Source organism: Metopolophium dirhodum, chromosome 3 (genome assembly GCF_019925205.1).
Source record: "Metopolophium dirhodum isolate CAU chromosome 3, ASM1992520v1, whole genome shotgun sequence".
Taxonomy (NCBI): Eukaryota; Metazoa; Arthropoda; class Insecta; order Hemiptera; family Aphididae; genus Metopolophium; species Metopolophium dirhodum.
The window spans coordinates 25,155,025-25,283,988 of NC_083562.1; the positions used below are offsets into that span (position 1 = coordinate 25,155,025).

At 29.4% G+C, this 128,964-nt stretch overlaps 8 protein-coding genes across 20 annotated transcripts; 5 read left to right on the forward strand and 3 right to left on the reverse strand.

Annotated features, from left to right (window-relative positions):
- The first annotated feature begins 1,052 nt into the window (after window positions 1-1,052).
- On the forward strand, window positions 1,053-45,518 carry LOC132941311 (single-minded homolog 2-like). 11 transcript variants are annotated; one of them, XM_061009315.1, is made up of 11 exons: window positions 1,053-1,659; window positions 30,427-30,603; window positions 30,704-30,804; window positions 31,126-31,215; window positions 31,353-31,470; window positions 31,548-31,642; window positions 40,134-40,321; window positions 40,566-40,672; window positions 40,730-40,877; window positions 40,953-41,178; window positions 44,218-45,518. In XM_061009315.1, the coding sequence occupies exons 2-11, from the start codon at window positions 30,429-30,431 to the stop codon at window positions 44,656-44,658; spliced, it is 1,689 nt and encodes a 562-aa protein (XP_060865298.1). In that variant the 5' UTR covers window positions 1,053-1,659; window positions 30,427-30,428; the 3' UTR covers window positions 44,659-45,518. The 11 variants fall into 11 exon arrangements, with proteins under 11 accessions (XP_060865298.1, XP_060865300.1, XP_060865301.1 ...); XM_061009317.1 differs by lacking the exon at window positions 1,053-1,659 and adding an exon at window positions 1,703-1,891; XM_061009318.1 differs by lacking the exon at window positions 1,053-1,659 and adding an exon at window positions 15,153-15,474.
- A 5,073-nt stretch (window positions 45,519-50,591) lies between these two features.
- Window positions 50,592-52,663, forward strand: LOC132940989 (large ribosomal subunit protein bL9m). The gene is made up of 5 exons (XM_061008835.1): window positions 50,592-50,836; window positions 50,977-51,139; window positions 51,597-51,766; window positions 51,839-52,042; window positions 52,108-52,663. Exons 1-5 carry the CDS (start codon window positions 50,768-50,770, stop codon window positions 52,273-52,275), a joined length of 774 nt encoding a protein of 257 aa, XP_060864818.1. The 5' UTR covers window positions 50,592-50,767; the 3' UTR covers window positions 52,276-52,663.
- A 1,050-nt stretch (window positions 52,664-53,713) lies between these two features.
- Window positions 53,714-55,876, forward strand: LOC132941205 (steroid receptor RNA activator 1-like). Its single transcript, XM_061009148.1, has 5 exons — window positions 53,714-54,059; window positions 54,127-54,240; window positions 54,959-55,266; window positions 55,344-55,449; window positions 55,527-55,876. Exons 2-5 carry the CDS (start codon window positions 54,222-54,224, stop codon window positions 55,646-55,648), a joined length of 555 nt encoding a protein of 184 aa, XP_060865131.1. The 5' UTR covers window positions 53,714-54,059; window positions 54,127-54,221; the 3' UTR covers window positions 55,649-55,876.
- Window positions 55,877-57,800: 1,924 nt separating this feature from the next.
- Window positions 57,801-62,397, forward strand: LOC132941513 (ankyrin repeat domain-containing protein 54). 2 transcript variants are annotated; one of them, XM_061009600.1, is made up of 6 exons: window positions 57,801-57,925; window positions 58,154-58,500; window positions 58,585-58,729; window positions 58,798-58,948; window positions 59,032-59,147; window positions 59,875-62,397. In XM_061009600.1, exons 1-6 carry the CDS (start codon window positions 57,868-57,870, stop codon window positions 60,165-60,167), a joined length of 1,110 nt encoding a protein of 369 aa, XP_060865583.1. In that variant the 5' UTR covers window positions 57,801-57,867; the 3' UTR covers window positions 60,168-62,397. The 2 variants fall into 2 exon arrangements, with proteins under 2 accessions (XP_060865583.1, XP_060865584.1); XM_061009601.1 differs by lacking the exon at window positions 57,801-57,925 and adding an exon at window positions 57,932-58,075.
- A 507-nt stretch (window positions 62,398-62,904) lies between these two features.
- LOC132940994 (sphingosine kinase 2-like) lies at window positions 62,905-76,296 on the reverse strand. The gene is made up of 8 exons (XM_061008840.1): window positions 75,242-76,296; window positions 70,967-71,108; window positions 67,650-67,847; window positions 67,364-67,584; window positions 67,124-67,275; window positions 66,835-67,039; window positions 66,312-66,451; window positions 62,905-63,959 (listed from the first exon to the last, which is right to left on the reverse strand). Exons 1-8 carry the CDS (start codon window positions 75,774-75,776, stop codon window positions 63,762-63,764), a joined length of 1,791 nt encoding a protein of 596 aa, XP_060864823.1. The 5' UTR covers window positions 75,777-76,296; the 3' UTR covers window positions 62,905-63,761.
- A 4,132-nt stretch (window positions 76,297-80,428) lies between these two features.
- On the reverse strand, window positions 80,429-86,257 carry LOC132940155 (MICOS complex subunit Mic60-like). 2 transcript variants are annotated; one of them, XM_061007598.1, is made up of 15 exons: window positions 86,095-86,257; window positions 85,906-86,003; window positions 85,587-85,829; window positions 84,889-84,938; window positions 84,664-84,744; window positions 83,060-83,131; window positions 82,810-82,944; window positions 82,613-82,751; window positions 82,337-82,541; window positions 82,138-82,275; window positions 81,938-82,063; window positions 81,477-81,705; window positions 81,263-81,406; window positions 80,875-81,160; window positions 80,429-80,797 (listed from the first exon to the last, which is right to left on the reverse strand). In XM_061007598.1, exons 1-15 carry the CDS (start codon window positions 86,119-86,121, stop codon window positions 80,611-80,613), a joined length of 2,160 nt encoding a protein of 719 aa, XP_060863581.1. In that variant the 5' UTR covers window positions 86,122-86,257; the 3' UTR covers window positions 80,429-80,610. The 2 variants fall into 2 exon arrangements, with proteins under 2 accessions (XP_060863581.1, XP_060863582.1); XM_061007599.1 differs by lacking the exon at window positions 84,664-84,744.
- A 592-nt stretch (window positions 86,258-86,849) lies between these two features.
- On the forward strand, window positions 86,850-90,017 carry LOC132940157 (RING-type E3 ubiquitin-protein ligase PPIL2). Its single transcript, XM_061007601.1, has 10 exons — window positions 86,850-87,119; window positions 87,221-87,431; window positions 87,500-87,643; window positions 87,702-87,867; window positions 87,953-88,101; window positions 88,166-88,289; window positions 88,377-88,677; window positions 88,771-88,960; window positions 89,045-89,217; window positions 89,800-90,017. Exons 1-10 carry the CDS (start codon window positions 87,088-87,090, stop codon window positions 89,873-89,875), a joined length of 1,566 nt encoding a protein of 521 aa, XP_060863584.1. The 5' UTR covers window positions 86,850-87,087; the 3' UTR covers window positions 89,876-90,017.
- A 3,544-nt stretch (window positions 90,018-93,561) lies between these two features.
- LOC132940156 (kelch-like protein diablo) lies at window positions 93,562-97,129 on the reverse strand. The gene is made up of 2 exons (XM_061007600.1): window positions 96,869-97,129; window positions 93,562-96,063 (listed from the first exon to the last, which is right to left on the reverse strand). Exon 2 carries the CDS (start codon window positions 95,990-95,992, stop codon window positions 94,253-94,255), a length of 1,740 nt encoding a protein of 579 aa, XP_060863583.1. The 5' UTR covers window positions 95,993-96,063; window positions 96,869-97,129; the 3' UTR covers window positions 93,562-94,252.
- Window positions 97,130-128,964: the final 31,835 nt, after the last annotated feature.

Here is a 128,964-nt window from a genome sequence, read left to right on the forward strand (position 1 = left end):
AGGCATGATTATTCCTATGTATTTAAAGTTCAAATATTGACAACATTTATCAAAATCTCAAAAATTATCAATTATTGTAATTAAAAGTTATAAAATGTCCAACTTTTATAGCTAAGGATTGAACATTTAAAACAAGATTCTCATAAATATTTCATATACGTACTGTAACTAAAAAATCTACAAAATATATATACCCAGACACCCAGTATTTTTACAGATATTATAAGTTCAAATGTGGATGAAATTACATATTAAAACCAAAGTAACGATTTTAATTATTTTGTTATAATTTAAAAATATTATTCGTGGGTATATGAAACTTTTAGAGTATATTATTATATTTTATACACTCAATGATATATATCATCATATATATCATGTATATAATAATATCATCAAATATACTTAGTAATGTCATAGGCTGACAGACCGTTTTCGATCAGAATCGCTTTTTCTATGCAATGATTTTATATCATTGAATTCAAATTTAACATACCATGTATTACTGCAGAGACCCACTTGTAACCTATACTGTACAGCAGAGCGACTTCCACTTGCCCGCTCTTTAATTATTATTATATTATATTGATTCATATTATATTCGTATGTGGTGACGAATTAAACGATTGTAGGTATATTTAAGTGGAATTTTTAATTATATATATTATTATTATTAGTGCTTATAAACTTTAATCATCGGTAGGTAATCATTACAGACTTTTTTTGCTAGTAGAATATTCTATGTATCAATATATTATAATATAATATACGACTGTGTGTCGTGTGTGACATCGACATTTGAGGGCGTCGCGAAAAGCGGTGGCGACGCGGTGTCTGGCGGGCGGGTGCGAGACGAGCGGACGCCCGCGCGCGGCGCGCAGCAGCAGCGGCAGCAGCTGCCGCAGCATCCGCCGGCAACCGTCAACTAACGGTGCCGACTGCGATTACCGCCGGGCGATTGCGATTGGCCACAGCGGTCGCCGCCCCGCCCGGCCACCGGCCACCAACTACAGCATCATCCACGGGCTGAGCACCACCGCCGGACGATCGCCGCCACCGTCGTCAGTGCAGACGACACCACCGGGATCCGGAGGTTTTTTTTACGATCTCGTGGAACCGCGACACCAACGAAGACGGATCGCGCGCGCTGCCAGGACACACGTACCCATTTGCCCGCCCGCGTTACCGTCGAATGTTTAAATACCGTACACGTCAGTAGCTGTTATCGTGTGGACATAATATATGTACATATACATGTGTGTGTGGTTGTGTGTAGGTTCACGTGTCAACGACACTCGTACAGCTTCACCGTCGCCGTGGCGAACACCCGCCGTAACGGTATAATATTATAACACTATATACAATATTGTATATTATGCTATAAAAAAAGCGATAGTGTGCGCGATATACATACGATATTGTATGAATACTGTACGGGAAAACCGTACAATTGTATAGTGTATTGTTTTGTTTTCCGCCGTAAACTTTCACGCCGCGAGACAAAAACTAACAAGTTTCGCGAGGATATAACGCCGCTGTTTCGAGTCTACACGCCCGCGGAGTATCGTATACGGTGCAATATTACCTATATATTTATAGCGCAGTCCATAACTACTTTTGAGGTCTCTTCCTCGTCCGTTGTCGCGCAGAACCGTTTAGGTGAGTACTGCGAACAAATACGCGAATTTTATAATTTTAAACAATATTGGCTACTTATATTAAATAAGTACATGATTAACAGTAGTTTTGTTCGTATAATTATCGTAACTATACCGTTATAATATTGTAAATTGTTACAATACGCGCGAGAAATATAGTAATGAAGACTATAAAAACAGTACATTAATAATCGATTTATTAGGAGAAAACTGAAGAGTCCGTCCTTAAAAAAGTAAGTTATAACGCATATTTTTCTTACGTATTTAATCACATTACATAAGATATCATTACGTGACGACGTCTCGACTGCATTTCTCGCAACAAATCAAATATTCACTTTCAAGCATAACTATTATATTTTATTTACATGGGGTGTTTCTATGTTTTAAAAATTTGGGTTTCGGACGACTACAATTTTTGTGGCGTAGTATAGTATTGTATTAGTATATTGCAATATGTTTAAGATATTAAACGAGATATAGTTATGATTGTAAATATTTTCAATTCTACTAACAAGAGACAATTTTCAAAGTTTATACGCAAAACTCAAATACCCCATTTATTGATTTATATTATATCTTTATTCACTGTTTACACAATAGGTACTAGGGGTAGTATACCTATAATAGGTTTAGCTAGTATCCATATTTACTATATGTCGATACGTTTATTATTTACATAATTTATATGTATTAAATAGTGAGTCTTATCGCAAATACGTTAAAATATGTATTAGGACATTATGGCATTAGGTATTGTTTTGTTTTTGTTATCTCTCCAAAAGTTCAAACTTATTTTATGGCGTTTTACGTTATTTATTTGTACTTATTTATATGATTTATGTATGTATTTGAGTATTTTGTATTGATATATATTGTGTTTGCCTGCGTGGATACAAAATTTAAATAGGTACTAGGTAGGTACATTATAAGACTCGAAGCACTTATTGATTTCGGGAGAAATTTTAATTCTATAGACAAACGATACATTGTAATAGGGTATTAATAAAGCTTTATGGTTTAGGATTGAATTTATAAAGGTCTATAGAGAATTAAAAAATTTAAGTATTCATACAAAGCCAAAAATCTGTTAACTTTTTGAATAAAAGTAAATAATAGGTATATTGCAAAACAAAATAATTATTATTATTGATTATTGATTTGGTATATATTTTCCAGTTCATGATTTCACACGACTGAGGATTTTGGAATTAAAAAGTCAAATTTATTTTACTTTTTTTGTATTTTTTAATTATTAAACTTAAACTAATTGTTTAAACTAACTATGTTTGGTGAATAATATTATATAGTATCTTCATCGGGGCGACGCGCAACGGTGCCAAGGGAATAATCGTGAAGATGTCCATAGTACCTATGTCATATTTTTGTTAGGCTTGCTGGGTGTCTCAGCAACCCGTGAATATATATTTGATGGATGTACGATAGCCGCAAATTTGACATATTCTTGGTGGCTCTTTTTTCATAAGATGAATGCTTATGACAAATTATTGTAAGGCGATTTAATACTATTCGGCCGAGTGTCTCTGGTTTGAACCGTTTTTTATTGTTTTTTATATTTACTGCTCGTGTATAACCATTCATTTTGCTGTTTATTTTTTAATCAGTTGTCGATAATTTTTTTAATGTCTTTTATTTTACTTGTTAATAGTCAATGCTCAAAATGACAACCCAAAGGATATTTTAAAAATTGTTAAATAAAATGTTGTAGGTTTATAATAATATATTCTAACGATTTGTTCTACTACATACGCCTATACATTGTACCTATATAATAAGCCGAAATTGATGAAATTTAAAAAGAGATTGTAAACTTTGAAGTCATAAATTATTAATATCTTTTCTGTATTTGGGTATCAGTTATCAGTATAAGTTCTAAGTAGTAAGTACTATTATATGATTCATAGAATAATATCTATAATGCCCAATAAAGTATGTTTTTATATCAGCAATATGTTGGTAAAGGTAAAAACATGATGAAAAAATAATAAAATATTTTCAGTTAAGTTTGCTGTCAACTTTTTTCAATATATTCTTCAGTAGTAGCATGTTTAATTTTAAAATGTATAGGTATTTGTATGACAATTATTATGATATTATGTTATATAAATACATAGTCACCCTTTGTATGCATTTTTTTCTTTACTCGTCAATTACTGTACAAAATGATAGGTATTGGATCCCAACGACGCATCCTCCTCAAGGGGATTCTCATTAGCAAACTTTAAAGTTGACGAGAGCTTTTATAGCCAACGTCATTTGCGTGGTCCACCCCTAAGGGTTCTTATTCGCAGTACGCATTTACACTCAACCCTCCAACAACGCTACACATTTTATATAAAAAGGTGTGGATGTATATTATAAAATGATTTGCTTTGTAGAGGAAAATTGTTTTTTTTTTTTATTGTTTTTACAATGATTTATTTTCTGTTAACACTATGTGGGGTAAAATTAGTACTCTGAAAGTTTGTTTATAAAGGTACGACTTTTCTAAATGATTTGGGAATTATAAATTGACGATGGTAGGTGCTATTATTATTACTTACGGGGGTTGTAATTTTGAGAAGATTGTAAATATAGCACATATTATAATATATATTAATTATTCACCCAAAACTATTTTGAATAAAATTTACTTTCAGAAATATAACTTTTTACAATTTTCTACACATAAAGAATTTTAATATTTCTATTGAAAATTATTCAAAATATATTTGCTCATCATATATATTTAAATATTTTAAAGACTCGAGTATTGTGATTTTTTTATTGTATCGTATTTAAAAAATATAATAATAGAATTAATTTTATAATTTATTAATTACTAGTATTGTAGACTAATAAGTGGAATTTTGATAATAATATTTTAGAATCAGATCGAAGCAATGGATGTATTGATTTTACAATGATAAGTTTCTTTAGTGTTTCTACTTAAGTACCTATACGATATACGATTTATGTAGTATGAAAAAATGCTTCAATCTTCAACTTTGAGGTTGATTTCTGACGGAAAATTGCATCTAGTTCACTAGTTGGTATTTCCAGGAGGTTAATATTGAAAATTCTTAGTACATTTCAAAATAATTAGGAAAAATAATAAAAAAATAAGGAAATATTTAGGTACATTATCTTAATAATATTAATTTTTTCCACATTTATTTTTAAAAAATATTTGATACCTACGCAAAATCCTAACATTTTATTGCTTTATAGTTCTACTACATTTGATATTCATAAAAATATTCTGATTAGAGTTATATGACATTTAATTATCAAATCAAACTTTGATGGTATAGTTTCACAAACAAACACGATAATGAAAATAATAAGCCATTAGGTAAATAAAATGTCAGAAATTTATGTTTCTTTAATTTTCCAATAAGAAAATTTTGAAAACAGGTGTTACGTTTTGAAATAACAAGTATCTAGGTACCTACCTATACAATATATCGAACAAATGCGTATACCGTATACGTCGTATTATGATATACCGCGAGGTACACGTCAGATTATAAGAAATACAAATACGAATATAATATTAGTGTACTAGTTTGTGCGAATCGCATGGACGTCTAAAACCCAAATCACAGACAGCTGACGGTATCGTCATCGCAATAAAGGTGTTTGTAGCGGCGGCTTCTCTGATTTCAAATATTATGTTATTTGTAGTAAACACGGCAGCATTCACAAATCCGCATAATGATTAATTACCGTTCTAGGTGATGAACACCCATAAGTATAATTCATAATATACATAACACGTCTTATTACATATATTATACCCTAAATATTTCGGTTTTAGGTCCCACACACTCACACTTACGTCACACATGTATAGTATACATAATATTATATGCTATATATATATATAATACGACGTATTTCTTCCGACAAGATTTATAAGACTTGACGATTCGGTTCGTTTGAAATCGTTTAACGCACTGGTGTGGTCGCGTTCGGATTCCGTCCTTTTTTTCTCTCCCTTTTCCTTTTTTTTGTTTTATCGGTATTAGTAAAACGGTAACGCGACACCGACAGCAGCTGCTCGGCGGCGGCGGCAGAGGCGGTCCATATAATACATTAATACGACAGTGCGTGTCGTGTAAATTAAATTGAATATTCCAGTCGGTGCAATGCGTATATAATCTAAATTATTATACGTTTATTGCTAAATACCTGTATGTTTTAATAATATAATATACGCATCTAATATTATATTTCATGTATGACATTAATACATTATTCTAATTCCTATAATAGGTACCTAATATAATATTAGAATATGATGTTTTCGACTTTTTATGAGGCGTGTTTTGGAATTTGGATCGAATAATTGACAATTTGACAGGCACGTGTCGTGCGTGGCTCGTGGCAATGATTTGTGTGGTAAATAGTCATTATGATGATGAGTTATTGTAACAGTGCCGATGAAAAACACTAATGTTACAAAAACTTTTAATTGTTTAGGTCTATATCAATCAATAAACGAATTAGAATTATATTTCTCGTAACTATATTTTTATAAAATAATTATAATGTTATAAAATAGGTATAGGTAATAGGTACCTCCTACTACCTATATTATTATTTTAATAATACAAAGAAAATGTAATACATACAATGACATAATAATGTTCAATATGGATGTGTCCATATTCTATAGTGCAAACGTAGTATTGTTTTTTTTAGTATTTATTAAAGAACAATTTATATTTTATATCTATGTACATACCTCCACGCACGGTCTAAACTATAGCAGTATAGACTATAGCTTTATATATTATTATTATTATTATTATTTTTTTTTGCTACATTATTAATTTACCTATTATACAATCCGTAAATTAATTTGTTTACAATAAGTACAAGCGCTGTGGGAGTTGATGGGTCGGAGGCTTGAAAGGAGAATTCACCCAGTGATGGAACTTCTTGACAGATTTATATATTATTTAAGTTATCATTATGTCTCAGATATTATTATAACGGTCCATAACTTGGATTTTTATTAGTGAGTAATCTGCAATACTCTATTCACATAATATTATCCTGAAGATATTCTTCAAATATTGTAACCTTGTAAGAATATGAATATTATTTTCACTAATAGAAAAGTTCAAAAGTATACTATTTCTGTAAGCCGATATAGGGTTCTATTAGGGTTTGTGAATTGCTAAATTTGCAATAGTTAAATTATTATTTGAAGTCTAATCTTATTAAAAAAAACTTTAATTTATTTACTCGTCAATATATAATATATTTTAAACAGATGCTATTATTTGTGCTATTATGTGTCGTATTGTGTTACAATGTTATGTTATCAACGTGTAAATCGAATGGAATTATGAGGTGGTCCAATTTTCTGCACACATAACATTACAACAGTAGGTCCCTACCTACACTATACTTATAATAACAACAACAATAATAATGCTACAACGAGATGAAGATATCATTTTGATTTTCGGCATAAACATAAATACACGCTTACCTCGTGCATACATCATATCCTTCACCACATAATATATTGTGTAAATATATATATATATATTAATAGTATTATACAAGTACCTATACAGCATAATATGACATTATAACATAATATATAAACGCGCGATGTCGGCGCGTGTCCTATGGTTTAACATCAATGTATATACTATACTAGTATTATATGCGCCTATATATATTTTATAAATAAACGAATAACAATAACGACAATGCCGCGGACAACAATATATTATAATAATAATAATAATCATAACGACGGTTTTCTATATGCAATATTTGTACGTGTTTATCTTGCACGTGATCGAGGAGCACATAATATTACATCTGACAAGTTGGAGAGGGTCTCCTCTTCTTTCTTTCTCACGTGATTTTTTTTCGCGAACGCCACTATATAATATATATATACTTTATCGCAGTACCCCACACATATATTATGTACTTATTATATACATATATAATCCATACGCACGACAACCGTTCACTGCGCTGCACAAGAAGTAACAATACCATACGGGCGGATGCGGTGGATGGATATCCGACTTCATTCGAGTTTCCTATACATATTATTACGTGTGTATAGATATTATAATACGTAATATGTATAGGAAACTCAAATGAATTATATATAGGTACTATTGTGATCGAACATTATGCGTGCGCACACACACTACACACATATATTATTATTATTATTATTATTATTTTACTATATGTCTATTCTCTGCAGTACATACGGCAGACATACGCGCATAACACAAGTATATAAAATTATAATATGTGATATATGTTTAATGTATATACATATATTCTAGCATTATATATGTATATTATATTGGTAGGTAGGACGTAGGTATATATACTCATATATATAGCTGTGTAAAGGAGAGACAACTATAATAATTTAATACAAAGCTGTCACGTATATAGCCAAGCACATTTTTAAACAGTCAACATATATTATGGTACTAAATACTAATAACTATTATAATGTGACGAATGCATTTGTTTTTACGACGCACCATTGATGCGCGTATATACATGTGTATAGATTTTGTCGTCTTATGCATACCGTTTTCTAAATGTCTATAATTTATGTGGTCATTAAATTACTAATATATGTTATATGTTATACACATCTAAATTCTAAAATTTGTCTAACTTTTCCGTAGAAAATTGAAAGAAAAAAATTATAATTTAGTATATTTGTGTTTATAGTTCCATACATATATGGCACAAGTACTATAAGTAAAGGTAAATCAATAAATGTTATAATAAAAACTAGTTTTAAAGTTATTATTTTGTACTTTTGTAGTATTTGTTCCTGTTATTACAACCAAGAACAAACATACGAGGAAAGGTACATAAAAATTTTAATAATTGGCATTCATGAGAAATATTCCAATTTCCAGTGTTTAAAATACTTAAAATTTAAATTTAAAAAATATGCAAGGCTATATTATTACATGATATTATGATCTTATCTCTCAAGTATCCGTAAAATCGACCTAGTCTTGAGCTTTCTAAATGTATTCTGCAGGTATTTAATTTTCTTACAAAGTAGGTATATTATAATAATTGTCACTACACCTATACTTATATAACATACTTAACAAAAATAAATTAATAGGTACAATGGTATTAAACGTGAATATTTAGTTTATTGAAACAATATATTTGTAAACTCTTTAAAGATGGGCATGCATCATAGAGATTTTTGGAATTGCTGCAATGCCAATATCTTACAAATAAGTAAGTATTATAAACTATAAAGTATAATAAAATATATACCTAGTAATTTATTAGTAATTAATATTGTTGTATAGCTATAGTATACTACCTATAATTTGAACCTAATACTGGCTACTGTAAGCTACAACTTACTAGTTCAACTGAAGGCGTACAGAGATTATGTTTTTAATTTTACCTAGAACGTTGAGAACTAGCAGCTATAGCTGATGAGAGGCGTATATTTATATTGAGTTTGTACTTTTGCAGTTGTATTCATCAAATCAATAATTTTCTACATTAATCAATATATGAACACTTTCTACTTTTTTTGTATGCCTACAAATAATAAATATAAATATACCTAATCAAGTTAATGATAACTTTTAATTGAGTTAAGTTAGGTTGATAGGAAACATTTAAAAAGTTTAAAGTTAATAGTTATTCTAATTTTTTTTTAACTCAGTTAAGTCAAATGTTACATGGAAATTTACAATTAACTTATTAAGGAGATGAAAATTAAAATTAAAAAAGTTAAAATTAACTTAACTTACACTTTTTAACTCGATTATGCCCAGGCTTGAATATACCTAATATAATATATAAATTACTACTGATTATAGTAACTCTCCCAATCGGATTAATACGGTTAAGTTTAGTTTTCAACAGTATAAACGTAATCATTAAAAAAACACTTTCATAGTTTCAACTATAGGCTTTGCCATTCAATTTTAAATAATCGTAAACTCGTGATCTAATCTTTTAAAATATCGTTCCCACAGAGTTGTGATTTTGAATAAAAAAATACCCGCATTTCACACAGGCTACTATCATCGGAAGTATAATATACCCTTGCGGTTATAGGGTGGGGTATTTAGTGCAGCATAGTGCACTACAATATAGTATGATATTATTATAACATGGGAATTTACTTTAGATTTTTTTGGTTTATATCTTAGTAGTTATTGTAGCCACAGCCCACCCCCCCCCCCCACAGTCGTACTTCGGGTGAAGTATAACATAATTATATAACTATAACTAAAAAGTATATGACTTCATAACTATATAAGTGTATAAAAGTATATTAACTACCTACACAAAATTCCGACAAGTACTTCTAATATTTAAAAAAAATGTATATTTATTGTATGTAGATCTGTAAATAAATATTTTAGTCAGTTGGTTATTGAATTTCAACTGCAAAATAAATTAAACAAATAAATAATTTTAAGATTGTTGGATTCAAGGGGTCATAAATCATTTTATTTTATTTTCTCGAATGTGTGTTATAAAATGTAAAAAATGTTTATATGATAAAATCTAGTCTAATTGTAGAACTATATAATTTAAATAACTTTTATTTCGCTATTTCGCTTGGACACAACTTTTATATTTACGTAAGTAATTGATAAGGAATTTTTTATTTGATTGTTTTCATAGTCATACTGATGTGTTTTAATTTATAAAAAAAAGATTTCTTCCTTGTCATAATTCGGAATAGTTGGAACTATATTATTAACCTTCAGTTTGAGAATTTCCAATGTTGGTATTTAACCTAAAATCTATAGGTAGGTACTAGATGACAGATGTAGAATGGCTACAGTACCTCATAGTGATTAGTGATGCACAAATACATTTACATACTACAACATACATATCAATATAAATGAATGAACATTTTTCTTATACAATATTATATTTAATTATTATTTTTTCATGATTATTTGTTGCAATTAGGTGTTGTATATGTAAAAATAACATCAACCTTATTAGGAACATTGTTTATTAACGTTATTTTGTTTTCAATTGTAAAATGTTTTTTTTTTTGTTAAAATATTTTTTTGTTTTAGTATTATTTTAAGTTTACACATTTCTTTTGTTTCAGAAATTGTTTTCATTTTTGAATAATTTTCTTCTCTATATTCCAACAAATCGTATATTTTCAGACATTGGTGCTTCTCCATAATTTTCATACCTCAATAATTGACAATCTATACCTATTAAGTTAATTTCGTAAAAATTCTGAAAGTTAAATATTATAGTTTTAAATTGTAGGCGTTAATATTTATAAAAATAAGAATAACTTAATATTGCCAAAAAACATGTCATAATTAATTATAGTGTTCGGCGTAAGTACTTTAAAGTAGCCTTTAAGTTTTAAGTATATACTATAAGCTATATGTAGTATAAGCTATAAAGGCATAAACCATGTATATTGTATATACAAACAATGCTTGCTGATCCTGCACGGCGTGACAAACTAAATGCAATTCAAACTCCGTTAAATGTAAACTACACATATTTTTAACAGAATAATATGAATGATTTTAACCAGACATAAAGTACAGGTCTAAAATTATAAACAATTATAATAACTATTTTATTTTATTTAACCAATAGAAAACCTATCCAAACAAAAAAAAAAAAACGTTTTCGTGGGCGTACAAATCCCTGTGTACTGAGCACTGAGTGGTGAGCCCCTCTTAAAAATGTAATATTTAAAAAATTGGCTTCGAGGTGCATATCTTCGTTTATAGGATTATATAGTTCCTATGTAGCCTATATAGGTAGGTATAACAGATTTCTGATCCATGCGCTGAGTAAAATAGACACGCACACACACACACACAAACCACAAACATTGCCTCCTTTTATTAATATAGATAGGTATTCTACCCATGAATGTTCGGAATGTTCCCATTTCACGTGGATAATAATTTATGAGATCTGGGACCATTATGGTGTCATAATAATATATACCAGAATTATTCATTGAAAACCATTCGTTGAATGAGCATGTAGCCATTTGTATACATGGTCGCGATTTCAATTATCGGATGATTTCTGGTCAAGAACGATTTATATATTATACTTATGTACGCATGTCACATAATATACGTGTATAAAACCAGCAAACGGTTTGCCGAAACGACTGTAGTATTTTACACCACGAAACAATACCGCAATCCCGATAATATAACATGTAATGTAATATATTTATATATAATGTTATGTTTAATAATTGTAAGTATCGATTTGGTTTTAGGCGTTTAAGCCATGTTAATGTAATATTATGTGTACAGTATCATACGAAACCGGGTGTGCAGCACAGAGGTGTAATTTTTGTCCCCCAGTTACCGCTCTGATATTATAATATACACGAGGGCCACTCTTCGCACTCGTAATATTATTTACACAATTAACGCTCGGTCGACGTCCGTGCTGTTCTAGTCGTCAGCATCGCCGACGTCGCGTTTTTAATATATTTACGACAAATATTATTATTGCGCTCATTTCTTTTCGCGCAAACACTGCAATCGCAGCGAGTCCTTGCCTCCCCTACACCCATCACACCACCGATAAACTAATCATAACAATAATCCGACTACGGTATTTTCATTTTTTTTCTCCCTTTATTTTTACGACTTGTTTGTTTTTGCCAACTAAGCCGATTGCCACTATATATATTGCTATACGCGTATACGGTATACCTACTAAATATTTATTGTACAGTCCGTATAATATATTGTGGTCCACAGTGTTCAGAATCGTACGAAAACGATGACCATCGTATAAAACATAAACATCCATAATCCATACACATCATTTTGTTACACATAAAATATATACTATTCAGTATATATAGTGTATACAGATTATACGGTATCGGGCAACTGCGGTTTCAGTAAAAAAAAAAATATATATATGAAAAACGAAACAACAAAAAAGTATACACTATAAACTCACCGGTAATATGACACGCGTTCGTTTTGTTTGTGTGTATGTATAATATTATATATAATATATTGTTAAATTTCTGTCGAAGAAAAAAAACATAAAAATTAATAATATAGTTTAACGCACTCTCTGTTTAGGAGCAGTCGTACTTCCACCTCTATAGGTATTAAAATTATATTATTGAAATCTACATCATGCAAAAATCAATATAGGTACTTTTTTAATTTATACAAAATAGTCAACCGTCATATTTAAATTTTACACAGATGTCGGATATTGAGACATACATTAATACATCATACACTTTATTTTTTATAATATATAGAACTTATAGTTTATAGATTGTAATTGACAATTATAATGTATTGTAATTATACATTTTTCCGTATTTAGTTTATGCTTGTGACATTTTAAAATTTTGTTAGTCGTTAAAATAATCTTTCAATGTAACGTGTTAGTAATCGACACATCACACACTAACCTAACAGCTATGTGTGGGTCGACTCTTATAATACATTAGTACACATAATAATAATATAGATAATAATATGATGATAGGTTGATAGGTAGGTGATATAATATAATCTAATACGTTGTTACTTGTTAGTGTTGTTACCTACCTACTTGTTTATTTGATAGGTAATTATTTATATTTAAAATGAATAAAAAAGGCTACAAATTATTACATTTATTTATTTGTAAATACATACGTGTTTTAATTATGTTAACCTTATTTTGTATGAGTAAAAACTCAAAACTCCAAAGTATGTTTTCAAATTTTGAAAAATTAATTTTACAATAGTCAATAGGTTAATTTTTCAATTTTCAAGAGTGAGGGGGGGGCATTTATTTTGTTTACACACCGGCCCAAATTGGTGTAGTTGCGGCAATGCACACATGGTACCATTTTCTGTATTTAATTTTTCATACAGTGTGTATATAGGTATACGGACATATAGTTATTTTGATTTCGTATGGCCGTATAAGCAACAGCGGATCGTTCGAGTTCAATTTCAAGATTTCTGGAACGCGCGGGCCGCGAGTCACACTTTGATCATGCCGGCTCGCAGTGATCTGAAATGATAAAAATGTGTTGTTTTATGTATTATAAATTATAATATTACGATTGCACGTAACTTATACTTACTCTTTTAAGTTCATAGAGACTGATTTTATTATATGCATACAGGCATACTACATTATGTATTTATGTGTAATTATAAACATGTAGTACATAAATAAATAAATATAACAGTCGTAGAGCCGATGTGTGCGTGGAGACGTGGAGTTCCCTTTATATTTAAGCTATAGACTCCTCATCGTTTATAGCTAGAAATCTCAAGCTTATGCATAATAATTGTGCAATTAATTTGTACTAACTTATTTTTTTGATTTTTAGAACTTTTTTTTATTCCCGGTTATATTCACTTTTAATGAAGCTTAATACTTGAATATTTTAATTTTTCAAAATTAAATATAATTAACATCAAATATTCAGTCTTTAATTAATTACATTTTAAAATAAACAATATATTTAAAAATGTTAAAATAATGACGTCCTGACTCCCGATCATGTGTGAGGCAATTAATAATATTTAAAGATATTTAGATATGCGTCGCAACTGAGTTCGTAATTCTTAGGAAACAGGTGACGCGTTTCATCGGGTTCGAAGTGACGAGACCCGTAAATTTACGTAGGTATACAACGTATACTCGTTGACGAAATTCGATCGCACAAATACGCAATACTTGCGAAAAATTTCGTTAAAACAGATTGAGAATCACACTGATTGTAGCTCTATATTGATAGTTTCACTTGATTGAGAATCGGTCAGTGGCCACTGTTTCCCTTTAAGATTAAGACTGCATGACGCCTTCGGAAAATATCACAGTTACCACGCTCGCGACAAACATACATAGTATATGAGCAGTGATCCCTTTATAGGAACATATAGTACAAAGTCTGCCCCCTCGGCAGTGATATAAAATTGGCCGCAATACTACATAAAAGGAATAGATACCTATTTTTGTACAGAGTTATACCTTATAGAGTACCTGTCGCTTAATCAATATACTATTATGAATATTATGTATTCTTATCATCTATTACTATAGTCTATACGTAGTTATTGAAGCCGCGATCCTACTATGACGTTGCTTTAACGTACGTCGTGTTCTTTATATTGTATACGTAGGTAACAAAATGTTGGTAAAACGTTAGTGATGTTACCTACGGGTTTAATGTATTCAACTTTCGGTACACGACATGACGTAGTGGAAATTCGGTTCTACTTTTGCACAGATAGGTGGCAGTGTTCTCGAAGTTTGGGTATTTGCTTTCACTGATATCATTCAAGAACGCTCATAAACAGTTTAATCCATTTTTTTTGTATACGAGTACATGGTATATGAGTAGCCGGCAGGTATAACCGCAATATTTTCCGTCAGTTAATCTTAGAAAGGCGCGTTTTTCGCCAGTCTTTTTCTCCGCGTCCGCCATGCAGTTCGATTCTTGATCAAACAGTTTTCACGGCATCGTTCGCGAGTGAGTATTATAAAAGCGGCGTGCACAGTGCACACTGCACATTCCAGTGGAACGAATCTTTTTTTTTATTATTATGATAAACGAATATTTACAATTTGTATAATTAAAAACAATAAATAATACATTATATAAAAATGTACAAGCGCTTGACGGTTTGAGTACAGTCACGCTACTTCAACTAAGGAACGAATCTTATATAGGTACGTAGGCACTACGTATATTAATTGCGAGCCTCATAATTTCCGGTCCGACGCAACGCCCGTTTTCCGAGGACGGTACGTTAAGGTAAGACACACATCGCATATTTATAATAGTCACTGTAATTGCATCCCATTTTTAATTTTTTATGTAAATTGCGGCCCGGGTATATTTTATACATACGTAAATTGTGGCCTGGGTATATTTTATACATACGTAAATTGTGGCCTGGGTATACATTTGTATGTATGCCTACCTAAATATTTTTATTCATACGTAAATTACGTCTAAGGATTTTTTTGCAAAATAAATGTTTTCCTTCTCATTTTTCAGACTTAGGACTGCAGTATAATTATTGTATAAATATTAGTATGATTAAAAATATTGGTTTTGCTGTTTTTTCGTTTATAATTAAAAAATATATTATTAGCAATTAGTAATAATGTGTCTGTAAAAATGTGTACGGTTAAAAATGTGATACTAAAAATTTGTAAGACGATTCCCTCACATAGTCAAACCTAATAATTTTTTTTTGCTTGCAATTCATAAATTTTGTCATATATAAATGTTTTTTTTTTAGTCATTATTTTGATTTTTGTTCCTTGACTTTTTAAAATGTTTTTTAAAATGCCAAAAAAATTAAAGATGTTTAAGTGTGATGAATTGAATGAGCTGTTTAATTATTTATGAAATGATTCACAATTATTTGTTGTGCGCATCGTTGAGAATACATATTCGGCAGTTCGTCGTTGGTTAAATATGTTTCTAATATTATGTAGTTAGTAAATTTATTGTAGTATCCTATTATCTTGTGGTTGCAATGCCATTATAGCATACGCAGAACAATCTTCAACCATACAGTGACAGACCATATCATGACTTAAAAAAGGAAGTCCAAAAAATAAACCAACCAATTTGTTTATTGTACAATGAACGGTAAATATAGTTGATGGTATGATTTCAGACAACTTTTGAATGTACCATCTACAAATATAGTATCTGAATTACATAGCATTTTTAAATTGCTTCATGTAGAGAAACCTGTTAAATTTGTTTCTTTACTATTAATTAACAAATTATTTTTGTTTTTATTTGTTTTAAATGTCTACCGTTGTCAAAAATTTTGTGTAATTCCAAAAAAGTGTCTGGTAATTTTGGTAGGATTGTGTAAATTTCGTTTAATCAACTTTACGTCTTAAGTACCTATTTACCTAAAGATTCGACATCAGCATTTTTTTAATTCAGAATGTATAATTTTAGATAGCCTGGTAAACATATCATCAACGGCTTTTCTTTTTAAATTATGTTAAGTTTCTGTCGATTTATTATTTGTTCTGAAATTTTTAAATTACTGTGATATTTAAAACTATCTATACATATATTATCATCATTAAATTTCAAAAAACACTTACACGTGCCAAACCCGTTGAATATCAATTTTTTAGCAATTTGTGAAAACGAAATTTGAAACCATCAACTACTAGTATAATTAGTAATTTGAATTGATTATCATTTATAGTTAATACCAAATCTTACCATTTACCGTATATTATTATTACACCAAATTGTTTAATCTGGGTACCTAGGTAGGTAGTTATTAAGAGACAGTTATTCGTTTGCTTCACAGACTGATTTTTGGTGTTGTTACTTGTTTAGGATTTATTGTTTTTGCTCATTGTCATGTTTGTAAACCCTGATAATTTTGTAAAATTCAATTTAAGTACCTACATCCGACATCGTGATTAAATCTAGTAAATCTAGTAACGTTGTCGTCGTTATCTAGTAAATCAGTGCATTATAGTTGTTAAAATCGTTTAACCTGAATTTATAGTTATGGAGTATAATAAATTAATAAATAATATAATAGATTTATTAAAAGTGAGCTCTACACCAACCGCTTTTTTGCATTTATGACTTGACTGCTTACCTATTAAAAGTACTAGCTAGCATACTAGTTGCGAATTCAATATTAAACATTTATATATATCTATTATATATTTTATATTGTGGGATAAAACATATTGAAGATTGTGGGGGAGAGCAAACACCCTTTTTCCCTCTCTAAAGAGTATGCCTTTGTTATTATATAATTGTAGCCGACAATGATGGTTTAATTTATAAACAGTGGTAAATTATACAGGTATCTCGGTTTATTGGTATCAATTCTACTGTAATATATATTATCGTTATAGAGTTTATAACTTATATGGCCGAACTCGAATGAGTGATAACATTTATCTTAAATATTTTTACATCATTTATGTATGAGTTTGAGTGCGTGCTTACCGGTTGCTATGTTTTCTCTCTAATTTTTAAGTTTTCGGATCGCCTGTTAAAGCAACGATATATTATAATATTATATTTGTATTGCAGGTATAACGTATAAAATATATGAGTATAACATCTGCGCCGAGTTGAAAACGGAATATAGAATCGGTGTCGTGAGTTTTAAAACGTACCCACACAGAAAACAATATACACATTACACACTGCACACGCGTATATAATATAATATATATATTATTATACGTTATATATGGTTATAGACGCGGGGGACGCGGGGAGTATATATATATAAATAGTGCCATTGTTTTTTATGGGGTCCAGACGGTATTTCTTTCGTTTTTATTTTTACGGGTTTTTATTTTGTTTTATTATTGTTGTTTTGTTTTTCATTTTTGTTTCCCGACTATGACAAATCGGTTCCAAAACGTATGCATAATCGATTTTCGGACACCTGTGCCTCGCCGGTCGACGAGCGACGAAGGCGAACAGCTCGCACACGTGTATCATATGCATACTATTATAATATTAAAATATATGTATATAATATAATGCATAATAATAATTTGTAGCCTGTACTATATTGCACTTTTAATATATATACATTATAATATACGTATACACACTGGACATAATTGATAACGACTGTACGACGTTAACGCAACGTGAAATTAAATCAGTTTAACGCGCTTATCACACACACACGCGCGTTAGGCGATCGAGAAATGTGTCGCGACTCGCGAGGGGTTAACTTAAGAATTTTCTGTTATAATAGTGATCGGCGTAGTTCCTATATCGTCATCGTCGACTCCGAACGATTTATTACCGTACAATTTCTACACAATACTAGCGTATCGTGGTGTGAAACGCACCATATGATTTATAAATGTGAAAACATATCGTATATCACCAACAGTATATCGCGTTCTAAGAACGACGTGGCAGTGTAATGTAATAATTTAGGGATAATAACAGAGGTCAGGGTCATTTTAGAGCTGGCCACGTCGCTGTTTGAATTGCTGCAGACAGTTTTTTTTTTGAAAACAAATCGCAATCAACTGATTTTAAATATTATCATTATTATTATTATTATTACTATTATATAGGTAGGCACACCTTTATACCAATATATATATAGGTAATATAATATACGATATACATTTACAGTGTTGTATACATGTATATAAAATATATTATAATATATAGCACACGCGTACTGTACGGATTGTGCTTGTGCAGTTGTTCGCTTCGCGCGATTTACGAGTGACCGTTGTGACGCGTACGCAAAATCGCAAAACGATGATTTATGACAACGATGACGGTGATGATGATTATGAATATTATGATAATAGTATTGCCATAGGGGGACACCCATGATGTAATGACACGTCATTCATAGCGTACCTTTATATTATCATGTATTATTATATACATTATACGCATGTGCAGTACACACTGTATAAGTGTAGATCAATACATCATTCATGAGTGACTGATACAAATAATATGATTTGCGCCTCTGCAGCAGACTATCGCAAAGACTACATTTATACAACACACAATTAGTTGTATCGTCCTTGCCCCTTAGAGTGCGTTTATTGTTGAATGACAATATATTACACGTGTTGTATTTAATACTAAAATACTATTAAATATTAATACTATATTAGTATGTGTTACATTTATAGATATTACGTTAAGTACAGTAAGTGGTTAAATTAATTTAAAGCAGTTTGATACATTTTCTAAATCAATCTAGGCAGCTAATCAAACTACGACTGTTGTAAAAATGTGTTTTGTAATGACCTAATACAATACTGCTAACACACACGTGTGTTATTGACAGTTACTACTTATACTTATCGTTATTGTTTTAGTAGGCGTAGTTTTAATTATTATTATTGTGAATTGGACTATTGCATACTTGCATAATAGTCGCGGTTAAATAAAAATTGTCAATTAACTAAAAAGTGACATTGTGGCTATACTACTTTTAAAACGTAATCGGTAAGTTGTCCTTGTCAATATGTCTTACATTTCATGTTTATAGAATATAGTTATAAGTTATAACCTATATTTTATAAAGTATAAGATCAATATATTATTACAAATTACGATATGTCGTGCGTTAGGTTAGGTAGCACGTTAGATTGGTGCTGTTAATTACAGTATAATATACAATTTATTATTTTATTTCAAAAAATTGTAGTTATGCAATTATAAAATTAAATATTCATTTTTAAACAGTATAGCGGTAAGCTATAATGTTTACTTTACGTAGGTATTAGAAAGTACCTACTAGGTATTTATCAGTTATTTATTAATGTACTAAAATTATCAAACTTGTAATAATATACAACATGTTGGTAGTTGGTTGACGGTTGTTTAAATATAATAGAATAATTTTAAAAAACCGGGGAAGTAGCTCTGCTACTTAAATGTTATTCAATTATCACCTGAAGAATAAGAAATTTGCCACTGATTGTAAATTTTTTATAGTTAAATTTGAAGGGATTCGAAACGGGCCGTTTTTAATGAAAAGAAGACCTATTGACTATTTTTCCCCTAGCCATAGTTATTATAGGTGGGAATCATCTGGATACAGGTGCAGGTAATTATCCGTTATCTCTAAACACTAACGTGTGGTATTGAGGTTGTTTTTATTAAGGGTGTATTAAATTTGAATTTAATGATGAATCATTACATACGATTATACGAATAACGAGCAGAGGTGGTCTATGCTAATTTTCAGTCTATATTTCTAAAAATATTATATTATATTTTGGTTTTGAATTTGTGTGATTCTTTTTTGTAAACACCACAAAAAGATAAGTATGATTATAATATATTTTACATTTACTGACAGATATTTTATTAAAGATATTATATTTTATGCCAAATTGCATGATAGGGAACATTAGCTCACTATTGATTAAATAAATATGCTTAGTGATTTAGCTAGTATAGTAGGTAATGTAGTACCTAATATATACGTAAATAATATTTTTTATTTTTTCAAGTGAACGTTTAATATTGTAAGTAAATAAGAGTTTTATTTTATTTTATTTTAAAACGGGCCGCAGCCGAAAGTACAAAATATAAATTTAACATAATAAAAGTACAATACAAGAATGTGTAGTAGATACAACAATTAAAATAGAAAAAGAAATAAGACAAAAGAAAAAAATTACAAATTATAACTTAAAAACTAAAAGCCGGATCCTCATTGGCAATACGCATCATCCTATTTAGTGGTTTGTTACGGGAATAATTTATCGTACACAGCAGTGAAATAGTGAAAGGATAGGAAAAGCAGACCGGGACACAGGGCAATTTAAAGTAGACCTTGGATAGAAGTTCAGGACAGTCGATCGACCCATTTATAAGTTTGAGTAGGAAGACCTTGTTAATGGTAATACGTCTATCGGCCAATACTGTCAACCTAACCTATCTAATACTGCATAATAAATATGAGGTCTATGTTTTATTTTTAATAGATATGCTGCAAAACTCAAAAACTTCCGTTGGACCCTTTCAAGTTGATTCATATTGCTTGAGGGTTCCATATAATTACCGAAAATTCAAGGATAGATCTGATAAGCACACAATATAAGGCTTTTAGTAGAGTTATCAACTTAAATTCGTTACAAATCAGCTTAAGAAATCCAAGAGCTTTTAAGGCTTTACAGCATGTCGCATTTATATTATCAAGCAAGGACAAAATTATCACATAATTAGTAAACAATTTTGGACTTTTTCTAACACTGATTGCCTATCCTAAGGTTACCCAAATATAATAATCGAATATATTTTGTCTTTGAGATATTATAGGTAGGTCAGGCAAATTATAACCAATATTAGTTGACAGTTGTATAGTCTCTATGGAGTTTCCTGTGTAGTAAATTATAGCGTTTTAATATTGTATTAATGGCAATACCTAGCTACTATCTATAATACTATAATAGAATAGGTAATCAATAAAAGTAAAAAAATAATGTATAATATAATTGTGAATCGTCAAATATAGGTAGGTACCTCGTACCTAAGTACCGCGGGATATTTTACTAAAAACTTTTTCAAATTTGAACCATGTGTAATAAATATAATAAGTATGTTATTTTATATCAGTAGTATATAAATAAACTACTTATATCAAAAAAATGCAAAGTATGCATTGAAAATGACGGCTTGTACATACAATAATATATCGGTTATATCGGTGCATAATATACTGAAATGGTGAAATGTATACGTCAATTCTTTGTTTATACTTCATACATTATATATAATAGTTCAATATATGTTTTTAAAATATTTAAATGTATTTTTTTTACTAACTAAAACTTAAATAAAAACAATCATAATAATTTCAATTAAATTGTCATAAAGTAAGTATACAGCAGGTTGAAATTAAAAAGAAATATTTACATCCATAACAAAAGATTATCAACTATTGATTCATAAATCATTATCAACTTTCATCCCGCTAACCTAATATTTTTTGAGAACGAAAGTTGTATGCAGTCTGGTTTATTTCAGATATAATATACTAGGAAAAAGGTAACTGGAAAATTTGGATACAGAGAATTAATAAGATACGTTTGATCAAAATCCAATTTGAAGAAAAAAACCGTATAATCACTATCATTGGCCTGACTGTCCTAACCTAATCTTCCCCGTAGTTTATCGGGTGCACCGACCACAGACATAAAAAATATAGTACCACACCTATTGATGGTAACTGGATAATGAAGTACATACGTATATATATCCGATGTTATAATAGTATATACGATGGAATATACCATATTAATTAAGTACAGTACTCACATTTAATTATGTTCGATTCGACTATCAAGTTTGATTTAACATTTATAAATATGAAATATCATCAAACTATATATAATATTATAGCAATAATACAATAATGCCTATGGGCGATTTCTTACCAACATAATATATTATAATTTACAAATATCATGTATATGTATGAAACTATTCCATTCACACGTGGAGGCTGCACTACTGCAGTTAAAATTGTATTACGATTTATAGAATAATATAACATCAGTTCGCTCAATTCTTAAATATTTTAGATAATATAATATTAATGTATTAATTTTACAATGATATGTTTTTGTCATCACGTTTTGGAGCAGAATAGTATATTGTGTGGCAAGGGCGGGAAGTGAGCTATTTCAATCGCGGTCGCATTTCACCCAAGACTGAAATTGCCTTCCCGCACGAGCCACGCATACTATTTTTTGTCACGCCTATGCATTTATCGATAATGGCTAAGGTAATGCAGGGATCTATGCAACAACTATAGACTATAATTATACGAAAACAATATATTTCATGAAAGAAACGTTTTTGTTTTATTTATTTTAAGCGTCACCCATGGAGGTTATAATATGACTATGAGATGTAACCAAATGGTTATAATTTGTAAGGAACCGTGGTATAGATTTCAGTGAATGTTTGTGCAGGGTATACACGCGTCGCGCGTGACATGTGCATGCAGCACTTTTGGGGATTTCCACTTTACCGCCCGGCAATATTAGGAATTCGCACTTTACCACCATCGCTTACTGTATATACCACAAAAATCACGATTCACAAATAACGCTTGTCTCTCGTCGTTTGCTAGTGTCGACTGAGTCCCTATTTCGATTTATACCACGAATTACGCGTACATATTATTACGATTCCATACGATTGTGTAAATCTAAAATCTCACCATTTCTAAATCACCCATTATTTTGTTTTCTGTGTCTTAGAAAGCGTGTAACAATGCAAATTTACACACATCAGCTCTTGTTTTGCGACGTTCGTTTAAAAATCAGAGTGAAAACTTAATGTGGTACATAGGTATTTTACGATATTTAAATTTTTTAATAAGTTTTGCGTACATAAAATAGCACAATTTAAAAATGCTCATAACTCACTTAAAAACTAAATTATAGTAAAAACAGGCATACCGACACAGATAATGTTCTTAGGAACCATTAAGTTTCATAACAGGTCAATTCACACTAAATTTAAAGTAACGATGCTAAACGTGAACGGCTAAGCATTAAATTGCTATGTTACGGACTAACGGACTTGTAAGACGGAGACAACAAACGCAGGTGTGGCGTTCTCTTAAAGAACACAATAGTAAAAAACCCAGGACACAGTGCATTTAAGTTCATCGTTACATGATCCGTCGGTGAAAAAAAAGATATTAAGTGAGGACGACGGAGGTCTTACAAACGTACAACATGGCAAATTGTACATTTGTTATTGTACACAATAACATATTTTACTCTGTAATTTCTACAATTAGAGTGAATTTAGAGTTCTTATACAATTTAAAGGTTGACGCGGTCACAAGTGCTGTGTATTATACTATCGTAAATTACTTAAAAATAATAATATCAATAAAAGCCTCCGAGATGCCCTATATAATAATCTTACATTTAAATATTATAAGAGGTAAATTTAGTCTAATTTTAGAAACTACAGAGTAAAATGTGTTATTGTGAACGTATATAGTTTGCCATTATGTACGTTTATGAGACGAAGACAACAAATGCCCGTGTGGCGTCCTCTTCTGATCACCCCCTAAATATATTTTCTGGACCCCGTGTATAATGCATATCCAGATTGATATTTTAAGCACGCTTGACCAATAGTTGTGCATAAATTATGTAATTTTATTTCAAATTCTGATTTTATAATTATATTTTTACATATTCCTACTTAGTCTTAAGACTATTTTTAAAGATCACTTTGTTCCCCCTACTCTAAGACGCCATCGCCATCATAATACATTGGGATAAATCCAAAAGTCGTGCATACATTTACTTCACTTTTGCAAAATGTCATTCCTGAAGATTTTTTGAAAAATAACGAAAACGGAAAAAAGGGCAAATAAAAAAGTATTCATACTCAACCTGCAATTTTAACAAAATTCTAATTCGTCATGTATAACTTTCAGTGACACTATCGAATAAAAATCGGCTTACGATTATGAATTTAAAAGCATTGAAAATATTAAATAATACATAATATTACAACCTTATACAGGCACCATTTATTTGTTATAAGCGTTTGAAGTTGATATTTTTACAAAATTGGATATATACATACGAAAATAATGATTTTGGATATTTTATTGTAATTCAAAAAATATGTATAATAGAAACTTTAAAGACTCTATACGTATATACATATTGATATTTTATATGCACATTATGGAAAGTTAAAAATATTTTAATTAGCTATTCATATGTACCACGAATTATTTATATACACCTGCATTCTACGGTATTGACTTATAGCTTTACGTTATAACTTATAAGTTGATTACAATATTATATTAATTAATAATACAATACATATTATATTAGGAGTTGATTTTGTCAAAAATTAGTTCAACTCCAACCTACCGTATTGCTAATAGAAAGATAAACTACTTGGGTATTAGTAATATAATTATATTATAAAATATCTTTAATAGAAATATATAGGCTATATAATATAATAATAGGTATACCATTTTGCTCAGAATCGTTTATCGTTTACAATAGTTAATCATAAAAAATCTATTATAATGACCTACTCAATAATAACCTCTCTACATTTTTCCACTCAAAATTATTTTTCAGTAGATCAAATTCCCAATTTTCTAACTTATGTAATTTTTCATTTGTTAGTTATAAATTCTACATTTAAAATTTTAAACCATCAAAACAAGGTTTCTTAATATTAAATGTTAAAAATATTGTTTGTACAATTTTTAAAAATGTCTTTAGACCGTGTATATTATGTAAGTACTATTATATAGTATATACTACTATGTATATTTTCTTTATAGTTAACTGTTAGGATTTTTCAGCCGACGCATTCGTCTTGATTTGATATGCCTTGTTCAGACGTCAATGCACACTGCATTTAATTTACATACATTACACTAGCATAATTTATCTTTACTTGCTTAATTTAAAACTATTTAATGACATCCGGAGTACCTACTTATAGTTATTAATTATTATTATACACGTCAAAGTTTTTTATTTGATAAAATAAAAACGATTTGTTGATTCAATTGATTTTAAATCCTCGATTGTGGTTTTTTTTTATGTACGTATATTAATTCATCGTATATACAATATTATGTGCAATTTCGAAACACTATCGTGTTTTGTAGTTCATTTTTATTTTTAGTTCATATTTACACGACGTTTGAAACGCAATTAAATGTACAAATATTTTTTCAGTACTATTTATCCGCGACTCAAGTGCATGGATTATTTTTAATACGATCAAAGAGCTTTAGCCTTTTATTTATCGGTGGGTGGGTTTCTCGCACGGTATGTACAACCCGAAATGGTATATAAAGGGTAGCGGATTTTTACCACCCATTGGCAATTGAATTCAATTACATTTTGCAAATCCCACATAAGCACTCGTGTTTTATAAGAGAGGGAAGTACGAGTGTTTTTCTTGTACACCAGTCCCTCTCTGTATACGCACGCAACGAGCCCTACACGCATCCCTCCATCCCACCACCACACTCAAACCATATTATTATAATGGTTGATCTTTTGGACGTGTGCCGGAATTATTTCGGTCCCCAGAATCTGTGTGCGTATGTATGCTTGTACTCTTCGAAATTCTACTGAATAAAATTCGTTAAGTAGAATTGAATGCAAAAACGCATATCTTAACATTTTACACTTTTTTTTTCGTGTGTGTGTATTTCAAAAACATTGTGATCTGTGGCTCAAACAAATGTGAGCCGAAAATTCAGTTGAAAAACCTTCTCTTGAAAAATATATTTTTTTGTTTACATGTACCATATATCTATAATCAATGTATATAATAGGTATAACATACATCTATTATATTAGGTATCAAGGTCTCTGTAGTTTGGTCAAGCACCAATGAACAAAATATTTTATAAACCTAAATCATCCCTTTGTGCTAAAATGTAGGTACCTCTATAAAGCATTACTGCTATATATATATTATATACCCAACATGATGGTATATATATTTGTGTATATATATATATGTGTGTATATATGTGCGTATATATATGTGTATATATATATGTGTGTGTGTGTGTGGATATATACATAGAATATAGGTATGTATTTATATATCATCATATACATTATTGTACGCATAGTAGTATTATTGTACATCCCGAGGCTTGAAAATGATGACCGTTTCGATAGTTTGTACGATATAAGTATATACCATTAGGCTATACTTTATTTTTTCATTATAATTTCCACGTGTCATTCAATTTATAACAATATGTACAGTTTGTGATTGTCATCTTAAAACCAAACTTATATAGATATACTACTATATAGTTAGGTACATTTTACATGGATTAATTTTAATTGCCAACATAAACTAAAATAATATTGAATTTTTTAATAAATCATTTTAAATAATCACACCGAGTGGTGAGTACCTATCTAATAATTTATTCAATATTATTGTTTTGTATAATGCTCTACAATTATAGTATTTAAATAACAACAATTTTGTACTAAATATTTAAAATGTTTTAGTTTTGTAAATATTATCTTTTATTTTACAACCCGTAACAGTACAATACGTATATTATACTATAGTATATACATATATGTATTTCAAAATAATAATATTGGCTTGTTGGAGTAGGTAAACCGCACCTATATAAGTACCACTTTTGAACCATATATACATATATATAACCATATAATATACCATATACTGCAAGTATATTAAGTAAATTCTATATTAGGTATATGTGCGACTGTAACATATATAGTAGGATTATATATAAATACGTATATATACTACATAGTATTTTAGGTATTGTCATATAACTGTTGGTTTATAATTTATATACAGTATTCAGCGGCGGCAACACGATGAGCAAATAATACGTTTTGTTTTGTTCATCTTCGACCTAAATTTTACCTGTAAACTCAATGGATTTCCTACTAAAATCGTCCCTACAATATAAATCATATAAAAAAAAATATGTTTTTAAAAAAAGACGGGTCCATCAATAAAATACACATCTGTTCTTAGAATGACTTCTCCCGAAAGGTTTTGGCCGAACAATGCCTGCAGGTCAGCCAGACTGTGAGGAGCCCAAAGGTCCCGGCGACCCAATGTCTACCTTTTTCGCCCCTTCCACCGCGCCATCGTCTGTTCATACCTGGTGTGTGTCTATTATGTTTTTGAAATTTCTCCGTTCTGTCGGCATATATAGGTACATTCGTTTTTGGCGGTGCCCGCACTGCAGTGCACGTCTAGTGTTTGTATAGTATTCGACGGTCTGTACAACTGTGGTGGTGGTCAGTGAGTGAGTGTGCTTCGACCGTAAAACGCAGTTTTAATACATGTGCCGGGAAAACATTTTGTCACCGGCAGTCGGGACTATGTGCCAAGAATTGAAAATGAAAACCAAAAGGAAATGTTACAGGAAATCCCCGTTGTCGATGCCCAAAGGTATAGTACTTATAATATTATATAATGTATATGTTGAGCGTTATTATACGTTTGATTTGAGGATTTTTTTTCGCATTTTTCCTTCTATACTTTATTATAATTTTATTCATTATTTTTTTATCAGTAAACTGGCGGGTGCCCTATAGTGATATATTCGAGTACGTGAGTCTGGAAACATTTTTGCTTAAATGGATTTTGATTGTTAGTAGATAAATCACGTTTTCGCAAACCGAGTGCGTCACCGTTCACCGCCGTCGCACGTGCGCCGACGCGCCGGCGGTTTGCCCACTTTTGTTGGTCGGTCGCGTTAAAAAATGTGCGCACGCCAATGGGATGAAATAGTAATAATACCTAAGTTTTCTTGTTCACATACATCGGGTCTATAAATAATTGTATTCAAATTTACTTACGCACATAATATTACAAGTTGAAACAAATTATTAAAATAATTATTGTCGGAACCCGAATAAATAAAGTTCTAAGTTATTTTTATTACGAGCGCATTCGTTATGATCAACAAAAACAAAATTAGAGGTGAAATAATAGAATTTACACATGAATTATAACGATTATAATATATGTATGAGAAATCGATGTGTTGAAGTGTAAGGTATTTTTTACTATTCTGAGGTCGTTTTTAAAAAGTCTAAAATACACACGCATAAAAATGTTATGTATACCTTTACATATGAATTTTTTTTTTACTTTATATAAGAAATAATTATAACTTATAACTCATAATCATCGAACTATATATTACACTTACTTATTAATTATTATTACTATACACTTAATCATTGGTATCCTTCACGAGCTGTCCAATACAAAAATTACAGCTTATCTTTAGTAACAACGTAGGTACAGCGTTAGTATTTCACTTCTTAGTATAATCGTTTGTATATTCGTATCAAATAAATTTTGTTTTGTGATGCAATAAAATTTCTAATTAATCTGTTGAACATGGTTTCTTTTTAAGCTATACAATATTTTTAACTTATATTATATTATTATGGTTGTTAAATTTATACTTCCATATAGTAGCACATTAGAGTAATACTTCGAAGCCAATGTTATCGCACTAAACACATTTTGTGCGTTCTCCTTATTGCACTCGTGAAAATGACGTTATCGAAAAACGTTTTGAGTAAGTCATACAATATTGCTGTAAAAAAAAAAAAATGCTTTAAATATTTTACTCTGGTATTACACCATATAGTCAGGCATGCAGCTATCGAACCTATGTAGTGGGTGTACTTAAAATTTGTACAACGATTAAATATTTTACATTAAATATTAAATTCAATATTCAAGTAGTTAGGTAGGTATTAAAATATTAATTAATTTAGTAACAGAATATACCTTGTATGTAGTATGTTATTACTTATTGTATAGTAATAATAGTGCAAAACTAATAAACTTGAGTACGAAGTTCAAATAATAAATTAAACTACTAGTTACTATTTACTATGAATTATGATTCATATTTTATATGTGATTATTGTTTACCATATTGTTATAATATTAATTATTATTATATTCTAAATTTAAAAAGGGTAGATGTATAATATTATTATTTTACAATGAGGTACCAATTGTAAGTAATTCAAACATAAAACAGAATGATAATTATTATTGATATAAGAGTTTATTTTAAATAGTATGAAACTATGATCATCGTTTTATCTATTTATCAATTGGTTTCCATGCATAAAATCATTCGCTATTCTTTGGTGGTACCTATTATAAAGTAGTATTAATTATTTCTTAACCAGAGGAAAATGACCTGCCTTAGACCCGAGGTCAACGTTTTTTCTTTAATTTATAAATATAAACATTTAATACGTAAAAGACTAGGAAATAAAACAAAGTGACCATATTATAAAATATAAACAATGTCCAAACCGGGTGTCAAGGTTGCTTTGGTAAACAAACTGCGCTATGTACTATGTAGTCAAATTGTTTTAGTTCCGATAGTTTGTGTAGTTGTCTTGGTGAGTCAGTGTCAGATAGAACTGATTTTTGTCGCAACAGAATTCATAATTTTACCGCCATGCGTCTAAATTTATTTTTAATAAAAAATTAGCGTTTAATTTATGCGTGAGTTATCGAGGAAATACGTGGAATTCAAAATGCACGTCGGCGGTAATATATTGCACTCGATGTACTGCAGTCGGAGAACTGATTCATTTGATGTAAATATGGGTGAATTGATTATTAATACTCGTGACTTTTTACTTGTTTTCGGGTCTATAGAGATGAGAGAGAGGAGCAGAAATGCGGCAAGAACACGTAGGGAGAACGAGAATGCCGAATTCCTAGAGTTGGCCAAACTCTTGCCATTACCAGCTGCCATTACTAGCCAATTAGATAAAGCTTCAGTCATTCGGTTGACCACTAGCTACTTAAAAATGAGACACGTCTTCCCTAACGGTAAATATAACATGTGATTTATTCTTATCTGTACTTAGAATTAGTTTGTTATGTCCATATTTAAATACTAATAATATTTATTACACCTATCATAATTTAGGCTTAGGTGACGCTTGGGGTGCAGCGACTCCAGCAAGCCATGCGAAAGAAGCTTGCATTAAAGAGCTTGGTTCGTATCTGCTACAGGTAAATATATTAAAGGTAATTAGATAAAACGGGTAAGACTTATATTTGTGATGATTTTAAATTCAAATAACAACGTTTTGTTTTTAATTTCCCAATTATTTTATCAAGCCATTGATTGTATTTAATCAATGATCAATCTAATGACAAATTACGATTATATAAATATTTTATAACACTTTGTTTTATTTATAACAATATCATTTATCAATCCACTTAATGACACCGGAAAAACTGTTGACATGTGATTTTCTGGAGCTATATATTCAACCTAACTATAACAATTAATAATTATAATTGTATAATTTATATTATATTTACCTATGATTTTATTTTTAGAGTCTCGATGGTTTTATATTCGTCGTAGGCGGCGATGGTAAGATCATGTATATATCTGAAACAGCATCCGTTCATTTGGGGTTGTCACAGGTATATAAAATATATTATTACTACCTACATTATAATTTATATTTAATATTTAAAAACAGATGTTTCTGAAGTACTTTTTATTTAATCACTATTTTAAATAATTAATTTTTAATGTCGATTTATATTTCTTCGTTAAGGTGGAATTGACTGGAAATAGTATATTTGAATATATCCATCAAGCTGATCACGATGAAATGATATCAGTGCTTAGTCCACCTCTTCCTCAAAATCTTCCAGCAGAGAACATGATGATGAGTAAGTTATTACTAATTATACACTATATCTTACGATGTATTGAAGATGGTTGACACTAATAAAAAAAAAAAATTTAGATTCGACCGTGTTTGAACTTCAGCGTGTATTTTTTTTACGAATGAAATGTGTATTGGCAAAACGGAACGCAGGGCTTACAACAGGAGGATACAAGGTAAATTATAAATTTATATTACATTATATTATACATATAGCTATAGTTATAATTTATAAATACATTATGTTAAGAACTTAAACAAACAAAATTAGTGATTGGTTTTTAAATTAAAATCTGATTGTTTGTATTATCTATATCTAATGATGACAGTAGCCGGTAAATGTACTTGTGTTTTCAGTTCTTGAAATATTAATTTTAGGACAATATTTTACTCGTTAATTAGTTATATGATATAATAACAATAGATTTTAGCACATATTATATAAGCATCTAGTGTAAGAGTAATATTAAAAAGTATTTAGAAAAACATTTTCATTTTTATGAATTTACAAAATATTAATTTTTGAAAGCTTGAAAATTTCGGTATGATGATATTCTGCAATATGTTTAAATATTTAGTACCTAATTATCAGTAATTTATTATAATAATAGTATTAGTTAATATTGAATACATATTGTACAGATAGAATAGGTTGGTAGAATTGTAGCAAAATATAAGAAAAATGATTATGTTTTTCCATTGTATGCAAACTTAAAAATAAATAACTTTAATAGAATTTTGTATTAATTCATAGTTGTATAATTATATTCATAACTTATTTGAATGTAACCTAATAGGTTTGGTTATTATCTTGCGACATTGTATCGGTGTATATAGTATGTAAATTAATTGGAGAGTCAGAAGTTGTAATATTTTTACAGTTACTGATTTTCCAATTATTTTACATACCTACCGTAAATCTCAGTTAACAAAATATTGATATGTTTTTTATTATTTCCTATTAGTAAAAGTTACGGTATAAATACGGGTAATAATAAATAATAATAATACATTTATTATTACGATTGATTATAAAAATATTAATAAAAAGTATATAACGGTACTTGGCACAAATTATAAACATAATATTGAATAGGTAGCTTAAAAATAGTTCTTATCTGTTTTCGGAGGTATTTCATCAATTTTGTAGTTTTATCATATTTTATTAAAAATGGAACTTACATATTAACACGTAGGTGATGTAGAATTACCTATCTGTGGCCTAGGTACGTGTGATAATGATAAGAAAAAAATAACAACAATGTAACACGTTATTTTTTTTTAAATTATATTTTATAAGGATAAAGAGTTCTTATAAGTTATCACGACAAACACGAAGAAACAAAGCTACCTATAGGTTAATGACATTTAATATTATTGTTTTACTGAATCACTAACTACAGCCTAAACAATAAAACTATAAAATGGTCTGGTGGCAGTTTAAACATTTACTGCTAATACAAAAACCTGAACGTGTTTACTTTCATAATTTACTATATAGTCAATAGTCATCTGGTACATACCCGATACCCATACATGATTGTACAAGCTAACAAGGCAAAAGATCAATATTTAAATCAAATTAAATAAAAATCAATATTTAAATAATTTTGTAAATAACCGCGTTGCAGTATTTAAATTATTTATTTTTTCATTAGATAAATGGAAGAAGGTAGTTAAAAAAAAATTATCATTTTTTTAAATCCAACTTTGAGGTACACGGTTTAAGATTTAAATAGCATGTGTATAGTTTATGATGTGAAATTATATTAACAAAATATTATCTAATTATTAATTAAGAATGAATGTTTATAAAATATAATATTTTATGCAAAATAATAATAAGTAAAATTAAAAATAGTTGAATGTGTAAACAATAATAATGCGTAAAGCATGTAAACAATGCAGAATAACCTTCACAATTATTATACATTTAAAATAATTTTATACATATAAGAACTTCATTGTTTATCCGACTAAAAAAAATAATGATATAAAAATATAATCTATAACGTTATTAAGTTGATTTTTAATTGTTTTTAGACACTCGTAATGTTTTCCTAAGCACCTATATAAAATAAAATAATTGCCGGGCTTAAGCTCAATAAAAAAAATAAAAATAATAAATATTTTAATTAGTTTTTAAAATTGTTTTAAATTCAATATTTCATTCAATGTTAGTGGAAATTCTTATAATACAATTTTTGGTTTAATCTTAATATAAAAAACTTCTAATCAATTTCATATTTGTTTATTAATTATTATTACTGGCCAAATAATTATTTTCAATAAAAAAGAAAAAAATATGTTTTGTTCAGTATATATTATGTGATTGGTATTAGGTTTTGCCCAATCATTCTATACCTACAGGCTACAACTCTATTGTCTTAACAAGCGTTTAATATGCTCGAAAACAATATTATATTATTAACACGTTGGCTGCGTATAATTTATTTGTCTATGTATTTTCCCCGGTGCGTATAAAAACACCAACAAGCTACAAAAAAAATGGAAAAATTGCGGTAGTTTTTTTACGACGTTAGTCGTTAAACACATATTCTATAACATTTATTCAATGACGCTGATCGATATAATTAGCTTATTATCTATAACGGTAGCTGAATTATAGCCAATTAAAAGAATATATCAAGGAACCGCAAATACGCGTCATGTGCAATGAACGCGTTAACTTGTCCGGCACTATTTGTTTGAAACAATTATTAGGTATTGTTTTATGCGTACAGGTGTTCTGCATTATATTTGATACGATCGGTGCCATCTCCAAATTATCAAGTTCACCATCTGAAATACAAACAACCACTTACATGAAAACGGCACTGTACCGTTTATACCTACCTACTTTGAACTGTCGTTTACTTTTGATATTACTGCGGAATTAAATGTTATACATTTAAATTCTCAGTGTTTGAATATGAAAAATAATAGAAGGCATATTATGGGAGACGCAATCTATTCTAAAAAAGGGCTTGTTAAGAAAATATTTTTATCTAATTTTACCTGTCACACAACTCTGCGCGTAAAAAAATTCGCCATTTCAATATTAATTAAAAAAAGAATGAATACAAATTTGGAAGCTTAAAACAGTGCTGTAACGCGTGTTATCACTTTTCAATCAGTGTAATCAACTAGCTTATGAAAATAATATTACGTATACCACTAACTATTGGTACTTATTAATTTCATACCTACTTCCTGCAGTGTTGAAGGTGCACTACATGAAATAAGAATAACAATATACTGCTATATTGCTATAAATTATAAACTTGTTTCTTCTTTTGCAAATTTTTCAATAAATTATAAAACTATAATAGAATAATGTTAAAAAAGGAGTTCTATAATAGTCTTTTTCTCTGCGTTTCATTTAGACAAAAATTATGGAATACGCAGAAATATCTTTTTATGAAAACAATGGTTAGGTATGAGACTTCGTATATTAAAGTATCTGTATCTTCCATATCACTTTTCCCAATAATTCAAGCACCAAGAGTTTACCGATAAGACGATAAACATAATAATTAATAAAATTCAAATAATATACGTATACTTATAGCAGATATAATACTCTGTAAAATAATATATTGTTTAGGTAGGTACGAGGTCGGAGGTACCTATAGGTTATAGGTATCGCATTGTCCGTTAATTAAGTATTATCGTATGATTGTTCGTGGTTTATTTTGAACAGTTATTATTTGTATTCTATATAATATATAGGTAATAATATAAGCGATAATAAATATATGATATTTTTCGTATATAACCCCCGTGTCGGGGACACTCGAATGGCCTACAATATTGTTCGCTGTCCGGTGATTTTTGATATCTTATAATTATTTAATTTTATGTTTGCTCGATATTAGTTTTTATATGTCTGATTATGGCTAGCTTGCATAATTTCAAAATGGATTGTTTTCAGGCCAAGACCTTAGTATAATATATATGTATTAATGCATTACATGTGAACGTGTTGAAAATTAAAATAATTTTATATCGTAGCGGTTTTTATTAAAATATATTTTATCATGTATCGTGTTACCTACTTACCTGTATTATACGTGTACCTGTATATTATATTATTTTTAACTTAGCTTCGCGCTACTACCGCCACACTGGATAGTATATATTAATTATATAATTTTAAATGCCCCACGCTGTATATTCTGCACTTGGTCAATTCTAGGATCTATATAATAATAATATTATACACATTGAATTAGGATGGTACTATAATGGTAGCCGAGTATTGGTCGTATAGTGTATACTTACTTATATATATATAAATATAGGTAGGAGGTATACCTACTATATTATATTATTATTTATTATAATATAACATTATACGTTTTTCTATCCCTATACATAGCAAAGTTTCATATATTTGATTTATGATCTATATATGTATATATATTATATAGTATGTATGATGTACATTTTTTTGTTGTTGCGGACGGCTTAAGTGTAGGCCATAAAAATCACTCGTGTGCCCTGGCGTGTGTTCGTGCATACATTACGGAGCTAATGCTCGCGCATATATAGGCTCATATAACAAACGGGCGCGTATTGCTGCAGCATTATAATAAATATATATATAACATTACACATATATTATATAATCACACAGTACGCGCACGCCGTATATGTGCGCCGTGTCAATTGTTATAATATATACGTAATAATATAATATTATATAGCATAATATACAATATACATACGAGGGGGCAGTGGCAGGGGCAGGAAATGGGATGAAAGAAGCGGGGAAAATAAAAAGGAGTAAAATAATAAAATACAACGGACGGCGCCATATTGCGGGGGCCCAGGTGTGCGCGCGCGAGTGAGTTTAATCGCCGCCGTATTTACCTGTGTTTTTGGCCGTCCGTTTGCCATTGGCCGCGCTCGCCGCGGGCGTCCTCGCAACACTCTTCGAGAGTCCTCCTCTTTTTCAGTATTTTTTCCTCGTTACTTCTTTCTCCGCAGGACGATCGAGCTCGCGCTCCAGGATAATTTGATCGAGCGTGCGTAATATCTGATCATCTAGCCTTATCAAGGCTGCGTGTATTGTACGGCGGAAGGTAGTAGGTACTATGTTCATGTCCTGTAGTTCCAGGTTGGGCCAATAATATATCTTTAATATTACATAATATTGATTTATCGTTCCCAGGAAAACGTGAAGTATCGGTCCATCTGGTAGCTATAATCTGTATATGTGTAAGTGTAGGTAATAATATTATATAATAAATACTACATGACCTATAAACCTACATGACGTTGGATTACCTAGATACTTTTTTTCCTTTTTATCTGCAACCGGTCTCGATACCGTGGTAAAAATTAAGCATACAGTATAATATAGTATACTGCAGTATGCCAGTATGACATATATATATATATATATATATATAGATTATTGCAGATTATAATGCAGTTGATCACCGCATCGAACCCGCACTCTGCAGAATGCATAGGTACAAACCAACAAATTACGAAGCGATGTATCATTACATAATCTATATGACTATATAATATAAGATAATAAAAACTTAAAAACAGCGATTTCCGTCAAAGACATAGTAAATCATCTACTGGCTGCTATGATGTGTTTTAAATTTTAAATGTATTATGTATAGTAATAGGTACGTTTGTATAAAATAGGTATTATAGCGGCAAAAAAATCTACTTATATCAGTGTAGAATTATTGTTCTATTAACTTTTCTATATATATTATCAAAAAACCGATCCATTTCTTATGTAGATAGTTATATAATATAATATTTCTGATTAGTGCTCTATATATTTGGTTAGGCTATGCGTACGGTTATAATAATAAATAGCATATTGCAGGCCAGTGGCCGCTGGGTGCATAGTATTATTATGTATACAATTTTTCTTCTTTATAATAATATTATTATAGATTTATAAATACTGTATTTACAATTTTTTCTATACAACAGCCATATTATCATATAATTAATTTAATTAATTTAAGTATGAATTTCTTTCGTTGAAATCGTTGTTTATGGTATACATTGTTTGATAAATGAAAATAAGCACATTTTACCTATCCAGTACGTATAAAGTATAAACATACAACATGTCAACATACATAGGCTACATATTATACTACATTGTTTTATGATTAGATAAAAATAAACACTGTAAAAGATTAGCCCGGATCAGATAAATATGTTAACGGTGATTAGGAGGAGTACAATAGTATACAATATTATGAAAAGATTTCTATTATGGCTCACTTTGCTGGAGTGGGAAATTCTAGCAACATCGGCAATACATTTTGCGCACGGCTTACTTAATATAATAGTCGTATGAATTGTTAGTATTATCGAAATAGGATATAGTATAATACAATTGTGTACCTAATAGTGGCTAGTACCTACATAGAATAAAATATAGATACCTATTCCTACAACTGTACTACAATGTATACATCATATAATTATGTTATGAGTTATGAATTTATGATTTATGTCACTTACAATAAATTATGTTCCCAGTACAAAGTATGTCATGAAGTACAAGATTCTGCGCTGTTTGCTATTATTACAATATTATATTAAACATAAATATAGAAAATTATATGCAATGTAAGAGGACTCTATAGTGTTACACCTGCATGCGTTATCTCCTTCTTAAAATCGGATACATAGCTTATTGAACGTTCTGAATAATTAATTTAACCTTGTTATGTTTGCAAATTGAAATAATATTATTAAATTTTAAAGTAAGCATATATTATCTAGTGAATCGCATACGTTTTTAATTTTAATCTTAAAGGGAGTAATGATTTATGAGCATTTAAAAATGTCAAATTGGGTATAACTCCCTTTAAAATTAAAATGTAAAAAAACCTATGAGATACATTTGGATAAAATTCCTACTTATAAATGATGGGTAAATGTTCACTCTAAGATTGAACATAACAGCTAGAGTTAAACGGATTATTTAGAACGTACAATTTGCTATGTTATTGCGTTTGTAAGACGGAGACAACGCCTGCGGTTATAGCGTCTTCTTCGTTCTAACGTATATACAAATAACCGTATATTGTATAATATTTATATGTATTGCCGTATTGGTATACAGTATACACACTTCGAGTTGTGATAACATATATTTATGTTCACGACGCACAAACTATACACGAAAATTCGAATCGCAATAGGTAGTCACGTTCTGGAGAATTATACTTCAAAGTAAGAATAATGTACAGGAATTTTCAAATCCTTTCCATTGTATAACGTAACATTACGAGCGTCCTCGCTATAGGTGAGTTTTCCGAAACGTGTCCAAGTCCAGGCATGTCGAATGCGAGAGTGAAAATACGTTTTAAAACAACCTATACACTCCACATGTGGTGTCGATATCCGAAGATTGATTACGCGAACCGGTCGCATTCGTCGTAGGTACCACTACACAGTACCTACACATTATAATAGTCTCTAATCCCGACCGCTTATTGATACCTCACGATCGGCTCCAACGTGTCTGAGCCACGGAGAACACCTATGATTTTTATTACTATTCAGAACCCATTGTCCCTGGTGCCGAAGGTACATTTTGGAATTTTTTGGGTATATTTTTCGAAATGAAAGACAGTGAGGCGGAGGTGAAGAAAAAAATATCTCACACCTGTGAGAGACCCGTATTTAATTTATTCTAATACTTAAATCTCGTATTTTTGGTTGTGGTCACGTCTCGGCTATTATGAATGGACTTCTTGACACCTTCTCAACGTGCACATTATATTACCTAGCCTATTATAACCCATGTGGCTATATGATGCAGCAACGACCTTTAGAACAGGTCTTATGTTGTTGTTTTTTTTCACATATACCTATATAATATAATATAGCATATATACGTAAACCTATATATATTTTATAATGGTATTTTTTCAACGGCATAATATAATAACAGACACACACATATAATATATATTATTGTGTTTGTGAGTATTGACTAGTGCATGCTGCAGTAGGTACCTATATATATTATACGACTCTATCAATGGTCGTATTTGTTTAGACATGTAAGTAGGTATACATCCGTTTCGATATTGTCATATTGAATTTTCGTCGAACACCCAAGGGGATCATATTTCTAAAGTAAATGTAAACTATATTCGTTTGCCTTCACATACACGAAAAAAAAGTATCATATTTTGTACACACACATATAATATGTCGTGTGTATGTGTGTGTATGTTTGTAGATTTCGATAATTAGCCTTAAAAATGAAATCATGATATCTTTGTTGTTATTTAACTGTATATTTAAAAATTGATATTATTATCTATAGTTTGTCAGTTATCAATTATAAATTAATTTGCATAAGATTGTTATTATATATCTACTATAAAATACATACAGTATTAATGCCGATAATTGAACCATATATTGAGTGATTCTAATATTTTATATTATAATATAAAAAATTAAAAATTAAAAAAAATTGTATAAAAAATTCATAAAAACTAGTAGCGACTATTATATGTATGCGCATTTTACGATGAATATTTTTGAGCCAATTTATAATTATTAGGTATCTATAATGTACTATACTATAATTAAAACTGCATTACAATTTATTATTAATTACACCATACATATTTTTTGTGTTAACTATTTATATAGGTAATACACTGTTCTGGTTACTTGAAAGTGAGACAATATCCAGCCGGAATGCCCGGGGTAGAAACCGTTGGCCTAGTAGCAGTTGGTCATTCGTTACCTCCACATGCCATCACAGAGATTAAATTGCACTCAAATATGTTTATGTTTCGTGCGAGTTTGGACTTGAAGCTCATATTTCTAGATGCCAGGTTAGTCAAGTCAGCTATTTTTAAAATCCCAATAAATAATAATATTTGCGGAATTTGCCTTATTATATCCATAGATAACATAGACCTTTGTTTCCATTTAATTTTTTACAAACAATGAGTAATGGGTTAAACATGTGTTATTAGACTTTTTCAACGCACGCCCTTTGTTTGATTTTCTATATTATTTTACATCATGTAACTTTGTGTAAAAAGTATGGTGTTTTATTTCATTATTAAATTACAGAGTGTCTCAGCTGACAGGATACGAACCTCAAGATTTAATCGAAAAGACACTCTATCATTATATTCACGGCAACGATATTCATAACATGAAACTCTCGCATCACACACGTAAGTACTAGGAAAAAAAAATGTCAGTAAATATATTAATTATTTTGCTTGTTTCAGTGTTATTGAAAGGCCAAGTCACCACGAAATACTACAGGCTGTTGGCCAAAGACGGTGGTTGGGTGTGGGTTCAAAGTTACGCCACTATAGTTCATAATAGTAGATCTTCAAGGCCCCATTGTATAGTTAGCGTAAATTACGTACTGAGGTAAGTAAATCAAATATTTATTTGAGAACACGATCGACGGAACTATGTAAATTAACATACGTGATTATTCTGCAGCGAGTCCGAAATGAAAGACGTCTGCTTGTCCGTGCGCAACAGCGGTTGCGCGACGTCACAGAACGGCAATGAAGACGCTGCAATTCAAAACAAACCCAGCAAAGCGCAACAAAGCCAAAGACAATCGAATCAAAATCACAGGTACCACAGGCCACCGGTGGTCACCGACGAAGAGTACAGTGATTCCAGTGGCGGACTTTACAATGACTACGTGAGCAGTAACAGCGTAAGTGTATAAAACGAAAAAAAAAACATCTTAGTTTTCGCTCGTTATAAATGTTATCGATGCACTGCTTATGTCTAAAAGGACGTTTCGGCCATCATAGGTGTTATAATATATTATACAGTCAAATAATATACATTAAAGTATTATACAATGACGTAGTTCGTGTTCTATCTTCGCCTGTCAATATTGCAGCTAAACGAACGTATCTGCTTATGTACTATACTACTCTGCATATGTTTATATGTGTAATGTATTAATGTATATGGGTACCTAAATTGTATATTTTATTATATTTATACACTTATATAGGTTCCGTTAAACGGCGGTATATCGTATAATGTGATGATTACACATTTTAAACCAATTTCAAATAGACTTATGCCCCATAAACGTTGTGACGGATAACATTGTCTTCTCTAATATTAGGTGTATTTGAGAATTTCGTTTAAATTATAAGAAAACAAAATGAAATCATTACAATTTGTAATAACCCATAACTGTATGTCTGTATACACATTGTGCTGAAATAAAAACTAAAAAGTAAGCAATAGGTAGAGTATTTTATTTTAATGACGATCTTTGCGATATGCTCAGTACTCAACAGATACGTAGGTACGTATATTAATTTTTATACAGGTAGCATTCATTAAATTAAATTCATGATTTATATAATAAAATATATCTAATTAGTTTGTATAGTTAACAAGTGAAAATAGAATTTAAAAAAATTATAAATGTACGGAATATTATAGTCGCTTACATAGCTACACAATTAACAATTTATGTATAGTACTCGCTCCTCTTAGTTCTAATATAACTACTATATAGGTACTACAACTATGTATATGTGGTCTCTGCAACTCTGTTATCGCAATTACTTAGAGTTAATACATTTAAAAAATTTAACTATATTTTCGCAGCTTCTATTTATCTATATATTATATTGTATACATCACATGAAAATTTAACTAAAGTTTGTTTGTGACTCGATTTCTGTAGCTGTCCTTTGTGTAAATGTAATAATATTTTATTATTGCTTATTTTTCTTACACAACCTTTACAGAATAAAGTCATTTTCAATCTTTAATAATAATTTAATAATAATTAATATAATTATACGCATTACCATTACACCGTTACAAAAACAGTCATGTAGTTTACAGTAATACAGTAGGACAGTAGGTATACAATATTACGCACATTTAAAATGTTATCTTTGTCTTATAACATGTAACATAATATTATATATACCTATGTGATACAATATACCTATTATATCTTGGTTCATATTACCTATGCAGCTTAAGAAAATTAGATAAAAATATGTTTTTTAGTTTGTGAAAGATTTAAACATACACGCATTTTAAACTATATCTAATTATATACACACGGTATATTAAACAAAATATAAGATTACCGTTTGTCATTTGTCGTTTGTGTAACGTGACGGTTTACATGCCAGCGATCTACATTCACATCATATAAATCAAAATCAAAATCATATTCGATTCGATTGCAACCCTACGGATGACATGGACAAATTCTTATGAAGTTACTAGATTCTAGTAAAGTAGACCCCAGACTGGTTAAGTTGTTGGATATTTAAAATTGATTGAATCAATACAAATTACAGTTCATATTTATAATTATGTACAAACTATGAGTAGTGGGTACTGAGTACCGGTCTAAGACTAATTCCATACAATATATTATATTATTATTATAAATTATAATATATTTTATGAGCCCAAATGATGGCTAAGGTGCACTTGCCACCTCTATGAATATACGATTTACCTACTTATTCTCAATTGATTATACACACAGCCAGTGTCCTGTATAGGAAGTAGTGGTAGCATATTATATTATTTTTTACCACTTATTTGAACAAAATTGACAAAAATATAATTTTTATACAGCGCCGTTTTTTTTCTATAACGACAAAAATATACATATTAATAGGTATACCACGTGTCTACACGTATTACGTATTAGTGTATTACGTAATATATTATATATTATAATTTATAATACCTTATCATTGAAATTCATAGGCTACAGTCCTGCTGGTGTTAAAACATTTTGACACTACAAATTGTATACCTATTTAAATCTTAAATATTATATAATGTTATAATCGTCGTCATTACACTACCACAGCCATGCTGCCACCGGTGATCCTCAAAGCAAAAATTCGTGGTTGGAGGGCTTGGGTTGGAGGGTTGGGAGGAAACTACGTTGTTCGAGAGACAATATACCCTTCACCGGTGACATTTCATGTGCTTATATTACACGAGTTTCTAACAATGTTTTAGCGTTGTACAAGTACATACACGTTAGAGACGCATTCCCCGCCCTTGTAATGGCTTGTATATAATAACATAATATTATATGCGCTCAAGTTCATAATATAATATTATATTATCGATAGCGCATGTTTTTTATTGTTATATACGAGAAGCGGTGATGAAAAGAGATGTTGACGCTCGATTTCCGCTGTCTGCTCATAATATTTAGAAAATCCTTAACATAAATTGGTATCAATTATACGGATATGCATTTTTAGTAACTGTTAATAAATGGGTTATTTTCTTAAACAGAGCCATTTGTTGGTTTTGATGCGGGGTAACGCCTCGTTGGGTCCCAACTGACTGCAAACTGCAGACTGCAGTTGTTAGTATGAATTATGATAGACAATACAACCTATACCATATATATTATATATTATACGACCCTGTATGATAATATAATATTATAATACCTTGCAGTAATCTGTATACCCACATATAGGTACCTATAATATATTGGTTGTACACTTGTTGTACTTGTACTTGTTAAAGTTTTCAATACTTTCTATACCTTTTTTTTTTCAAAAACGTTAAATGGTTTTACACACTAGACATTAATTGTCGTATTTAAACGCGTATTATAAATAATTATTACACACTCTTCGTTGATTATAATATTATATCGTAAATAAGTACGTAATTGTACATACAATTTTGTACAATAATTAACCGTTTTGCATTTCTGATGCAGGAACCGCAATCGCTGGTCAACGGCCCTGTCGGCGGCGGCGGCGGCGGCGGCGGTGACGGCACAGGCCACCACCAACCGCCTCACCTGAACATGATGCCGACGACCAACATGTACACGGTCGAGGAGTACATCAACTATCCAGAGTTCTTCTACCCGTTCGAACAGACGTGCGCGCGGCCGTTCAGCTCTGCCTCCAGCTGCTCCAGTTCGAACGAGAGCGACCGGATGCAGCTTGCACATCAAGCCGGTGGAGGTGGATACACGCCGCCCGCGGCCATGCTCATGAGCGCCAGTGGCCACCACGACGACCATCACGCCGCGGCCGCGTACCAGGCGTTGACGCCAATCGGCGCCTCCGTGCCCGTGACGGTCGTCGGACACCACCACGGTGTCATCGTCGATAACCAACACTACCCCGCCGTCAACGAGTACGTCCACTGATCGCCTGCCGCCGGACGTACCTACGTAAAACGTCATGACACGGAGTAGCTGAACATTTTTTCGCGCCAAAATTCTAACGCTGCACGACCGTGGTTAAAAACATAGGATGTACATAATATTTATGTATACATAAAGATGTATGATTACATATATATATATATATATATATAATTTAGCGTATAGGTAATTTAAAATAGTAATAATTATGATGTATAATTGTATAAATATTATACGAGTAGAGCGATGACGTATAAAATATCGCTATCGTACGACCTTGTACCGTATTCCTAGGAGACTTAGTAAGTCCTAAATATGATGATATGTTGTACGCGGGATTGCTCGATCGGAAGTCGCGACCAGTTGTCATTCGTGTGTTGTAGGACTGGCGGCAATAACGGGTGGATGGCCTGAAAGTTAGTTGTTCCGAGACCGCGCGTGTTCGCCACACATATAATATTTTGTGTTCACGGCCGTATAATATAAAGCTCGAGATGGATATATGGTCATACCTATGGGATACGGCACACGATATAAGACGACGGTCGAGCTGCAAGACATGGGACGCACGGGATACGTTTAAATGTACAAACATAACAAGCCTCCGTGTAGGTACCTTTACAGTTTACAATCATATATACGGCATATATTTTTGTATATAAATTATCTTCGTCGGTATTATATTATAAAATATCATTCCACCACTTAGCCAAAACGCGATTTCGGGTTGATGTCGATTGTATAAAATCATACGTGTATAATGTTAACCTACCTGGGGATCAGGACTATTTCAAAGTATATCTGTGCATCTGTAAAGAACATACATATATAATATTATACTGTGTATCTGAAAAAAATTTTTTACATAATATACGTATAATACATACATTGGAATGATTTAAAACATTCAATACGCGCGTGCTGGTATAATAATAATTTGATTTATAGTAAATTTTAACTGTACATAATCTTTGCACTGACAATTTTACGTCATGATTATAATAATATTTGTGTATCGTATATATAATATATAAGTAGATTTAAACTTATTATTCCTGTTAACTCTGTAGAATATTTATTTATTATTTATTTGTACATTTTATGATAATTTTACTTGTATAATATTTTAATATAGATATGCGTCATGCATTTTAAAATTTATATATACATCAATATTGTGTTTTGTTGATATTTCCTATAATTGTATTATAGTATAAATTTCTCTGAGGTGTATATAATATGCAGGCCCGAATTAAAGGGGTGATAGGCCGAGCAGGAGGAGCCGTAGAGCCACGTTTCGCGGGCTACTGTCGAGGTGTTTAAAACTTTAAAGGGAGCATAATATAGTGTTGTCAGCTTAAACGTTTATTTAGTGGTAATTTATTTACATTGTAAATTTAAAAGTGAAGATATTACAATTTTAATTAAAGATAAACTTTACAAAAAAAGGTGGGCAAGTTATAGTACCGTTCTGCTGTACATATCCCGTAGTTGTCGTGTGGGTCATCGTAATGGATGTATTAAATTTGAATTCTATAATATTACATTATTGTATACGAAAAACGATTATAAGGGCCTATATTGGCTTATAGGTCTGTCAGCTTAAATTGCTAAATATATTATAATATATATTTTATATTACTATAAAAGTAATTTATTTTACATTTTACATTTATTTATAGTAGGTAGTTATACAGTAGATTCAATTAATTTTTGCCGAAAACATTGCATTTGAAAATGTCATTGTATAAAATATAATCATATAATAGGTTAATAGGTACGTTAAATGATTCAAGCACTTACTACGAATAATATTTTTAAATTGCAAGAAAATAACTAAAATTGTCTAAAAATATCTAAACTCGTTCAAATTTATAAACTATTAAAATGTCTATTTGACGAATTCGGCAAAATTTAAACTTCAAATGGTTATAAAAATAATCGGACATATGTATCTTTAATATTTTTAAACTATTATAAATATAATATAAACTTATGAGTTATGACTTTATGAGGAACCATGTATTAAATTTGCAAGCTTTTTGACTACACTCATTTTTTTAAACATCAAAAAAGTCAAATATATTTAAAGAACTCAAAAAGTCTAAGATTATTTCAAAAATTGTATCAAATATCAAGTATCTGTTTTGATACCCTATGTCCGATGATATATAGGTCCTACGTCGTCAAAGGTAGGTATTATAGTACTTACTATATAAAATAACTAATAAGTAGGTACCTATACTAAAGAAATATCAAAATATTCCAACAATTTAATTAGGTACCTGTGTATCATTCAAAAAACTTGCGCCATTATACACAAAAAAAAAAATTAAAAACTATACCTACATTTAGTTATTTTACCGTAAACTACTTTAGTACCTATTCTACTTTTAATTTAATGATAATAATATGATTTATTCATTTTACATTGTATTATTTACGATGTAATTAATACTTAAGAAATAATATATTATTAATATTATTTCAATAATAAGTAATTATACAATAATGTGTGTGGTATGTCAATGCAGCCAATATGATAATCAGGGCTAGGATTTGGAATTTGGATAATAATAAAAATAAAAAAATATGCATTATTTTTTATTGGATATGCAAAATATACACTTTAATATTTTAATGATTCACACAAAATGTAGGTGCGGAAAAAAATATTTTTTAATTTATATATATATCAGTGATTATTATATTATAATATAATTGACATGAATTTACGCAAATGTTTAACATTACGTCAAAGTTCAATGATTGTATAGGTACTCAATATTTAAAAAAAGATTATTTGGTAATAAAACAAGCATGACGATCGGCGTATATCTCGTAAACGATATCAATTTTAAAAAATGTTAACAATAATAGGTAGTACTGGTAGTAGGTATACGCCACACGGTAAACCCATGATGATAATCATAATGTCTATATTGTATTGTAAATATAAATATATAACTAATAACTATACCTATATCAAAATTATTCTTCATTATTTATTTTTTTTTTTTTTGTTATTAAAGTATTTTTATTCAATCTGTTTCAATACATGAACAATAAGAACAATTGATGAAAATAAATAAAATAAAATAAAATAAAAATAAATGACAGATTATCCCGCATGTAGAGGCCCAGCGGAGATACTACGACAAATTTAACTAGCAAAAAAAAAAATCGTACAAACGCGGTGTTCTTACTTCTTACCGACTCGACTGAATACGTTTTCGATTTTCGTGAGGTTGAAACGTTTTGTTTAAATGATAATAATTTTCACGATGTCGTTTATTTTTAAGTATTAATTCTCTACGTATAGGTAGACTTCTATATTTTATCACGCATGAAATGTTCACCTCGTTCTCTTTTCAAACATTTGAGACCCAAACGTCCCAAACGCCTTGTTTAATACAATCACTGAACAATAAATATAGAAATATATTATTTTATATTATATGGTCATACTTTTCTCTTGATTGGTACGCATAGCTTATTATTGTGTAGAAAAACAAAAAAAAAAATACACACGCACACACCGACTCCGCGTGGGCCGTGGGAGAAATCGAATAATAAGAGAGCCGTTTCATTTTGATAATAATAATAATAATAATTTGTAAGTCGCGTGTGCCACAGGATGTTTATAATGGGAACAATGTCAGCGGGACATCGTGTATAATTGACCGTCAGCGTCGGTCTGTCTGCACACGCGTTTTGACTTCACAGCGTGTCAACGCGAACAACATTACTACAATACGTCATATTATACGTATTAAAATAACAATCATAATGACGTGTAATATAGCGACAACCCTTTTGGATTCTGCAGCATTTTCAGATTCGCCCACACAATGATATGGTCGGTAAATCTACGGTATACGCGTATATACGTATAATATGGTATGTACATATTTTATTTTATTAATTGATGAATAATATATTATGATCTGCTGGCTGTTGCACCATGTGAATACTGTTATAATTCCAATAATATGTTTTTAATCCGTCTGTGCCTGTATAGTTATAATATGTGTGCGAATAATGTGCAGACTGCAGAGGTTCTGAATGTTCAATAATATTATTATAAATTATAAATTATTCAAGTGAGTACTGCTGATTGCTATGCAAATATCCAGGGTGTATCTTATGTTGTTGTACGCGTGGTTTTGTTTATGATTATGTACCTACCGATGATGTGTAATTTCAAAAAATCAAAAAAAGACAAGTTTTATTATTTTAACCTGTCAATTTTAAATTCTGAGCAAAGCGATGATGTGTGTTTTTTTTAAATTTTTTTCTTGTGTCTGTCATCACCTTTTAGGACAGTAAAAGTGCTTGGATTTTCTTCAACAGTAACTTTTCTGATAGGAAAGTGAATCTATTTGGTACTTTGAGGGGTCAAAAGTAAAGATTTCTCAGTAATTTTCAAACGCGACGTAAAAAACAAAAGAAAAATTAAGGGAAAACGGGAATTTTTACGCAAAATATGTTTTTGAGAAAATCAATTTTGGTTTTTGGTGCAGCTCTAAAACAAATGACCGTAGGTACATGAAATTTTGACTGAATGTTTATATTAGCATTTTCTATACACCATAACATTTTCCAGATATTATTTGACTTATTTTGGGCTGTTTACGGACATTTTCAGTTTCCATTTTTTTTAGTTTTTTTTTTTCTATAAATATCAATAAAATTTTATCTGTTGAGTAAAAAAGCTTGAAAATTTAATAGAAGGCTCCTGATATATTGTTCTAATAGCAGTCGAAAAATGTTAAAAATACATAGGTACAATTTTTTTTTATAAGCATTTAAAGTTCAAATTTTGACAAAATTTATCAAATTTATAATTTAATAATTATTTTGTACTTAGTTAAAAATTTATAAAATGTTCAACTTTTATAGCTAAGGATTGAAAATTTAAAACAAGGCTCCACGTAAATAGGTTATTTATAAATTTCTTTATGCACAATAATATCATCAAATATAATATACTTGGTAATATCATAGGCTGACTGACCGTTTTCTCTCAGAATCGTTTTTCTTATACAATGATATTATATCATTGAATTCAAATTTAACACCATCCATTACAGTGATCCACTTGTAACCTACTGTACAGCAGAGCGACATCCACTGACCCACCTTTTTTTTATCCCAATTTCAACATTTTGAAGCACGCAGTTGTAACAACAGAAAAATCAACTTTATTTTTTTAAATAGTTGGTACCTACCTACCTAAAAACTATAATATGTTAAATAGATTCAGATAGATTCTGATAGAACTCTGTTTTATGGAAATTTTTCTGGTATAATTATAAATTTTTTGTTCAATAACTATGGGCCTCTAAAGTTTAGTAAATAATTCATTAATAGATTTAATTGAATTAATTGGTATAATAGTCAATAGATCGTGCATAGATTGTTGTATTCAAAAATATATATAATATATATAAAATATTTCATTAAAAGCGCTAGCCTATATATAGGCATTACAGCCTGAGTATTACAAAAGGAAAAAACCATTTTGATTAACTTAATTTCAACCGATTATTTTTAAATAAAGTTTTTGAAGTGTTCACATCGTCGTGTATTATGATTCTTGTATGCAATAGATTCACGAAGTGAGGTTTTGTGACTTACTAAATTTGTCAAAATTCTAGCTTTAAACGCTAATGGGAGGTAATTAAGGGCGCAATTAGGGGGTGCTTAGCTACACGTTTTTTCCATAGCCCCCCCTCCCCCATCTTTTAATCATATTTTAGTTTAAATTTAAAATATAATTATAAGATTTGTGAAGAAAAATTGTTAGGAACAAATTGTTTTAAACGTTTTTAAACTCTTTGGTGTCCTTTTGCCAGCATGTACCATGGTAAAATTAGATAACGTATTTGTAGATTGTTGATAAGTGATAAGTTATAACTGATAAGGTGAAGTATGAATTCGTGCGGTGCTGCAGACTAATTCTGTATGGAATGAATATTGAGTACCTCGATCAATGATTTAGATTTTAGAATAAACGAATGTACAAATAAACTGAATTGACGAATTGGATTTTATTTTGTTTAAGATTTTTAAATTATTTGGATCTTTTTGATATAATATAGAAAACATCATGGATGGAATACTCAGAAATTTTTCTAAATTGCTTTCGGTGCAAAGCCCAATTCATCAGTTCAACAGGGTAAGATTTGTATATTTTTTTTCATTCAATACATTTATTATATTATTGTGAAAAAACATTTATCGAGTTTGTCGTTCTACTAGTATACTTATGACATTTATGCATAATTAATAAATATTGGTTATTGATATTTTAACTAGACTTTAATCATACTTAAACGGCGCCATCCTGTTCAGTTACAAAAGAAGAATTCCAAACATAAGCCTATTTTGAAAGGAAGACATTTTGTCTATGACATTGTGGAAAATCCAGAAAGAATGAAACGAGAAAAAATTGATGTAATACTAACTCAATATGTTGAAGGTAGGCATGTATTAAGAATACGCTACTGCATGCGCTGTCTTCATCTTACAAAACGCACAATGTAGCAAATTGTACGTTTTGAATATTTAATTTAACCCTGTTATGTTTAATTTTTGAGAGATTATTATCTATAGTGAATAAAAAGTTATTTTTTTTTTTGAATTTTTAAGTGAGTTATGAGCATTTTAAAATGTACAAATAATTTATAACTTTAAAATTAAAATATAAAAACCTAGGTATGTCATCTACTAGATAATATTCTTACTTCTACATTTAGTAACAGTCAATTTACTCTAAAATAAAACATAACAGAGTTAAATGAATTATACAGATTATATAATTTGCTACGTTATGCGTTAGTAAGACGGAGACACTGTTTACGGATATAGCAGCATCTAAAAAGATTAATTAATAATATGATATAATGCAGTTAATTGAAATATTTTTATTTATTTAGGATTAGGGCATCAAGGTGAACTAGTAAGTGTTCGGCCAACATATGCATATGATCAATTGCTTCTGCCAAAATTTGCTATTTATGCTTCTCCTGATAATTTGGAACGTATGAAAAATAATTTATACCAAACCAAAGATGAAGAGAAACCTAGTTCTATTCACGCTCTTCAAGTATTATTAATTTTATCCTATTTATTAAACTAAAAATAATTTAATGAAAAAAATATTATTTATATTTCTTAGACTGCAAAGTATTTAAAAAAAATGGTTGTTAGTGTAAGCATGAATAAAGATGAGCCTTGGACAATTGAACCTTGGCACATTAGAGTATCACTACGAAAAATGAATGTACACGTATTAAGTGATGATTCAATAGAATTACCAGAACATCCAATTAGTGGACCTGATTTTACTTTAGAAGGAAAATCCTTTGTTGTGTATATTACTGTGAGTTATACTTAGTTTTCTATTGTATAAAAAAAATTAAATTTTACATCTTTTTTGATTGACAGATAAATAAGAAAGAAAAAGTTCCAGTGGAATGTAATCTTCATCATTGGAGTACTAAACTTGCTGATCGATTACCTCGAACAAAATTCTTTACTAGAACACCAATATCCATTCTTCCTGAGCAAACTGAACTTTTAATGTCAATGAGAGGAAATATAAATAATAATTAAATTTGTTTAGTTTCATTTGCTAGTAGTATCTAATGTGTTTAATTTTAGATGAATAATGATTTTTAAGATTATTAATTATTGTCATTTTTTATTAATTCAAAATAGTCCATTCCATATCAACTTTTTTACCTTACTAACATTGTTCCTCTTTAAAAAAAAAAATGTCTTGCACATCTTTATTAAAATTAAATTAAACCTAATTATTTTATTACTCAAAATTAATCATAAAATCATATTAATCAATAAACAATTACTAGAAAGTATAAATATATACTTTTTTTCAGCAATTTCCTAGATGCCGAACACTTGATTGCTTATGTTAACAATATCTTTAAGAAAAAACCTATTTTTTTTTCTATTTAATAAAACATTAAAACTGAAAAATGAATTATCATTGTGTACAGTGTAATAATTTAATGAGTGTCAAAGCCTAATAATCATGGGAGATTCAAGTTGAACCAAAACGGCTATTAGTGATTAATTTTAAGAATTATTGCCTAAGCCATAAATCTAATAATTATTTTCTAGACTAGTCGGAGCAATGAATTTGTAGAAAAATCCTTTACTTTTGTCTTATTGTAAAACATAGCTACAGTTAAGTGTTAACAGAAGGTTAGAATAAGGTGCTTACCTACCAAACAATTCAATTTGAAAACTTTTATTTTGCCTTTTATTCAAGTTTTTTAATCTTTGAAGGAAAATTGTTCGTTTTCTTTATTTTCTTTTACTTATTTTCTTGTACATTGTTAAATTTTAAAAAAGTATAATAAAGTGTTTGTAATATGTATACAGTAAAAAACGATTTTAATTGAATTTATTTGTTTTAGTAAACATGAACTAAGAAAAATAATATGAGTATAATTACATTATTTTGTTGAATGTATTAATTAAAGTACATAGATACTATTTTTAATATTATTATATTCTGTGCTCTTACATTCAACATTCAATTTGCTTTTTCATATGGTTGGAAATTAATTCTTATAGATCGCACCAGCTCCGAATAAAGTGAAGTCGTAACAATGACTGACCGTGCCCCACATACCCTCCCAAAATCGGTGTCCAGTCCTGTATATCATAGCTGTAGTTCATGCTCCTAAACAAAGTCATAAACTCATAACCATGATAACTAGAATGTCTCTAATCTTCATGCTCATAACCATTGATAGAAAGAATAAGGAATAAGAAGTATGCTCGATGATAAGACTGCTCATATTTTTTTTAAGGTGCGACGTATAATTTATATAGGCTATAAATTAATAAGTTGATGACATCTAGTGTCTTATAGGGTTGTTCTGTGTTTAATTTTAGATGAATAATGATTTTTATATCAGGAGAATAATGAAGTCAGTTCCTATAAAGTGCTAGCGCCTAGCTGTCATGCCCGACAGTGAGAAGCACACCGTGATTACTGATTATAGTCTATGTTTCTATAATAGCCTATAATAATCGACCGTGGTGAGAAGGTTCGGACACAAAATAATTATATTCTGTGGTTCGGACCTCACTTATCAGTTATCAGTTATCACATTTCGTTCGGTATCCTGTATATTATCTTAATTCGTGACTAGGACGAAAACAAACACGGCTCGTGTTGATCACAATATTTCTATTCATAACTCACGATTTTTGCATATTGTATCAATTAATTCGTTTATTATTAGTTTTTGTAATTTTATTGCCTTTGCTTAAAGAGCTAATTAATAACTCATTGTAATTTCAAATTTCTAATACACTAATCTCCTTACAACTGTTCAGTAACACTACCGACTTGTATTTAATAAGTACTAATTTTTTTTTTTATAATTTTACTATAATATTTATTCTTAATCATTAACACTTATATTTTAGATTATTCATATAGGCGTTTGAACATTTGATTTTATTTGTATTAACACTATCGTTGAAGTTGTTCATATAATTTATACAAGTTCTATTTTTATAAAATGAGCGAAGGATATAAACGTAAGTTTTTCTGGTTTTACTTGTAAAATATTCAATGCTAGTATGTACAAGGAATCACATGACCTATATGAATGAAATATTATATTTCTATATAGTATCTCAGTCCAGTAAATTGTTTAATTAAATTCCAAAAAAATATTAAGAATTATTTTTTTTGAGATAAAATTTAAATTGGTGTATTTTTAGGGTATACTGTTTTAAATTTTAATAGCTTTATTACTTGGGCCCAGATTTCAATGTAAAGTCCATTATTTTTTGATAGTGTTTAAGACTTTTGAATCGAGGCCTTAATTATTAATTTAGTTTTTCAGCTTGATATATAATCCATTTTTATTTTACAAATTGATAACTAAAAAAGTGGCAAATAATAAAACAAAAATATTTCATGTAGGTAAATAAATTTGTTATTAGACGTTCTGTATTTAAGAAATACGTAAGAGAAGATAAATAAATAAAATTCAATCATTATTTAGATTTTTTTTTTACTTTCATAAATGCATAGAAAAAAGAAAATATTAAAATAGTTACTAAATTTCAATAAGTTAGTAGGTAGGTCTATGATTTTAATTTTTCTTAACTGTACTTAAATGTTTTATGTGGATTTTGAAACAATACTTATTATTTTATAGTTCACAGTTTTATTTACTTTACACAACATCTTAATTATCTATATGAAAACTAATATATATTTTATAATTTATACTTAACATTTATTTAGCTTACACGCCTGGATGGAATGATCCACCCTCATATTCATTTGAAGACACAGTGAGTGCTCAACATGAAAATCGGCCTAAAATATTTGATAGAATACCTGCACGAGTTTTTCCAAATTCTCCTATCGTACAGTCAAATAACAATCAAATACCCTTAGACAATGATATAGTTTCCAGTGAAAATTGCGATGATACTTCAAAAATCCCTGCAGTTTCATCACTGGTATTATGTGATATTCCTGTGGAAGAACGCTTATCGTATGTGATGACATCTCTGAATGATTCAATCCAAAAATCGACATTACCAGATGTCAGTGGTCAAATATAATAACTATTAACTTAGTTTATCTCTTTATCTCTAATACAATCTTAATATATTTAATTTAGTCCAAGAAAGTAGATATTAGTAAACGATTGTCAAGACTGGAAATCAGTTGGAAAGATAGTCAATTTACAGACATAGTACAACAAAAAACTATTGCATTAGTTAAAGGTTAAAATATATCCATTTAGACATTAAACATTTATTATCGTTTAATAACAGTCAGAAATTGTATTTCATTTTTACAGCAATCAATATCAACGATTATGCTGAAGCAAATAGACTACAAATGGCATTAATGGTTGACCACACACGTCAGTGCAACACTTGGATACCGGCTATTCGACAACTAATTAATCAGCATACCTAAAATTATCATAGACATATTAACTAAGTTAGTATATCTATAAATTTATATTCAATAATTATATATTCATAATTTGTATGTATTAAATAAATTAAGATATTTTTAAAATTGGGTACACAATAATTTAGTTTATGTGCTATGTGTTCATGTGTATAATATTATATCATAATCCTCTAATTCTATCTTTTGTTTACACTAGCAGTATCAACATATATTTCAGTACCTACCCACCTTCAAACCCCCTTAATATAATTAAATAGATATAACCAGTGGTCAACAACCTTTTTGTACTCTGGTATCTCATTTATAACTTAAAAAGTTTGGCGGGACGTGTCTGACAAAAATTAAAATCCTTTAGTCTTATTTTAAAAAAATAATGGCAGTATAGTCGCTGTCTTCTGGTTATAAAATTATAATGACTACGTATAATTTTTGTGTTATATTATTGCTTACCATAAATTTTAAATTTCGATTTTTGTCAAAAGGTATCAAATTTAAAATTTTTTTTTAATTATTTTGTAGTTAAAAATATATAAAATGTTCAATTTTTATTGCTAAGGATTGAAAATTTAAAACAACATTCCACGTAATTAGGTTATATATAAATTACTTTATTCACAGTAATATCATCAAATATACTTAGCAATATCAAAGGCTTGCATAATTCTAGTTTAGCTCCCAAGCGATTTTTTGAATTTTTTTTTTGCAAAATGTGTTTTAGACTTTTAGTATGCTCTTTTAATGGTACTTTAAATAAGTTATTCGGACATAGTTTCGAAGTTATGGCAGCTGTATAACCGTTTACGCCGAGAATTGTTTTTCTTATACAATGATATTATTATATCATTGAATTCAAATTTAACACCATCCATTACAGTGACCCACTTGTAACCTATTGTACAGCAGAGCGACGCCTACTTGCCCACCTTTTTTTCATTTATTTTCGCCAGATATTTAAGGGAGACGTCTAATAAATAGTTTGTTAATTACCTAATTATTATTATTCTAGTTTACCGCGCTTAAAACGATTTTTTCTATTTATTTTTGAAAACATCATCATCGTAGATTTAAGTATAGATTTTAAGTATTCATCCGATTTGTGTGAGCTCGGTGGTCATTGCACCAAACCGATTCCGACCACCGAGACATCCCCCAATTATAACTAAACTCATCTTCTTTATTCCCGTGCATAATTTCAACTTCCTTGGTCCCGTAATTTTAGGTCTATTTTGATCTCCTATCGTCGTCGTCGTCGTATCTTGGCCTACCCGGTCAGTTTAAGGCAATGTACATTAGGTTGCCTATGTCAACTATACCAGGCGTCTTAGCATCATCATAACAAGCCTAAGTTTTTATATAGTTAAACTGATATACGAGATTTTCTGTAAAATTAAATAGCCACTCCATGATACGCCTTTTTAATGGTAACTTGGGGCAGCCACAATTCACAAAAACAATCAAAGTTAAAAACTGTTCAAATTAAGCTACTTCTAAAATCTAAGGCAATAACGAATTATTAAAGTAATTAAAGGGATTAAAAGCGTTGATTCCCTGCCTTCGTTTAACACACGTGGAACATAGGAATTTAGACGAGTTTTCATTCCAACGAACCGATTGATCTAGTGAAGCGATAAGAAGTCTAAAAACAGATTTTAATTTGTCGTCGTGTCTACTTGAGATCGACTTTCCCACATTTTTGATTTTATCAACTAAATTCTAAAAAATTAGTACTAAAAAGAAAAGGAAATATTTAAATTTTTGGAGAAAATAAATTTAAAAAATTAAAAATCTGGGAAAGTCGATCTCAAGTTGTAGACTTGACAACAAATTCAAATCAGATTTTAGAATTCTTATCGCTTCACTTGATTAATCGGTACGTTGGAATGAAAACACAAAATTCCTATGTTACACGTGTGTTAGACAGAGACGCAAAATCACCACTTCTAATCCCCTTAATATGTATATCTTTAATCGTGCTTCCTAATTATAGACTTCCGGTTTATACTAAACATAGTATAATATACACATACTACCATAGACCAATAAACTAAGTTTATACTGTTTATAGGTCTATGCAGTATGCATACTACTTATTGCTTACTTTAGTCGTGATAGGAACTAGAAAGAGATTATACAATCAGCTGTGTGAAACGGTGAACCTTGAGGCTGTTTGTAGTCGTGCTTGAGGTCACGTCGTATTTACAAAAACGGAACGTCGACGGATGATGATAAAGAGTATAAACCGTGAGACTGATAACGTGATAAAAACAATAATAAGTAGTAAGTACCTAATAACAAATAACAATTAACAGTTTACAGTGCAGTTTTCAGTTGTCACTTGTCTCGTCAGACACTCGGGCCCAGTGCCATACAGGCATACACATTTTGTTTAAATATTCGCATTTTGCAATTATACTGTTGTAGATTTGTGTACGATTCAATAATTTCAATTATTGTGTTAAATAGTGTAAACATTTTTAAAATAACAACTGTCAAATTCATGTCCAGGAACATGTCTTCGACTGTTTGGGATGCGTGCTGGGACAAGTGATCCAGGCCGTGAACTCGAAGACATGACGTCCAACGATTCCGGCGTGGAGAGCAGCACGGACAACGACGATTGTGCCCAGCCAAAGTTCAACAAAAGGCTTGTATCGTCTGCTGAGATGTCCCTAGTTCCGGTGCGGAGGATGAAGAATCAAGATTTTCCATTATCCCTGTGCCTCAACTCTTTATCCGAACCTCCGATTGTGTTCGCGCGGCCCATGCTCAACGAGATTCCTGGCCGTACGTTTAAGTGCCTGTTCGAGTTAGCCAACCCTACATTTCCAGGCACGCTGGATAGATTCCAATCTGTGAGTATCGTCCCTATCCTCTCTTATTGTCATTGATACGTTGGTGATAAATAATTCTTGGTTTGTTTTTTGTTTCTCAACCAGTGTCTGACTCCCATTCAAGAGTACACGGAAATGTTGATGAAAATGGAGAAGAAAGATGGTTCTACTCAGACTAGAAACAATATTGGCCCGTGTCGTGTCCACTCGTGTCGTGGCTATGTGAGGTCAAATGCTTTTCAGTCCAGAGGTAGTGTACAGTACAGTGTTGGTGTTAGGTACAAATAATTTACATTTTGGGATTTTCAATGATTGCAGATAGTCACAAACTATGTCGAGCTGCAAACATGAATAACACTGAACTACTGGAGCAATTTCTCAAGAACGGTGTTAATCCAAATTGTTGGGACAGTAGAAAACGTACACCCTTACATTTGGCTGCAAGCAAAGGATATGCAGAGGCTGTGGGGTAAATTTATGAATTTTATTAGTATCATTACTAAAAATTAAGTGTTGTTTGTTTAAAATTCATACTGAATACTCGATATTTAGATTGTTATTGAAGTACGGTGCCAATCCAAATATTAAAGATGCTTTGGGAAACAATCCATTGCATTTGGCTGCTTGTACACATCACATGGATGTAGTAACATTACTCTTAAAAGGAGGTAAAAAATGGGTGTTTGGTCAATTGTCACCTGAAGAATAAAAGACTTTTGCCATCCGGTGGTAGGACATTTTTTGAAAAAACACTAAGGAATTCCAGTCTGCTTTCCCTGCTAAAAAGACCTATTTTGATTCCAACATACTGATATAATTACACAATATGGATTTTGAAATCAAGTTTGGATTTCTTGTTGTTTTATTTAAATCCTACAAACAATTTGGACATCAGATTATGAAAATTTGACTTTAAAAATGTTTTATACATATCAATTATTCAACAACTAGGTATGCTTTTTTAGATAAATAAATTGAAAAAAATTGTAGGATCTAAAACATACTTATTACAATATTCAAATAAGTTTTCAATATCAAAATTCATAAAATGTTCAATTTTAATACCTATCGCTTAACAATTCAGTATAGCTATATTTACTCTAAAGGCATTAGCCCAGGGCCCCATTGGAATTTATTTATTTTACTTGTGATCCTAAGGGCCCCTGCATAGCCAAAGACTTACTATAAGATTCACTGCAAGTTGGATTTTACTTGAGTCTAGAATTAAAAATAAAAGTTTAAGTCACATGCTCATAATAATATACAATATGTGGAGATTATTCACTATCCCTAAAACCAACGGTTGGCAAATGGTCAAATGTGAATTTACCAAGATGTATATTTAAATATCATGGAGGATGATCTAATTTTTTTCTTCATATTTTACGTTTTAAGGAACAGATGTAAGTAGCTGTGATGCCCAAGGCCGAAGTCCTCTACACTTGGCCCAATCAAAATTACGTCTATTAACTCATTGCAAAAGTAATGTTTGCACATCAGTCAAACAGACAGTATTACAGGTAATTGAAATGCTGCTAGCGTATTTTGACAAAAAAAACAGCTCAGATGAAGCAGAACTGTTGAATGCCTTTCAAACTAGATTACAAATATCAGACACAGGTGAAAGGGTTAGCACTGAAATTCAAGACCTTTTAAACAATTTATCAACATTAAAACTAAATAAATAAGCCTGAAATCATTAAAAAAAATTTTTTTAGATTGATACAATTTTATATTTATATTATATATTATAGGTTAATACTGTCTTATGGAATTATTACTTTTTTCAATTAAATTTGTGAACTATATGCTAATTAGTTAATATTATAATTTGAAATCTTATAATATTATTGAGCTATACATTGATTGTAGATATTAGTAATTATAATCAATGGATATTCATTTTTTGGGAGAATAATCTTTGAAACAATGAAATATGAATCTGCTGAAAGTGTAAAAACCCGTTGTTATAACCTGTCCATTTCATCTTGGCATTCGGGAACTGTTGCAATTTAAAAAAACAAAGCAGTTGTTGAAATCTATATTATAATGAAAAAATATCATAATTCCACGGACTAAGATAGAGATCATGATATTTTATAATAAAATATATACCAAGCTAAGTGCCACTAATGGGTGGCTTCTTATTCAAGAAATCCAAGTTATGTAACTTTTATTTTATATTTTTATTGTGCTTAATTGTATAGATTGTGTATGTGCATTTGTGAAATGAAAAATATAGTTTAGTTTTTGGATTGCTGTTTTTTTTAAAAAAAAATTTACACAAAAACAGTTGATACCAAGATGAACTGGATAGGTTATATTTAGTAAATTAATTTTATTTATTATGAATGATATATTCCGAGAAAAATATTTAATTTTGATTTATTAAAATATTTTTTTTGTTATACTTTAAGACTAATTAAGTAATAACACTTTAAAATCATCATTATAATAACAAAAAATATAATATGTTCATAATTTTATATTGTAACATGTTATATTAGTTTTAGACGTTTTAGTTATTAAGGAGATCCTGTCCCGCTGTGTGGTCTCTGTCTTACAAAAGTAAAACATAACAAATATGTGTTCGTAGTGACTTTTAATAACAGAGTGAATAAGTAGTAAAATATTGTTATGTAAAAATGTTCATTATTCAAAATATTGTAGAAAACCAACTTACAAACAGTTAATATTCTCTCCTTTAAATTTAATAATTGATCTCTATATTAATTCACTTTTATATATAAGCTAACAACACTAAAAAGGGTTTTTTTCTGGAATGTAAATTTATTTTGTTAGACTTGGACAACACATACAGGTACGGCGTTCTGTCAAGAAACCAACTGACTTAAATAATAATTTTTTTGAAATAGTCTTAAGCCTTAAAAATAATTTTTATAAGTTAATTCCAAATCATGTTATAACTTAAGTTGTAACATGTTTATTATACGTGATGGTTTTACTTTCACTTTATATTGGCAACTTGGTTTCTTTTTAACTTAAATTGACTATATGACTTTGAATACTGGGTTAGGTGATTAATCATTAAAAATAATTTTGATGACATTTAAAATTGCTATCATTTAGTCAATTTTCATTCTAGTTTTACTGAGCATGTGTGTAAAGACTAGAGGGTTAAAAATTTGTAATGCACTAACAAATAAGTATTTAGCTTATTAAAAAATTAATGATTTAATCAAACTTAATTTGGCCTAGAAATAGAGTGTTCCCTAAATCAGTAAGCACATAGTATATATTTTAACAATGACTGCATTTCATTCAATACACATTTGTTTCATACTAAATAAGTTATTTATTTAAAAAGCAATCGATATTAAAGTAGTTATAACCTATACCATAAAATTATTTTGTACCTGGCATACAGAGGCCTTAACATTTTATAGATTAAAACTGATTAAGTCTAATATTTGCAAACTATGTTTACGGTTATGCGAATATATTTGGTGTGATAGAATTTTTAATTATGTAGTTATACTCATGGTGATTAAACTGATGTAATATTTTAATTAACTGCTGCAGGTCAAATATTTTTACTAAACATTTTATAAGCTTTTACCTAATAAATATGTACAGAGTGATTCTTTTATCGTAACACCAGGCAATATCATAGGAAATATAAGGAATAAAAATGTTTCTTTGTTATTTTAAGAATAAATACTGATAATCTTAGAAAAATGTAAAATATTATATCATCTAATATTTATAACTTTTTGTGGATTTTGCCGATTATTTGTATTGTATTGTTAATTAATTATGGTGGTGATTTTTTTTTATGTTTAAATTTGTATGTTATTTGATTATTAATTTATTTTGAAATTTTACATTGTTTTAACTTGTAAATATTTGAATTTGTAGAAACATTAAAAATAAAGATAAAAAAAAATTATTTTTCTACTATATGTTTATTTGTATAATATCAAGCTAAGTTTGTATACAGTATTTAAATTCGACTTGATGGGTGATGTTGCACGAAAAATTTGTAAATAAATGACTGAGTGACAAGATGTTGTGAAAGAATGTTATATTCTCTCAAAATATTATTAAGATTTGAAATTGACATTTATAAAATATGAACAATGGGGGAATTTAATAAAAATATAATATTAGTGATAAACCTGCCTATTAGAAGTAAAATGAATATACTAACTTAACATAATATTTTCTATTTTGTAGTAAAACTAAATGTTGAGTGCACAGAATTTTTACCAAAATATGGGTTTATAAAAGTTATACATTTCATTTTAATCTATTTGTTGGAAGTAATGTCTACACCACGGTTATCTACTCCGTGGTCTATACTGAAAAGTTCTTAGATATGGAAATTACTTTTGTTATTTTAATTAGTCTTCAACCTCAATACCAAATTGTATGTAACAATGTTTGTAAAGAACAACAGCAAAATAAATTCATGGTAACTTTATTATTATTAATTAATATTATTTAAACTTAATTAATACAAAAAGTATAATCACAATGATAGACATATAAAATTGACTTTTAATTGTAGAGTAAAAATGAATAATTCTACCATTCTTGATTAGGTACAATCAAGGACGGACGAGAAGGCCCTCATGTTAACATGTATTTGTGAGAAAAAATTTCTTACTATTCTATACTGTGTTTGTTCATAACATACTATATAATATTTTTACATAAATATTAGTTATTACAGTATAAAAATAATGATATTAGTTGATGTATTGACATGTTTGTACTGTGAAATATTCAGTCCAAAGCCTCCTACTAAAACCCAACACCAGCACTGGGTACAATGAAGATTGAGCAAAAGAAAAACACAAATTTATTCATTTACCAAGACCGGAATTTGTGTTTATGACTATATGTTAATTATGATTTTTTGTTTGACCTTAATAATTATAATTCAATATTTAACAACCTATTGATTTAATAAACAAATGGTCCCATAACACGAGGATATTATAAAGAGAAAAAACATAATATGATATTATGGTAACGTCGCTGGTGGCGATAAAACGAATAATTAAAAATAAATATTGATAGATATTAAATAATAATAATGATAATAAATTAAATATAAATACACCTCTCGAGTAATTAAAGAGGCGAAACAACAACGCAGTATATACATAATATTATACGAGCAAGGTAACAATATCGATAAACTTTCTCTGAATTCAAAAATAAAAACAAATAATAAATTATATAAGCTACATTAGTATAAATAATGTATTTATCACTCTTGCGTCGTGCTCGATAGCACCGCTCGAGATGAAACATCAGGAGAATTTTTGCCGTGCATAAACATTGGTGATGCCGGGCATGATTTCCGCTTGTACTGGACTGTGCTTCAGCAGTTCACCGTCAACAACCAGGTGGCTGCCTTGCGATAAAGGTTCGAGCCGGAACGCTCGCACGGGGATCATTTCAACGTTGGGTACGGCCAAGTGGTTTCCGGATGACAGGCCCAACAAAAACTATGATCCATAAAAAAATAAATACACGTTGTCAATGATTGATTCATTTAAACAAAATGGGATTAATAATTTTTTAATAGGTGAATTTCATTTACAATACATGGTTAGGTTTAATATGATACATTCATCGCATAGTCTACATACTATTCCCTAATAATATTATAAGGTGTATAAGCACGTCAATTTATTACTGTCAATTTTTTTTCACCGGCATTTTTATATAAACTTATAACTTAGTACAATTGTCAAATAGATCAAAGATAGATAATAATTTGGATCATACAAATATATTCACTCCTAACCATCACATTCTAATTAGAAATAAATTATTTTAAATAATTATTATGTCTGAGCTGACCATTTAGATACCGTTGTATTGGAGAAATTCTTTGATTTCTTTGAATAAATTGTTTTTAAGTTTGTATTTTCAATCAATGAGATACTAAAATGATTGCAATGCCTTGAAAAAAATAACAATACATTTTCAAAATACTATACCACCAGATACTTATTATATAAATATCTGGTTAACGCTATGGCCCATCGTGGGTGGACAGGCTATTTTAATAAGTGTGCCCTTGCCTCACATGGAAAAATCACTATAGCTGTTATAGTTTTGCTTACAAATGTATGACTAATTAAATGTAATATTTACTGTATAAATTTATAACCAAATACGTTTTAGAAAATCATTAATTTATTTTACATTTTAAAACAAAACCCAACATAGTTAATTTTTAGTTCCTAATGTATTTATTATTTCTTATTTCTTAGAATGTGTTTTTTGACATTCACTAAAAATAAATTCTTAATAAGTTTTGACATATTTTAACATTTAACTCATAGAAAGTATGTTCACATTCAACACAAGTGATAGATAATGTAAGCATACATTTTTAATTAAAGTGAAAGCCACATTAGCATTTTTTTCTCTTTTTTTTAACATAAATATGGTTTTGGGCTGGGTACAGATATTTTTATTTTCTGACCGATTTTGAGTAACACTTTGTTTTTTACCATAGAAACAAATTAAAAGAGCCTGATATTTAAAAATATGTGTAAATACGGAGCCCACCGGGAGAATCACAGTCTCCTGATAGGCTTAAACATTTGAACACCAACATCACAGAATAAATTTAATCTATTCTGTGGCTACATTACTGGCTACTGGTATAATCACACTAATACTATGCGATTGTATGATACCGTAATATGCTTGGATCATATTATTATACTGTATACGATCTAAGATAATATGTGAATATATAATATTATATTAACAGTATCATACAATTGTATATTACTCTCATTTTATAGAAGAAAAAACGCGGAATGCAGATCCATATTATATTGTAACTATCTACATGTTAATATGTCCATAAAATAACACGTCTGAATATAAAATTTCTGTTTTTTGATAATTGACAGCTTTTTCTATATTAATTAAACACATGTGTATCCACCCCTTCTACATTAGAAACCATGTAAAGGATATACTATTTTCTATGGGCAAGGAGGTGAGAGAGAATTGGCTGGGCCGATAAACCTATTTAGTTTCCACCATATTAAAGCACCGTAGAGACTATAATTAATCACTGATCGTATATATTTGGCCCAAACTGTACACAATAGGTAAACCGCCACTAAATTCAATATAATGGAAGCACCATATCTCAAGACATGACGTTTGTACTATTATTAATAATCTATTAAGTAGTATACATCCCAGATGGGAGCGGTATTTGCCCTACAGCGGTTTTCTAGCAACATTTCAATAACTCTAAAAGCTATAGATAAAATACGAATAATTTTTATATTGTTATCTCTGTTGAATTTTGTAATTTATAAGTAGTTGTAGTAATAATATGATTAAATATATTTTACAATTTTTTTTTTTATAGATAATGCTGATTTTACATATTTTTTCCTTAAACTTTTTTTATATAAACTTTAAATGGTCATGAATAAAAATAGTACCTATTTATTCAATATCCAATATATTTTATAGGTTAACACTCATAAGAAAATATTCTGCAAAAATTAAAAATTAGATATTTTAAGTGTCATGCTTCACAATTATGACAAAATAAAAACCATAGTTTTTTGAAAAACATGACAGTTTACATAGGTGACGAGTGTTTGCCTAAAAGAATCACCTTATATTATATTATATTTATATACTTGTATGCGTGTGTAAAGTTCTTTATTTTTAAGATGATCATCTTAACATTTTTTTTTATTAGGGCGCCTATTGCACTATGCAGTGTAAATACAGATGTTACGTATAGCCACTAAACACGGATTGTTATTGAAAATATTTTCAAATATATTAATTAATAATAATTCACTTACTTGTAGAAAAGTCGTCCTGGATATTCCATTTTTAATAACCAACAGCCAAATCACACCGTCGTTCAATTTCGATTTGGGTGCTATTATTACGTCTTCGCTTATGTGAGATAGATACGAAGCATGTATCATCACAAACTCATCTACGAAATAAACAAAGGTAAGCCGTACAGTGTTTGTAATTTTGTATACTATTCGATCCGACCATTTTGTTAAGCAAACCAATGTAATATAGATTACTTTCTTTATGACTCTTTTTTTTTTTATTTTAATCTGATTTTTTTCTTTATTTAGAAGTTTTATTTGTATGAAGACTTAAAAGATAGGACATAAATGAGATCACTACAGTAAAACCAATAGATATAATATTTTTATAAGGATATACAGAAATAATAATTAGTAAAAATCAGATTTTAAAATAAGAAACGAGATATGGAAAAATTCAAGTAGGTACATGCATAATATGATATACACAGCGAAAACGCCGAGAAATAAATCGTTTAACTATATTAATAACAGCTATTACCTTCAACAACTACCCAATCCGACGGAACTGGATCAGAAAGCGGAGGTAGTTTAGATAGAGGTCCACGCACCCAAACTTCGGATCCCTCGATCACGTCAGGTATAGACGAGAAGCTCGGAGCTTCGTTGACAGACATGAACGCCGTGCGCTTGGATATTATCGACGAAAAACTCTCGACTCGCTCACGTGCAGCAAATTCCTCCAACTACGCAAAAATAATAGAAAATATAATTTATCTAAAACCAGAAATGACACAGAGGAGATTATAATCACTTTGTATTATAATTACCGGGTCCATTCCAAATTCGATCGACACCGGTTCGTCGTCGGAGACCTCTTGGAAATCACCTGACGTGCATCTCGCGTAATTGTTCATTCTCGTCTCAGTTTCCAGATCGTTAATTTTGGAATACGATAATCGGGCGGGATAACTTCTTAGACCTATATATATACGAACACAACACAACGTTTACGTACAGCGACCACCGACGAACGCGCTTACACAGCGCGTACGATCGGCGGGCCTTACCAATAAGTCTGGCAATACTCCATATAGTAAACCTGGGGCTACCTAACATCCTAATTCTCTCGCTCTCTATATCAATGTCAGCAATAAAACCCCAACCGATCGACAAAAAAGAGTATACGACTTGTGTAAGAGTCTCGACTCTAACCAGATCCATTGGACACCTGTTACCGCCGACGATGTTTAGCGCCGATATGAGTATGGGATCCGGATTGTAGGGTTCGCTATAAACGTTTAACTAGTTGCATTCAATTTGCTGCAGTTTTAGTAAAATAAAATTTGAGCTCACTTGGTCTCAAAACTTATCGACTTGGCCATCCCGTTGCCGGAACCACCGGGTATGACGGCCAGGGTCAGGTACTCGAAGGCCCTCTGCCAGTCTGACCGTTCCATGAGACCGTTTATCACTTCGAACATGAGTCCATCACCGCCAAGTACTACCACACCACGGCCCCATTTATAGATGTTACTCGTTCTCATCAAGTTCCTGATAACAGACAAAATCATCACAAGCGCGATGCATATACACCGATTATTGAAATATAATAATATATCACTCTGTATCCACCACAAAATATGTAAGTTAAATTATCGTGACATCCCTACTGTGTCGTAGGTACTCGACAAATTACATAAATATTTACTTCGATATTCGTAGCGTAGTATGCTAGATCTAAGTACAAAACCGTCCATTGGAACAACAAGAGATCTGAAATGTTCTGAGATTCTAAAATTATCAATTTATTAGAAAGCTGTTTTTAAGGCGGCAAATATTTGAATATTTGATACTTGTAAACTGAAATGGGCCCAGATATTTTAAATTATATGTAAACATAGCTAAATAAGGTCGATATTATTATGAATCATGATTTATTTAACATTCATTAATTAGAGGACACGATCACGATGAAGGAATCCTATTACCTTCTCTAATTTTAGTATTACATTAAAGAATTGATAAAACTTCATAATTAGGTAATGTACCAAAACATTATCCTACATTCCTAATGTGTAAGATTCTGAGCAGAACGAAGAATGTTTTGATTTTACAATGTTGTTGTGTATTTATTTTTATTTGTCTAACGACACTATAGTAGAAAAAATGATTCGATTTTGAACTTAGGTTGTGGTTTCTGGTAGCTAATTGGTTCTAGTTGGTACTTTTGAAAGGTCAAAATTAAAACCTAACCTAGGCTAACCTTCAATTTTTTTTTTAAATAATCGGGAATTTTTACTCAAAATTGATGTTGATTTATTGGTGCTGCGAAAAATACGGAGGATGATAGGATATCGCCAATCATCGTTAACTGTCATCGTGTGAATTCTTATTCCGAAATTGCTAAGAGAAAATATGGTAGGTAAGTATGCAAGGACAAATAGGCAACAAAAAACGTGTTTATTCCGTACATCGGTGAATGGACGTGTTTATACGGTATTCCGGTATAGCTCGTGTACACAATACATTTTTACAAACCGATAATACAGATATTTATTACGTAAAAACGTCAAACTACGTTATACTTTACAATTTATATCATTAAATGCGCGTTGAGTAACCTACATAGTCAATATTATAAGACAACGGTGGTCGAAGGAGGACACACATATATGTAATTGCTAAATTACAGGTAATAAATCGGAATTCTCAGCAGGGATATCTTATCTTACATTCTTACAAGTATATAACATTTTATGTTTTAAAATTTAAACGCCTCGTAATAATACTAATAGTATAAGTAATAATAGTTGTAATAAAATTAAAAATTTGATCTCAAATATCAAAGGAAAGTATATTATTTAATATATACTAATATAATATATAATTTTCCAAAAAAGTACACCATTCAAAATTATTGACGATTTAAAAAACTCCGATAGAAAGCAAACAGTCTGTTGTAACGAGTACCTAGAAATAAATTTGGAATTCGAGTACGTACACATAAGAAATGAAAATATCGTAATACCATTGATTATAAATGCTAGTATTTATAATCTTATTGTTGTATACAACAAATTACGGTATGAAACAGTAAAAAATCTTATAAGTAATAACTTATAAGTAAGAGTAGGTATAAAAAAATTATCGAAATGATATGTAAAATATTTTTATATTTTATAATAATTATTTTTATATAGGTATCTCATAACATGTGTTACTGTAGGCTATAGTAGTATTATATTACTATATATGTCTGTTTTCTATGCATATTTTTACTGTTTTAATATGCATCGATTTTCAAGCTCCAGTTATTATTGAAAATATGTAAAATGAGAGGCAGACGATAGGATAGTATTTATTATTAGTACGATTAAGAAATTTTCTTTTTTAATAAGTACCAATACTATGTTAGATTTCCTATCATAAGACTTCCAGTATTTTTTCACTGACTGAAAGTATTCACAAAAAAATAATAATAGAGTAATAATAATATCATAATAATCAGAAAAGTGGTTCAACTAATATTAATGTTAAGGTAATAGTGTAATACCTATAACACACGAGTACCTAATTTAAAATACCTACATATATATTTAGTTTGATAATTTAAATATATTTTGGTGATAATTTCATGTGCCTACTGCCTACAGTTATTCGTTTTTGAGTAACACCAATAAAATAGATTTTGTGTGAAATATTCCAGTTTTTGTTAATTTTATTTGTCTTATTTTTACATTTTTAAATTATTTAAAAAATACTTGGAATTTTTAATTTTAATATCTCTAAAGTACCAATTAGATACAATTTGAGACAAAGAAATACACACGTCATTATAAAAAATATTTCATTCATCGTTACCTACGCTTAGAATCTCAAACACATTTTAAACAAAGATTAAAAAAACATAAAAATAAAACATGTCAACAAATATTACGTCCTTGGGTATTCCATTCAAGTGCATAGTGTGTAAATTATTTCTTGTTTTGTAATAATTGGGCTTTTTGAATAGGATTTAACAAATTCAAAAAGACTATTATCATTTATCACTAATTATCTAACTTAATGGTATTTCAACAAATTTAGTTAGGCAAATAAGTATGATTATAATAATGATAATTTTCACATGTCATTCCAAAATAGGTTTATATAATAAAAATTTAGCATTCCATATAGTATAGGTACCATCAAACAATATACCTATAGTCAAAATGTATATTTATGTATGTATGTATGTATGTATGTATGTATGTATGTATGTATGTAATATATACACGCAAGCTAATATAATAAACAAAGCAAAAAACTCTTTTATAGTATTATAGTAGGTATAATTATTGTGTAGTAAAATTATAGAAATTAAAAAAATTAGCATTATTAATGATTTAATGTCTAACATACAATGTTCTTGACAAATACAGTAAGTTGTAAATTTAGAAATCAGTCTATAGAACTATAAACAGAAATATCTAATAAATGTAACTTCATGCAATAAGTAAAGTGATTTTAATTTGGGGCTAATGCGGCGACGATAAAAAATGCAAAACAATGGATGATGTCAAAGGAGGAAATCCTGGATTAATTTTAATTGAATGGAGGACAAATGTACATATAGATTTATGTCAAGTTCCTGGTAAACAGTTGTTTATAAATACTTCAAATCTATTTACCTAGCATCATTTTGCATGCATGTAATATGCAAATCGTAGTCAACATCAGCCATATTTAAAATAGGTACTATTTTACGTTGAAATATTTCACGTGATTTTCCAACACCACTTTTTGGGTTCACAATTACTAACAAATGATTACCTGAAACATAGTAAAAATATATAGAATTCTTAAAGTTAATCATCAGTTATTATTTACGATTTAAATTATGCAGCCATCAATATAAAATTGTTTACTAAGCCTCACAACATTTAACTTCAATGGAGTCCACTTGTAACGATCTTCAAGGGTCATAAAGAATTAGATTGATACATCAGTATGAATAAAACATACATAAGTTCAAATTTGAACAAAATTAGATATTCAAACAAAGAATAACAATTTTAGTTATTTTGTTGTAATTTAAAAATACTTGGGGGATGGAGTGGCCGAGCGGACTAAGACGTCGGTTGTGACGCACACCAGCGCTAGTTCAAACTCTGTTCACGGTTGGCATTTTTCTTCGGGCAAGTCACGGTGTCTGGAGAGAAGTGCCGCCATCACCCACCCGAGTATGGCAGATACCCACAGGTGCCCACTAAAAAATCTGCCAAAACTACACACACGTGTTACACCTACAGTTCCCTCCCCTACAAACAAAATACAAACAGCTAATAGCCATTTAAAGTAAAAACTAATAACTAACAAAAAAAAATAATAGAAAATTTAATATGTCTAAAAGACATAGATGAAAAAGAATCAAAATATTTTTAAAATTTTACAATGCATAAAAAATTGTAATACTGGGGATTTTCAATTTTGACCTCCCTTAAGTACCAACTAGATCCAATTTGCTACCAGAAACCACCATTTAAAGTTGTACTATTTTTTTATATTATAAATCATGTATACAATATTCTTACTCCATAATACATAAACAACAAAAAAAAAAAAACATCTGAATATAAATATATTCATTGCTATGCTCAGAATCTAAAAAAGGAGATATTTTTTAACCCTATGGTCTATTAATTCAAACACTGAAACCAAGAGGATTTTAATCAATATTAATTTACGAATTGACTAGATATAACCTTTAAGCTTTATTAATTAGTTGCCATGCATAATTAACATTGATCAAAAACTAATTGTACTGATTTATATTTATTACTTGGTGTCATTTGTTATGGTACACAATAACACAAATAAATAATAGTACTGATTAAAAAATGTTTTTGTAATAACTTCTGCTTCCAGACAATTAAATATGTCAATATATATTCTTAATTTATTACTAGAATGAAAATATTTGATTAATAAAATAAATAACAATAACTTTTTATAGGAACATGCTAAACTTTCACCAAACTTGTATTAAATTAAATAAGTGTCACTTAAACTCTCTCTTATCTATTAGCTTAGTAACTGCATATCGAAATACTTAAACAACTTCTTATAAGACACTACAGTACTTCTCTATACCATAGAAAATTAAGTATAGTTGAGTCTTAAGTAAATAAATTGCAAAACTACAACATTTAAATAAATAATAATAGATAACTAATTCAATATTTTATTTTCAAGAAATAGTTAAATACAAGTATTGACTATTGAGGTATGAATTACCACTACCTAGTTAAGGGTTATCAAAACAAAAAAATCCCCGGAATAATAAATCTTGTGAAAGTATTCAACATACTTTGCTGGTTACTGACAATAAAATATGAAATTGGGAAAATAAAAAAAAACAAAAAAGATTATCTGTTATTTACATTTTATTAGTTATTACATGTTGCTTTTTAAATACAACTATGGTCTGTGCTAACTTAACTTAACTATAGCCTATAGGTAATATCAAATTACTAACATCTGTCTAAAAGAATTAACTAAAGACTAAAAAGCTAAACAAAAATAATAATTCAACAATCATAACAAATTACTGATTATCTTTGGAGCAGATGGAAGTATAAAACATTGTATATCTCTAATAACTGATACATTATACCAGTGACAGAAATACTAAGCAAAGGAATAGAGGATTGTCTAAATTCTTACTTCAGATGCTCATAAAAATTATTGTGGATCTACGGTCACCTTTTTAATTTTCTCCATTAACAACAATTTATAATGGAAACTTGTACTAAAATTTCATGTATTTTGGCAGACAAATTTTTATCGATAATGGTTAAAAAAAAGTAATAAAAATCAAAATTTTCTTTTGCCTATAAAACCTTAAAAAGAATTGACATTTTTCAAAAATTGAATGATGATTAGAAAATGGTAATATAAACATCCGGTAAATATTTAAATGATCTACAGTTTTTAGTAAAAAACAAATCAAAATACTAAATCAATTTTGATAAAAAACCTTTTTCCATAATTTTTTTTTCCTGACTGAAAACCATTTTGACCTATCTAAAGTACCAACTAAATTAATTTTCCCACCAGAAAATATCTTGAAGTTGAAAATCGAAGCATAATTTTGACTATTTATTGTGTACACAAATAAAAACAAAACAGGGTAAATCAATACATTCAATGCTCCAATCAGAAAAAAAAACTAAGGAAAAACTGCAATTTTTACACATTTAATACGAGGCTCCTTGTATGATGTTAGTAGTGTAATTTAAAAAAAAATACGGTCAATTCATAATAGTTTTTTGAGTTAATAACTCAAAAACCCTCAACTTTAAGTACTTGACAATTTCACCAAATGCCTATTTATATTAGCTTTTTCATGGTATAATTTTTAAAAATATTTGAACTATTTATAGACATTTTTTAATTTTCATTTTTTTTTTAGTTTTTTTCAATAAATGTTGATCAAAAAATATTTGCTGAGTCAAAAAGGTGAAAATATAATAAAATGTTCCACATAGGTAAGTTGTTAATATAACAGTTCAAATTTTAACAAAATTCACAAAAATTTGTAAATTATTTTGTACCTACTGTAAAATTTAGATTTAGGGGGTGTTGGGGAAAATCCGCCTACAAGTCTGCTTGAAATTTTTTAGGGATACGTGTTATCGTATTTTTTTACCTAGTCTGCCCAAGTATTTTTAAACTATTTCGGCGCCACTGTTAAAATATATAATATGCACCTATTCAGTGGTATACCCAGGGGGGAGGTTAGGTGTTCACCTCCCTCCCCTTGGCCTAAAAACAACTTTATCATAGAATTTGTTATTATATGTATAAAATATGACATAACTACTTTTAGGCAACTATATAACTTTAACGTATTAATACCTCATAATAGATTAAATGAATACTAAGCATTATTATCATATAAAATATAAATTATTTATAATATCACTTTTTGGTGAGCAAGTGGCACCTAACATTGTTTAAATCTAACAATATCTGACACATGTATTGTTAAAATTTTAAATCTATATGAAACTGCACCATACAAAAAGTATGCATGTTTTTAAATACCCTAAACAACAAAACATAATTTAAGATTCAATAAAATGTATTTTCCTAGATCACAGATTACTAAATTAATAAAATTACTTTATCCAACAAGATGTGTCGATCAACATGACTCCATAAATAATTAATAATTTGATAATAGTTGATGGATTATCGATTATTTCTACATGGCCAGACAGAGATTCGTCATCTGGAGCTTATCAACTCTTGTGTGCTATTAGACAACCCGGCAAAAGTATTTAGCATAAGTTTACTTCTCAGTAAACTTATTCAATTTCCAAATATTGATTTAGTTGAAGCCATGTCACTGGCAGATAATGTAGGTATTTAATATATTGAAAAATATCAGAAATAATGCAGATGAAGAATTTAAAAAAAGTGGACAAGTTGGTACTGCTCTGCTGTACAGTAGTTATCACTTATCGAGCATGTCATTGTAATGGATGTGTTATATATTTGAATTCAATGACAATCATTGTAAACGAAAAACAATACTGAGCCGAGACAGCCTATGCGTCTTATATAAATAATCAAATTGAATAGCAAGAAAATAAAAATAATAAAGGGTGCCTATACCTCCCTAGGTAGTTACCTACCTCTATATGATGAAAAACAAATAATAATTATAAAAAAAAAAACACAAATCCATTGCAATTTAAAAAAAAAAAAAATGATTAGTTTGACTATAGGTAAAACATTAAAAAATCAAAATATAGGTAGGTACCCTAACCTACAGTATGGTAAATAAATATGGAACCCAGATTAGTTTAGAAAAATATTATATAAAATAGCATATTTTTATGACAGTAACTTTATTATTCACTTTGTTAAAGAATGTTTTTTTTTTCAATAATGCTTACCTAGGTAATGGTCATCTGATGGTGCAACAATAGTCCCATCCTCGCATCTGGCTTGCAGCAATGATTTTATGGCTAATTTCCACTTGGCTGCTACCTGGCTGTTTTCATCGTAATTGCTGAAGTTTCGGAACCTCAGTGTGACAGTCATCTTGTCACGCTTCTCGTTCTTAGCCCCAATATTCTTCAGCACAAATGCATACACACTTAGGTACGCACTGCAGTCACCAGCCTCCACAAATGGCACTCGCACCCGACACTCGTTGGTTTCTGCTGTGGCCTCTCTGGCGGCATCCACTGTGCCCCCTTTAGCCGGACGACAGGCGCAGTGGCCCGACTTGCCACTATTTCGCATGCACTTACAGCCAATTATATCACGAATGTGTATCAGGTCAGTCTTCTCGATGCCGTCGTCACCATTCTTGGTCAGGTGCAGACCTTCGTTCGTCAGCGACACCTTGTACGTGTACTGCTTTCTGGAGAGTGCGTAAAATGTTTCCTCGAGTATAGGAGGGGCGGCGAGTCCATTTCCGTCCATGGTGGCGCGTAGGGTTCGCTGGACATATATTATGTAATATAGGTAATGTAATGTTTGAATGATGTTTTTTATTTAATAAATAAAAAACTATCAGTACGGCACGGCTAGGAGGATTAGCTTAAGTGAAAACGCTCGGCTAGACGCTATTTGAAAATGAAGCTCGCCAAAATGTAACTGTACACTCTAAAACCTATAATTCTGTCGTTTTCATTATTATTTATTAATAATAATTATGATTGTCAATTGTCATGCTAACGCGTATAACGGTTCACGGTTACGAACTTTGAGTTTAGAGTCGGAACCGTCCAACCAACAGTTGTAACCACGGTGGCATAGTCTACGAGTTACGACCTTCGAACTGTCAAAGTACGAATGTACGATTGTATTCACTAATCAGTAGTCACTACCGTACAGTCGTGTACGAAGTGCGAACATTACGAAACTACAAAAGTAGTAAAGTATTGTTCGTTGAAAATTGAAATCGAACTTATCGCCGTCGCTGGCAGCGTCGCTCGTCGGCCAACAGCGTTATCATGTCACCACGGTTCAACCACGGTTGTCGTAGTATAGGTAGTTTGATAAGGTTCAAGACAATAATATAATATTCGGAATTTGGATCACTCAGTCCACAGAGCACAGACTATAATTATACCAGCCCTCCGGTCAAGCCGGAGAAGACCCCCTCCCCCCAAGTTAGTTATAAGTGAGTACCGATTTTGGAGTCCATTTAATTCAAAATTATTAAAGTAGTACAGGTGATCGGAGGTGGTTTAGTGATAAGAATTAGTGATAAGGCATGGCTCTTTGGCGGGATTGTTTAAAAGTCGATTTTGAGTATCAAGAAATCTCCTATGGCCCATGAAAATCGGCAATTGAATGATAAGACCGGGGTGTATGTTCAAAAAAATGTAAATTCGAAAACCGTGTTGGAATGTTTAACAAGTCAGTCATCACCAGTAACCAGTCTAACGAAACCAGAATGAGTTATCCGACTGGTTGTCCGGTACTTTTTCGTATGTAAAATGTGTAAAGCCGAAAACCGTGTTGGAGGGTTTAGCAAGTCAGTCAATACTCACCTGAAGTGAAAATCGATTAACTTTCAAATTAGTCACCTATGTGCTACAGCAAATCAGGTATTCAGGTATTGCAGACATTAAACGGCTATAGCCTATAAGTGAAACTCGACTACCTTTATGAAGGATAAATAATCCGACTTCGTCGTAGTTCCACAGATGAAATTTCATGTATTCTGTGGTAGTTCTTTGGTCGTAGAATGATAATGATTTGTATTATGGGTTGCAGCCATGAACTAAGATATTGTGTAAAATTGTTCATGTGTAAAACCACGGCTATAGATAGACTATTAGACTATCTTAAATTTTGTGTAAAACTAACAGCTCACTATTGAAATTTGAAACTGGTGAACGAAAATTAACTATGTCGTACCCGTATGTGTGTAAGACTAAGACAAGTAGACAACATATGCGGGTATCCTCTGTTTGTTGAATTCATTATCCTTTAAAAGGTTATACTCACGAACTAAGATATCTTAATCCGTGGTTATACCAGAGGCGTATTTACGATTTTGGCGCCCTAGGTACACATATTTTGGCGCCCCTTTTTTTCTCAGTTGCCTTTTATTCATTGTCACTGTTTGAAACAGAAATTTTTCAGTCGGTTTCAAGCCCTGTATAAGTGATAACCCAAAATGAATATATATTCCCCTTATTGCATTTATGCTTCCACTAATTTAGAGAACACTTTTATTTTACCATTACCACTCTATTTATTCCTAAAAAAAAGTTAACCTAAATACGCCACTGGGTTATACTCTATCATTACCTAACTTGATAACTACGAACTATGAACTATGATTACCAGGGTTGGGATTTTATACCATTTGCATATTTCTTATGAGATGCTTAGAAAAAAGCATAGTAAACTAAAAATGTGTTCATGATACAGAGAACTCAAATTAAAAATTTAATTTTGCTTTTTTTTTGCATATTTTACGATTTTTTTAGTTTTTAGTGTTTTTTTCGGACTTTTGAGACTCTTTGCATTTTAATCTGTTTTTGAACCAAAGTCGGTAATATTTTATGAAATTCTATTTTAGTTAACATGTTTTTAGATTTTTGTCAGTCGAATTATTACAATAATTTCGTATTAGGTATTTGGTTCTAATTTTTTATTTGCTGATTTTGTTGGGTTTTTTTTTGTCGATTTCTTCGATTATTAATCGCCGATTATCAACGAACGAGCGTTGAATGCGTTGTACATTCAATTCATTTGGATTCTGATCAGAGTGACTAAATTATTTAAAATCTTAAGTAACTACCTATAAAAATTTGTAAGTGATTAAAACATTATTTATTAATAAATTTTTTTTTTGCATATTTTTAGCGCATATTTAGCGATATTTAAGGTAAATATTATAGCGCATATTTATGCAATTTTAAGTGCTATAAAATCCCAACCCTGATGATTACTGTAGGCCTCGTTTAGGCCTGGTTTAGGTTTTTTTTTTGGTGATTTGAAGGTGTTATTATTATCAACATTGTTTGTGCCTAGGGTTCCCCACGTGATTGCCCTTCAGGGGGGAAGGAAAGAAGTGAAAAAAGAATTGTTATCATGCTTAACGGTACACCGTACACACGAAATGTACACACCGGTGACCGGGGCAGTTCTTGAGTATGTGCCCAGGCGCGGACTGGTAAAATAGGGCACGGGATGCTACACAATTTAAAGGGCAAATAACAAAAATTGTTGGGGCAAATTTAATACATATACATTATTTATAAAATATTTATTTATTTTATTTTGTTTTAAAAAAATATTGAATATACGTTAAAAACGTATAAATAAGTACCAAGTCACAACTAACTTTCAATCAAAGTTGTACAATATTATGGATTACTAGTAAGCGTAAATTGGTAACAATCTGCTGTTCATTAGGTGTCTAGAGTCTTTAAATATATAACAAATAATATTAGGCGAATATATTTTAAGGCAAGGGATGCTTTAGCATCCCAGCCAGTCCACGTCTATATGTGCCCATAACGGGGACACATATAACAACCTGCAACATAAAGTGGGCGATACATGTGCATTGTGCACCTCTTACTAATAGCACTTGATAAGAAATGGTAATTAGTATAAATCTACTCAAGTCTTTTTGACAATTTTGTTTGTTTTTTTTTTTTTTGAATCCCCTAGAAGGCGGAAGCTGGTATACGGGTGCGGCTTACTCTATGCACCCGTACCATTGATTAAATATACAATATTTTATATTTTATATAATGTATATTTAATCAATGCCCGTACCGCTAAAATTGAGTTGGGCAGTTGATATATTTACACAAAATAACCTGCAGCAGTGGACCTACCTATATAGTTTATTGTAACGGCGCGCGTTTCGGTTAGCTGAATACAATTGTTGTCCAAATAATAAGGCTCGGATAATGTTTAGTCTAAAAATGTTAGTCCTATAGGCTATAGCATTTTAGTCCAATCTACCGGTTAAATATTTTATCCCATGTATACATTTATAAGGGCGTTAAGACCATAATATGGTAAATTCCAATTTATTATCGTCAAATTTTTGTAGTTCATTAACGTTATAGTCCAATAATTGTTTTTTCCAATCAACGCAGTCCAAAATACTTAATTTAAAAAATGTATTAGAGCTAATGTCTTTGCAACTTACATTGAATCAACAAAATATATTCGTGGTTGACCAGCGGGTGATAGGAGACAAGCTACCCCTCCTAAATTACGATTATATATATATTTAAACACCCTACCACCCATTTCAGACATGAAGCAATTGCTTCAAATAATCCTATATCCTGCCGCCAATGTAGAAGGCAACGAAAAGGTAGGTTAGAATCTAATAAAATGTTTTTAAATGTTTCCGCTGGGGGAAAGTACCCCCTATGCCCCCCATTAAACACGCCTTTGCAGCTGAGCAGAATTGTATTACAATTTACAATTTATTATTACAAAATTTGAAAACAATGTTATATTACATATTTATCAAATTAAAAAAAACTAATTATTCATTACTGTTCATATTAGGAAATTAATTTATATAAAGATATCAATTGCTTAAGTCATCAAAAAAAAATAATGTATATTAATAGGTTGATATAATATTTTTAAGGTGTTAAAAGTGTTTAAATTCATTGTTGATAAATAAAATTAGATAATAGAAATTAATGTTTTGTGTTTTATTAAAGTATGAGATATTTAGATATAAATAAATAATACAATAAGACTGGATCAGGGTTTGCACAGGAAGCCTCAAACTTAATTAACTGTTAATTGTTTAAGATAGAATTTTAACATTTGGTTATCAAATTATAAAATGTTAAAGTAAAGTATAAACTAAATACCCAGCACGGTTATATCTACAACAGTGATACTCAGATAGCTGACTAATTACATATCATGTTTATTTTACTGTTCCCTCACAGATAGATTTGTATAATTATACTTGTTTATTATCTTGGCTGTCACCTGATAACAAGTGGTTACTCAATCACATATTAAATTACTCTGTATCCTAATCATCTATTCAAACCTATTAATTTTTAATTGCCTAAAGTCTAAACCTTCACAACATTATTAAAGTAGCTAATAATTTGTAACCATTTTCCAGTGAAATATAATAAAAATATTTATTTACATTGGAATTTGACATAGAGCGCTGAATAAAATACTTAATAGAAAATTGATAACAAATACATAATATGTTAGCCTATCAAATAGAAACATTAATTATTATGCTCTCTAATTACTCGGCTACTTGCGGTATTAGAACAACAAATACATTTCAATTGCCATGTACAGATGAATACGATATGCTTGTAGTGTAAGACAACAATAGATCAACAGCTTGTTTTGTTTCCAAAAATACTGTGGCTTCTTTTATCCATTCCTTAGCAACGACCCGTGAACATCCTGTCAGCAAGTTCAAATATCGCAATGCTTGTAAAATATTGTCCCTATCAACGCAGTACCTGCAGCAAAATAAAAAGTGGATTTATATATTACACAAATGTTTTATAAATATTTATTATTAAATTGCTTTAAGTACCTAGCTCTCTCAACAATTTCATAAGTGTTTAATTCTAGGGGATCAAATTCTTCATTGTTCACTTCATTAGGTGAAATATGTGAATGATGGACAACAAAAAGGCTAGCCAAATAACTGAATGCCATTAAAGGTAAACTGAAACTATCATCCGGTATAAGAGCAGTCTCATATACTCTTTTTTCTACTTGGTTAAAATCTTCTTTTAACTGGCCTTTAGAAAAAACACCATTTTCAAGAGCTTTGGTTGGAAGAGCACTTATTACTTCTTCCACTATTGAATCTGAAGCTAAAAAATACATCATAAACATGATCACAAACTCAACTCATAGGCTTATGTGTTATGAATTATGATTAACATAAAATAATTAAAATATAGTCATATTGTTACCTCCTAATTTTTTAATAGCATTTATTTGATCTTTTATGTTGATTGGTTGTTCATTATTTGAACTACCAAGAGAAGTTTTTAGAAATTTGCTTGCTTCCCAAATTGATTTATTGGCAAATAGTTTTTTTTCCTTTTCAACTTCTCCTATAATATATAAGCTAATTTAATTTCTTTTACCATTGTTTGGCAAAAGTTATATTTTATATTTGATTACTATTTAAATTATTAACAACGTTTTGAAGATCAGATTTTAATGAATCCAACTGTGATTGGTACTTTTGACGCTCTAATTTTTCTATAGCCGATAGTTCTTGGCGTACTCTGTTTTCAAATTCTTCTTTGGTGAAGTCTACTGCTCTGGTTATAAGGTCTGCGTGTGCCTTCTTATGTGCCTTCAATTGTTCCCTTAAGTCTTCATCAACTTTAATGTTAAATTGATTTAACTAGAACATTAATTTGTATAATTAGTTAACTATCATAAACAGTGGTGATTAACCTAACCTAAAATGATATATTAAGTACAGTGAAAGGTTGACTAAATTAACTTTGTTATCGTCATAAGATCATGTTTTTAATTTCTGTTACAAGCAATTTACAATTCTTAATACAATGACTTACAATCCTAAATAGTAATTATTTTTCTAATAATAAGATAAAAAAATATATTATTTATACCTGGTATTTAAATTGTTCATCTAATTTATGTAATTCTGAATTTAAACGGGAGTTCATCTCATTTATAGTTTCAACATTCAAAAAGTCTGCATTCATTGCATTATTTATTTTACGATCAAGAGTTGCCTATGTAAAAAATGTGATGTTAAAAAAACATTTTGACACAACTAAATATTTAAAAAATTAATTTATATATTTACTTCTTGTTTGGAAAGATTATCTTTATAATAGTTAAGTTTTTTCAACGCATACAGAAGAAATATATCAAAATCATTATTGTTTACATTAATTTTGTGTTGAGTTATGTCTGAACCTGGAAACAATGATTCAAATTCATCCTGTAGGCAAAAAAATTTTATTTAAGTATTTAACTATTATGTTTGTGTTCTAAAAAATTACCCTCAAGCTGGCCTGTGCTTCATTGATGTTTGACTTATATTTCTTTATGTAACCCAACTTATGTTCCTCATTTTCTAATATAATACGGGCATTATTCAGTTCATCCAATGCTTCATTAGTTCTGTGCATAGTTTTGGCTAATTTATCAGGAGTTACCTCAAATGTAGAGTTACTTAGTAGTTTTTGGTTTTCAGATATTTCTTTCCTAAAATATAGGCATGTAAAAATCATCCAGAGCCAAACCTCTTAAATATGTGAAAGTGAAATTGATATTACCTGTATTTCTCTACATCTTCATATGCGTTGTTATAAACAATATTTTTCTTATCTTCAAGGATTTGTAGTTTAACACCTAAGTTAGGATCTATGTTTTCTGTAGTATTTTCAATGAGTTTGTAAACATTTTCAGAATATTCTAGTTTACATATAAAAATATTAATGTTAGAAAAAAACTGAATAATTGTATATTATACCTTTTATTGCAGCAGTCGCAGTTTTTAAAGCACCAACACACAGAGAAGATTTTTTGAGAATTTCAGTTTCCAGTTCTTCTAATGTATATTTGTGAGATGGTAAATTAAATGGTGCTGGTGGGAGTTCTTGTTTTTCTAAAAAAACATTAGGCTTTTATTTGAAAAAATAGAATACCATATTACCTAATATATGTGTAAGCACTAGGAAACAAATAATAGACTGCAATATACTAAAATTAAATAAATATACCATCAGGCTTAGTCTGTATAAAATTAGTTTTGATGGATTCATCCTGTAGTTGGCTTTTTGATTGTTGGGATTCTACAAACAAAAATGTACTAAATTATTGTTATTTAATATAGTTATTACTGTAGGATTTGGGACTTCTTGCATATGCATGTTTTATTGTGGGGGTCCTAGACTCTAATATTATTCTAGGTAAGATATAAATTGATTATACAATGGTAAAATGAAATACCAAGTTTTAATATGCATATTTTGTCATATTTAAGGAAAACTCCATGTTTGAACATTTACTCGCATTTAATGCATATTTTGTATTTAATTATTTTTATAAACTAGATATTTTATGTCAAAATCATGTATGGATAACATTTTGGGTAAATGTATTTCCAAAATAAATTGTCTTTACTTAAGAAGTATCTTTGTTGATTAATAAGCGACATTGCTATTGTGAATTGTACAATTAGACATATAGATTCTATATTGAATGAAGAATTAAACATCGGTAAGTGTTCTGGTGTTTGTGTATCTCGGAAATTATCAGTGTTGGGTAAGTTACTTTTGAAAAGTAATTAAGTTACTTTACTCGTTACTTAGAGATAAATGTAATTGAGTTACTTTACTCGTTACCAAAATAAAATTGTAACAAAATTAATTTACTTTTCAAATAGAAAAGTAACTCATTACTCTTTCGTTACAAAAAAAAAAAATTTTAATTTCTTGGCATTTATCTTCTGCAGCCAAATTGAACATACAAATAACAAATTCTTTATAAAATCTGAATAGTTAATAGGATCATATAAAACTTAATCTTCTACACAAGCTATTCATAGGAAATCTATTTAAAGGAATCAAATTAAATAATACATTTAATAAACTGTTTCGTGATTTAGGTGCAATTCAAAATGTCAAATGTCAAAACCATCGAAAACTGAAATGTGGCGAGTTAAAATTAAATGTATATAAATATCAGATTGGTAAACATAATATAATACCCGCATAATAGACAAACATGTGTTTTTGAATTCGCAATAGGTAGGTGTAGGTACTTAATAGTTCGAAACTGTAACGCGTTATTCTATAGAAATTACTTTTCAAAAGTAATTTATATTACAATTTCGTTACTTGAAAAAAATTCTAATGAAATTACGTAGCAAAGTAACACCGTTACAATAACGTGTTACTTTTGTTACATTACTACCCAACACTGGAAATTATTTATCATATTATCCAATTATAATGTGTATCAAGGAACTACCCATTTATCTACATCATCTTTTTTTATCTAAGTTGTTTAATTTTGTTTTAAAGTTCCTAAATTATCAAGTAATGGTCGTATTAATCAATGCACACTTGAGTTAGGTTAAACATTTATCTATTAAATATTTTTGATGTTTTAACATTATTATACAGTATGTTAATTAATCGGAAAGTCTAGTTAGCCTAGCAGAGTAACTTTTCAATTCATTTACACACTGTTTATATTATGGGGTTTTTTTTTAAATAAAAAGTATTTAGTAATTAATATTTTAGTCATTTTAAGGATTTTTGTTGCAATAAGTCCCTTAACCTAGTTATTAGAAAATTGTAATATATTTGTAACTTTTAACCTTGTTTTTTGTTTGGCATACTTTGTTCGTTATTTGAAGCCAAAGAAACAGATGATGGAAAACTTTTAGTAATTGATTTAACTAAAAAAATACATGAATAAAATGTGATATAATTTTAAAAATGAAAAAGTGATAAATTAGCATTTTCATTTTAGTATTAATTTACCTATATTTTTAAACTTTTATAAAACTGGTCATAATATATTAATTAAAAATTATATTTACTTTGGTCTACAGATTTTTCCACAAAACTATGTTTTTCATCAACACCAATACTGTGAAAATTAAAAAAAAATCATATTCATATTAAGTGCCTTACATTTTCATAAAAATTATAAAAATAATGATTAGGGCTTGGATTTTAAAGCATATGCTTTTTTTTATATATGAGATGGAAATCTAATTTCTATACATAAAATTTGTTTTATGTCATTCTAATTCCAAATAAACCAATTTACTTTTGTTTTTTTTTGCAATTATTCCAATCAGTGGAATTTTAATGTTTATTATACTCTAGTAAAAAAAAAATAATTTAATTAATAAGAAATGTAAAAATCAGGTATAAGGACAAATGGATTATTATTGTTTTTATTCATATGCTTGATTATTAAATGTATTGAACATAATGTTATAGTCGATAGCTTATCGACCTACAGACAGCTTGCAAATATTAGCAAAATATAAGGTTGTTAATACTTTTATTAATTTTAATTCATTTCTCAATATTTTTATTCAATTTTATACCTAGTTTAAGTTAATTTTTGTTCATGGTTTTTTTTTGTTGCTTTTTTAAAAAAATAAATATGCTTTTTTTTGCTTTTTTCTAACAATATAATGCATTTTTTGTTATTAATTATGCTTTAAAATCCGAGCCTTAATAATTACCATTCAAGATTCAGCATTAAATTGAAAATATGACTTGCCTCTCTTTTATTGATTTTACTTGCTGCGCAACCTTACAGACGATACGGCCTCCCAATCTTTTACTTTGGTCAACAAATTCTGTATCTTCAAATAAACAGACTTTTATAAACTTGTCAGCACCTGGTATATTATTGGTTAAAAGCTCCCGAAACTTTGGATCATTTTTTGAGTAGACAACTATCCCTGCTGTGCCCATAACACCGGTGAGGACAGTGCCCATTATATAAAATAAAAATCGAGATCTGAAATGCAAGTAACGGTGAAAAGTAAATTCAAAACTATTTACATTGGTTACATTTCGTCCTAGTCAAATCTTACTTGGGTTTGACTTCATTGGTTGATGTGTTAATAGCTTGCAGACGATGGCCAAAAGTTTTAAGACTTACAGCCTTCTGCCTAGCCAAAATTGATCCGACCTGAAAACAAGTATCGGTATTTTAGAAACTATACTACTTATACTGTAGTACCTAAAGATTATATTTTTAAACATCCAACAGTTACACTTACGGTATTTATTCGAGGTAATTTGTACATCGTTTTTAATGAAAATTAAATTGTTTAACGGAGAACTGAAAAAAGAATATAATTTTTAACCTGAATGAAGTATGAACTTGTTTTTAATTTAGTGTTCGATCTTTGGGAAAACTATTTTTTTTTTATAGAAAAGTAAGTCGATAGGTTGTTGATAACAATTGATAAGAACATATTTTTTGTGATAATAAATTAGTATTGTTCACATAGATAATACATGGATAGGACACGGACCACGGTTATCTACTAGAGCAACCGTGGGTGCCACCAATAATTAACTAGTGGCGCTCTAAGCGGCAGTATTACAGTTAACCCATAATAGATATAATAAAGGTGTAAAATTACTTCTAAATGTCGACACAATATATGGTTGAGTGTTGACATCAAGCGCTAGTAGCTAATTATTAACAGCTGTTTTTATATAGTCACTTTGTAAATCAATCTGAAAGCCGTTTATTATAGGGCGATGTGCAACCCACGGATAAGATATACAGGACACGAGATGAATATTGTGGTTACGAAATGTAGTTCAACAGGCGGTGTTCGGGGGATATTTTCCTTTTAGAATTACTAGCGCTGTCTTAGTGGATACTTATGGAACTAGAAATTTGTATGATGTGTGCTAGTTCCATAAGTATCCACTAAGACAGCGCTAGTAATTCTAAATTCAATAACTCCCCCTATTGTACTACATTTCGTGGTCAACCCCCCACACCCTCCAACCATGTCGTGACCAGTCCTGTATATCTTTAATCGTGGTTTACACCATAATAATTGTATGTCCTTATCAACACACCTTGGTTATTAAATTATTTTTTAAATTTAAAATACTGAACATAAAATATGACAAAATATTAGTAAGTGGGTACTAAGTTATGATTAATATTAATTACTATAAAGTATTAAAGTAATATTTACAAGTAGTGTCCTGTACATTTTTGATTTTGTTGTTGAAATAAACCGTTCAAAATGGGTAAGAGACAACATCAGAAGGATAAAATGTAAGTTATTGTTGTATGATTGTCAAAAACATACCTTATAGACTATCTACCTACTTACTACATTAATTACTTTATTATGCATTTTCAATTTTTATGCTTAGGTACCTCACGTACACAGAATGGTCAACACTCTATGGTGGCAAAAGACCAGGCATTGAAAAGCCGAAATTTGCTCGATTGCCTTTTGACCATTGTTGTCTATCGCTTGTCGCTTTCAAGACACCATACTGCGACCCTGACGGTAATATTTTTGAGTATGAGGCATTACTTGAATATATAAAACAGTTTAAACACAATCCAGTGACGGGAAAGGTAAATATTGTTTTAATATTTATTTTGTGTTATGTAATTATTATAAATTGTCCTATATTATATATTAGCCGATTGAGTTGAAAAAATTAATTAAGTTGAACTTCCATCGCAATGCTGCAGGGGAGTATCATTGCCCAGTCTTGTTCAAATCCTTAACTAAACATTCGCATATAATAGCAATTAAGGCAACAGGAAATGTTTTTTCGTATGAGGTAAATATGTTGCGCAATTATTTTCTCTAAAGTTTATTTTAAATGTATGCACTTTTAGGCTATAGAGCAATTGAATATTAAAACCAAAAACTGGAAAGATCTTTTAACAGACGAACCATTCTTGCGTAAAGACATGATCACACTTCAAGATCCAACTAATTTGACAAAATTTAATATTGCAAAATTCCATCATGTTGTGAAAAAAATCAAAGTTGTAGATCCAGGTACGAATAATAAAAATTATAATTACTTATCATAATATATTCACTATAAATAGTTGATTTGAAATGTTTATATTTCATATTTTAGATGAAGAAGCACAGTCCAAAGACCCTGAAGGGCGTTTAAAATCAGTGTCGAAAACTACAAGAGATATATTGGATACATTGGATCGAGATTACAAGGAGCCAGCAAAAAAAGTAGAAGTAGTTGCACAAAAACCAGATAAATTAAATGCTGTAAGTATCAAATAATATTGTATACCTAATTTAAATTTTCTATTAATGGGTTAATTTTTTTAAGGCTCATTACTCTACTGGCCGTGTAGCTGCTAGTTTTACTTCGACAGCAATGGTTCCAGTGCTGGAACATGAATCAGCAATTATAGAAGAGAATGAAATCCGATTTGAGCGTATAAAAAAAAAGGGTGAGTTAGGAAGTTTCAAAATTGTTGCCTAAGAAAAATGATAAACTTTATTGAAAAATTATAATATATAGTTATTTATTTTTGCAGGTTATGTTCGATTAACCACCAATTATGGACCATTAAATTTGGAACTGTTTTGTAAAGAAGTACCTAAAACATGTGAAAATTTTATAAAACTTTGTCACAAAGATTATTACGATGGTACAAAATTTCATCGATCCATTCGTAATTTTATGGTTCAGGGTGGTGATCCAACAGGTACAGGTAAAGGTGGTGAATCATTTTGGGGACAGCCTTTTGAAGATGAATTTAAGCAAAATTTAAACCACTCCGGACGAGGGATTTTGTCTATGGCCAATTCTGGTCCTGATACAAATAAATCACAATTGTTAGTATTCTAACAACAATTATATTGCATGTTGATATTATATAAGTATACTATAAATATGTAATCAATAATGCATGTGTCCAATTGTTATAGTTTTATAACATACCGTTCGTGTAAGCATTTGGACAACAAACATACAGTGTTTGGACGTATAGTAGGAGGTTTTGAAACACTTAATGCAATTGAAGAAATCGAAGTGGATAATAAAGATCGGCCAATTACTGATATTAATATACTGAAAACTCATGTATTTGTTGATCCATTTCAAGAAGTTGATGATAAGGTATAAGTCCTAAATAGTTTGGTATAATTGTGTCTGCGTTAAATAACTATTATATAATTATCGTTCCCTATTTTTTCTATCTAGATAGCAGAAGAAAGGCAAGAAGATTTAATAAATACACCTGGAACTAGTATGGCTTCAAATGTACAAACAGAAGAAAATAAAATATCAAGTATAGCAATTCCAGGAGTTAAACTCAAAACATTTAAAACTGGGGTAGGGAAATACATCAACCCTTCAGCTTTACAAAAAAACAAGTAATTTATTTTAATTTAAATAGAGTTTAAGGGGATATCACTGGCTTATGCATGACATAAATAAAATTAATTCACGGAAAATAATTAAAAAAAAAATATTTTTGTGTAATCTTGCAGAAAAAATATAGAAAATAATAATTTTGAAGGTGTGACTATTGATTTAATGATTTGTCTTAATATTTTTTCAAAACAATTTAACATTCATTTAATTTTACATCAAATTTTAATATTATTATATTAATATAAAACCAATATGTCATCAAACCCTCCAAAATATTATCATCTATAATATTTGAAATATGTGATTTTACTCTTAAGACTACTAAATAATGAGAAATAAAGATTTTATTTGAGTGGGTTTCATCTTTGTTACGCGTGGTCTGTAAAAGAAAAGAAAAATTGCGTGACATCCTCTTAAAAATTGTATAACTATTTTTTTTTTTTTTTATAGAAATAATTATTATATTTATCATGTTTCTAATTTCCATTTTGTATATGCAATCATTAATTGATCCAAAGTAGAAAAGTATTTTACAATAATAGAATTTTAATTTTTCATTATAATTTATTTTATTTTATTAGGATTGAAAATGAAGAGTTGCCTAACAAGAAGAAGAAAGTCATTGGTTATGATTTTCATGGATTTAATAATTGGTGATTTAATATAAATTTACAACATTAATTTTTCATGTATATAACCTTGATTTTAAATATCATAAAACTTACTACAACTATATAGTTTATAATATATTATAAACTATTTAGTTACATATTTTGATTAAATAATTCTTCGTAATGCATATATTTTATTTTTTAAATACATTTCTTAAATGGTTTTCCTATTCCTCATGCCATCAAGATTTCAGTTCAATAATGTCTATAAGTATTATGTTTAAACATAATATATGGTCGGCTTCTCTGTAATTAACTTAATTAATTTTTGTTTAGAACAATTGTAAACTTTTATTTAATATGTTATGTCTATGAGCACATTGGACTATAGTTTAATATGATATTAAACTATATTAAACGCTGTACAGTCTATGTTTCTGTTGGTCACTCGAAAATTGGAGTAAAATATTTTTCACAAATTATCAATTTATTAAGTTACCAAGACCCTTAGTTGCATTTATTCATTTAAATACCTAAATGTAGATACCTAATCATCATTGATGAAGTTTATCTTGTAATTTATGCAGACAACACTTGAGGAACTGAGCAATATACATTGTTTAATCTTACCTACTGTTAAAAATTAAAATATGTAGTAGGTAACAATAATTTTTACCAAAATGGAAAACATTTTCATTTTATATCTATTTACCAACCTTCTATGACTGATAATTTTAGATTCTGAATGGATCCATGTATACTCAAATTATGGTAGAAAACATGCTTCAATTTTCAACTTTAATATTTTTTTTGGTAGGAATGTGAACTAGTTGGTACTTTTGAAATGTCAACATTTGAAATTTCCAGTACTCTTCAAAATAATTGGGATAAGCAACAAAAAAAAGGTTAGCAAGTAGGTACCGGCTTATTGTTCTATTTTACAGTAGGTCACCATAGTAACGATTATAAAATAAGAATATTATAATATTAATTCAACTTACAGGCTATAATAAATAATAACAATATAAAAAATGCAGACTGACAAACTGTCTCCGCTCAGAATCGTTTTTCTTATACAATGATATTATATCATTGAATTCAAGTTTAATACAATCCATTAAACATTGACCCACTTGGTAACTTACTGTACAGCAGAGCAACATCCACTTAACCGCTTTTTTTTTATAATGTATTTAGTAAAACATTTAAAAATACCTCATACAATTATTATATTTATTAGTGTTTATAAAAATAATAAAACACTAATTTTTTTTACAAAATTATACAAAAGTACCTATTGAATATATATAAAACAAAATATAAATATAAATTTAATTTTATGCTATCTTTATTTGAAATAATCAGATATTAAAACATTTAAAACATAGCTTGGTTTTTAATTTATAATAATTGTTGAATTTATTGGTACAAATAAGTACAATAGGTAGGTATTAAAATACGATAAATTCATTAAATCGTAAGTTTTAAAATACCTAACCAGGGCCATATTTAAGGGGTGGTTCTGTAAGGCAAAAGCCCACCCAGGCAAATGTTAGATAAAAAAGTAAAACAATCTTTTCGAATATACAATGAACAATTATAAATTGTTAATAAATATAATATAAATTATTTTGTGTAATGTTGGTTCCTAATCTACAACACCTGAATATCTTTTCAGCCAAGTGGACATTATTTTCTTTTTAATTATCTCTTTTTTCACTAAATACTAAATTGGATATCACATATCCCTATGATTAGGAATACTTTGAGGCTTGTTCCTTATAGTATGTTATAGAAATGCAATCTTTATTATTTTATAACAAAATAGGTAGGTATCTAAATATTATTCAACTCTGCAAAAGAGTATTGTCACAAGTCATAACCATTTATTATGAGAATAATAACATAATATAATTCAGTCTTCTATTGTACCTGCCTAGTTTGTTATATATAATTTATAATTATATATTTAGTAATCATAAGACAGTCGTTTTTGATTTTTGTTGGGTAATAAATAATGTGTAAAAATACTAAAATAGGAAAAATGAAGGTACCAAAATGTTGTTCATGGGCAAAATTTTTTTTATAAAATATTTTTCAAATATGAACTTTTTGGCCAAAGAATATAACTAAAATGTTTCCTAATTATTTACGCAACTTTTAAGAATATTTTGACAACTTATTATTTTCTTGAAAATATTTTTACCATAGTTAGAAAATATTAAAACGCTGTGTGGGATAATAGTAGGCATAGTATCTAGCAATAATATTACAATTTAAAAATGTATAGAGGATTAATACTCATTTGTTATTTTGTATCCATCCTAGTGCATGTAAATTTATTTGTGAGTAATGGATATACCATTAATTCCTACACCTCTACACCTATGACCTATTTAATATTAAATTGAAAGTTTGCAAAATAATAATTAGTAATTCAATGAAAATTGAAATAATTTATTTCAGATTTTTCAAATTATATTTTAAAATAATTGTGACAATACTGTTTAAAGACAGGTATTTAAATATAATGGAAAAGTAATAAACACATTTAAAAATAATACAATATAAAAGTACTGTACAAATCATAGACCTATGATAAACATAATTACATAAATAAATTTCAATTAGATTATTAATAATAAAATATATTATATATACATATTATATGGATAATGGATGGTGAAAATAACTACAACTAGGGATATTTTAGCCTTAGTACAAAACCAACACAAATCATAATGGTGAAATATAATCTAGCACCAGTAACATTGTATAACAAATATTACCTACCTAGATACAATGGCATGGTGAAGATAATTTTTTAAGGCCTGTGTCTCAACATAAATCGATGGGTGGTGAAGTGAACTGATGTGAGGCCATGAGAATAATATGAGATTGAATTGTCATAATAGAGAATTAAATGTTAACAAATAACAAACCGTAGGGATGATAGGGGACTTGTAAATTGTACAGTTTATACTTATATTATAAAAGTAGTGGTGGTGGTGGTAGTAAAAATAAAAATGCATTGGGTTTCACACACAAAAAATGTTTTGCACGCCACTGCCTAGATATTTAGATGAGTTCCAGTCACTTTATTTTGCATTCCAACTATTGATGATTCATTTTTTTTAAGTATGATTAATTTGAAACATGCCAGTATGCCTATATTAATTTTTTTTAAATGTTGTCATAATAATTACATTTTTACTCACTACATGCTTAAGTATATAAACCATTACATAATATATTGAAAAATGAATATTAGTGCATATTTTTTTTAATAAAGTACATATTTCAGATTTCAATTGCATAAAAAATCTTAGTCCTAATTATATCTACTAATATAATTACTAAAACACACAGTTTTTGGTCTTAAAGTTAAAAGATTTACATTGGTTTTAAAATTGATTAATTTAGTAATAAATAATGGCATAACATTGTTAAATATTTTCTATTAGTATGATTTTTTTAATATACAATAATGTAGGAGTATATAATAATTTCGGAGTGTAAAACTCAAAGATTATTTTTAAATTAAGCAAAATAAAAGCAAGGCATATTTTGTGTAAATATTTATGATTAAATTTTACTTTTATATTATATTCATAAAATGTATACAAGTATACAACTCCCAAACATTTTAAGATTGGTAATTGGTATAACAAAAAATTGAACCATGTTTAAAATACAATATTATAACAATTTACAGAACACATTAGATTGTCATGTAATATACGTATTTACTAAAAAAAAAAAACAACTTTTTCTAACTGTTGGTAGAATTAAAACAACTCTGAAATCTATTAATGTCTACCACATTGCAGTGGTAGCAGTGACGGTAAAATACAGCAGGACACAATTCACCACCACCGCTGCAGTGTGATGTGATCTTTAGATATTATATTCATTCGCTAACTATAAAATAAAAACATTGAACATTATAAATCATGAATTTAATTTATAAATATTTGTTTTTTATTTTTCTTAATGGGATGTAAAAAATATCCTATTATAATATAATATTTTATATTATCAAGATATTTTTTTTATCCAATTGAATTAAATTTATTAAAATTTAAAATCATTTTTTAATATATATATTTTTATCAAATTCAATTTACACATATTGTATGTATTATCAATTTATTCGTGATTAATACATCAAATAAATTACCTTAAAAGCTTTAATTTACAATTGGTATATTTTTAAGTTGCATTGTATTACTAAAAAAAACTTCTACAATAGCACTTAAAAAATCATGATCTCTCTCAAACTAGAACACATCTCAGTGACTGAGTAGAGTAGAATATCACTGGGGTTTATTATAATTTATGACGAGGCAATATAAACATTAAACAATAAATCTACCTTATTAATTATATAATAAAATAAGCAGATTTGGTAATCTGACATAGTTTAAAAGTTGTTATCCGTTTGAGGTGATCTCATTACTCCAACACCGCCTCCGAGTCGTCTATAGTTCATTGTACCACAAAGCCGCCACTGATTTTGACTCTGATCATATACTTCAATTGTTTTTAGATATGCCGTACCATCAAATCCACCAACAGCATACAGTTGTCCATTAACAACAGCTAAGCCTACACCGCTTCTCCGAGATGTCATGGCAACTATTGGAGACCATGAATTTGTATGTGGATTATATCTTTCAGCACTACTTAATTCCATGCAATCATCGCGTCCTCCAACTGCGTATATCATGTCTTTATAAACAGCACATCCCAAATGTTTCCTTCTTGTTGACATTGGTGCCATAACTGTCCATTTATTCTGTCTTGGATCATAACGTTCGACAGAACTTAATGGTGATTGTCCGTCTGAACCACCAATTGCATATAAATAACCTCCTAGCACTGCCACAGCAACACCTAATCTTCTCGTTGTCATAGGGGCCACTTTACTCCACTTATTTTCCTTGGGGTCATATCGTTCAACATGACTTAAACATTGTACACCATCTTGACCTCCAACAGCATATAGCAAACCATCTAAAACAGCCACTCCAACACTTGTTCGACATGAAGTTGTAGGAGCCACATCACATGACCATTGATTTGTCTGAGGATCATATCGTTCTATACTGTTAAGGTAAGATTGACCATCGTGTCCACCAACTGCATACAATAAATCATTAAGCACAGCTACTCCAACTCCACATCTTCGCTTACTCATTTGTGCCTGTAACTTCCAATCCTCTGTTTGTGGATCATAACGTTCAACTGAAGCTATAGCATCTCCACTACACCAACCTCCAACAGCAAATAAAAGCTGACCCCTTTGAGTAGGTTTACGAGGTCGAGTTCGTGGTCCTTGCATTAAAGGTCGTTCTTGTGGTAACAGTAAATAGTTTTTCGCTTCATCAACAAGATCTCTACATGTTTCATCACTACGAACTAATAAGTCTGCTCCTACTGTGCCAACTAGAAATTTAGGACTTAACAAAGGTAATCGTACATGCTGGAGTACTTGAGGAAGGTTCTGTCTTCGTTCAGAAATATTATACTTGACCCAAGACATTGCTGCACTGAACACTTGCTCTTCTGTTCTCACATTAAGTTCATCACTGGCAATTAAATCGATTAGTTGTGTAACTGGAAGAAGAAGAAATTCCTCACTTTCCATAACTTCTTGAAAATTATGCTGTGTATATTTATCGGCTACACGTAAAAGATCAAGGCAAGAATGTGTATCTGCAAATGCTCTGATACCAAGACAATTTGATGGATCCAGTTGTCTCCTTAAAAACTCACAACAGATATCCTGTATTTCTGTTAATTGCAATAGGCAAGCAGCTGGAAGAAGAGTTTGGACATTAGATTCTTCTACTGTGATTCGAGCGGAATAACAAAATTCAATTAAAAGTTCCATTGCTATTTCATCCATATCACGTATAGTGACTTCTGTTTGTCGAGATTCAGCTAGATCTCCATTAAACATAGCCCTGAAGTATGGACTACATGCAGATAAAATGTTACGGTGTGCGAATATTTTTCGATTGTTAATATTGAGAACAACATCACATAATTCACGATGACGACGCATAGAACTGAATTCGGCTAACATACATCTTGGATGTTTATCTGAGACGTGTGTTAGCCGATTAGGCAGAGGCGAATCTGGCTCCATTGGACCCATATGTAGTGCAGTAGACCGTGCACCAAGGGATGAAAAGAGATGCACGGGTGGAGAACACCAATCCCACGTACCTGATAAAAAACAACAACATTATAATTCTTACAATCTTAGATTTTATTAATAATTATCTCTGAATACATTTGTATTTGTATACCTAATAAATATACTAATTTATATACCAACAATTAAAATAAGTAGGTATTTATATTTCACTAATTGATTTTAAAACATAAGTGAAATTTCAACTGTGTACTCACATGTAAATATTATATATTAGTGACTATAAATTCTAGAAGCAATTTGCATGATTATCAATTAGTAATTGTTTTAATTTTAATGTGATAATTAATATTTATTAATATTAACTAAAACTATTTTTACAAGCATTTTAAAATGTATCAATATGCTGTGTCTAATTGTTTTTATGAAATCAGATATCGGAATTCAGAACATATAAGTGAGTATACCGAATAAATGGTTATTTATTTTATAATAATATGTATTCTCAATCAATAATAATGTATGGGTATAAAAATAAATAAAAAGTACACAATGCAATTAAACAAAATGGTAGAAAAATTAATACATTACATAGATAGATAAAAACTATAAAAGAAGTTTTACAACTTAAAAGGCCTATGTTATCAAGTTTTAAACTAATAATTAAGTATTTTGGTGTTAGTCTTGCATATTTAAGAAATGTTATTCGATGTGTATTTATTTTTAATATCACAATATGTTTCAAAATAATAATAAATTTAAATAGAATCTTGAATATTTGAATTAGGTCATTCACTTTGGAAACAATAATATTATAAGCATGTCCTAACCAATTCTAATACAATAAAATAATAATATAAACGTGTTGAACTATACCTTCAATTTTTGCAGTCTATTTTATAACAGTTTAATAATAAAATAGTATTTTAGTATAATTGTGATGTTTATACTTCTAAAGTGTTGAAGTTTAAATTATTTTAAAAAATCTTATAACGTAATTACTAATATACATATTGTTAAGTGCAACTATAAATTTTCAATCAACTCACAATTGTCTTTTTAAATTATTGTCTTAATAAATTATTTAGGTAGTTCTAAAAAATTAAAATCAAAAACAATGGTCATAAATAATTATATTGTCATAATAATAATAAAAACAAATATTATCAATAGTCTTATCGTAATCGACTGTGACAACAGTGTTACCGGTGAAACAAACTAAAAATACCAAGTGTATTATTGCCACCGACCTTATTCTATTGTGTGCTATACTGACTACTGAGAACCGCTAATAGATCAATAAAATTGTTACTGAACTCTATAGTAACTACTGTAAAGAGTTCAGTGGTAATTGTAGATCACGGATAAAGACAATATAAACCTTGTCTATATCCACGATTTAAGATTTACGCCTTAAGGTATATATTAAATCGTGTCTATATCACAGACCTGATACTCAGTATATTACCTACAATGTATAGCTTGTGCCTTATACAATTACACATTTATACATGCGTGTATACTGTGCTGTGTATATTTCATAGACATTTTTTTTTAAAAATAAAGTATACTTCAATAATTCAATTATAAATACAATCTGACATTCGTTATGACTATATTATGATCTATAAAAGAAAATAGTAAAATATAAAATTATAGTTATTTTATTCATATCTTTTTTTACCTATAGATATGTATTTATAGGCGAACATATATTATAGACTCACATATCATCAAAACAGTGATGTCCTAGTACAAAAGATAGGTACCTGTTACAAGTTTTGTTCAGATTAGGATATTACAACTCAAGTCAATAATTATGTATAGGAAATATGGTATTGGTACATGCACGTATACACGGGGGTCCAAGGGTTCAAACCTCAACCGAAATGTTTTAAAACAATATTATTTTTCGACATGCAGCTATTATATCATATAAATATTAAATTATAATTTTACCTATGTAAAATACAATTTTTAATTTTTTTAAATATTATTTTGTATTAACTATTAACTATTCGACATATTGACCTTCGCACGTTCTACACAATACATATTATTATTTAGAATCCTTGTATAGTTTATGTAACTGTCCAACATGCCGTATCCGCTAGTAATTTTATGGTTTATTCAGAAGTTTTCGTCGCCTTTAGTGTTTGATGGCTTAAATATTTCTTGGTGCATATTATAATATCCGTGTAGCGTTTATACTTTGTATAATCAACTAACGAGTTTTTTTATTTAAAATATATATTTTAACGATTTTTAGTCGTTAAATCTGTAATAATTGATTATACACTCGACAAAATAAAAAAACAAAGAAACAATTTTTTTTGTGTTCACAAAATATGTATATTAATTACAAAAACAAAAATAATACAAAAAGGTATAAACAATAATTTTCAAAAAGAAACAGTATTTTGTTTGAAAAAAATTAGCACATTGGCTATCTATAATATTATGTTCATAATAATAAAAGGGAGAACAAGAAAAAAAAAATAGAAATTTACAATATGTGAACAATTTGACAATTTGAGATAATTTAAGGAAATAAAAAAACGTCGAACAGGAGACACAATAAACAAGGCGAATTGGTGCGGATATGCAGTGTTGATGGCCACTGGTCACCTCTGCACGTTCTCACGACCTGTCCCGCGGGTTGACGAGTGTCGCTGGCGCGTTTGCTCGGACGCTTGACGATCTTGTCCATCCGGTGAGGCCAGACCGAGACGGCCGCGGGTACGACAACGGTTGACGGCGAAGACCAAGTGAGCGAAGCGAGATTTTGTGCTGCGGAACCAGCGGAAACGAGCGAAGCGGCCGATGTGGAATTACCGTGGGGCGAAAAGGCGAGAGTCAGCGCGATCCTCAACTCTCAGTAATTTTCACCCTGGCGTTGTCCCTTCGGCCACGTCTTCGTTCCGCCGCCGCGATGGTGAAGTCGCGCGCCGCCAGACCCTGAAACCGTTAAGTTTCCGCGGGTCCGGCGCCGCTGACATTCCCGCGTTCCTAGCACACAAATCTCCATACCACTCACCCCGTGCCAAAGTCTCCACCGCTGCCGTCATACCGAGTCGCCATAGCCGTCGTCATCGTCGGTGTACCGTCGGGGCGGAATCGTTGCCCGCGCCAGTACCTTTACTAGCCGCCGTGTCATGCGTGATGGAGGATTTTGGACATTTCCCAGGTGCTGCTGCCGGGTCCAGCCAACCAACCAGCTCACCCAAATCATTTTGTACAGCTATACCCCTGACCGGCTCAATGTTCTCATCCAACACGTCTTCTGAACGCAAAACGTCGTCGAGCTTCGTCGCCTTCGAGAGTCGGAATGGGATCGACAGGCCCCGACTCTGAGGACGGCGCGTCCCCACGTACAACTGCTCGCCTGCAACAAAACGGATTTGTCCTCGTATATATTTGTCAATAATTCCTAACAAATCTCTTAAAACAATAACTAAAATTATAAATTTACATTTTGATATTTAAGATTATAATACAATAATAATATATATCTAAATAAATTTAATCAGAATCCAACATAAGAAAAAAAATTCTTAAAAGCAAAATTACATTATTAAAACTATGGATATTTTAAATTATCAAGGACCTTTTACTAATATACCGGCCCTGCACTTCATGTTTCCACCAAGTCATGATAGGTGGCGCTTTTCGGTTACTGAGTTACTCCGATACGGTATATAACATATCTATTTATATTTTATAGTCATATATTTTCATACTACATATATATTTTATACTAAACGGGCTGCATCACTGCGCTATGTCGGCTAACGACTATATCAATGCTTTTGGTATAGGATGGGCCGGTCTATAAGGTAAAAGTTCTATGGAAATTACGACATGGGACTCGGGGGTGCCTAAAGTTAAGTGGGAGGTGTTAAGCACACCCTAGCACCCCGAAGTTGCACCACTGCAGAGTACATCATTACGATTTATGCAGTTATTAATAAAGGACTATCAAATACGTTTTTGTTATTATAATGCACAACATTTATTTGTATAGCTTATAGACATTTAAAGTGCTGGAATATAATATATTTTTTTCTATGAACTAATATTTAGGTAGATAAAAATATCAATAATTGTTATATTATAATACAAGGTGCTTCATACGTTGTACCTATATTGTAGTTAAAAATTATCAAAACTATAGATACAATCTTTTTTATAATATATACGTTTATAATTCATATTATACACAATATATAGGGTGAGACAATTAATTAACTTTTTAAACTCTTAGTTAAATTAACATAGACCAAAAATGTAGTTAACTAAGTAATAAATTAAGTTGAAAGTTGAAAGTAGCTTTTCTTTTTTTTTTAATTTTTTTAACTTTTTTATAATTACAAGTATTTGTATTAGATTATACCATATAACGTTAGAGTGCACCACTATTCATATTTTTGTGATTTAAAAGAAATTGTTAGTGTAGGTACAAATGGATAGATAGCGGTCGTATAACAACGTAGATAGGATTATAGGATCGTATTGTATTTGATATTATTAACATTTTAAAGGTCAAAATATTAAATAATATTAAAAATAAATATTAATAATAATTATATTATAAACAATAATAAATAAATATATTTTTTTTATCATTAAAAATAATTGCGTCACATTGCATTTACTTACATTTGGGTTTTGACAGTATTTAAAAAAAAAAATTTAATTTTAAATGTTTACATAATAATAATAAGTATTCTATTTCAAAGTTAGAATAATTTATCTACAGGTTTATTAATATTTTTATAATACTTTATATTGTAGGTATTGGCGTATCTAAAGTTGGTATTTAGTATAAAAATCGCAGAACTAGAATTATGTACCTATTTTAACTTATGAATTATGATTCATAATAATTATTATTTTGACATATTGTAAATTGTAGGTATATTTATCTAAATAACCAATAGCTTAAAAATTATAATCACTGCTGGTATTAAAAATTGTATTTGCAAGTTTATTCGATAGGGAAATGTTGAATCATTTTTTTAGTCTATGCTTTTAACTGTTTTAATAGTGGAAAAAATTTTTTTGTTAAATATTAAAATTTCTTTGCTGTAAATATATTAAATCAAAATGAAATGTTAGATATTAATGGCAATGACTCTTCGTAGGTCTTCTTATATTTGCTACAGTTCTATAAGTGCAACTGCACTCTCAGAGGCTTCTATAATATTATAGTTTAAATGATTATTATATTGTATGTACACTATTAAGAGAATAAAACCTATACCTTTGTACTAAAATACTAACATTATTTTATGTTTTTTTCGACTATATAGGTATATGCAATTATGAATATATTATATAATAGACATATTTAACTTATAATTTTAATTTTGGTGCACCATGATATTACGATATTAAGTCATTATGCCTAACGATTACATATTTTAATATAACTAAGTTATAGTACAATATATTAATATTATGTTTTAAATATAACGTAGAATATTATAATTAATATTCTCATTCTCCTTATTTTAATAAGGTGTTAGTAATTGTCAATAAAATTGAAAACATTTACTATCTATACCTACACGACTTTATTCGGCTTAAAACGAATAAACTCATATTTAGCAATTTGCAATTTGTAGGATTTCTTCAAGGGTAACTTTATCGCTTTCGGCGTTGTTCATTCATAAACGTTGCTTATAAGGATCAATAACTGCTGGCACTCGTACGTCATCAAAGCGTGGTTACCATGGGTACTTGTTGCGTGTCCCTTTGACGTCAATGGTATCATCATTTACGTCACAGGCGAGTAAAGGCAATGATGAACGAAACTAATCTTTATCAAGTTCAAATTCATCTTTACAACAATTAAAATATTTTTCACCGATACATTGTAATATGGAACCTTCCTATACTGGGTAATTTTAAACGTCTATATCATCCCGCTAAAATATGTTAAATTATGCAAAAGTAAAGCCATTAGTCATTACCTTATTGTGAATACTGAATTATATAATACAATATGTGAAACAAGGGGAAGACTTATATATTAGTTACAGACTATAGTTATTTTAGTTCATAACATATATTTGAACATCCATTAACTTATCAGATATTAGTTGTTAAGTTAGCAATTGGTACCCAAAACCTTTATAAATAGTTATTGTTGATTTTTTTAAATTATAGGAATACACATAGCAGCTTTTTAGTGGACGCGTAAATACGTCCATAACAGTCCAAACTAATTTTTGATATTGATAACTATAGTTAGTAATTTGGAATAATATAATATGTAAGTTGATTTGTACATTGTTAGTTGTGTGGTTGATACACGCTCTTGCTTCTTCCCCTGGCTTTTTGTATTTTTTTTAAAATTAAGTCTATTATGATAAACTACCTACTAATAATAACTATATAACGAATTGAAAGTGGTTAATGGTTATACAGTACCTATTCACATTTACAAAAAAAATAGACACCATTAAAAAAATCCTGTTAAGCCAAGTTAACAATTAATATTATATTTTATGTACCTATTAACAACCTTGCCCCCCCCCTACCGATAAATATCTGTGGGTGCATTAATACCTTAAAATATAGTTTAATTTTATTTTAAAACATAATATGTTGTATTTATTATTTTAAATCCAGACATCAAAGCTTGATTGACTAAGAAAGTATCTATTTATTATTATTTTATCATGAAATAATGTTAACATAAATATATTCGTCATTATTAGTTTACTAATTTAAAATAGTCTTAATATAAAATAACATTTTGAAATTGTTGAAATTAATAATGTTCCATTACAGCGACAAGTTTAGGAATAAACTGATATCATTATGTTAAAAACATCAAGACAATTCAAATATAGAAAAATGATTTTTTTTATATAATATATTCGTGGGAAAGATGACAGTCAAAGCTAATGAATAAAAAAATACTTAATAATAAAACCATATTTAAAATTCAATTAGGTGGTCCCGTCGTTATTATCGTGACTAATTATCGACGTCTTTGAAGGAGGTCTATTGTTATCCGTTTGAATTTTGGCCTACCGAAAATTGTTTATTGTTGGCTTGTCCATGAGGGCGGTCCGATAAGGCCTCTTACGAATCTAGATTTTTTCGTTCTCACGATTCTCTATTATATGACAAATCAGTATACAAGATCAAAATGATTTTTTTTGTCTTTAATCAATTAAACAACTTACGAAACAAAATAATTTACATGGAAAAACAGATCAAAAATTAGAATTACCTATTTTAATATATTGTTTGTAAAATTTAATTATGAACTACGATAATAGTATAATACGTGCATATTTATTAATCATCATCAAAAGGTTAAAATAAATTATAAAGTAAAATGTTTAGTTATTTTAGAAATAATCACTCTTTATCAAAAGATTCACAAGCGATATATTTCCACAACACACCGTCGCATCATGCATGAACATTTTTTTGCCCGATGGACGACATATTAACATAATATGGGTATGTTTTGGTAGTTGGTTGGCATTGATGACCTTTTCAATATCGTTAACAATACAACCCTTTAGGCTTAAGTTCACCTACAAATTCTGATCCGAACTATAAACTACTGTCGACAGTGATTTTGACAGACTCTATATTATAATAATAATAATAGTAGATTATATTTTGTATGACGAAAAAAATTGTGCAACTGGTTCGCATAACCAATGAATACCTACCTAATATTGATTAATTGTCTGACAAAACTTCACGCCCATTTGCCACCTTCTGTTATCCGAACAACGTTCAATGCTGACAAAAATCATTTTTATTTACAACCGTTTGAAATTGTTTTATAGTAGTACAATAGTCGTTTTTTGGCTACTCTTGTCTTTTAACCAACTATAAATTAAATAGAAAATAAAATGACCGAGAAATAAAACCACTGTGATGTGAGGCATACACTGAACATACTTTTATGACCCATTGTGACAGGCTGACATGAAACAAATGGGTACTGTAAACTGTTTGTATTTGTCGACTTTGTGTTCTGAGAGAGTGATATATGACATGTCCGTTAGAAATAAAATAAAAAAGGAAAAAAGGCTTTAATCGAGGCATAGAAAATATAACAAAATTATTATATTTACTTAAATTACAACGAAAAAATTAAGATTAGAATAGGTAGGTGGTATTGAAAAAAAGAACAGAATAATAACAGAAACATGGTATGAAATGAATAAGGCATTTCAATTTAAAAATCGTATACAATTTAGCACTTAAAAATGATTAAGAGTTAAAACTTTCTAAATTATTTAAAAAAATAAAAAATAATAAAGTAATAAATGTATACGAGAATAACATATTTCAAATTAATTTGTCCAGGAAACGACTAAAATTCTAATTTATTCATTTTCAATAATATTTAAAATATTAAGTACAAAATATTATGTAAATTGGTTATATTGATGAATACTTAAAAACAAATTTAGTCAAACCATGATTCATTCCACCACTTTTTATTTTTATTATTCCCTTTTTATTCTTCTCAGATGTAATATTTACCTAATACAGTGAAATTCTCCTAACGGACACCTCTAAATAGCGGACCTTTTGCTCATCATTAAAATATTATTATTTTGATCTAGTTGAAAGCTTTCAAAAATGGTGATAGTTAATTATTTGTTATAACTTATAAGTAATAATATATATATAATTAATGATTAGGTTTAAATATGTCTCCAAAAGTATAAAATTGAAGAAAAATTCCCTGATAACAAAAAAAAACTCAAAATATGCATTTATGCGAAATAAAATTTCAAAACTAACTTTGTGAAAGCATGAAATTTTTATGTTTCGTAGGTACTCTGCTATTTTTGTGACTATATGCAAAACAAATATGCAAATGCTACAAGACCTCTGCCCGCTATAGTTATTACTTATTAGTTATTATAAGTACCATGTATATCAGATTATTAACGAGATATTATAAACGTATTGTATTTTATAATCAGAAATAAAAATTCCCTAAAATATGTTCTGAAAGGATCATTTATTGTAATATTTATCTATAAATATTTTTGTTTTAAAAAAACAGTGTATACAATAGGTATACAATAGATACAATGGACATATATAATATATTTTGTATTATTAACCAACAATAATATAACTAACAATTAATAAAAAATAGATTCAACATAGCAGTGTAAATTTTTAATACTTCAGTAGGTACTTCCTATAATTTTCAATAGTGTATGAACTAAACTATGGTCCATGAGTATATAGTACACTTCCTTAAATTAGCTACGTTTATATACATTTAAACGCTCATAATAATATACTATATTATACCATAAATAATATATAATAATAGCCTATAGCATTACATGTGTATTTGCAATTTATATTAACGCTTAAATATAAACATTTATTTTTATAGTTTTCACACAATGTACATAAGATGAATAGTAATAAAATCAAATTATGGAAGTTCGAACATTAAAAATCTAAAGAATACCTATATTGTTATTCATTCAAAGATTCAATTGCTGGATAACTTTTTTTTGCAAATTTATATGATGAAAATTTACATATTATGTACCTATATTATGTATTCGTACACAACTTTTTATAATTTTAATTTCAAATTGAAATAAAAATAACCTTAATATAAAATCTTCAAAGATATCTTCTAAAAATTGTTATTTATTAATAAATAAACATATAAATATATGATACAAAAATAATATGTAAGTACAAATCTAAATAATTAATAATTTATGAATGTGTTTCACATTTATATTTTTGTAAATTGTACATAGTTGGGGAGTTAACTCATAACAATGGCATAATCGTAAGTTGTTTTTGATGAATTGTGAATCAAAACGGCGTTTATACTATAAAAACAAATATATTTTATTAATTATTGGTGACAAATAGAAAAGTAGATAATATCACCGTTTATGTTCTATTATACTATTTTATTTCTTATTTGTTTTCTCCTAAAATATATAGCCATATATCTAATACATTTATAAAGTAAACATTCTAAAGTATAATCAATATATACAATGTATACCATTTAATCGCATTTGAAAATTATATGCATTTTGAATTCGTATTCTTATAACCTTGCAAGAACCTACGGACTCGATCAGATTTTATTTTCAGCTCATCTATTAATAGCAGTGTGAGACGTCAAATATTTTATTTTTCGTAGGGCGAGCAAACTTGGTGGTTTGTTTGGTACCCAACGACCTTGTTTTTTATATCAACTATAGGTTCTTTTTGGCACTGTCCAATACATTTCCATAATATCATAATGGTTAAGATTCATTGTATATTAATATTACATAATATACATTTTAGATTCTCAATGACTTGAGGGATTTATTGGTTCTGTACAATGGTGTTCTTTATTTTTATATCTTTCTTTGAGCAATTTTTTTGTTGATATATGTGACAGGCGTTGATGGATTCTTGAAAAGTTTTAAGACGTTCTAGCACCATTAGGATAGGTTTGGTCATTTTATCCTGTTTTTTATGAATAGATACCTACTTACAAAAGAGAAATAGGTACTTAACTATTTAAAAGTTCACTGTTTAGTAGGTAGAATATAATGGAAATAGGTACACTATTTTAACTCATATTATGTTTGTATTAATTATATATGTCATATTATGTATGATTGAATTTATATGTACAAAATGCATTGATATAGTGTATGCAATATACATATACAGGTATGGGTTTCTGTCAATTATAAATTCTGTTTAAATTTGATCGAAAATAAGGCACTTAAGTTTCAAACACGTAAAAGTACCTTATTTATTTGAATTCCGCCCAAAACATGAAATTAGATGTAGAAAATAAAATATTTAAAATAATTTTTCTCTCTCTTTAATCTAGCCTGCAGAAAACTAAAATAATCTCCATACGCCTGTTAACCCATTATTCGGTAATAATTTAATGGGTGACCAGATGGTCATCACACCTTTTGATGGGACCCAACTCTATACACATGTAATATATATCTATATATTACATGTACATTGTATATATTTTATATATATTATATATATAACTGTATATTATATACAGCGGCCAGTTTAATGAGATGCAAGGCCACTCCTATATGTGTATATATGCGCCAGGTTCTCCGCCACCTCCTCAACCTCTCCGCTAGTCTTTTTTGTTTCGCTTGTCTCCTCCGTCCGATCTTGTTCACCCTGAACAAAATACACGTGATTTATATACAAGTCTATACGACGTTTAAAAAAAAAAATTATATACTTATATATGTATATACATAAACAATAATTCGATTAAAACGACCCTCCCCTGGAAAACAAATGTTCGAAAAATAAGGATTTTCACGATTAAGACGTCTATCGTGACATCTGAGAAGTAAAGAAAATGAATGGAACATTGTAAAATGTGCTATAAGTGTTAAAACGGCAGGTTATTGTGACTATCGTGGCCAAAAATGTAGTACCGGATGGTCAGCCTGACCCCGGAAGGCTATATAGTAGATATAGATGGAGGAAAAAAATAGAAATATTTCGACTGGATTTTAAACACGTGAAGAACGTCTCGGAATGTAAAATGATGCTCATAATAATAATTGAAGCTCAACTATGGTAGATTATTTTAAGATTAAAGTCTATATTTGAAAAAAGTTGAATATACATAAAAAAATACAGCAAATGAATACTGAATAAATTGTATAGACACGAGATTTGGACTAAGAAAATAAAAAAGCAAACATTTTTATGTGTGACATGAAAACCTTACAAGTTGGAAGTTATATATTATCTGACTATTTGAAACAGTCTACCATGTTTGTGGTTAAATGGTAGGTACATTACCACTAGATTTTAGTCGAAACATATATATTATATACCAACATTTTTAAACACTGTTGTTCTGTGATGTACCTATAATTAATTAATAGTAACATAAATTATATAAATTGATACAAAATTTGAATTAAACTGTTGTAGTAATTTTAAACTTTTTTTGTGGGTACTAGTGGTTATTTCACTATAAAACAATGAAGCAAAAATCTTGAATCACATATATTACACAATAGGTTTAATTTATTTTAATAAAAGTCTACATTTTTCAAGTTGTATAGACGTGTAGTGAATATTGGCTCGATGGTCTAACTTAAACCTCACAAATTGTTGAAGTTTTAACTTAAATTTAAATTTCTGACCAAAATAATTATAATTATTAAAATAAAAATTTAACCTATGACAAAATATATAGTTTTAGTGAGTTGGAGATAATTTTATGATATTTTAATATTGTTATTTTTAATAATTTTGTTTTCTTATCACTTAGGTAATGTTGTAAATATTTAGCATTATAATATTAAATATAATAATTATTTATTAAGCTGGATTTAGATGTTATGGTATCGCGTTTAATATTTATTGTGTTATATTTCTATGTACCTATCAAGTGTGCCAAAAATGTGGCATCTATAACGAGCAGTTCTATAATAATGCACATAAGAGGATTAGAGCAGTGGATAAATTAAAACTAGAATTTATAACATACTTTGAACACATTTCTTCATAAAATATTAACAGTAATTTAAATAATTGTATTTAAAAAAAAATGTTTAGTGTTTAATAGCCATAATTTAGATTTATGTTATTTTTTTACATAATATTTTAGATTTTGAATTGGACGATGAATGCATTGGTTTTACAATGATCTGTAATTGAAAAACAAATTACTATAGGCACTTGAAATTTTCAATTATATCTATATTATTTGTTAATATACATGTTATTATTTCAATTTTTAATATTTTGGATCTTTTTGAGCTATTTATAGACATTTGAAATTTACAGCTTAATTCGTTTTTATAAACAACTATATAAATTCTTATGCTCGTTCAGGAAGCTTGAAAACTTAATACAAGATCCTTCATTACTGTTTCATTCATGACTGTATAAAATTTTAAAAATATCAAAAATACATGTGTACAATTTTTTTTAAAGAGCTTGAACTCAAACCTTGTCGAAATACTACAAATTCACAAATTATATTGTATATAGTTAAAAATGTATAACATTAATTTGAATTGTATTAGATAAGGATTCAAAATATACCTAATAGAAGGTGTCTCATAAACTGTTCTTACATCAACCTAAAAATCTCAAAGTTACACGAACACAATTTTTTTATAGACATTTTAAGTTTAATATTTTGACAAAATTGGGTAATTTTAAATTAAAAGAATAAAAATAATATTTAAGTTATCTTGTTTTAATTCAAAAACTATTATTGGTAAAGCCTAGAGGACTTCTTATTTTTCATAATAACGTATTTTTCTTTTAATTTATTTGCATTATATTTACTATAATCAATGACATTTTAAAAATGTTTAGAATTGTTGTAAAGTATTTGTAGTTTAAATCATAAACTTATTCATTCATAACACCATTCAATGGTACATCGGTAATTCTGTATTGACTTTAATGTATTTAACTATACTTATAATAATATTATTTGTGATTTTTTAGGCAAAAATTAGCTCAACCTACCTGATTACTAATAGATGAATAAATTACCACTAGCAATATAATTATACAATGAAATGTCCTTAGAAATACAGACTTCATTCAGAATCATTTTTCAACGTTTACAATTATTTATATTATTGAATTCACATTTAACACATCCATTACAGCCTATTTTACCTACCTATTTAATGATGAGATACACTCAACACATCCTATACAGCAGTGAAAATTCCCCAATTTTTAGAGTATGTGATTATAAATATATTATGTGCATTTTACATGTCAACAATTTGTTAGAAAAATCTATTTTATAAGAATTTATATATTATAGTTTATAAAAAACAACTAATCATTTTATAGAAATACAATATGGTTCGTATGTATAATAAAAATGTAATTAATAATTAATTCCCAATGGCCTATGTAGCTGAGGATATTTTTATAAATAAAAAAAATAAAATAAATAAATAATAAATCCTTAATCCATTAGGACTTGGTAGTTATGGAATAAATATTTAAAAATAATTAATGTACCTATTCCGTTTATAAATTATAATAGTGTCGTATGTGTGCTATGTTAAATAAGTTATTAGGTGAATGAAAGATAAAATACAAATTTGTGTTTTTTTGGTTCAATAATTTTTTGTTTTTTAAGATATTGTTGAAGCTTTTAAAATGGACACTCCTTAAAGGACCAATTAATAATACATATTAGACTATCCCATATTTTTCAATTAATAATTCCCAATAAGTAGTTTGTACGTATGTTCTATGACAAAATGAAAAGAGTATATTTTTATTATTTTTTAATCTTGGTTATAAAAAATGATGTAAGTAAACAAACATAACATTATGTTGGCATTTTGTTGTAAACTTATATTTATTAAACTTCTATTAGCAGAGATTTAAAATAGGGTTTTTTTTTACTTTTTTACATTCACATCTTTGAAAACCTTAGCATCCACCTTTGGAAAATACTGCAGTTGATACCTTTAAATTTTAATCGTTATTCGTTTGTGTTATTTTAACCGAACGTAACAATAACAAAATATTTGTATTAAAAATACCTTATAGTTTATACTATACACCATGCTTTAATATGTATTGTCTACATTCACCTAATAGGTACTAATAATTTATTATGGATGTCTAACATCACCGGTGTATGACCAAGCAAACGTAATGGTAATAATGTTGCCACTTGCCAATGCTGGCATTATTCACTTAAAATATCTTTATAGGTACGAGTTTATTGTTGAACACTGTTTGGTGACTGTCGGCATTCTCCAAATGCAGTGTCGCGGTGATACACTTTCACAAAATATTGTATTATTTATAAATATATATATAACACATAAGTCTTTTGTCTGTATAATTGAAATTATTAGGATATATATTTTTGATTTATTGGTTCAAATTAATATTAATGCATCCCTTAACATTATGTATAATATGTTTTTGTGATCGCTTCTCTCTCAAAAAAACACTTGTAAGTTGTAAATGACACTATTGTCACAATTACTATATTATAATATATATAATATAGTGTCATATATAAATTCCTGTTTTGAGTGTTGCAGCCTATACACATTTTAAAAAGGTCAAACATGCACAGTGCACACCCTAGTTTGTAATAGTACCTACTTGATATTAAGATTTTATAAAATAAAAAACCACTTGGGATCTATGGGTGTAGACCGTAGACTGTAGAGGGATTATCGTGTGTCGTACGATGTCGTTTGCATTGTTGGTGGACCGGCCCGGCCCGGTCATATTATAGGTGGCGCAGACGATAAATTAAAACGGAAGCCTTCTCTAGTTCTCTCAATCCTTCCTCTCAACTCTCAACCCGTTGTTTTCTTTCTCTCACTTGTACTCACTCGTATTATATTCAGATAAGCAGCTTAGGTGTATTACGAGTTACAACTTATATCTGCAGGCACAATGAGTATAATATAATATAAACTCGAATATTATCGATTGTTCATATTGTTCTGGATTGAATCATGGAATGTATGTACCTATACTGAGCAATTAAATATGTACATACCTATTATAACATGACAATAAGTATTTAAAAACTGTTTACTTGTATAAAATATATATATGATTGGCAAAACTTATAAAAGAGGACATCTGCACATTGCACGTATATATAAAATATATATTAAAATGTTAATTTGAATAGATTATATTTAAAATAGTTTAATTAAAACTACAATGAACAAACGACAAAAAAATATTAAAGAAAGAATTTCATATTATATTATTTTAATGTATACTTAATTAAAACTATACGTTTGGACAATATTATAATAAGCAATAACTAATGATATGAATATCGGTGGGCTTATAATAATTATAAATTCCTAAACAAAGCCGTACATAAAATCCTAACAGGTTACTATGCTAATCGGTATTGAACACAGTCCCGTCTGCTTACAGAAAGTTGCTAAACATTTTTGTTTATTGTTTTTGTGTATAGTTGGTTACCTAAAAGTGATTTAAATATTTTATGCCAAATTATTCTAACCGATAAAATTATTGTTGTTTATTATACTCGAAACTTCGAAAGTAATGTCGAAATGAAAGTGGTCTATAGTTAAAACTTTATTCAAATGCTACATTCGATTTTAGAGCTTGTACTTAGGTTAGGTCCTACCATACCAGTATATTAGGTATATACATAATAATATATATTATGATTTATGTATGCTATTGGTATAGGTATACCGTATACTCCACAGAATGTCTGAAGTTTAAAACTCGGCCAATAGTTTAATATCAGACGTATCGCATACAAGATAGGTTCTAATATTATTATAAGATTATAACTATATACCAAATACTTTTGACGTATGTAACGAATAAAATACGCTATACTTAAGCCAACCGCCTATAGTGGTTCGCGCGAAAAGCGGTCGTCGCCGTGCGGCGTATATACGTATATATTAGATATATCATATATTATAATACATATGTATAATATAATCATTAAACATAATAATAATATTATCTCTCCGTACATAAGTGACTTTCTTGCGGGCGTACGTCGTCGTCGTCGTCGTCGTCGTCAATTTCTAATGGTGTCCGGGGTCGTAGGTCACGGGCGGTGTGTACAACGATGACGGCTGAGGTCGCGGCGGGTTCTGGTATCAGGCGCGAGGGGGGGGGAGCGGCGTTCGGGGTTTTATTGACGGCGGGGAGGTGGTTGGAGGGGAACGCATAGAAACGTTCATGAATGAACGCGAGAACGGTCGAGTTTTGACGGTCTGGCGGTGGTGGTGGTGGTGGTGGTGGTGGGGCGCGAGCCGGCGGCAGCGTGCACACACGCTTCTTCCGACCAAATAATATAATATTTTTTCGACAACGCGCGCTGGTCTGGTGAATGGAGACTGGAGAGTCTGACTTCTGACTGACTGACTGACATACGTGCTTGGTGGGAGCGCGCGCGGGCGCGTGGCCGCGGCTCTCGGAATCTCAGGTATTGTCGATAACGCAGCGGCCGCGGGCAACACCTATGTATGCGTTTTGTATATGATGCTGTGGCGCTGTGCGGCGCGTGCGTGTACAACAGGTGGTGTTTTATAATAGGCCGAGGTGGCTTATAAATTTAATATAATAATAATAATAATAATAATAATAATAATAATGCCGTGTTGCGAGTATATTGTACCTACTCGTATATAATATTGTATTATAGGTAGATATATTAAGAACGGTAGCTCACAGATTATATTATTATTTGTGTTTTTATTTTGGACGGGAGGTCACGACGGAATGACATATAAATAATATATTTTATAATAGTTATATTGTGTAATCCTATAGGCTGGACAAACTCACATATGTTATGTAGTTAAGTATAGGTATAGTTATAGGTTAGGTACTATAAGTAAATTAAAAGTTAAAATTTTACATTTTCTTGGATGAAAGTATTTATTTATTTTATTAATGGAACTAAAAAAATAACTGGATGAACAAGCACCTATAACCTATACCTATAACCTATACCTATGTACAATTTAAAATTGTTACACAAAAATCTTTATGACAATGTCTTCTATAGTATATTCCCATTTTAAACCGATTCAAATTGAAGGTCATTTTCTATAAAAGTATTTAGTTTGTATGCTTAACTTTTTACTTTGTATATATATACATAATATATATATGTATGTATAATACTGTATAGGTATAGTGGTATACCTTATATATTATATCCGAAAACAATAGCATATAATAGTACTATACACACTTACTACGTATATATGCATAATAATATATTAATATACGTGTACACACTAAAGATATGTAAAGGTGCAGATAAATGATGATAGTAATAATAATAAAAAAAGAGGTCACCCGGGTCAATCGGGGAGGCGCACAAGGCACATCCGGAGCAGTGGGACACCAGCGGCGGCTGTTCGTGACCGTCCAATATTCATAATTATATATAGGTAGGTACCTATATGATAAATACGTCGTATAATATAACAACAACAATAATAATAAGACTCCGCCACAGCGACGGTGTAGGTACAAAGTATAGATAATATTATGCGCATGTTATGTGTCGTCAAAATATTATAGTTGAAGAAGTGGATACATTAGTACGGGAGGAATTTAAAATCGTTTAATGAAATATAATATGAATGATGATATTCAATCTAGCAATAATATTTTTGTATAGTTATAGATTATACCGACATCGAATAGCTGTATAGGATATTGGTAAATCTTTTATTTACAGCTATATTATTACGTCATTCGGTACGAGATGATTTTAAATTCAGTACCTAGGTATGGTATAGTATATAATATCTATTCGGGATATAAATCCTCATCCGGTATCCGCGATACGTTATAATATACATGAACCATAGTCCATACCAAATAAGCTCTCAAAAGCCTATACAAAAAACTGAGGGACTTATTTATTCGATAAACTTAATTTTAAAAAAGCCCTTAGCATTATATATTTAAACTAATAATTTTAAATTTACTCGTAGTTATAGGATAGTTCAGATACACGCAGGAAAAGTTTTGATTGTATTTTTAGTTTTTATAAATAACTTTCCAAGAACTAAATTTATATTTACTTTTATTCGTGATTATTTTTTTAATAACATAAATAACAACTTGCCATTTCAGTTTATTTATTTATTAACATTTTCTATTCAATATTAATAATATTGATCAGCTTTCAGCAGCATAATATGCCAGTTCTGTAAAATTGTATTACATAACCACGAAAAATACTAAATTTAAATTAAATAATTATAATATATAGAATATTTTTCCTTATTTATTCAATTATGTTTATTGATTTAGGAAATTTAGGTATTTAATAATATCAATTATAGCATTTTTGATAATAGTTTTTTACATGGTAAGAATAACAACATATCTAAAACTAAATACTAATAAAGGGGATTGGAACCGGTGAATTTCTACCTTTGTCTAACACACGTGGACGTGGAACAGGAATTTAGGCGTGTTTTCATTCCAAGATACCAACTAATCTAGTGAAGCAATAATAAATTCTAACTTCTAAGATCAGATTTTAATTTATCGTCAAGTCTATTTGAGATCAACTTTCCCACATTTTTGATTTTATTTCCCTAAATCCTAAAAACAATATTTTACCTACTTAATTACAACAGGTTTAATATTTAGATGCTAATAACTTTTTATTGTTTTTTAGTAATTATAATGTACTTGTACCTACGTATAATGCATATTAAAAAAGTTGGACAAGTGGGTACCGAGGCAGAGCGGTCTCTGCTGTATATTAAGTGTCATGTAGGTTACTGTAATGAACGTGTTGGATTCGGATTCAATGATATTATATAACCATTGCTGTATACGAAAAACGGAAAAACAATTCTGATCGAAGGCGGTCTGTAAGTTATGTTAAGAAATATATTTTAATATGATACATTAATTATACCTATTGCTATTAAAGTATTTTATTTATTAATAGACAATAGTAAAACAATAGGTTGAATTAATTTTTGGAGAAAACATTGAGTTTGAAAATTTAATTATGTGTACAAACATTAATAATATATGTTAAAAGTTTAAAACTTGTATTACATTTTTTATTCTTAGCTTTAAAAATTGAACATTTTATAAATTTATAATTATGCAATTATTTACAGATTTTCTTGATTATAACAAATTTTGTCAAAACTTAAACTTCATATGGTTATAAAATAATTGTGCCTAGTATCTTCAATATTTTTGAATTGTAATAAAAACAACTTATATGAGGAATTTTTAAATACATTTTCGAGTTTTTTGAACATTTATAGAAAAAAAAAATGTCTCAAAAACATGTGCTAAATCTTGTATTGAATTTAAAATATTAGATAAAAGAAAATTTTAATGAATTTCTATAACTACAAAATAATTGTCTCTTCAGACGCTTATTAAAAACTATTGTGGATCTACGCTAAACATTATTTTAATTCATCTGATAAAAGGAACATTGTTTTAAACTTTCAAGTTTTTAACCTAGCAATAAATTATTTATCGACAATAATTGAAAAAAAATCTTATGCCAAGAAAAAGCTTATGCTCAAAAACAGTTAAAATATTTTGAACATTTTATCATATATATGGAATATGGACATTTACATATTTGGTGAAAGCTTAAATTTAAAGTTACACCGAAAAACAAAATATATTTTGGCAAAAACTGGTTTTGCGTAAAAATAACCACTTTTAACACTCATAATTATTCAGCTTTAAGAACTACGCTGCATCCGACCATATTATGACTAATTGTATAAAATATAGTACCTGCCTATAATATTATGGTAGGTAGACAATATATATAATACCTATTAATAATAATTAATAAGTAATAGACATTATTGCTTTGATAGCTCATAGTCGTAGTACACTCGTAAATATAAATCCATTTTTTAAATATACAATCTATTTCAATTATAATGAAGACGTTTTAATCAAAGGGACTCCATGGAAAAATATGGTTTTTGGCTCATCGCGGGAAAATCCTGCTAATCAAATTATCCTTTGGATTTTAGCATCCAATCAGAGCTACAAGCATATTATATTATATTATACAGTTTATACATTCATATTTTATTAGGTAGGTACCTACATATTTCATAACCCCATGATCAGTTCATTGGTGATTTAATTCATGGTACATTGTCAATAAACCGGTACGAGTGTATAAATCGACTATTGGATTATTATAAGACCGACTAATAGATTTAATTAGGAATCACACGTCACAGTGGTCACACCTAAAGTTACAATAAAATAGAAAATACTTAATTTTAGATAGTAATATTAATATATTTTAAGAATTTATTAACTATTTTTATTCCAAGTTATTACAATAAATAGATAGTGATACTTTTATATTATTTTTTGAAAAACATTAAGAATAAGCGTTCACCTTATATTATAATATAAAGCTTTGAAATTAAAATGTTCATTGATATATTTTGTACCTGAAGCCTAATAAATATTAAATTATGATACTAAACCTTACGCAGAAGGTATACAAATATTTTATAATGTTTAATGTTTATTGCGGTTTTAGATACATTCTAATAATAAAAGAGTTAACTACGACTGAATTCGGACAGTCCTAAAGCTTAAAATAAGTTAAATTTGAAGGAGTAATATATAGTTTTATTTGAAAATGAAAATGTGTTTTTTTTTGGTGCAACAATAATTTATTTTTATTTACGAATAGCTGTCCAACACAGAATATGTTATACTTACTATTTTTAAATTAATGTTGTATTTTATTTTTTACTAATTTTCTGTGTTGCATTTTGTTAAATTATATTTTTATATTTTTAATTTTATGTTGAGTGTGAGTTAGAATAGTCAAGGCTTAATTATAACTAGATTTAAGCTACATATGAAACGCTTCAATTTTTACATTTAAATATTATTTAACTTAAAGTGTAATGAACTTTTATTCAATGTGATTTTATTTTTTTAGATTCGATAATTTAAATATTTATTTCACATCTGCTGTCTACATGTCCGCAAAACATAATATTAGATAAGTTATATTAGACTGTTTGAGGCAAATCAATCACTTCTGCACAGTAATTATTAATTATTAAGTTATTGTTTTAGTTATTATATCTATAATAATCTATATATTTTAGAGACAGTCTATAGACGATAAAAATTATAACGTTATTAAGATCCCTAGCGGATAAGCCACTAATGTAACTAAAACTACTACCCGTTGGAGGTTGGAAATCTAAACATTTTTAATACCTATATAATATGATCATATTATACTACTTATAGGTATTTATGTTTAAGGCACCAATGCAATATTTTATAAAAACGCATAATTTGCTATTATAATAATATATAATATGTAAGTACTTATATGTTACCGGAAAACTATTGAATCCTGCATTCTATAAAATACCTAGGCCTTCTATTAAATACTAAAAATTAGTAAGAAAAGTGTGACATTTATATATAATGAGTAATGACTAGGTATTCTATAAAATACCGAATCTCAAGTTGGAAGTGTATACCATTGTTATAAAGTTATAACTTGCAAACATGGTCAGAAGAAAACTTAAACCAGAAGAAATTGGTGCTAACGTACAAATTCCAGTACCTGATGAACTGTAGTCAAAGGTCATGTAGATTATGGAAATGTTTTAGCTGTTGTTATATAGGTAAAAATGAAATAGTACGTACATTTATTAAGACATTATAAATTATTTATAATTTATTATTTAAAAATGATCAATTTAATATTATTTTAGGTAATAGTTGATAGGTATTATTGTTCAGGAACTAAAGAAGGCTTTTAAAACTTAATACTCAAGCAGTCAAGTCTCAAGGACTCAAATTCAAAATACATGCCAAACAGATTTAGTATTGGTTAACGAAGTTCTATAATGGAAAATACATCTGTTTTACTGAAAATAGCAACCAGTCAACGGTAACTGGACAGGATTTCGTCAAATGCACATGCAAGTAAAAATGTCAAACCAAAAAATGAATATTTTATATAGTTAAAAATATAATACATCAACTGTATAATATGCTGCAATAAATAAATAAATAAATATTTATGTAAGTAATATACCTAATTAAATAATTTGCACATTTAAAAATAAATATATTTTAATTGAACGTTATCTAAAATTGTATACTTTAATTTATCTGACATAGTATTGTATTGGTATTCTATAGGTACCTAGAAATCTTAGAAATTGTATTGAATGCCTACTGCCTAGGCATAACTTTAAATGTAATGCATTGTTAAATAGTTTACAAGGGGTTGTATATAATGCCTAGGATTTGTATAGAAGGATTATATTAACACTTTGAGTATAACATCAACACTATATTGTATATACTATACACACACACATTATACATTGATCGAGAGTGCACACACACACACACGAGTATATACCTACGTGTACGCGCAGTACAGGTAATTGCAAATCTGTCGCCAGCACGAGGAGAGGGCACATTACGTTCGGTTCAAGGAGGACTAAATCGGTGGGGATAGTTTATCCGTAGGCGAAGTAATACAAATTGACCGGACGTATCTGGATCGGGTTTTATGGTAAATTAATGCTAATGGAGTTGCATGTTTTCCCCCGTGTATAAAGTCTCTCGCGCGCTCACACACATTCCCAATGATGGCTAGGCGGATACCTACAAAATGTTATGGATGTTATGCGTATGGATGTGTAGACGAGGTACAGAGGTGCTATAAAAATCTCGACGGAAAGTGGACTTTTTTATTTTAATTATTATTATTATTATACCTACTACCAGTGGCGTGTATTGCTAACACACTCAGCATAACGGCATCACGACCTTTTATTTCCTTCTTAATGAGTAATGACCCGCACAAACCAGGCGACTTTACGACGATGCAGACGACGATTATTTCTGTATCGCTCACTCACTCACTTTCTCGCTCCTTCTCGCTCTATCCTTCCACTCACTATAGATACCTGTATCTACCATGATCGGTAACAATGAGTAGTGTGATCGCCGTTCGGCATTTGAAAACTCAGCACCGTTATGGATATATTGTCAAGGTAATAAAAATAACATTTTTAATGTGGGTCTAAAGTTAAAACTTTAACAAAATTCATTAACATTGAGAAAATTAAAAAATGTTTGACTGTCTACCAAAGAGAAGTTAAAAGAAACCCTTACCAGAAAGTCACATTAAATTGTCTTGAGACTTAACTAGATAAATGTATATATAAATTGTATGCTGTATTATGCTGTCAAAAAATCATTGGGGATAAAAAAAATGTTACCCCCTTTCGAATAAGTTGTTGGGGCAACACTGAAAACTATACCACGGTCCTTACAAAACATAAACTTTAGGTTATCTACATCGTGGGAAACATCTTATATTCATATTATCTCCCTGCATGGTGAGTAAACAATTTTCTTTTATGAAATTGTTTTCGTAGAATAGTCTGGTTGTTGCATATAATATCCCTGCATAGTGCATAGTGCATTACATTTGCCAACTTGTTGTGATCGATGAACGCAGAGGCGTGACAAAAAATAGTATATGTGGCTCGTGCGGGAAGGCAATTTTAGTCTTTGGTGAAATGCGGCCCACGACTGCAGCTCGCTACACACGTCGCCCGCGACTGAAATTGCTCACTTCCAGCACTTGCCACACAATATAGTATATACCTACAAGTAATACCTGAAGTACCTTCAATGACGTAATATACCTTTTATTATTATTATTTTTTTTTATTAATTAACCCGCGGCAACTTAGGCCATTGGGTGGTTTTTACTGTAGGGTAGGGTACTGTAAGTTTTAAACACGTGTGTTTTTTGGTTTTGGCAGATTTTTTAGTGGGCACCCATGCCTGGGTGGGAGATGGCGGCACTTTTGTCCGGACTTGACCAAAGAAAAATGCCGCCCGCGGCCGGCATCGAACCGGCGCCGGTGTGCGTCGCAACTAGTAACCGACGCCTTAACCCGCTCGGCCACTCCGTCCTCCGTTATTATTATTATAATATAATTATGACGTATAAACAGTTAACACTATGTCGTATATAACATTGATATTATACTGTGTTGGCTAGTATTGTTTATTGTTGATGACGATTGTGCGTTTGTGCCTATACACGGTTTAATCGAATAGAATTAGTCTATTTATTTTGTAATATTTCGACAGTAAATTGTTTCCAATAAGAATTTAACTTTTTTTAAGTTTGGTATTTATATATAGTGTTCAAATTAGAGTAAAGCAAAGTAATGTTTTAAATTAATTGAATTATTTTTCCTTGACTTAAAATAGCTGCCAACACAGTACTTACCGTGCTAAGTTTCACGCATGAAGTGATATTCCGTCAACCAATTAAGATGTGGCTGCAGGTCGTAGTTTAGATTGCATTAATTAATTAAGGTTAACTGTTTAAGTCTTGCTAATACCGAATAACATAACGCACCTAGTTCAATATATTTTTACCATATTTCTGAAACCTTAATTTTCTAAAATATACAAGTATCTATATTAAATCCTTTCAAAATCACTTTTTAAATATGACGATCAAGTTACTTAAAAATTTGATTTTATCGATGTGGCAACGACCAACAAATGATTCAATTTACACTAATCTGTATTGGTATACAATTATATATTTTACTACTCAGTACTATTGCTATATTAAGGATTGTAATATTGTATACAATTTGTTGATATGTCAAATGTTACATATAATGTCACATTTGACAAGAATTTTAATTGGTAAATATATAAACATATAATATACAGTTTAACGTGGTTGGTATTAGAGTTCATCGTATGGTGACCTGGTGAAGCGCGGTGATTGGACGCAGTCACTAATATAGTAATGTTAATGTGTGCAGCAGTCGAGTAGGCTCCCAGATGGGTGACCACCCGGGTTCTTTGCGACGATCTATCTGCCTGACATAAAAAAACGCGTACCAACCGTAGCCCTCATACAAACCGAATGGGGTTGCCGAGTGTTAAAACAACGAAGTTAATTTTTGATTTATTTTTGAACCTCTTGCATGACAAAGCGAATTGCAAGTTAAAAATAATGATATGGAATATTGTCCGCGGTAAAAACTAGCTAATAATAATCATGCAGTTTGAAGTCTTAAAAAAATGATACTATAACCTCCTAGTTATTTACCCAAGGACTTCAATTTATTGGCTGCGACTAAAATAGTGTTGCACCTTTTTATCTGCTTCGCAATGTCAAAATAAAAATAAAACACTGTTTTTTTAAATTAATAGTATTCGTTATAAATGTAGTAAAATGTATAATAGTATAGTAATTTGAGATTAATTGATGTTTTCTCAAATTAAATCTAAATTTACAATAGCAATGAACACATTTTTAAATTATTAAAAAAATAATCGTCTATTTTAAACCGTGATTAACTAATAGCAACCAATATATTATACTCCCGTAGATTTTCCTAAAATTTTCTTTCATATTAACCTTCTCTGTGAAATACTCTTTCGTTAGAAAAAAAATCAAGAAGATCTGATTAGTAGTTTCAGAGTTTAGCCTGTACAGAGATTTTCTTTTCATATTTACATACACCTTCTAAAAATGATTAGCTGTTTGACAAAATTAACAAATATAAAGAAATTTACAATATAATATTTACAAAACTTAGTATAATTTTTATTAGGATACAATTTTAAAAATGTTTTAATCTGATGAAACATGTATCTGCATTATTCGATATACATAGTACAGGCGAGCGTAATATAATAATTGAGACAGCAAGCAAAATTATTTAAATATTAGATAAAAAAGGGATACAGATAATAAATAATTATAAATATATATACATAGGTGCCCAAGATTTACAATTTATATTTTACAATATTTATTAATAGACATAAGGATATTACCGTCGACGGAGGATCATGCCGACCTCGGGAGTTTTTTTTTTTTTTGGAGGGGGGGGGAATCCGAGAATAACGATGAGCCCGCCTGTGGTTATGGTTCTTTCGAAGATTGAGTGTCTGATTTTTACGGCTTCTGCTGGCATGACATTGTTGGTAGAAAAATTATAGTGATTACAATAATAATAATTATTATTATTGTTATTGTTATTCGAATGGTGTGGTATTGAACTATTAGTGACATGTTTAAACTGTTTAATTCTAATGTCTGTATCGTTGGCGGCGATTGAAAATTCGGGCGAGGCATCTGGTTCTTTGCCGAAAAACAGTTTGGCTGCGTCGTAAACATATTGATAACCCTCTTTTAACGCATTCCAGTAACCTACTTCCCGAACTGTTAGATTTGTATTTTGTATAAATTGGTCAGTTTCTTGAATTTTTCTGGATATGCATTCTATACCGTTAAATAACGTTGTCATATTGTCCATAAGCGTGTTGGGTTGCTTAAAAAAAAATACATTTTGAATTACAAAATTTTTCAAGAATCAAAACCTTGTATTCATCTGTTTTTGAGAGAATTTGTACGCATTGACGTTAATGATAAAGAGTAATATAATTACGTGTAATTTTATGCAAATTTGTGTCATGTTATGTAATTTTAATTCACGACGTTCTCCTACTTTTGAACCAATCATATTGTGATCTTCTTCGATCTATATAGAATTAATACAAAAATAATAGGTATTATTCCCAATTATAAATTATTCGGAAATCAAAATACGTACATTTATAATACAAGAATGAGTTTGTAAACTATACAGTATACATATAATAAATTATAAAACGCACTGATTAAATTATTATAATATACTAAGTCTTGATTATTTTTTTCCAACAGATGAAAATATATTATAAAACACGGTATTCTTCCTTAATTGTTTTACGACTGACCTAAAATGTTATTTTTATGATGCAATGTTTTTTTAGCTGTTTTTAGTCAGAATACAAAAATAAATCATAAATTAATTGGTATAATATATTTATTTTTATATTAATATTTATTATTCATATTAATTTATGAATTATATATTAACGCCAATCGGCTTTTACAAGGATAATAAGATACATAAAAAAATATATACTAGATAAGTATTAAAGTAACATAGTATAAGAGTGACAAACTGTAATAACAATGGGTAAATACTAAATAGGCTAGGTACAAATTCGTCTAATTTATTTGAATAAAGCAATTGAATTTTATATGCGCATCATTCTAAGGAGGGGTCGTGCATTAGTGGCAAAGTTAGACCTACTTTTTGGTACATAAAAAGTTCCTTGAGACCGAGTGGTGCTTAAATCCACAATTCCACTCTTGCCACTTTCAAAGACTGTTCTTGCGCTTTGTTAATTGTCATGGCAAAACATACCTTAATGTGCAACTGTAGCCGTTTGAATTGAAAGTGGAAGTCAGATGGAATCAAAGGCACTCTTGGCAGAAAAACTGTTTCTCCCATACCGCAGCTTGTTAAGATAGTTGCTTCAATTACATTTTTATGTAAGATCTTAACCCGAAGTCGTGTGTCATTACAAAGTTTAGGAGGTATAAGGTTATGCAATAGCATTATTGGAGCTCCAATTTTTAAACATAGATTGTGAGGTGGAATTCCTGGTGGATTTAAAGTGTGAAGGCATAAGTGGTAGGAAGGGACATGTGAGCATAATATTCGGTAATATTTCTGTAAATATTACTAAACAGCATCATTCTGTACAGTTCAAACCGTTGCCAGTTGTTACAAACGTATTGTACGACACTTGTCCGTAAATGAGGCGCATGTGAGACGGTGCCATACATGAGATACGAAAGTGAATAAAAAAAACATGAACCGTCTCCCTCCACATGCAGAGCACAGTGAGGTACCATGACACCGCGAGCGTCGATGAGCTCCATGTGTTTACGGGCACCGTATATTATAACAACAATTTTAATAAAATAATATAAAATTATAATATTGTAAATATTTATGATGTTACTAGTGTCCGAACTGCTGATAGTATGGCGTGCAAATGAAATGAACGTGTATATTATAAAAAAAAATTGTGTATAGGCACCGTGGCAAGGCAATGGAGAGATAACTAATAAATAGAAATTGTATGTGTATTGGTTTATATTTATGTTTTCAGTGTGAATTTTATCGTTTAAGACACTGTTATCTACTATTCTACTAGTAGATAACCGTGGTTAGAAGCTATAAGCGCATGCGTTAGCCGCAGTTCGTTGATTGATTTATATTTATATTTTACATAAATTCAAATATATAAATAATATATTATACGACATTGGTATAATACATAGAAACGCGTCGCTAATATATGAGCTTCAAATTATCGGGATATGGATCCATCGTTAGTGTATGATCTAAATGTTAAGATATAAATTCTGAGTGTAATACAACGTGCACCCAGGTTTTGCATCTAACAATAAACCCTCGTGATAATATGAATTATTAAAATACTTAAATAAACGGCGCTCTGGCGTTCATTTACCATAGCATCTTCGGCTTCATTAAATGAAATGCATTTGTATGAACCCACGATATGTGTGAGCAATTATGCTGCAGGTCGGCTGACTTTGAGGGTTGGCTGATGGCTTATTTAGTATTTACTATGCTAAATATTGAGGTGATAACCCTTACAATGGAAATTCAAGCACTGTCTGACAGAGTAGTGCATACAGAGTTGAAAATCCTGAAAGAACCCAATGTGGCGATGCCAGTGCCCAGTCGTTTATGCGGACCAGCAGGATACGAACACGGTGGTAATAACCGCGAACACGGTCAAACCTAGACGCCGTTCACTTTGATACCACAATAAAAAAAAAAATTGGGCGTGTGTGTTGTGCTGCGGCTGTGCGTAGTGCCGATAATTTACTGTTGTGGCCGCTGCTTTATACAGTTTATATACCATCTAAAACTCTTAAAATGTTAAAACTATATTGTTGTAGATAGAATGATTATAAGTTTATATAACAATAAATTAGCCTAATTAGTAATTAGGTGCTGTAAATTGTAATGATTAATAAAAATAAATGTCTGGGTGTTGAATACTTCAATTGGTTTCTAATTTATCTTATATTGATAAATTCTAAAACGCCATTGTAAAATTAAATAAATTCATTATGAAATGAAAAATGAAGATGGCAACTGAGTATTCTTGGCGATTGGCGAATCACCTATGTGTATATGTATTAATTATTTTTTTATATAAACCCTATAGGTATTTTATTTCAATAGCTATATTAAAACGTTTTATTTTGTTTCACTAAACAGCAGATCATTAAATCGTGATTATGAAAAACAGTTATATTTTTAGTTTGATTGTGGTAATTTTTGTTTTTCATACTGAAAATAAAAAATAAAAATTTTTTGTTCCAAATAGCCAATTTGTAAATCTAATTTATTGACAAATTTTTATGGTAAAAACGTTTATTTAAGTCAAGTTAATTTTTTTTAAATATATTAATATTATTTTGGAGTAAATTAATATTTGAAACGTACATAATAACATTTTTAACAAAATACAAGTATCTACCTTAAATTATTTACTATCCATATAATTTTCATAATTTTTTTTATACGTTTAACTATAGTATTAATTTGTTTTTTATTTGTCGAGTCCTTCCATTACACTCTGTATAACGTATATATATAGCTCCGCTCGGAATCTAAAATAAGATATTTTCAAACTTGCAGATAACCCTATTTAAATATCTTCCCGCAATACTATATTATCAACACAATAAATAAAAAGGTGGATAAGTGGATGTCGCTCTGCTGTACGGTAGGTTACAAGTGGGTCACTGTAATGGATGGTGTTAAATTTGAATTCAATGATATAATATCATTGTATAAGAAAAACGATTCTGAGCGAAAACGGTCAGTCACCCTATGATATTACCAAGTATATTTGATGATATTATTGTGAATAAAGTAATTTATATATAACCTATTAACGTGGAGCCTTGTTTTAAATTTTCAATCCTTAGCCATAAAAGTTAAACATTTTATAAATTTTTAACCACAAAATAATTAATAAATTATAAATTTGATAAATGTTGTCAAAATTTGAACTTTAAATGCTTATAAAAAAAAATTGTGCAAATGTATTTTTAATATTTTTCAACTGCTATTAAAACGATATATCAGGAGTCTAATATTAAATTTTCACGCTTTTTTACCCAACAAATAAAAATTTATTGATATTTATAGAAAAAAAAACTAAAAAAATTGAAAACTGACAATGTCCGTAAACAGCTCAAATAGAGTCAAAATATTTTCAAAATTGTATGGTGTATAGAAAATGCTAATATAAACATTCAGTGAAATTTTCAAGTATCTACAGTCATTCGTTTTTTAATTACAATAAAATAAAAAAATCGTTACATGAGAAATCGAGTAAATATCAAATGTTGTAAAAATATAAATTTCAGACGCTCATAAAAATTGAATTTAAGTTTCTTCTAGACATTTTTTTTTTGATAAAGGTAGACAAACTTATGAGTAATCTTATATTACATTTTCAAATCTTAGATTTAAAAAGAAAAATTTTTATGAATTCTCATCAAAATAATTTGCTATTTTTCGTGATTTTTCCGTATTTTGTCAAAATTTGAACTTTAAATGCTTATAATTAAAAACTGTGACTAAGGATTTTTAATTTTTTTCATCTGCCTTTGAAACAATAAACTAGGAGCCTTCTATTAAATTTTCAAGCTTTTTTACTCAATAGATAAAATTTTATTGATATTTATAGAAAAAAAAACTAAAAAAATTGAAAACTGACAATGGCTGTAAACAGCTCAAAAAGAGTCAAAATATTTGGAAAATTTTATGGTGTATAGAAAATGCTAATATAAACAACCAGTGAAAATTTCATGCATCTACGGTCATTTGTTTTAGAGTTACACCAATAACCAAAATCGATTTTGTTAAAAATCGATTTTGCGTAAAAATTCCCGTTTTTCCTTAATTTTTCTTTTGTTTTTCACATCGCTTTTGAAAACTACTGGGAAATTTTTACTTTTGACCCCCCCCAAAGTACCAACTAGATTCACTTTCCCATCGAACAAGATACTGAAGTCGAAAATCGAAGCATTATTTCGACTACTTATCGTGTACACAGACACAAAAATAAAAAAATAAAAAAAAAAAATAAAAAAAAAAATAAAAAAAAAAAAAAATAAAAAAAAAAACACACATCATTGTAAAATCAATACATTCATCGTTTCACTCAGAATCTAAAATTACTTCGTTACATATAATATTATTATTTATTATAATAATAACAGTTAAATATTTATACATAGTGCGTATACTATATAAACAGCTATATACATCCTAATTGCTAATCCTAGGATTTTTTTATTCCGGTTGTACATACTTATTTATAAATGGGACAGATGTCTTTAAATCGGAAAGTAATGGTCAATAATTGAGCTTGAAATTTAATTACGAGCAATATTTAGGCAAGTACCTAAAAATACGCACATAGTATATTTTTGGATTTTGTGGCATAACAAATTTATCTAGATTATATTTTATTATTCATGGATGTTTTTATTTTGTTTATCTGATAATATAGTTGCCTTCCTTAAGTGATTTCTCCAGATTTGGAATCATACAAAAAGAAGAACTTTTATTAATAACATTTTTTATTATTTATTTTTTTTTATAAACTATTGGTATCCAGGAAATGTTGAATACTAAAACTATCAACATTTATTCTAAATAAATATAATCAACCGTAAAGTAAGTGATTCCAGCATCATTTCAATAACATTATGTCTGTAACGGTTATTATTCAAAATCCATAATTAATGTGCTGATATTTACAATTTTTTATAATGCACTCCTAGCAGGAATGTCTACAACGCCTTGTATACGCGTATGTTGGAATTTCGAGATAAATTGAAAAAATAAATAAATAAACAACACTACAAGAATCTGTGGCCGAACAATTCTTCATTAGCATATTCAGTAGCACTCGGTACACAGGATGGTGATAAACTGTTGTTTGTTCAGCTATCATGTGTTGGTCTAACACTTCTCCTGTTACGCCTTCGATGTGGCCCCCGTATGTGTAAAAAGAGAAATAAAGAATCGGTGTGCGTGTGTGTGTGTGTGTGTGTGTGTGTGTGTGTGTGTGTATGTGTGTGTGTGTGTGTGTTTGTATGTATGTGTGAACACATATTGTAATCGTTCAGACACCTCTTGGGCAGTCGATAATGAGCAAACACACCGAAAAGAAGTCGCGAGTTGTTTTTTTTTACCTTTTTAATGGACGTTCTTTTTTGGAATTATTTTTAAACACCGGAAACGAGACGTTTACATCGAGAAGCATAAAATTTACGATTATTATCTTGACCGTACAGCGTCCTCAGGTAGTATATAAAATCAAAGCAGCCAGCTCCACCGACTATAATTTCAAATACTCGTATTGTACTTGTACATCACATATTTTGTTTAGATTCTAGTGTCTATAAAATCTATTACACGTGC

Coding starts and splice junctions, on each gene's coding strand:
- LOC132940156 (XM_061007600.1), bottom strand. CDS start 95,992: ATGGGTCCAATGGAGCCAGATTCGCCTCTGCCTAATCGGCTAACACAC.
- LOC132941513 (XM_061009600.1), top strand. CDS start 57,868: ATGATGATAAAGAGTATAAACCGTGAGACTGATAACGTGATAAAAACA. Junction 58,501..58,584: donor CGCTGGATAGATTCCAATCT/GTGAGTATCGTC, acceptor TTTCTCAACCAG/TGTCTGACTCCCATTCAAGA. Junction 58,730..58,797: donor AAATGCTTTTCAGTCCAGAG/GTAGTGTACAGT, acceptor CAATGATTGCAG/ATAGTCACAAACTATGTCGA.
- LOC132940994 (XM_061008840.1), bottom strand. CDS start 75,776: ATGGACGGAAATGGACTCGCCGCCCCTCCTATACTCGAGGAAACATTT. Junction 67,040..67,123: donor TCGAATTTGGAATGGACCCG/GTAATTATAATA, acceptor ATTTTTGCGTAG/TTGGAGGAATTTGCTGCACG. Junction 66,452..66,834: donor GGATTGGGTAGTTGTTGAAG/GTAATAGCTGTT, acceptor TTTATTTCGTAG/ATGAGTTTGTGATGATACAT.
- LOC132940989 (XM_061008835.1), top strand. CDS start 50,768: ATGGATGGAATACTCAGAAATTTTTCTAAATTGCTTTCGGTGCAAAGC. Junction 51,767..51,838: donor GTTCTATTCACGCTCTTCAA/GTATTATTAATT, acceptor TATATTTCTTAG/ACTGCAAAGTATTTAAAAAA. Junction 52,043..52,107: donor CCTTTGTTGTGTATATTACT/GTGAGTTATACT, acceptor TTTGATTGACAG/ATAAATAAGAAAGAAAAAGT.
- LOC132940157 (XM_061007601.1), top strand. CDS start 87,088: ATGGGTAAGAGACAACATCAGAAGGATAAAAT. Junction 88,102..88,165: donor AACCAGATAAATTAAATGCT/GTAAGTATCAAA, acceptor AATTTTTTTAAG/GCTCATTACTCTACTGGCCG. Junction 88,961..89,044: donor TTCAAGAAGTTGATGATAAG/GTATAAGTCCTA, acceptor TTTTCTATCTAG/ATAGCAGAAGAAAGGCAAGA.
- LOC132941311 (XM_061009309.1), top strand. CDS start 28,065: ATGTGCCGGGAAAACATTTTGTCACCGGCAGTCGGGACTATGTGCCAA. Junction 40,878..40,952: donor AGCGTAAATTACGTACTGAG/GTAAGTAAATCA, acceptor ATTATTCTGCAG/CGAGTCCGAAATGAAAGACG. Junction 41,179..44,217: donor ACTACGTGAGCAGTAACAGC/GTAAGTGTATAA, acceptor TTTCTGATGCAG/GAACCGCAATCGCTGGTCAA.
- LOC132940155 (XM_061007598.1), bottom strand. CDS start 86,121: ATGTACAAATTACCTCGAATAAATACC. Junction 81,407..81,476: donor CGTTGTTAATAATTTAAATA/GTAATCAAATAT, acceptor TATATATTATAG/GAGAAGTTGAAAAGGAAAAA. Junction 80,798..80,874: donor GAAATTGTTGAGAGAGCTAG/GTACTTAAAGCA, acceptor ATTTTGCTGCAG/GTACTGCGTTGATAGGGACA.
- LOC132941205 (XM_061009148.1), top strand. Junction 55,267..55,343: donor AAAAATCGACATTACCAGAT/GTCAGTGGTCAA, acceptor TATTTAATTTAG/TCCAAGAAAGTAGATATTAG. Junction 55,450..55,526: donor AACTATTGCATTAGTTAAAG/GTTAAAATATAT, acceptor TCATTTTTACAG/CAATCAATATCAACGATTAT.